Source organism: Phoxinus phoxinus (genome assembly GCF_949152265.1).
Source record: "Phoxinus phoxinus genome assembly, chromosome: 18".
Classification (NCBI taxonomy): domain Eukaryota; kingdom Metazoa; phylum Chordata; class Actinopteri; order Cypriniformes; family Leuciscidae; genus Phoxinus; species Phoxinus phoxinus.
In genome coordinates this window covers 20,671,077-20,792,972 of record NC_136893.1, presented here as the reverse complement: position 1 = coordinate 20,792,972, position 121,896 = coordinate 20,671,077, and the positions used below count along the sequence as shown (strand labels likewise).

The window sequence follows — 121,896 nt, the reverse complement described above, 5'->3', positions numbered from 1 at the left end:
TGGTCGTGAGTGTTTCCAAAAAATCTTACTGGCCCCAAACTTTTGAACAGTAGTCTATGCATGCATACACACGCACACACGATTTATATAATATAAATAGATACTGCAGGAAATGTAAGCCATGAATCCTCTAATTCCCATGTATTTTGACTTTGGCATTTATGGAGGACACTAATCAAATAAATAAATAAAAATGCTGAGATCACACAGTAAAAACAGTAAAGTTTTCAGGCTTTATTTTTCAACTAGATTTATTCTCCCATAAATTGAACCCATGAGGTTTGCTTATTCAGGCCTTTGCTAGTGAATGCAAAAAAGAAAAGTTATCTTGACTTAAGATGGTTTAAGAATCCAGAATCCACTTTTTAATTTCTGCGCACATAAATCTAGGTGATTATTATGAGGTGGAATGTTACAAATAAATACATTAGTTCTTACATCACCTATAACATTTACTTCGTTTTAGAGACGCTTCTCACAACTATTCATTATTCATATTAAAAATCACAAGCAAATATGCGCACACAAACTATATACAGCCAACAAATTTTTTTCCCCAAGGAGACCAGAATAAACCGCATAAAGTATAATATTCAAAGTAAAAAATTAAACCTTTTGAGTAGTATTAATTTAAAAGAACATAACATTAATAACATCAAAGCATACAAACATATTTTAAGAATGGCTTCTATAAAATAGTTTTCAAAAGGGTTTTTACTCCGGTCAGAACCTGGATGGATCTGGGAAGAACAAGGACTGCAGTCCTCTTCTCACACTCGTCAAATCTTCATCTTGCTACAAAGACAAGCAACATTTCATTCAGCCCTGAAGAAATTGATGTGAATTTAAGTATTAAACATCTGCCCCACCAGGGCTCTCTCACCATTTCTTTGAAGAAACGCTCCTGAACCGACTTCATGTTTTTCTTCATCAAAGACACCTGCAAAAAAAGCAACCTTGTTTAAAAAAAAGTGTCTAATCTAGACAATCAATGCTTAAAATGGATTTGAACAGTAAATTTAGTTGGTCCCCACAGATTCAGATCCTTACCTCCATAGAGAAGATTTGTTCCTCATACTCTAGACACTGATGTGCATCAGTCTGAACCGTACTTTTTAACTGCTGTAGTCTGAAACAACAAAATCTAGTCTTTTTAGCTTGCCCTTTTTCAAATCACAAGATTCTTGCCATAATAACACTACAGACTACAGAGTGAACAAATAAGCAGCATTGCATAAATCTTGCAACATTTTAGCTATGAATGGCTGGGAAATCCTGTTTGTTACTGCAACCCAGAACGATTTAGTCATAAACGGGTATTGTGATTTACATTTACATTACAGCTGGGAAATCGACGGCATTCATCTCATGTTCATCCAAGAGCAGTTCAATTCTCACCTCTTGGTTCCTTTCTCTTGGTATGTATGGAAGGCCAAGGTCTGCTTTTGCCAGTAAGTCTGCAAATAGTTTGATTAAATCAGAGGCCATTTACATAAGTTCATGTTTTTATTATTCTTATTAATAGGCACTTGGCAAGTCGGCACACTCACGGTCAGTTCCTCCTCCATGCTCCTCAAAGCCATGTCGTCTTGCTCCAGGTCTTCTATTTCACCCAACAGGACTTGTTTTACTTTCTCCAGTCTCTGAGAACTATATAAGGATAACAGGCAAAGAAAGCAGAAGAGGTCAATATCAAAGCTACTAGAAGGCAGAAACTCTGACCTCTTTTAAGTCGAGGGACATGTCTGACCTGTACTGGTGTACTTGGACACTGACAGAAGACATGTGTTGCTGTAAGGTCTTTAAAGACTGTCTGGTGTAAAGATCCATTGTCCTGCAGCGATTCTGAGAAGCACACAAGAGAAGTTAGTGGAAAAGGCGAATACACACTCATTGAATGCAGCGGGTTTGAATCCTCAAATGGTTGTTTAGTGAGAAAAGTGAGATGAACAGCACCTTGAGCTTCCTCTTAATCTCTGAGCTGAACTGATGGCAGATAAAGCCCACCTCCTGAGCAGGCTGGGTCAGGTCGATGTCTGCCTCCACACTGGCATGCCTGCAACTGGACCTCGTACAAGATGACAGTGTCTCCACTTCCTCAGCTGCAGGAAACACACACACACTTTAGTCACACCTCAGCACATTCAAAAGCAGTACAGCTGAGCTTCTGAGCTATTCAGTTATTTATGAGAATTTGTTTGTTTGTTTTGTAGAAATGTATACTTTTATTTAGCAAGGATGCATTAAATTGATCAAAAGTGACAGTAAAGACATTTATAATGTAACAAAAGATGTTTCAAATAAATGCTGCTTTTGAACTTTCTATTCATCAAAGAATCCTGAAAAATGTATCAGTTTCCTCAAAAGTAGTAATGATGTTGAAAACTAAGCTTTTCATCATTGGAATAAATAACATTTTGAAATATATTACAATAGAAAACGGTTATTTTCAATTGTAAAAACGTTTAATAATATTGCCGTCTTTACTGTATTTTTGATCAAATAAATGCAGCCTTGGTGAACTCTTTCACTCTCTCGAGTCTCTCATTACTGGAGATTGTGGTTTCATTGGCCCTTTTATTCAGGCCTCTCTGGTAACTTTTCTTTCTTCTTCCGTTGTCTGCGACTATGTCCTCATCCTCTTCCTCTGAGCTGCTCTGATCCTTCACCGGCAGTTTAATATTGGGGCCTGAGGCACAGAAACACAAAGTCATTCACTGAATCTAACAATTCAGGGCTAGTTTCTTAATCAGGGAATTGAGAACAAGGCAAGAGATTTCCCCAGCAGAATCACCGGTAACGGTGCCGATGAGTCAGGATTGGGATTAATATGTGTCTGGGAAAGTTCATGAGAAGCACATTCAGTTAAACTGACTGCAAAACCTAAATATTCAGTAATGTGATGTGTGATCAAAACAATAAACCATATCTTCAACAAGGGTTGCTTAGTTTCTATCCTCGCTGTGACATGCTGGGTAGCTCTGACCACACATCTCATTGGTCCAAAATCTCACTTTACATGGCTGTATATTAAAGGTGCAATAGATGATCTGGGAAATGCTAACTTTAGCCTGCTAACATTGAAGCGAGACGACCAGTGAGTGACAACGTTATTGGATTACATCAGGTGTAATTTACCGGTGAGATAACTTTACAGTACAGTGAGCTGAGAAACAGAAGCGCTTGCTTGCATGCATAAGTAAGTGATTGTGAAATGACAGGTCAATTGACCTGTTGACAAAGGAAAGATTGCACTGTATGTCAGCTTTATTCATATGCAATTTCAGAATATAGCGTCAGCACAGTCGAATCTCACTGAATTATCTGCATAGGGCAAAGTCATCGGTACATAGAACTATACTGTCAGATACAGAAATGTAGATACTTTCCACTTGTCTGTTTGTCTGCCATTCTCGCTCTGTCTGCACAGCGTACGTACGTGAAACGTGCTGATGACGTGTGATGTCTGCGCGAACAGGCTGCGCAGTGGTATGCAAACACACGTTGACACAGGGAATACATGGTATCATTTCATTCGGACCGGATGCAATGATTGAATGAACATTTCATGGCCCTACGCCTTCCACAGCGGATATTTATAAAAATACATTTAGACCACTTATCACAGTGATTGTTATCAGGATATGTTATTCTGAATACGTTTTGAATGGCTGGTATTTTCATAAGGGAAGAAAATACTCAAGGCCGGAAACTTGTCACACAATGTCTAGTTAGGATGACACATAATCCTTTATAAAAGGTGATAAATACCCTTACTAGGAGTCCAGTATTTATCAGCAGGCACGAACAGCTTTCTGGGCTTCATTTTCAGTGCTATCTGAGAGGGAGAAGGTGCCTTATTCTCTTTGTCCTCCTCACTGTCCTCATCTCCCTCTGAAAAATCAGCGGACTGGCACGGGATGAGATGCTTGTGGATGGCTGAGGACGGACCTGATTGGCAATTGACACAAAGAATACATAAGGTGCTAATTTTTGTATACTAATAAATGACATAAAACCACGACTTAATAAAAAATCTATTCACCTGACTTAAATTCTGGTCTCTCAGCCTTACTTCCTTGCTTGCTTGCTGGTGTTTTCTGTAAAGCATACAAGAATTAAGTAGTGTTACTGAAATGTACTACTATCCAAAGTGTAATTGTGCTTAGAAATAAGCTGCTAAACCTGTACCTCTATCTCAGTGCACATCATGGCAATGTTGCTCACAGATAGGCGAGAAGATTGGCTCATTGTCACAGAAATGACAGACCTCCTTCCAAAAGATGCTGGGCTGGTTCTGTTCATGTCACCCCTGTGCTCCTCCTGGAGGTCTGGAGAGATGATTGGGGAGGACAGGGTGCATTTCTCTCTGATGATAAGGGGCTGAGTTGAAGTCAGTAATGAGTGGGCCGGACTCAGCTCAACCTGCAGGAGTGGGACAGAGGTGAACTTGCATTATCAGTGGCTTTCAATCCTGATCCTAAAGACCCACCAGTCTGCATATTTTCTATGTCTCCCTAATTGAACACACCTGATTCAGATCATCAGCTCGTTAGGAGAGAGACCCATGAACTGAGCTGAGTGTGTCAGATAAGAGAGACATACAAAATGTGAAAAGCGGTGGGTCCCCAGGACCAGGATTGAAAACAACCGCATTACACTAACATATACAGTAGTCAACATTTGAAGTGGATCAAAACCTTTCATCAAAGTTATACTTTGAACAATACCCGTTCTTGTCTTAGGACAACTTTGATCCACTTCAAATGTTGACTACTGTACTAACCTTTTTAGAGAGTCTTTAATAACAAAGACAATATATAGATGTGTGAGCAAAAAGGTAAAATGGTGTGAGCAGTTTTTATGCTAAAGTAAAAGACTCAAAGCACACTGGAATTTGTACCTACAGTGGCCCTAAAAAGTATCTGGATACTTAAGCCACACTTAAAAGCATGAATGTCATTGGATTACATTATAAATGATCGAACTATGTGGCATTCATTTTAAAGAAATTATATAGATATAGAAATCATTAAGATAGGTGTGTCTACAGCACACTGCTGACACAGGTAACTGAACTAACACATAATATATTTATGTACGTAATTATGCAGGAAATATTAAGCATGAACATATATGGGATTATTAGGAGAAATTGATTCAAATTTACAATAAATATTACAATACACACAATCCCCTATTACTAAATTGCACTAGTCTATACTATTAAAAAAGTTGTACCATTCATCATCTTGCTTGTGACAGTATATGCTTGGAAATAAAGCTTCATGTCTTTAATGAAACCCCCCTCTTTCAGTTCAAGTCTAGCTCACAATATTTTTGAAAAATGCAACTTAAATGGGCGTGGCTGGCTGTGAGAAGGGAGTGGAGTGGGTGTGGTGTGGCACAGCAGGGATAACTGTCATTGGTCAGTGGCCCATGCATATCGACTGTCATTAAAAATCTGTGGTAAAAAATGCTTGATTTTTTTTTATAGCTGGCAAAGTTAAAGTCTAATGAAATACACTGACACCTTATTTCTGTCCTTTCAAAAATAACTGAACGCCCTGTAATCGAATTCTATCGAATAAAACATATTAAATGTATATGTATAATTATAATGTCATTATAAAATATATAGTTGTTTATATGCACACTATAAATGCATATATTTTAAAATAATACATTTTCCGCTTTAAAAAAAAAAACGTTCTGTGCATAGCCTCGATCTAAGCGCCCCCTGAACCCCAATAATAAAGATGGACAGTGACATAGAAATGTACAGTGGCAGCCGTACGCAGGGCTCTGTGGAGGTGGAGGACTTCTCTCCTCCTGAATCCCCAGGGCTAAATAGAGACATAATAGATGGCGGTGCAGGTCCTCTGCCCTATCTATGTGAACCATTAGCCACTGCCGTGACTGTGGAGGAAAACATGGACGAACCGGAGGCCGCGCGGATGGGAGAAGTGTCAGAATGGTAGGTAACTAAGCAGAGAAGAACAAAAACCCTTCTGCAGGCAAAAGTCAGACCTGAAATTAGCATAATGTTTTTACTCATAAACGTCTAATTTTGCAACAGGTATGTCCGTGGTGGATGGCCAACCAACCATTCGGAGCCAGAGTCTAGCCCTGGCAGCATCGCGGGGAAACATATGCAACGCACTTGAACTATTGCTCCACGAATACAAACGCTTGCGTCCCATGATTGCCTCGCTTATCTACTACGCAATATCAGTTTGACATGTCTGTCATTGGAAAGATCCACGTGGTGTCATGAATAATTAAGAGACAGTGTCTTCTCATAGGATATGAAAGCTCAGTCTCATTAATAATTATGAGGGACCGATGAGTCGTCAAAGCACTGCCATGTCACACGACGAAGATTTCAAACCCGGAAGACGAAAATAGCGGATAAAAACTCAAATTCAACCATTTTCCCCCTACTATTAAATCTAACAGATACTAACATTGTCTTCAATGGTGTTCAACACACCTACCTCTGTTAAAATCTCAGAAAATTTGGTTTAGGGTTTCATGACCCTTTGAAGTGTCATTTCTCTGAATAAGTTGTGAAGAGTATTATATTATTTCCTGATTCTTTTTCTGATGTCTTTTCTCCACTTCAGACTCTTGGAAACCACACAGGCGGACAGACGGACTTAACTTCAATGGCACCATTTATTTTCAAGTATTACGGCTGTATGTTAATGGCATATTTTTATGAATGAAGGCCAGTATCACTGATATTAATACAGCTACTGATGTCTCGATGATGTCAAAATGATTTCCCCCAAAATTTTAAACATTTATTAGGCTTCAAAAAATATAACTTTTAATTTAAGTGAACTTAAAACCATCCTCACTTAATAACCCATAATAAATGTAATGTTTACCTGTATCTTTCCTGTCTAACACATAGGAAATATACAGAAATTGAATAAAGTTATATAACAGTCCGCACTGCATAAATTATAAATTAAATATAGATCAATCTTTATTAAAGCTACAAGCGTTCTTTAGTCAAGAGCAGTGAGTACTTTTCTGTTACCTTTGTTCTTTGGTTAACTTTACTGACAGAGAGAATTAATGGCTGCTGTCAGCCTGTCACTTTAAGATCTGCCGCTGCTGACAGGCTCTCACACAACTCATTCTCGCACTACTCTTTTACTTCCATTTAAGATTTTATTTAACTCATTTAATACTGTTCTTGTGAGGATACTCGACAAAACTGACAATTTTGGCATAAATGTGTGTGTTATTGTTTGTTCAAGCGCGAAAGAAAACTCTATACTGGCGCGCTATCTGTGCGATACTAGCGCACGTCTATCTGTGTGTTGTGTATGTGTGTCAGTAGCTCATTCACTGACAGCGCGTTCCCTTTTGTCTTGTCACCTGTTGTGTTGTTGTTTCTGCCGTTTCATCACTGACTGTGCGCAACCGCTGTGCCTGCTCATTAGAGCGTTCAGTGAACTATTTTACACAGGCTCGGTCCCTCCGTGGCAATGACGGCGTGTGGTTATCATAACAAACTAATTAGAAAGTGTGGGCGGGGGACACACGGGATTTAGAAAAGTGTCTGTCCCCATAGGAAATTACGCCCGTGGGTAGGACATCATCCCAAGGCTTCATGAACTTGCACTCCATGCTTTCACCGGCAACGCTAACGTCACGTATGGATCTCAATCACACTGTGTTGCCAGGATCCGCCCTGCTCTGCTTCTGATAGGCTTGTAATGTTAGTAATAGCTGTGTTCCTCTCATATCATTTTTCTTCACACGGCCGCACGCCGGAGATCTGGCACGGTGCCGGAATACTTTAAGCCCTGTAAATGTCTTTACTGTCATTTGGAACCAGTTAAAAGTAATTGCAAGAAGAAATATTAATTCTTTTAATCAGCTTTTTCTTTTTTTGTGGTCCAAATACTTTTTGGGACAACTGTATGATCAGAACTACCCATGAAATGAGACTTAAGAGGTTTAATGCAGCCCATAAGTACTTGATCTATCTATGAATGTGATTTGGAAACCTTGCCCTATGGTTGCTTCCTGTTTACCTGGGCAGCAGGTCGATTCTTCTTACAGCCTCTGGAGGTTGTGGAAACAGGCGTTATGGAGAAAGGAGGTTTCACAGCACCTTTTTTCCCTGGTGTTTTACAGCGAGAGGGGGCCTGGAGTTTTTTGAGAGGACTGGGAGGCTCTAGTGGGGAAGAGTCAGCTTCGATCGGAGAGATAGACAGAGAACGGAGAGGTGTAGTATTGGATCTCAAGTTGGTTATTTTTTCGGCTGCTATAGAGAAAAATAAAATGTAGATAACACAGCGGTTACAAAAGATTGTTGTCTTTGTGCTAGGATATCCATTTATTAAATTTAGTGTGATTCAGTATCAGTAATTAACACAATTATTTACGCCCCTGACTTGTAAAGTTCGCAAATTAACATTTTGATTAATAGCCATTCAATTATACAAACTCATTTAAAGCAGTTTAATTCTTACATCTCATCCTCTCAATGGAGGGAGGCGAGGCAAATGTGGAAGATAATCTTGCAGCCCAAGACTCTTTCTGTCTTCTGGCGGACCCCTTAGCAGATGAGGTCTTCTTCACCGTGAGATGCTCTGGACTGGACATCTTCTTGCCTTTATCATTCCTCTGATCTTGCTGAATCTTCACAAAGGCTTTTTCTGCCCTTTTCAGCACATCCGTCTCACTTTGTCGCCTGGCTACTTCTACAGATGTTTTCTCTCTCGTTTGTTCTCGTGCTGTGGCTTGAGCTGGGACAATCTGCTGAAACGCTGCTATTCGGACAACTGCCTTTTTCTATTTGGAGAAGAACAAGACAAATTTAATCAGGACTGTTATCATTAGTCTATCTAGACTCTGAAAGTCTTCAATGAAGGCAATAACACTAATGAAGATCCGCTTGAACTAACTTTGCTAATAAAAAAAAATCACATGCCTTAGGGGGTGGTGCTTTTTCGCTCTCTGACAGGCTGGACAGGTCGTCTGAGTCAGACGGCTCTCTGTAGGTTTTGGTCAAGGCTGCAGCTCTTTGAGGTCGTCCTGTGGCTTTCTTATTTTTGATGCTTGGCTGCCGTTTATCCTCCTGTTCGGCCACTTTCTTCTGCCTCTTCTGTTATTCACCCAATCCAAAAGAAAAGGGAATGATTACTATCAACGAGTTTAAAAACACATAATACTACTCATTCATAAAAGTGTAACTTATGTACAGGAGGGAAATATAATTGAAAATAGGACTGCTCTTCTGAAATAAAAGGTCATTTTCTATGCAGACTAGTGATGCTCCGATTGATCGGCCGTCGATCATGATCGGCCGATATTGGCTAAAAATAGCTTGATCGGCGAACCCCAAAAGCGCCGATCAAAAAAGCAGATCACGTGACGTAAATTACTCGCGCAACTTTTTTCCACCTGCATGCGCGGCGCATGGGCACACAACAGCAGACCAGAGCTTGCCAGTGGCAACATGCGTTCTCCTTCTCCCGTCTGGAAGTTTTTATGGAAGTCCACAAAGAATACATAAGAGTTTTTATTTCCAGAAACGTGGCCTAACTGGAGGTAACGTTAGCTCGCCAAGGGGCCGTTCACATCACGTCTTTTGCGCGCTCAAGTTTGTTATTTCAAATGTAGGCGTGCGGCAAGCGCGCTCATTATAGAAGTGATGCGGCCGTTTTTTGCCACGCGCAGCGAGATGAAAAAATATCAACTTCAGAATTCAGCAAAAGCTGCTAAAACTTCTTTGTCATTGAGGAGAGCGCAGTGCATGGTTGCATAGCAACGACAGACGCCACGGGAAAATCGGACCGAATTTTACTATTAATAATAAAATATAAGCTACGTGCATTGTAAATGTCAGTAATATATCTTTTTTTTTTACTCATTCTTTTTATAAGAAAATTATTTAAAGGCTGAAATATGAGGTTTATCTTTTTATAAAACCTTTTTTGTCAAAACTTTATTTGCACTTGTACATGTTAGTAGATAACATGTTGCAAGACACTCTTTTAAAATCTAGCCATAATTTATGTTATTATTTTAATGCTTATGAAAACAAAAAGTGCATATTGATGCAAATTTAATTTGTTATTTGCTGGTTAATGTGTCGTGTAGGTCTTAAATTTCAATCTTTATGATCTTAAAATGTCTTAAAACGGTCTTAAATTTGACTTGAATTTTTGTCTGATAAAACAACCTACTGATTTTGGGGTGTTTTTCATAATTGTTTGTTCCAGAAAAAAATTGTTCTTGCCACCTCATAGTTACTGGTAGTTTCATTTCTACAACTGGTGCAAACTCTGCTAGATTATAGATAAAAGATTCCCATTCCTCTGCCATTCTGTAATCGGCAGTGATCGGCAATCGGCAGATCATGATTTTGGTGATCGGTAATCGGCCCCAAAAATGCTGATCGGAGCATCTCTAATGCAGACCCACACTGATATTCAGACTAAACTAAGCTGCAAAAATGCTTAATTCAGAAATGAGTCCTGCTTATGACATTACATATATGAGCACAAAATCACCCATATTTACCAATAAACACCAACTATGTAGCAATTTGACACAGGCATTCTTACTTATTTCGCATGCAGAAAGTTTAACCAATCATAATAGAGGACATCTTATACGTGTAAAATAGTAAAGCTCACATACTTTCCCCCCCTTTTTTTTGGTGCAAATATTCCAAAAGTGAAAAATAAAGAGCAACAATATGGCTCCTTTAAGACATAATTTGTAACATTATTGCCCTTGTTCTTACCCGCTTTGGCTTGATTTGTTCTTTCACTGGCTTTGGCGAAGGCGAAGGTGTAAATGGCGATTTAACTGAAATAAAATGAAAGTGTAAGAGATTATCTGGTGCAGGAGGATGTAATGAGGGAGGGGGAAGTAGTTATCAATAAATTGCATGTAGTCCTTAATTAGGACCCATCAATGTAATGAAGATGATAAACAAGAGTTAAAAACTACTGCTGGGTACACATCGCACGATTTTCAAAGTCGTTAGATTGCTGTTCTTGCACTACACGACTGTCTGAGGTACCATTTAGTTGCTGCGGTGTGCACATTACAGGAAGGATCAGCGTCAGGACTCAGGGGGTATCACATTACACAACATTTCAATAAAAAGAATGGCAGACAACTCTGTCTAGTCTACAAACTACGTTTCACAAGCAAACACATGCAAGAATACACCTGGAAATAACGTAAAATCACACGTGAGACAGGAGTTATTCTTGTTAAAATGATGTACGCAAGAAGCTTGTGATTTGCAGTGGAAAAAATATATATATATGAATGAGAGAATGGCTGCTCGCAGAAGCCATGCTTGTTTATGTTTTGTTGCAGGTCTATGACTCCTCCCCCTGAACCTTCCCTTGCCCTTCTCATTAGCTAAGTAATTTCCTGTCAAGACATATTTCACATTGCATGACTCTCAGTCACAGACAGGTCCAGATTTTGAGGATGCTTTACGGGCATCGACGCTTCTATCAGATCGTATCTTTGATCATACACACTACGAGATAGTCACTTACATTAATCGAGCACCGATTTGCCACATATTTTGGGTATTTGTCTGTGATATCCACAAAACTGACCAAGTGAAAATTGGAGCTACATCTTGCAGTGTGTACCCGGCATACAACATCTCTTCTCTAAAATATAGAGATGGGTGTAACATACATGCAGAGTCAGCTGATGGAAAGGTGGGTTTAACTGGCTGCCTGCTGTAGTCTGCCACTTTGGGTTTGGGTTTCCTGTTGGCAGAGTTTAACCAGCTAATCTCTGTTTTATTGTCTGTGTCCGTATCACTGAACAGGTTTTTATTCACATTTGTCGTAGCAACCTAGGGGTGTAACAAACAAAGTATTAAATGTGGATTTTTGATAGGGATATATTAAAGCAAGTGGTCATCCCCCAAATAATTTAAGAAATGGTAAACCTTGGGAAGCTGAGGTTTCCTAGCAGACTTGGAGAAAGCTGGAGAATTACTTAGTGCACTAAAAGAAAAAATAACAAAAACTTTGTAAATATGCAATAAAATACATAATATAATAATAAGCAGTCACATGTCCACAAATATGCAGGGTTTCTTTGGAGAGATTTTAACTGTCCACATAAACTACTGAACTCTGCAGTTAGGTTCACTTGTTAAACACTAGAGGGAGCTATTTTTTATAAATGAACAGAATTACCTGCTTTCCAACAACAATGAATCAGAGGATTTCTTTCTCTGAAGAGGACAAAATTAAGAACTAATGACAATTATTATCATATTATAATACAAATATTATTTATGATATTTATTTTGTTTAGCTATGGGTGTTCCTTACCACACTGATTTTTGGCGTGTTCTCTGTAAATGCATAAATATCCCTGAAGAGACCAAACAATAAAATTAATTTATAACAGCCATTTTCAAACGAACTGTCCCTAGTTTAAAGGAGTAAAGTCAGTAAAATGCAATACTCAAGATTCTGGGTTGGCCTCTTGGATTTGAGCAAACTTGAACTCTTGGCAGCAGTTTTCTCCTGTAACATGATGAGCGGGAAAGAAAAAAGTCACATTGATTAGATCATCATATTTATACATCTGAATCTATTAACTTGCATTACAAATATGTCTTTCTAAATGACTTACAGTGGAGGATGGATTGCTACTCTTATTGAACAGATATCTGAAAGTGAAGGTAACACTGTGATTGCACGTGAGAACGGAGGAAAAGGTGAGGCGTGATTGAAAGGTCCGTCTGTGTCACCTGTTTGTAGATGCAATGTTAAACTGGGCTCCAGGGTCAGGGGATGCTGCTTTGGCACCTCTCTTATAACGACTGGAAATCATCTTTACCATACCGTCTGTTGCACGTGCCACCTTCAGAACATCAACAACAAAGGCTAAGTTTAATATAATAAACCTTCCTGTTTTCTTTGTTGCATTAGACTATGAATTAATAAACATTTATTGATAAGAACCAGTTCATGTCATTACATAGCAGAAATCAGTAGTCGTGCAACCCCTAATATACAGTATATATATATATATATATATATATATATGTATTTATAAAACGGTTAGTTCCAATCCTTGATTCTGATTAGTCAATAGCTGTGTTTTATTTACGATAAAACACGGCTATGACCGCTTCACCCAACGGTTCTATGTACTGTATGTACACAACACCCCTAGCAACCGCTCTTAGCAACTTAAACACGTGTTTGATCTCATTGATAATGTTCATTGAAGCTATAGTAGAGTATTGTGAGAGATCGAGTGAGAGAGCGAGTGTACCTGCAATTACAGTAGACATAGCATTTTCCTTCAGGTCCGTTTTATATTCATAATAAAAAAATATGTTTGAATGTCCACTGCGATATCTTGTCCTTTTAACAGTTAAGGGGTTTTCCCGTGCCTATGGTCATCTGTCAGTTCCAGGGGGGCAGTGTTTCGGAAGACACTGAAGCATCCCCGGGCGCCGCCATTGACTACCGGACCCCCACCTGCTGTTAGCATTCCATTGACTCCCATTCATTTTGGCGTCACTTTGACAGCGAATAACTTTACTTTTGAGGCGTTTAAAGACACCGTTTGTCCATTATTTATTTCTAAAGAAACACGAAAATGTATAAAAGGCTCCATTACCTTGTATCTTACGTTATGGCCTCGTAGAAGCAGTTTTGTAAAAATAGGCTAACGATTGCGTCATAACCGCGCGACTCTGTCGCACAAGTCGAAAAATTACCGTATAGACAGGCAGAGAAGCTCGCATGCAATCGGGGGGACGTGGAGGCATAAAGTCAAGGGAGAAGCCCATAGAGAGTGATAAAGTTGCTCCTGCTGCTAGCTCATGGACAGCTAATGCTCACGCTCTCCGTCTCTGCGAGATTCGGAAGGGAATGATTCAGATTTCTCTCGGCACAGCTACTAGAAGACCTACAGGTTGCTCACGTCACATCTACGTCGTCAAGCTCAGTTTGAGCCTGCGCAGTTCGCCTGGCGATCAGGAAGTGAGTGCTTCTAATTGACTTCACTTCTCTCCGTTGAAACCTATGGGGTCGCTGTGTCCAGTTTATATACTGTCTATGGTCAGTTCATGGTCATCCGAGATCACAAGTTTGAGTCAAAATGTCTTCACTACCGACTGACGCACTCATAAAGACAGTCTTTGCCGCCTTCTATTGGCCAAATAATGTATGTAACTTCTGTTGCTGTTTACGGTCAGGGACTATTTTTTCCAGTGGAAGGAAGGCTTTTAGTGATTTTACTTCATGAAAGTTGCGTAGATACATATTTTTCAGCTTTAATATTTGTATTGTGTGGTAACCGTTTTATAAAATCAATAAAGTACTCGAGGCTAGTGCTGTATCGTGAATAAGTCACGGCTGAAAGGCGTTGTTAGGCACGACGCGAAGCGATACAGCACTAGCCTCTCGTACCTGCTTACATATATAATCTGCAAGTAGCAAGTAAAAATATATATGCGTTTATACATAAGATTTGAATTACACTACACAAGTGCACATTCAATGAAATCAAGCGCACTTCTTTTTCCACAAGGCCTGATTCAAACCTGCATATCCCATATGGTGTAAGATCCACATCTCAGTGCCTAGAACAAATCAACTCCAAGAAATAGTAATGCTTGCCTTAGCATACACTATTAATAATACATCTTTATAACATAAAGAGTCTCACATTCTCAAGGTCCGATGCCTCGCCCTGAACTTTGCCACTCTTCTTTCTCTGTTGTGTAGGTTTAGCAGGCATGGACCTCACTGATTTCTCCACTTTCTCTTTTTCTTGACCTGCAGTCCTGGGCTCCAGTGAGGAGCCTCTCTGGGCTGCATGGCCATCTGTACCCTGCTGCTCCTTCAGCACTTCCTCCAATCTCTGAGTGAGCTGGGTTTGCAGCTGATTATGGGTCAGGGTTTTCGGTGCACACTGTGCCGGGGACAGACGCTGAGGTGGGGGATAAGAACTACCATCTGGAGATGATTACACAGAATGCAAGGTTACACAAAGCCACCAGATTCATATAGTAACAACATATCAGGAAAGGTGTTTCCAAGTGTTTTCTTTTTAACTGATTCAGGACCAAAAGAACTGGCTCAAAAGACAAAACATTAGACAACATAAGCGATGGAGGAGTAAAAATGACTGTAAAGTATTATATTTTAATTATAAGGAGACCGCCTAGTGATAAGAGACATGAAACTAGCACAGTTATGTTGGAAAGTGGTTCAAACTTTCAATTATAGTATAGAGGTCATAATACAAAAAAAAAAAAAAACTTGACTGCAGAATGCCAAGATTACCACAATTGAGTATTCAAGAGTGCCATGTAATGTAGTTTAATATATTTGCTGATACAACATACTTTACAAAATAAGCTCTTCTATCTGTTCACTCACCTGATACTGAGCAGTTTTTAGGTTTATCTTTTTGCCATGATCCAGATACAGAGATTCTCATTTTGCTGGAGTTCAAGCTCCAGAGACCCGGTGAACTAAATTGTTATAAGTAACAGATTGACATACATTAGATAAAGTCCTCTCTAAAATTAACGTACTGTTTTTCTATTACCCAGTTAAAACTGTTGAAAAACTGTAACCGAAATGCCAATAGAAATACACTCACAATGAGTTACCCTTTCTCACAGGTTGGGAGTCTGGGACTATGCTGTTATCTTTGACAAAAAGAAATAAAATAAGGTTAAAACCATTCAAAATATGTTAATAATAGCACTGGCATTTCCTTAGTATGCTTAGTTCATCAAATACCAAAAGTGTTCTCTTCATATTCTTTGTCAGCTTGCACCATCTCTACTACTTTGTCTACAGGAATATTCTGCAGAAAACATGTTTTTATAGGGTTAGAGGAGAAAAAGGAGTAAAAAAAACAGAAAGCACAAAATGAACAATTAATGAAATAAGGTATGCAGTACTATTACTAAAAAAACACGAATATATATAATATTCAGAGCACCTTGCGGTACTTCTTTCCATCAGCCTTTACGCTCTGGATTTTCTGTTGGTCCTCATTCTGGGCAGCAGGGGTTGACTAATAAGACACACACAAGATTCACTGATATTACAAAAACGAGTACAGTATATAGCTTCATAAGTTTAACTGTGTTTCATAAACTCCATTTGCTAGTCTTCATTAGTATAAACTGCCCTGCTGAAAAATCCAGCGTAAACCAGCATGATCTTCATGTTGTCATGTCCAGGCTGGTTTGTGCTGGTCTAGCTGGTGGATTTAAAGCCCAACTGAGCTGGTGAAGCTGGTCCACCAGCACTCCTGCTTCCCACTCTGGGGACCAGCAAGCCATCAACCCATGCTGGTCCCAGCACGCAAAACATGCCTTATGCTGGTGACCATCAATGCTGGATTTATCAGCAGGGTTGGAGAACATTTGAAGTATCTGAAACGGTCTATAAAGGTTATACCTGTGCTTTAATTACATGGGCCTTCTTTTGGTTGTTCTCACAGTGAAAAAAAAGCGAAGACAAATTGCAAGATGTTTTGGACATCATGAGGTCTCTAAGCTCAATTTCCTTTTTCCTCTCTGAAGAGCTCATCATCTGAAGAGCTGGTTTCACCATTGGCTTCGTCACTAGAAAAAAGGCACCAAGCCATTTGCAAAACTTCATATTGCTTTTTCAATATTACATAAAAAAATCTACAGGTGGCTATGTGTTACAGTAATTACATCATAAGTAAAAGATTAATTTAAAAATGATTGTGTATGGTCATCAACAACATTCTAGAGCTTTACCTGTTTTCAACCAGGGCCTAAAATTAACACTCGCCAAGTGCCAAATGCGAGTAAATGCGAGTATATTAAACGGTGTCAATCACCAGATGGCCGGTAACATTTTAATGAATCCTAATACAATGTTGTGAGAACTATGCAGTAAATACTATGCAGTGTTATTCTACATTTGATTACTTTATTCAATGTCTATACCTGAAAAAATACTGTTAGGCTTACCTGAAAAGCACTGTTCATTTCATTTGTATTTATGTTCTACTGTATTTATGTGTAATATTTCTTTATTTTTTTATTTTTTTTTGTATTACTGATAATTGTATTACTGACTGTTTACTCGTCTTTAGTAATGTTTTGTATTAGTTAGGTTAGTAGTTTCAGCTGTGGTATCGAAATTGGAATAGGTATATAAAATTTTGGTGTTACTACTGTATTAGCAAAAATAGTTTCATGGGTGGTAAAAAAAATGTATTCGCCGGGAAATTCACAGTCACAGGCCATTGGCAGGTGTGGCAAAAAGTTAGTTTTAGGCCCTCTTTTCAACCGAAAGCATTCCTTTAAACATGGCAAAATGTGTAAAACAGAGCTTAGAGTACTTACACTCTTACTGTGGAAATCCAAGAAGCCGGGAATAGATTTTCTTACAGATAAAGTCATAAACTGCTTAGTAACTTACCTACAGGCAGCACACAACTGGAGGAAGAGCTTCCATGTGGACGCCCCATGGATACCTTCATCAGCAGAGGCGTTACCATCTGAGAAAAAGAGATTTGTGCTCTTAGCTCAAGAGAACAAGAGACCTCTGACCACTGTGATTCCATTAAAGTGCACACAGAGCCGTAATGACAGCAGTATTAACAGAGGTGAGGCAATGCAACTATATTTCTGCTGTTAAAAGCTTCAAGAAAGAAAATACAAACACTGCAACAGGGGTAAATGAGGACAACAGTTCACCAAAGTTAATTATACAGGTCATCTAATTTAATAACACGCTTGGAATACACGATCAAATAAACAAGCATGATTATAATTAAGCCGTGATGAAGCCAATTAAGCCACTTGTCCCCCGCCAGGCAGAAAGGTTCTAAGAACAGTAAGGGATTATTTCAGTTATATTTCCACTTGAGCCTTGGCACGCCAGGGCACGATTACAAACCGTTCTTGGGCCGGAATTCTCATGTAAACACAAAATAATAATAAAATGAAAAGAAATACCTGATCATTCTCCATAACGTGGTTGCTATTTCTATATTGTCTATAAACTCTTGTGTTACCGAGGCAATGACTTACGCATTTACGCAAAATTAAATCATATCTGTACTAGCTAGTCCGGATCGGCACGGAATGGGACGGTTAAGCAAAGAGAATGGTTTGACCCTACAGTAGAAAAGCGGCTATAGATAACAGATATTTTCATCAGGCTGCTGTTATTAACAAACAAAGAAAAGGATCAAGGAAAACATATCAGGGCTCGACAATAAGGCTTGTCCGTGACATGTGTGTTTGCCCAACCAGACAAATGCCCTGGTTAAAATAATTTTCAATATCAAATTTTTTTTATAAAAAATAACTAGGGAATCACCGAAAACGAAAATGAAAGATGGAGCATTTTCAATTTGAAATGAAAGATGAAGCATACATTTAATAAAATTAGGAAAAAATAGGGAAAAAACCTTTATAAAGGTAAAAAAAATATTCTGATAAGAATGTTTTCCAACAGTGATGTAATGAAACATTGACAATTTAAGTTTGAAGGGAGCCTCTGTTTAGGCTATTAAGGAAATGTAATTTTGCCAAAAGAAGAACTTTTATTTTAAATAAATGTTATTTTTAAATCAGCCTACTTCAGTGTGATATTTTACCATATTATCATGCTTAACACTGAGAATTTGAATAATTGTAATGTGATGATCAGATGCAGATATCTAAATCAGAGAATATCATATGCTTGGGCAGTTGGCGGGTGGATTATTTATTTTTAACAGCGGATTTGGGGGACTCAAATGCACCAGATTAACAAATTTATCTTTAAAATTTACTTTTTTTTTTTTTTTTATGCCCCCGGACCCCCCTAGAGGCACCAAGATCCACCCACAAAAATACTGTGGGAAACACAGTAGGCTATATGATGGTCTACTAAAACAACTAATTTAATTATCTTATTATTAAAATACATGATCAGATTTTTACCACCTCCGCCTCGTCTTGACCCATGAACAACCCTGGTAACCATTCAAATGGGAGTCCAAAAAAAAAAAAAAAGAATCAAGAAAATTTTAAACGGGAAAAAACGGAATTTGGGGAAAAAAGAAACGGATTTCATATGGCAATAGACAAGCAGGTGTGTTTCACAAATGGCTTGAGAGGAAGCAATATTCAGCTTTGACAGTAAAATGGCATTAAAATGATCTGTGGTCAATTCAAAGCTCTCACAAAAAATCCTTATGCTCTATAAAAGCTCAAAAGGGCATCCTAAAATGGACACTTCAACTGTTTATTTTGTGAGCATCTTGTCTTACCTGTTGGGGGACATTGTTTGTATTTGGTGTTTGATGTGCGAGAGACTGGAAGGGAATGCCATGCCTCACTGATGATAATGCTCTTCCCTCTACATGCAGAGAGGGGGACACTTGACTTTCAGGAACAAAAACCTATTAGTTAAACACAGACCGTCAGAGTTAAATTCTTGTTAAAAAAAGATAAAAGCCCACACCTCATAACAGAAAGTCATCTGGTCACAATTGACCTTAGGAAGAAGAGATTGGCATGTTTAAAAGCATCAATATTGACTCACCTGTGAACTTTCCTGTGAACTTAGATTGATGTGAACAGGTGTTTTCACAATAGAGGTTTTTCTAACAGACGTCTGACATAAAGCAAAAAGGGAACACATGAATGTTGATATGCTGTGTGACAGTTGGATAAAATAAGTGATTACACATTTAATACAAGCGCTTCATTCCCCTAAGCAGATTTAATCAGACGTTTAGGCTGTACAGCTTCTCCTGCTCAAAGGCTTATTAAGTAAATGATGCGATCCTAATAACCACATAAAAACATGAATTTAATCAATGCATTAATCAATCAATCAACATGTTGATCCATTCATTTAGTTTTGGACTAATCATTCTGGTGTAAAGCTATAAAAAAACAACACTGTGAATAAGATTATCTGAATATTATCTCATTTATATTGTTAGATTGGGGTTTTCACTGAATACACTAAAATAAATATAAGTGACGTCAGCCACATCACTCACCCTGTTTTTAGCCAGACCATAAACATTCTCAGCGGCTCGCAGGATGTCTAGAGAAGAGCTGAATTTGATGCAGACTCTGGAGCCCTCTATGCTGTCGATGTTGACAGGCTCAGTCAGAACCAGATGGAGAGTCTTTCTGCTGCTCTCCTCTATGAAGTCAAATATAGACAGATGTGTCGTTCTTATACAGCTTACAAAAAAATGCTTAGAAAGATTGATATGGATCCAGAACTATTGTTTTTGTGGGCCTTGAGATCATTTGCAGAAGATCTTTTTAAAAAGGGACAATGTTGATTGTACTACCTTCTACTGTGTAACTGTGGACCTCATTGTCAGCAATACACAGAGTGTTCCACTGGCCATCCTGACAGGGGGAGAGACATCTAATGTTCACACTTTTATTCATTTCTTCCAATTTAATTTCTTCAACAACTGTCAAATGGGATTCAATTTAAGCACACCGAGGCGCATTTCAGACAGTGCACGAACAATTAATTGATTTCTTTTCCACATCTCTTTGCACTTGAACTGACACATACACACAAAATACCCATCTAGGCAAGTATTCTCGTAAACACAGTCGATTATGTCTTAAGTGATAGGTCTTAAAGTTAAACCAGCTGCTGTCTGTGTCACTAATGCTAATCAAACAAAAAAAGATGAATCCATATTTAATTTATGCAGTGAACAATATAGTTTTATTTTACATATAGCCTAATTATAACATTTCTGTACCTACTGAAGGCTACTGTTAGACCTTATTTATAACTTTATTATATCGTATTTATCTATGCATGTGTAACCCCTCCACCCGGGTCCTTCTCACCCCGCTCCATGCGGGTCTCGACTCCGGCATGAGAGTCAGGCGTTCTAACAAGGAGGCTAAAGACTGCAGCCTCTAGCGTCTGTCGCTAGAGCGCCTATTGAGATCAGAGGAGTGAGGTTTAGCTGGCCTCCGTTACACATGTAATTAATGTATTTGTTTTTATTTTAAAATTTAAACCCTGAGTTGTGTCTGATCCGTTGCACCACTAATAAAGAGACATCCACTCCCGCATTGCATGTTCATGCATTTGGGGGCGAAGCATATAGAGAGTGGTGTGTTTGTTTGGGCTGATTTCAAATATCAACAGAATGTCTCAGAAATCGCTTACTGCACCTACGTACTATAATTATTTTCCAAGGTCAAATGTAAGATTGAGAGACTATAGAGTCATTACCTGGGCATCCTTATCAGTCACACAGAAGTAAAAAGAGATACTTTGACTTCCAAGGTTAAAGTCAATCCAGAACGCTTCAAGATTCCCATCCTCTGGCATGAGCAGCTGTAAACATTATAATACAGACATTTACATGTATGTATTTCCATACTCATTCCTATTGGCTTTGTACCATACTAAATATGTAAACTAACCTCATGTTTGTCTAAAAATGCCTGCAGGCAAGGGTAGGAGTACACACTGTGAGAAGATAAACCAAGACATGTTATACAATCTGTTAAAAAAAGAGAAAGCTGTCAAAAGACATTAAGTAAGTACCTTCTCCCATCTCCTTGCATGCCATTCACCATATTTAGAAACTTCCTGCAGTCCTGTCACAAAGACACATACAAAAAACATACTACAAAATTCTATGCAACCAAAACAATTCAGTTAATGTCAGGCCATATTTACAGTCTCAAACTCAGAATCCTTCATCTTCTTGAATGCAGAGGAGACAAAAGTCATGGTAAACCAGGAGTCAGCTAGTTCATTCCTCTGAGCTGGTGAAGTCATTCTGCAGAGGGCCTCCATTAAAGACACCTGCAGATCATAATCTAAACAGCAGCAGAAATGTAGCTAAAATCAGTCATAGTATAAGTGCTTTTGAATTTGTGTTTAATTGTAATTCTATAATCGCACTTTCTAAACTAATCTGCCCAAGTATTCACTACAATGGACTTTTGAACTAACCTCCACCTCTTAGGATTCGACTGGCCACGTCATTCCTGATTAAAAACAGAACAGACTAAAGATTTAAAATACCAAGCATACTTGTTCCCCATACTTTCCTGAATAAATGTTTCCACAGGAGCAAAATGGGAACTTGTATGTGTATGGTTAAGTACTCAAGAATCCTTCAAGAAACAGGAGAGTGATAATGCATCATCATCCAACATACATCATACACGAGGCCTCTTGACATGACAAGATCTTCTTCTTCTTTTTCAGCTCCATGGGAATCTTTGCCAGAATAGCATTGAGTTTCCTTGCTGCCTGTCATTAAGAGTAAATAATAATCCTTCATATATTCCCTCCTGTAATTCAGTCTTCTATTTCTGGAAAAGTCTAGGTAAACACAGCTCAAGTGACTGGAGGTAGAATGAGTTTCTGTCATTTGGTCGAAACGATTACTTCCATGCATATTAGTGGTGACTAAAGCTAAGCTGTATTGACTCTCTTACCTCTTTCTGGATCATGATGTTTATTTGAGCATCGGAGGCCAGTTTGCCAATGTGACTGAGCAGAGCTTCTGTAACTTCACATGTACCTGAGGGAATACACAGATTTAAATTAATGCACTGTTCAACCTACTCTTTGTTTTTGTCTCTTTTTTTTTACTCCAAAATACTGAAAATCTGGAACAAAACACTCACCTTCTTTACAACTTTCATGAACAACCTACAGAGGTGAAGAAGAAAAAAATCACAGATCAGATAAATGTATTACAGTAAGTGTTTGTGTGTGTGTGTGTGTGTGTGTGTCAAGTCAAGAATATTTATATAGCGCTTTTCACAATACAGATTGTATCAAAGCAGCTTCACAGTATTAAATTAAAATAATAATAAAACGTCCATGTTTGGTAATGCTAATCAATAGTATTATTCATTGATTAATTAAATTGTGTGTGTGTACAAATTGTGCCACACACATCCTGATAACTGAAAAGTCAAAACATTCTGATTGCCCCCTGGTGACTGGCTGCAATATAGATCAGAAACCCCGCCCTCTCCATGTAGTCGAATGGGATGCAAGTGAAACTTGTGATTTCTTTTTTTTTTTTTACAGTGGAAGTCTTTTTTAACAGTCTATGGTGTGTTCACAGAAAAAAAGATATAAATGTTGCCTCATTAAATATGTTTCTTTTGCACTCTTCCTAGCAATTACATCTGCTAAGTTGTATTGCAGCAAAAAATATTGACATTTGTGATTTCTTTCAATATTATGATTCACAGTTACTGATTTTTGTCAATCCAACCTGATTTCAAATTCAAAGTCCCGTTTATACAGTTCAAACCCTATACGTTGCAATCCGATTCACATATTTGTTTATATGTGCATTATTACAGTAAATGCATTCTGAACAAAATTGCAGCGCCCAGTCGCCATATTCAGAACTGGAAAAAGTCACAATGACAATATCGTCCATGGTTATAATTGTCATTTCGCCTTAATGTCATCTCTAAAAAGAAAGCTGACATGTCTGAAGAGCTTTTTTACCAAATATTTAGTAAACATTCAGTCTCCTCCACTGACCAGTTCGTAAGATATAGCCTAAATAAACAATCATGTAAACGCATTATGGCACTGCACATGTGTGCAAGGTATTTTCGAATCTGATTAAGCTCAATCGGAACGACTGAGGTGTTTACAAGAAGGCTTTTCTGTCCAATTGAGCCATCAATCTGATTAGACAGAATATTTGGGTAAATGTAACTATTTAAATGCATTTCCTTTTATCCCAAAAAATGTGCCGTTACGAACCATCAGTGCATCAAAGAAGTCCTCAGCCAGCTTTATCAATGTCTCATTTCTTGATGACCCTGCCTCCACCCACAGCTTTCTGGCCTTCTCGAACCACTGGACCATGTAAACATATACATTTTAAGACATGAATATATTATTCTCTTTCACCAAAACAGACATACAGAGAGAACAGAAACATTGATTATACACTTATCTTTTTAACAAATCCCTGGGCGACTATTACAGATATTCCACCACCTCCTGGAAACACCAGCATCTCGCCATATTTGTGTAAAACAGTAAGAACCAGACAAACATGGTCCACATTTCCCAGATCCATTTCCTGCAAGAAGACACAAAAGAGTGCATTAGTGCCCACCCACTTCTTCAGTGGAGTATTTTTTCCATAAATTTTTCCCATAGGAATCCAGAAAAAAGTCTTTGTTAAAGTGTTAAGCGATTAAAAAAAATCAGGTATCAGGTATGAATCAAATTACACATTTTTATGTCAAGCAAACAAGTTTTTGAAAATCTGACAAAAAGGTACAAGAATGTTTACTGAAAGGCTTTAGTGAGTACGGGGGACGAGGGCTTATTTATTTACTTGTTTATTTAATCATTTACTTGCGAGAAATTGGAATCGTTTTCAATAATTTTGCGAGCAAAAGTTGGTGATGAAGAAAAATGTCACTTCACATAGAATTATTTCACCCAAAAGGCGAACCAATGGATATCACACATGCAATTTGCAAACATTGCACAAGAGTTATGCAGGTGAAGGAGTCTCAAACCAGTCAATTATTCCCTAAAAACTAAAGCAAAAACTGGTCGAACTTCTGACGCTGTACAGCGCATTAATGCTAAAAAGAGCTGAATCTACCTCAGTGCTGATAAAGGTATATCAAATCTTATTTTATTTGCTTAACATTTCTCTTGTGGACAATACATTAATGATAGTGAGATTTTTTTTGAAGAATCAATATTTCATGTATGCAATATTTAACACACAACTTACCCTGTTGAACAGCTTATCCAGCTTGGTCATGAATTGTCTGGAACATTTCAAAGAGGTTTCCTCCTTGCTTTCATTTTGCAGAAATTTGTCAAGGGCCTGAAAATGATTGTGTTTGAAAGCCTCATCCACCAGTTTCTCCACCTAAGTAATACATTATAAGGTGAACTTTGTGGTATTGTGCAAAAAAGAAATGAATAAAAATCATCACGTATAATTACAGGAGACAGAGGCATTACAGAGACGAGAGGTTACATCCATTTTCCAAGAAATAAAAGCGTGAAGTAAACAGCTCTTTTGGGTTTATTTCTCACCTGATGGTCCTGCAAAGGTGCCATGATGCAGACGATGACCTGTTTTAAATGTTGAAGATATTAAATATGATCTCAGACGCACACAACACAACTCAAAATACAATTCCAGGAAAGATGAGAACACAACTGACTAACGTTACTAAATGTCAGTCTTTGTAATTCTCGAAATTATATTAACTAACGTTACAAAAGTCACTAAATTGCGTGCTTTGATTTAGGATGCGATATTTTAATATTTTAATCACACATCTACAGTATAGGCAGCGAATGACTGTGGCAGAAACAGCAAAATAACACACATAACAGTAACGATTATTGCTGTAGTAGACGATAATGTTGGTCTAATTATTTGATGGAGTAAGTTAAATCGTAGCTAGTTTAGCCTGTTGGCGAAGTGTTCAGATTACGTTAACGACGTTAACTTACCTCAGATTATGACTGACGCTTCAACGGACTTCAGGAGGAACTTTCACATCTATTAACAAATAATGGGAAGTTAACGCTGATCGTTCGAGACGAAAATACTCAATTGTCATTCAAAATCGTTTGTAAAAGAAAGATTTCTTTCGTGTTTGTCGGTTGTATGGAGCCGTTGTGTTTTGATAACGCGGGAAAGTAAAATGACGAGCACGCGCGTCCACATAAACAGACGCTGGCAAAAAGAAAAGAAAAAAAGGTTGTTCTTTGGAGTCGGATCTTTTCAATGAATCGATGTTTCTCGATTCAAAACTCACCGAGTGAGACTATTCAATCATTATTAAAAAATACTTTTTTTCATTAAAGTAAATTACTTTTAAAAAACCTAACCATAGTTTGAATTAATTTTTAGTACATTAAAATAATACTAATTATTTTATGTTTTGTTATCTTATCCGAACAAACGAACCGACTAAACTATTTAAAATGGTGTCTTAATAATAAATGAAACAATTAAAAACTGAAAACATTTTAAATAAATATCAGTAGTTTTGAAGCTGTTGAGATTATTGAAAAATGTTTGTTCATCAATTTATATATTTTCTCAAATATCAGTGTGGCACAACTGCATACATGGCTCTTTTATTATGAATTGACAAGGTGATAACAGTAAAGATTATGCATTATCCAGAGGAGCTCTACTGATCTTTGTGGTGGATTGAAAAGGTTTGTAGATCTCTCTCAAATACTGGTAAAACTGCTAATTTCAAGTATGTGGGGAGGTTGGTAACCTTTCAATTTCAGGTGGTACAACTAGGCTACAGTATACATACAACTATTTGATTTGGTTGTACATAGTACATACAAAGTCAAACAATGAATTTAAAAACTTTGAAATGTTATTTAACAACTGAAACTTGTTTAAACACATTTTTTTTCATGGCTCAAAAATATGCATTACATCAGTTTAGAAAAGATTGTTAAAAAACACCTTTTTTAAGCTTTATTTGTCAATGACCCAAATGTCAAATATTGTAAATTATTTTGTTTTTATAAACGGAATGATGGTGGCAGCAACAAACTAAAGTTATTATAATAAATAATAATAATAAAACACACTTAAAAGTAAAATGTTGTGTCTAAATATGGCTTTATTGGAAGTTAAAGGAAAATGTGATAAGATAATCACTGAATATTTTTCAACCAGTGGTATTCCCCATCTCCAATGAACACATCCTAATTTATTCCATCAACATCTGTGTTTACAATATACACAAGATAGGCTATGAAAATGTACTACATACATAGTACCAATAAAATCCTCACACAAAAGAGCAAATCTGAAATGTATATATATTTAAAAAAATACAGTAAAGGCACTTTTGGAATCTATTGCATTATAAAGTCATCACACAGTAATACGCTCAGTGCTACAGTCCAGTTAAACAGTTCTTAGTTAAAAATCTCATATTTCAAAATATTATTCACAAAGGAAATGTGCTATGGCAAGACCTCCAGAAGCTCAGCAATGAATATCACATGGTGAAAATGCTGGTGGTTGCAAGTAAAATGAAAAAGTGAAAACAGTGCTCTAAAAGAAGTTCCGTCTGACTTTCAGTGTCCTCAGATAAAGTGTATCATGCTGTCTTCACATTCCTTCGGCACAGGCAGGTTGTAACTCTGACAGGTTAATTTGTAATTCTGCCCACCATTGTTATCCCAAAACTGAGTCCCCATTACTTTATAACAGACCGCAAACTCCAGCACAGCCCCAGAGTGAAGGATGAATGGAGGAACGGGAAGATGAAATCGAAAAGTGTCACAGCAGGGCCCATTTGAAATAGATTTGCTTGCGACCCAGTAAGCCTTGGTTTCTGAGCAACTCTTCCAGTTTGTGAAGGAATAGCGAACACTCACTTCCTTCTCAAACGCCAAATTTACAACTTGAACGATCCCTATAATGCCAGGCTCATAGCACAAAACCCGCTCCAGACATACTTGCTGAAAACACAGACGATCCGTGAAGTTTGAGCATTCGCCTGGCTGGACAGGGAACATGGGTTTCAAATATGGCAGGGATATCTCCATCCTCTTACTCGAGGCCAGCTCAGAACTCATTAACAGTCGGAAGAGAACATGCTCTGGGACAAATGGGTCCTCGCCGCTTTTGAAAACCTTGACATTTTCCAGGTCCAACCCTAAAGAGTCCACAAACCGGACGCTGGCTCTGCGACTGAGCTTCCTTCTCTCTGATGGAGATGGAAGGGACTGAGTCCGCCTCTGGATGATGGATTTGGTTGGGGCTTCACATGACAGGCTGCGGCCTGCGGTTTGCCTCGGAGTCCTTCTCGGGCTAGGTGGACGAATTTTAACTGGCCTCCTCCCGCTGTCTGTTGTTTTGGAGCGGGACATGGCCTGGGAAATCGTCGTGGAACTTTGTTTTGAGCCACCTGATACAGTGGTAAAAAATAGGTCAGCATTCATCTCTTCGAGGGGTGTGTCTTTATGGCAATATCCCAAAGACCAGGCCATGTTTATTAGAAATAGTTCCCTTCCAGTGCACCTTGCACAGAGAACTTAGAGATATCTGAAAATGAGAACAATTTTAGGTTATAAATACTTATTAAATATTCGAGTAAGTGCAAAGAAGCACGTCTGCCATATGTAATACTGTGCAGCTGTGAAAACATGGCAGGCTCACTAACTGCTTTAATCTCAGCTCACTTTTATCCAAGATACATTTAATATGTTTTAAAATGGTACAGTGTCAGTGCAAAAGTATATAGTCAATTACTTTGGCTCTGTACAAAAATTCAAACAAAAGAAGAAGTTCAAGTTCGTGTTTTCATTGTCTCACCAGTAAAATCCGACGTGTTTGGGTTTACGGCGCATCTGAAGATACTCCGACGCTATTTTTATAAACCAAGCGTTCATAATGTGGAGGAGCTTTACACAAACTCTGTGCAAAGGTGAGGTATACTACGTGATTTTACTCACATACGATCATACGATGCATTTCATGCATACTGCGCAAAGCTGGTAGGAGTGTGACGTCAAAGGTAGGGGGCGTGGCAACTGCGTCAGCTGTACTCGGGAAATGCTGTGAGTCTCAGGGTTGCCATGTCCGCCGATTATAATTATAACCTGATTTGTCTTTTTTAAAGTCCACATGAATCAAAATTGAAATTTTGGCTTTTAGTATGGATATGTTAGTTATCTATAAGCTAGCGTGCTCCAAAACAATGACAACATTTATATTTAGAAGACATAAATAGGCTAGGTAAACGTGGTGAATGAGAGACTACATTAAATATATATTTGTGTGTTCCCATTTGCTCAAATAGCAAAAGAAAAACTCCACAATAGTGTTTTCATAACTTTCAAAAAGTGTAAAAATATATATATAAACAGAGAGAGATTGATAACGGCAGTCAGAATTCAGAAAGATGTCAACTTCCACAGCCGCTGTATTAGAAACACCCTCACAGCAGCATTAACTACCCGTACTTTTTTTTTTTTTTTTTTGATGCAAGGGTAATATAATAATAAATATAGTGCTAAAAATGTACATACATTAAAAAAAATGAAAATATAAAAAACTTTGCAGGATCTATGATGCTGATGACAAAAACAGATGGGTAAAAACAGAATGATAAATACCACAATGTTCCATCAAAAATGGTCCATTTGGATTTCATATTGTATTTGAGGTATGTTTTTAGACCCAGTCAGAAATAAACAGGGCTCACTACTACTTTTTTTTCCGGGTAGTTTTTTTTTTTCAGACCAGGATGTTTACCGTTGATCTGGCAACACTGCTGGTCATTTTAATAAAACGGTGATTCTTGCGAATTTACACAACCACAATAGCAGCCTCTTGATTCATACACCTACGCGTATTTTGTTTTTTGCCGTGTTTAGTGAGTAACCTTAACAGGCAGCGTTGAAATGATCCAGCTTCCCGTATTTCAGTTATAAACTTCAATTCCCATCATGCCAGTCGTAGGATCACGACGACAACGATGCTTGAACATACAAAGCAGCAGGTAAACAAGTCTGATCGAGCTGTAGTGATGCACAGTAACGGCGATTTCAACGCGTTTCGCTCAATGCAGGATGATGAGAATTTCATAAACAAGATGCAAAGGTGATTATTGCCCAGTTAAAAATGTGTTTGTTCGACCCAGTTTAATGGACTGCTCTAATTTTTGGTGAACTGGAAAATATATAAGCTGTGACGCTGTTATTTCGCTTCATATCTGCAATGATGCTCTTCTGTCGCACAGTGCGTGTATGCGCTCACAAATGGGACATTTTGGGGCACAGCTGAGAGCTTGGAAACTGCGACTGTACACTTCATAGTGTTGATGCGATGGGACCCATCCTGCAGGAACGAACTGCGTCTGCGACACTGAAGAAGGTGCCAGACAAGGAGAAGGTTAGAATGAAAAATGCAGAAAACACTGGGATTGTTGCCAGGTAAGTTTGAGTAGAGCAATTTAATTAAAATCAAACAGAAAATATATATATATATATTTCACTAAGAATATGTGCTTTATTTGCAGCAATAATAAGAGAGGAGGATATGTCAACCAGAATAAGAAACCTCTTAAAAAAACAGTGTCCTTGCATCCAGGCCAGGAGAAGGATCCTCTGCCTAAAACCGAAATTGTAAGTTATATGCAACATTAAGATTCATCAAACGTCTTAATTTATGTTTGCAGCATTTTGAATATGTTTTCGTAATCTTTCCAAGGTCCAAAATGGCATTAAACCAAAGAAAGCTAAGAGTCCAACTGGCGGCACTTGCAAGTTGCGTGGGTGAGTTTTACTTAGCATATGGAATTTATTATATAAATAACAATTATTTATATAAATAATATAATATTTATTTATATTATTTAAATAAATAATATAAACTCTGATTAACTGATCAGAATCAAGTGCTGTGCGATAAATATTAGGGCTGGGTATTGACACAGATTTCACAAATCAATTCGATTTTATTTCAATCTCTGTTTAATTAGACTTGATATTGATTCATTTGGTTATATTTCAGGTAAAAAAAAAAATTAAAACTAAACCATGTAGGAAACTGAGTGGTACATTACTATAATATTAAAGGTTAAAATTAACAACAGAGTCCAAATGATTCAATTAAATTGCTATTTTATTTTTAGGTATAATAAGCAACACACTAATAAAAACTAAGTTGTTGACAAACACGCACCCTTAAAGGATAACTCTCGCCAACATTGAACCTAGGCTCTTTTTGTTAATCTACCCGAGTCAAACATTCGTGTAAAAGTATAATTAGAATGGAAACTCCACTTTTAAGTTTGACCGTATTTTCATTTTCGGTCAAAATGCCTTTTGAATGGGAGTGCTAGGGGCACTACAAAGAGAACATCAAAATCGCTATTTTTAAAACACTAAGGAAGCTCGACACAACATAAAACTGTGCTTGACGTATCACCAGGGGCTCTACACATGAACTCGAGCATTGAAAACATTGTTTGAGTACACAGAGTTTACTAAAAAGAACGATTTTGAACAAACTTTTCTTCTATTTCTTCTTGCTAGCTAAACTCCGCGAATAAAACACTGACACAATGATAAACAAGAAACAATAATATTCGGAATAACGTATTGTTGTACTGAATAATTAAGTAAACATAATTTCTTAATTTATCTTTGTAAAGAAACCTCATTGCTTAACTGGCTACTCTCTGCTGTCTAAGAGAACGACATCTTTTCCTGTCGGCCACCATAACTTCTGTTGGTTGTAATTTGTGACCTCGCCACTAGATGCCGCTAAAAATCACACACTGCACCTTTAAATGATGTTTCTACTGAAATATAACCATTTAAACTGTGGCTGTCATAACTAGTTTTCTTGACAGATTTATTCAAACATGCATTAAATAAGACATCTCTAACAAGTTAAGTAAAAATATTATCAAGATGTAATATAGTGCTTACTAAAATGTGCCTCTCTAGAGTATTTTTTGTAGGTAACAAATGTTAAGGTCATTGAATGGTTTTCCTGAGGTAAACGTAAAGTTATGTGATATATTGTTTACAAGCTGTTTTTAACGTCTTTTGGCAGTGGAAACACTCAATGAGAGATTTGACTGAAAGTTGTACCTTTTCTTTCAACATACTTTCTGATGTTCATTAATTTTTATTTGTTGTTATAACAAGTAGTAAAGAGGAAGCGATGAAGTTACTTTTAAAAGTAATGCATTACAATATTGTGTTACTCCTTAAAGTAACTAATTCTGTTACTTTTTATGAAAAGTAATGCGTTACGTTTCTTTTCACGTTACTTTTTCTAACCTGGGCTTGCTTATTTGTTTTTACAAATGAAGGTCAGCTGCAAAGACATTGTTTAGCCTAAATCACCAAGCTTATTGTGATTATTGGATGGGAGGCACACTACAGATAATGACATTTGATTCATGCATCAATGGAAAACAGCACAGACTAAAAGATCATTCTTGGGATTTAAGAATCATTATCATTTCATTGAAGTAGAAAAATCAATATTGTCAACCCAGCCCTAATAAATGAATAAAATATCTCACTTGAACTATTGCTGTAGCACACAGGGAGAATCAGACATGAGGCCTTCACGTCCCAAGCTGTCATGTCCCGAGCGTGGACCGGAGAGGCAGAAAATTCAGCTGGAGCCTCAGTGCTGTAGAGAGATGGTACTGAGCCACGTGGCCTTGGAGAAGAGCCGTCGTGCTCTCTCGCTGCCCTTGGCTCCTCAGCCAGTGCTGCAGCATTTCGCCCTGAAGAATCACGTCCCTGATCTGGAGTCACTCCGCCTTTTGGAGCACCAGGAGGACGACACGGACAGCGCCAGCGACCTGTCTGACTCCGAGAGGCTCCCTGTGCTGCCTTCTCCCTGCACTCCTCCTCACCTTAACCTCCGAGCAGAGGTGATCACCTCCATGGACCTGCATCCCGACATACCTGGACCCAGGTCGGTGGAGGACGATGATGTCAGCTACAGCTACCCAGACTTCCTGCCACCTCCATTCAATACCTGGAGCCTGAGGCAGCTCGCCATCTTCCTCAACACGGAGGGTAAGAGGGCTCCCCGGCCAAAACCCGTAGGGCAGCTAGAGAAGTATCTGGAGCGCCTCCTCCAGCTGGAGTGGCACCAGATACAAACCATTCAGGCTGAGAGTGGGCAGCAAGTCGTGCCCATCATCCGAACAAAAGTTCATGCCACCAGTGTCCTAGCAAACAGCAACCGGACCAGGCCTCACACTGCTCCTCCGACACGCCTCAGCTCTCCGAAAAGCTTTCGGCAGGGTCAGCGGGGCTTCTTCTCTTCAATGAGCAGCCCATCATCCACACAGCTTTCGCGCCTAGTTTGCCCTCACTGCCATATCCGTTACCCACTCTGCAACGGCACTTGCTCATCGTATGCCTACCAGCGCCATTCCCGCCTCAGTCCCCTTTTAGAGCGCAAAGCTCCTCCAGCCAACACCCAAAAGAGAAGCAGCAGTGAAAGCCGGGCCTCCACCTCCGATAACCGCACCACTTCGAAAAACCAGCACCTGGTCAGTCCTCAGGCAGCAAAGGCTCAGCAGAACCACATGCAGGCCGTGGGTAACGTGCGCAGGGCATCTCATGAACTTAACTCGAATGTCAAATCCCATTCTTCGGTCAAGAAAGGAAAGACTGTGAGGTCAAATGAGGCAGAGAAACAGAAAGATCCACCTGGAGCGAAATGTGAAGGGGTTGATAGGCGAGTTCCTGCCGCTTTAAAGCGGGAAGGTGGCGGTCCAGGGAAAAAAATGGTTAAGGATAGTCCAAGAGCGGAAACGGGTGAAGTACGATTAAGATCTGGCACTAAGAGAATAGTCGCCGACAGCTGCGACGCAAAAGTGCCATCAGCTACCAAGACTAATGGCAAAGTGAGAAATGCTCAGTACGCCAAATAGTTAGTGCTCCTTTCACGCCTATTTTCAGTTGCCTCAAAAACATTTCCATTTCGCATATTGTAAAGAAGAGCTAATTAAACAATTATAATATCATTGCAGGTAAAAGTAGTTATATGTAGAAAGGATAAAGGTGCGGTCAGATTAGCAAAATTTGGCGGGAATAAGGTCCGTTGTCAAAAGTACCGACTTCGGTACCAAGTCGGTACTGAAATTTTAAAAATGTGACTCTACCAGCATTTCCCTCTAGCATTTTGAGCGCTGTTGACGAATTCTTCAACACCTCTGATTGGCCATTGTGTTCACGCACTCAACATAACTTTCAAATTAAGGCGCTTTCTGTTAATGATAACTTGAACCCGTTCGGCATCAGGTGAAATCGCATGGGTTTCTGTTGAAACGGTAAATGTGACCGCACCCTTAAAAATATATCCTTCTCTGTAGAAATCATGCCTTTTCATCATTTTAGTATATTTCAATGTGCATTCCTTCAGGACATATTTATTTGATCTGCTTAAGAACATAAAAGCAGGTTATCTTTGCTTACTGTACGCACAAATCCTCTAGAAAATGAAACCAACGTAGTTAAATCCAGTGTGCATGTACACATCTCTTATTTGAGGGAGGTACGGCTAAGAATGTCAGTGTGTGGCATTTTGTGCAGCGAGCACTACTGGTCAAAGAATGTATATTTTTGAGACGAATAATGAATGTTTTGTAACGACTGTATTTTTGTAAAGTGCTATTTACAAGGACTTCTTTTCTTGTTATTTATTAACTAATTTATGTTTATTACAATGGTTTGAAATTTGAGTTAAATAAGAATGTTTTGTGTAATGCATTATTTATCTTTGAATGTTTTGGAAGACTTTCAGTGAGTTAGATGTAGTTGAACTGTGATGTTAGGATTGATGGTGGTTTTGTGGTGCGGTTTGTGTCGATGGAGACGGATACAAGGTTATCTATGTTTGTTTACTTCTTGAGAACTTTTCAGGTGATTACATTGAACTTCATGTCTCTAAATATAGCATGTTTTGTTTATTTTTTTTAAGGAACAATGATGGTATTGGTTTTGTAGTTTTATATGTGTAATGCATATGACTTGAAAGTTGGTACAGGTCGAGGCCATACAGTACGTAGTACCACATTTCCATACTTGATGTATTGTATGTAGCACCATGTTCATTTTGGATGTCATGTACTGTAAAGTTCCCTTATCAGGCAAAAAAACACATCCATACACAAAAATCTACTTTTGTCCTATCATTGTCACATCGTGCTTTTATTTTGCTGAGACTTTTTGGTAGAGTTGAATGCAGCTATTTTTATGAGATACAAAATAAACCATTTTCATTACATCATCAGAGACTGTCTAACGTATTTATTTGAATGCAGAGATTGATACCGTCATTGACATTTCATTAAACTCATTATAAAACGGTAAACAATGACAGACGGTGTAGTTTTCAGCAAGTAAATGAAAATGTCTCTTCTGGGTATTTAAATGCTTATATTTACACTCATCTGAATCCTTAGATGAATATAATAAGCATTGTAGGTATTTGTGGGATGTCATGCATAGTTTGTCACACTGATTAGATGTCATCTGCATGTTGTCATGTTCTCTTCTGTCCTGGGAAAGGCTTTAGAAGCTGTTGAAGCTGTTTCTGGCGATCATTCACACAGCCTGTAAAAACAATGTGCAAAAAGCGTTTGGACTTATTGCAGGGGACATTAGTAAAGGCTGTATGTGATGTGATGCTTTCCACAAATAGGTGTTCCATTATTTGTTTAACAATAAAGATGCAAATCCCATGTTCATAAGAGAGAAAACGTAGATGTTTAACAGCATATATCATTAAGAGTAGTTATGTTATTTGCAACCCTGTTACCAATGACATCTTTTTAAACAACATTTTGTAGACAATGACAAAATCACACAGGGGTTAAAACTGTACCAGATTTTGGTAAAATAAAATAAAATGGAAAAATAAAGCAGCTCATTTAATAGAATTCCTGAGCTCCTGAATGCTTTTAACTTTAAAGGGATAGTTAATTAAAAAAAATACAATAAAAAAATGTCAGCATTTATTTCCCCTCATGTCATTACAAACCTGAACACCAAAGAACATATTTTGGTTACCAAACAGTTTTGGTGATCACCGACTTTCATTGTATATATAAAATATGTTCCACAGAAGAATACAGTCGTACAGTTTTGGAACAACCTGAAGGAAAGACAATGATGACAGAATTTCATTTTTGGTGCAACTAATGCTTTGACCAACTACTTATTGGAGACTTTAAAGCTACATTGTGTAGGATTTTCTCCCATCTAGCGGTGAAATTGTATATGACTACCAACTGAATATTACTTTCTAGCCCCTCCCATTCTGAGGGCGTTTTAACTCCTACGGTGGCCGGATTATTTCAAATCTGCCGGCAGTCGTGAGTAATCTGCCCCTCGCATTCGTCACGGTGCCACTGAGTGTAGAAAGGCGAAGCTTGAATTTCCAGGTATGTCCCTCTTTGGCTAATGTATCTTCAAGATGGAGGCACAACATGGCTTCCGCCATTCGAGCGACTCACCCGTATGTATTATAAATGGCAGATTCTACGCTTATGAGAATACTTGATTAGTTGGTAGAAGTAATTATACATTAATGAGCACATATAATTTTGTGTTTTTTGCCAAGAATCAACAAAATTACACAGTGTAGCTTTAAAGCGCTATTTGGTACCCTATTTTTTAGAAAGTATCATGCATGCATTGTTAATGAATATACTTCTTGTTGAACTGGATGTAATTCACAAATGCCTAAGAGTGTGTTCACAAGGCAAAAAGCTCAACTATGGACAGAAACAGGCTCATTGAGTGCACTATAGGCCAATATCTCCAATTAGGCAGTAAAAGACACTAACCAAGGTGTGTATTTGCCACGAGGCAAGAACAACCCATGGCCTCTAGACCGACATCCGTGTAGACGGGTCCATCGTTCCACATTAGGTCAAATCCGCCAACCCTCTTCTCCTTGCCTGTCAGACTAAAGCACAATAGAATGTTTTGGACAACAGTGTCAACATCGACAATCCTCCACTCTCTTCCGTGTAATTTTATGTCAGTTTGTCAAATGTCAAATCGTACCGGCCCTCCATGTCTACAATGTGCAAGGTGTCGTCCAGCAGTCTGTATTTTAGGTCATAGTCCTCCTGACTGCTGGCTGTGAGGGAGGGTGAAGCGTTCACTTCAATTATCCACCTGCATGATGGCAAACTGCTGTCATTTTTTTTGTTTTTAGCAATGCAAGGTATTCCTACATTCATGATCAGCAACATGAAGTCCAAAATAAAGCATTCTCACGGCTTTAAATCCTGGTCCAGTAGTATGTCATATCCGTACAACTCAAAACAGTGTTTGTCATTGATGATGGTCTTCTGAACACTAAGCAAGCTGCGAATAAATATGTTGTCAATTTCTTTAAACAGAGTCTGCACTGTCTCGAAACCATGCTTAGCAGTCAGGTAACAGCGCAGCTGTTGCATCTGCCACTTACAACCCTAGGATAGAGTAAAAGTCAGAGATTACTGCTTTTTAATAAAGTTTATTTGAATGAACATACATAATAGTGTACTTTCAACATGCCTTCTCAGGATCATAATCAGGAGCAGTTTTTTGCACCGCAACATTGGTAAGATGAACGTCTGTGTACATCAAGGTTAAAGGTGATAAACAAGTGAATTCCATGTCTGTTTATGTACGATGGGGCGTAAAATAAAAATAGAGTCTAGTTAAGAAATATATAGCAAAGGATACACTGATCATCTATGCTGTTGAGAGAGAACCTGGTGTTGGAAAACCGAGCAAAGCCATCACGATACAGCCAGGCCTTCAATGGAATATACTGCCAAAACAAAATCACATTTATGATATTGCCTGTCTTGTTTTAAAAAATGCAACATTTATAATGTTGTATAATCTACAAAATAACTAGATGACAACCAGGACATTGTACTTGGAGCTGTTCACATCCTAGGACTTGGAATTATATCGTTTATATGGCAACACTGGAATGCCCAAAATTAATCTGTGTAATTTGAGGAATCAACAATCAAAAAAACACAATACAAGAAGTAACAATCATCCTGCAAATGCATTATTTATGTTATAACAATGCATTAATTATGCATTTGCAAAACTTATAGCCTAGTTTTTTTAATGGGACATCAGGTACGCTGGAAAAAAAATTGGTGTAGAAATAAATTTGGTGTAGAAACTCAGCTTTTTACAAGTCTGAATCTCATAACTGCTGTAATTTCAAAATGGCGTGAATGCACCTTAGAAGGATAGTCATCATTTACTCACCCTCAAGTTGTTCCAAACCTGTATGAATTTCTATTAGCATAAAACATAAGATATTTTTAAGAATATGGTAAACCAAACAGTTAATGGGCCCCATTGACTTCCATAGTATGGGGGAAGAAATACAATAAAGTCAATGGGGTCCTTCAACTGTGTGGTTACAGACATTCTTCAAAATATCTTCTTTTGTGTTCAACAGAAGAAAGAAACTCTTACAGGTTTGGAACAACTTGAGGGTGAGTAAATGATGACAGAATTAAACATTTTCGATGAACTATCCCTTAAATTCCATGTGCAATTGCAAAAATAATGATTTTTTAAGTGCTTTATCAACGAAAAATTAGCACTGTGCATATTTATGAAATAAAAATTGCAATAAAAAAATATATATATATTACTTACTGATGTTACAAGAACATAGACTCTCAAGTCAAATTTTCTCCCTGGTGGTAGAGATAAAATACGTTCAGCAATTATAATAATAAAGGTTCAAATAAAGTACTGAAGCAAAAGGCCAATTCACACTACACTGACAGATGCCGACATGTGCGGACAATCACCAGATTACAGTACGACACTCCATGACTCAATAAGCATGGATTCAACGATCAATCGGTGAAAACAAGCTCTGTCAGAGGACAACAGGGGTAACAGACTGATCCGGCAAAACCTGACGAAGTGTCATCTGTCGGTGCAGTGTGAATTGGCCTTAAAAATGTATTGGATGTACCGGCTATGAGGTAGGGATTCTCAATGTATCGCTGAGCGACATAGCTCTCAACTTGAGCCTCATCTCTCTGTTCTTCAGAGCGGGTCCCATCCTAAAACCAACAGGATACACCGTTACACAACATAGAGGTTTGGGATAACATGAGGGTGAGCAACTAATGAAAGAAATGTACGATTTTAAGATTCAGTGTTGTCAAATTTGTATTACCTTCCTCCATTCTATGATATCTTTGAGTTTCCGAAACAGAAAAATCCCTTTCCCTTGCGATCGTGCCACCTGTGATAGGAAGTTATTGTTACAATGGATGACCCGTTGATGATCAGTTTGGTAGTATCGTACTGCTACAAACACTCACGGGCTTCATGATCCAGGTGCTCCCTGGGCTTCTCTTAAACTCTTCCACAAATATGTGATACTCACTGGGCAGCTCAAACGTCCGTGGGAAAAAGTCACATTTGGCTGCCTCTAAACGCCCAGCCTCCCGCTCTAAATTTTTTCTATACCTCTTCAGGTTTTTTACCATCAGGTTCTTACGAGTCAGCTAAAAACAAATATAAATAAATCATGATTATATTCGGTTCACCTTCATTCGATTGTAATATACACAATATTCTGCAGGTCAGTAAATGTATTATACGACGTAATTTCGTAATTCTGACCTCGTAGTGGTTGCGAAAGTGACATATCCGCACGTGTTCCTCCATGTACGAGTGATCGAAGTTCTCTCTCAGCCATCCAACGTCACACCAGTTAAAGTCCCAATCGCCTTCACTGTATGGAGAGACATGAATCATGCGTGATGCAGAGGTGATACTGTACATACCGTAGGGTTCGAAAACACACACAGTAAAAGCTCAGCACTTACTCTTTCACCTCTACCCAGCCTGGTCTCTGGTTTAGGACATCCTGAATGGTGTTGGTCAGGCCACATCTGTACCGTATAAAACTCCTTACCTCCCTGAAAAATGAAAATGAACCACATTGGATTGTTCAACTACCTTTTATTCATACACATGTACATACCTACACACAGACAACAGTTTGAAGTTCAGAGAAAATATTAAACGCTTTTTAAAAATGCAGTTTGTACAAGCATCTCCACAAAAAGATTGGGCTTAAATGCTTAAATGCTGAAAAAAGCCTCTTAAGCTCATCAAGATTGCATTTATTTAGTCCCAAATACAGTAATATTGTCACATTTTATTACAATTAAAAATAAATGTTATCTGTTTGAATATGTTTTAAAATGTAATTTATTAAAGGGATAGAGCACCCAAAATAATGACAGATTTTACATTTTTGGGTGAACTATCCCTTTAATAATGCAAAGCTGAATTTTCAGCATCTTTACTCCAGTCTTCAGTGTCACGTGATCCTTTAGAAATCCCTCTAATATGCTGATTTTATATACTTTCTATGGATTTGATGCTCAAAAAATATTGATATGGTCAATGTTGAAATCAGTTCTGATTTCTGTGCTGATACGTGTTTTTGTTAAAACCGTGATACATTTGATTTGTAAGATTCTTTGAACGTCATTTGTTTGCAATGTAAATCTTTTATAACATTATAAATGTATTTGCTGCCACTTTTGATCAATTCAAGGTGTCCTTGCTGAATAAAAGTATAATTTTCTTTTTTTTAAATCATACTGAACTCAAACTGTAGAGCGGTAACGTTAAAGTACCTATCTATACAATTGAATGAATGTTATTGTATTCGAAAGCAAAAGCTAACAGACTTACCCTTCTTTTTTCCTCTGGGAAGTGTAGGCACCTTTATGTCCAGCTGTCTGCTGTTTAAAGTAACGTTAAGTTTTGTTTTGTTCTACAGCTGGAGCGTCACACAGTTTTGCAATGCAGAGCTAATTTTAAAGAAAGTGTGCAGAAATGGTTCTTGTATAGCACACAATTACACGTGATTCAGTAACGTTATATATTTTAGTTTCAAACGTCACCGGCTTACCTTATTCTTGGACATGTCAGAAACTAACCATCTCATAACAGCGGAACCTTAGCAGCGTGAGACTAGAACTGTAGTCTATGTGTTGTCATAGGAACCACCACGGACCAATCGCCTCGCAGTATTCCGCAGTCACGTTCTGAGAGCAAACAAACAACCCAACTGGGTTTGGGGGGATGGTCACTCCCACTGTCTATGGTCACTCCTCCAGACATGTCGGCGCGCCCGCCATCTTGGAACGGGTTGCTTATCGGTACGATGCCACAACCTTGTGCAGTTTCTGGTTGTGAAATCACAGACAAATATTTAAATTCCCGAAGAAATGGTTTAACCTTTTACTTGTGAGAATGTGTTGGTTTGTGTTTTTATTTGTATCAACTCCATATTACAGGTTTTTCCTATGGTACCTTTAGTTTTTACTTTTAGTATTGTAACTTTTTAATGTTGTGTTAGCTGACGCCTTCGTCGTATTGTGTTAGTTTAGCAAAGTCATCTGCTAAAGTCGATTGCTGATATTCATACATGATCTGCAATCGACTATGCGTCTAACTACGGTTGAAAACCATAGATATAAAAGAAATGTATTTTGATATTGCAGGCTTTGACCGTTCCAATATGGCGGACTGCATAGAAACCATAGAAACAGCCGCCAACGACGCATATTACTGGTGCGTTCAAGTCATCTCGTATCGTATTTACGAGTTGAACGCCACTACAATGTCGTAAATACCAGTGGGAAGCTCGGGATTTTCTCTAGCCCCGATCTTTACGAGTTGTGGGCGTGTCACTGAGAAACATGGCGGAGTACCACAATACAAGGTATTTAGCTTGTCAGGCTTTTCTATTTACAACGCAGTATTGCCTGCACAGAATATGATAGCATTATAAAATAACAATGTAATATGTAACGATAAAGTTTGCAGTGGCTTCATAAATTAACTAAAAACATTAAAAACCAAAGCACACTCATGCAAATCTTTGTTCTTCATTTTCTAGAACTAGAGTTTAAGAACCTCGCTGTATTTTTGTGTAATTAATTAAGAGAAAGTACTCTGCTATCTTACTCCGACGAAAGTGACTTGAACGCACCAGCCGTCGTAAACACGACTTAACTTATCCACATTGTGCGTACGAACTTCCCAGGAGGACTTGAACGCACCACATTATATTTATGGAACAACCCCGCAACAACACTCAGATAATGTCCCTACTATACAAATCTCACAAATATTACAGATCTTGCTTCTTTCTTTTTGTGTGTGTGAAAAAAGCAAGATAGGCTAATTGAGTTCTGCTCTTGTATTATATTATATTATACTATGTTGTTTCTGTATTAATGACTCTATTTGTGTGTTCTTATTGTTTGTATCGTAAAGACTTAATAAAGATTTATAATTAAAAAAAATAATGAAGTTTTAGGAATTAATTTTATGATGCTGGAAATATTTTCGCCTTGGTGTAAACATCATGAATGTACACTAGGGAGCAGCATACTTTCAATACAATTATCCACAAGGAAAGACAATCTTCACGTGCACAAGCATGACGTTTAAAAATGTGAAACGAACGTAATATGACAACACATTCTTTGCAGCTTTTTTTTTTTTTTTTTTTTAAATATCTGACACAAATAAACATGTCGAGCAGAATATGGGCAGCAGTTAAATGATATAGCCTATCAGTGATTCAACCTTTTTTTACTCCAAAGCAGTATGGGGATTATGGATTATATGCTCAACAAATATCTGTAAAACGGTTGCATCGCTTCCGGTTCAGTTTTTTTTTATTTTTTATGTGATTCATTAAATCTAAAGCTGTTTTACTCACTATCAAATGAGCTACTAAAGATGGCCATAACAAATGTCCAGCATGCAGATTGATATCTAAAAGTTTTTTATAAAAAAAGAAAAGAAACTAGGGTAAGTGTAGCCCATGTACCCTAAACCCACTTTCAACTCTAAAGTCAAATAAAAAAAAGAGAAAATAACGTTTTGCTGCTCATTATTTTAACCAATCCAGTGATTTGTTACTTCCCTGGTATTTTTTATTGCACAACAATCACATTTGGCAATGTTCCCCCATTGTTGCCCCACCCATGTGCATGCTGTCTCAGGGGATCTCACACATCGTCACCCCAAAACTTTGGTGTTTTGGGAGTCAGGACCCTTGAAATCAACACATTTCTGCAATTTCCAGCCATTTCTTTGGTAACTACATTGATATTATGTCAAATAAGAGATCAATGTTTTGTTTTTTGTGTATGAACAAATAGTAGTTTATAATTTTATATAATTTTCCTTTAAATGGAAAGATGAGTTTTATTAGCTTGCGTTCAAATCTAATCTATAGGTCAAACCATTAGCCTTACAGAAAAGCTAGACTGCCAAAGCATCAAGCATGTGAACTGCAAACAATAAATGTTTTGTGATTCATTTGACATTAATTTACAAATAAATACATCATAAATTGTTTTGTAGAGAAGATTATTTTCTTTTCTTTTTTTAACTTTTTTTTTTAAAGATGGGCTTAAAGTGCCACAAATCGCATGCAAACTATAGCCAACACAAGCTAACCTTGAATCTTGAATGAAAAAAACTTAACATTTCTCAATGTGGGCATGCAATGAAAATTACTATGATACTTAGTCCACAGTATATATTTAAGCTTCATGCATGTATTTGTAAACATATCTTACATGTTTAAAGGAAAACATTGTCTTTTTTCACCATTATTCACTGTGGAACCATTTAAGCCCACCTTATGCGTTTCAATGAGGAATCCCTCTCATTGCAAACTTTGACACATTTTCTGAAAGTGTTTAATGATAACATTTCTTTGTGTGCTTTTACCTTACTAACCTTTTAACCTTACCTTATACCTACTAGCTTGATTTACAACTATATTTAGATAGGCCTACAAATTACACACATTCATTCAAATGAGATAGAGCTCGTTTTGTCCTAAAGCCCCTTGTGTATAACCGGGCATGTTTCGGGAGCCAAACTGAGTTAAGGCTCGAGGTTTCGGGCATGGAGAGGTCCCAGAGGGACCCTGAGCCCCTAGGACCGTCCGGCTCTGAGATACCGCCACTTCCTGTCCAGCTTTGACCGGGCAAAACTCGGGACCCAAGCCGAGTTGGGGCTCCGGACTCCGGGCATGGAGGGGTCACCCTATGGCAATTGTGGTTTTTATGTGCACTGAAAAAGAGGAGAATATAGGGAACAGAGGCCAACTTGGCATGATGGCAAATTTAGCAAATGGAGCTTGAGGTAAGTAGTTTTAAGTTTTAGGGTCATGTTGCATTTTTATTGGCTAGTAAGTACGCAGGTCGTAGCAGCAAACTCACTGTGAGATGATCATTGACATGAGATGACACTGTCAGAAAATTACCTGCTGTCTTTGAACCTCTCTCACTGTTTAGGAGCCACAGTCACAGAAATCACCACGATTGGTCATCTTTCGTCTGGGACAGCCCAAAATCTTACAATGTAGGCCTACCGGGCATTAGGGCTGGCACTTTTGTCCGACTAGCGGATGCGATGAGACATGTTTTCATGTTTGTTAATGTTAAGATATACAAATATTATGCTCTCATTTGTATTTGTTTTTCCTGTTTTATTTTTGTGACCCAGGTCATGTGACCTAGTCAGTGGCTGAATGAATGCAGGTGTCTTTGTTTAAATAAAGTGTGCCAGTCAGAGAGACTGGTCGTTGTGAAACAGTATTTCGTGTATTGTCTGTGTACTCAGCTAACAGGTTATGGGCCCATGATAACGTACAGTTTGGGTATTAAGGCGCCGGGTGAAAGTCGCAACGAAAAGTTTGAGTGAGTTTTAAAGGGGTCATGACATGTTTTTTTTTATTTTACTATTATGTTCCCTTAGGTGCAATTATAGTATTACTATAGTTTTTTTTACAAAAAACTTTTAAAATGTAGTGATTTATGACCTTTTCCCACCCTGTTTCTCATCCTCTGATTCAAACAGAGTTCAACCCGTCGTAAACACGACTTCCCACATGTGCGTACGAACCCCTTTAAGAGTTCAGTGTTAACGCCCACTGATATGATTGGCTAACGTCAGTGCCTGTGTATCAATTATTAACGCCCCCAGCCAGAACATTTGCGGATTCGGCGTAACTGTTTAATAGCGGGTGATGCATGCGAAGCGATGGCTCTTGCAATGATAAAACCTTATTATGTTTAAGCCGGAATCAGATGAGGAATCAGAGGAAAAGGAAGCATCACCACAACAACGAAGACTGGATCAGCCCGTATCCACATGGAAAGTGAAACTATTTTGAATTAATAAAAAAAAATTAACCCGAGACACTTGAAAACGGATTATTGTTGCATAATTATAGCTTAATTTGCTAACAGTTTAACATTATTTAACTAATTCTAATGAAATGATAGGGTGTACCACAGACAAAAATGCATGCACAGGCCATCTTTGAAGATGCAGCATTGATAAAGGGAACATTTTTAATTTTCTATCACATGTAACTTAGGCCTACTAGAAAGGCGACATATTTTCAAGATTCTCTTATACAAATGTGTTTATATTAGCCATGGTAAAAAGTAAGTTTGCGTCGTCGTTGTTGAGCCCAGAATAGTCGGCACGGACTTATCTTTGAGCAACAGTTTTCTGGCAAAGCCAAGCATCATATTGGGATTTTTTCCTCAAAACAGTCATCCTTAAATGTATAGAACAAACGCTTAAACTAACACTGCCGTGACTGGGACGTCCGCAAAAAATAAAGTGCATCCATTTTTCCCTGACGACTGGATGTTTCAGCGTATTTAAAAAGTAGTTTAAAGTTTTAAATACATTACTTACAGTTTGCGTCGTCGATGTTGAGCCCAGAATAGTCGGCACGGACTTATCTTTGAGCAACAGTTTTCTGGCAAAGCTCAAAACAGTCATCCTTCAAATGTATAGAACAAACGCTTAAACTAACACTGCCGTGACTGAGACGTCCGCAAAAAATAAAGTGCATCCATTTTTCCCTGACGACTGGATCCTTCGCAGCGTATTCAAAGATGTTGTTTGTCCACAGCCAGGAACAGCACATCTGCGTGGCATCGTAATTTCCCTGTACACAGACCCACTCGCTGTCCGTCGACTGAACACTTGTGAGGCACGCAGCGCGCGGGCGCGACAATGATACGAAATGAGCGTAGTTGCCTTGCGCTTAAAGCGTAGTTGTCTTGTGCTGGAGGCGGTCATTATGCAAACGCTGGTACGTCACTTCGTACCGTGACGTCACTTCTTACCATGGATCCAGAACGAGCTGTATTTAGAGCTTGATTAAATAAATGATTCGTTTATAATGGGGAGGATGTCTTAAGCTATGAAACTTGCAGGACGTTTTAATGGTACAAAGACCTCTTATATACCAATAGATCAAGGCAAATTTGGTTTCTCATGTCATGACCCCTTTAAGAGACCTGCTGACATGAGTAGGAGGGAAAAGGCAGCGGTAACAACAACAAGCCGCTGGGCAAGACTGGTCAAGACTAGTCTTCGACGGAGATGAGAAGAATTATGAGTTATGGGAGATTACATTTTTGGGTCACCTTTGTCTGCAGGGACTGAAAGAGACCATTTTAAATGAGCCTTCTGACGAAGATGAGAAAGACACGGCGGAAAACGGCAAAGCCTAGGCAGAGCTGATACAGTTCCTGGATGACAAAAGTCTGTCGCTAGTCATGAGAGAAGCAGCATACGACGGACGTGCGGCGCTGGAGATTTTGCGCGGATATTATGCTGGCAAAAAATGACTTTTGCCGAATTTAAAACAAAGCTTCGAAGTTATGAGGACATTGAAAATATGCGCACTGCGTCCGGGGACAATGTAATGAAAGCAAGAGCGCAGCTTGGAATGAAATCCACTTTTTCTGACTGTGCTGTAAGTGAAGACATTGTCTGATACAGGTGTGGCACAAAAGGCCATAAAGCAAGGACATGCCAGCGTAAACAGTGGTGCGTGCAATCAATGCAAAAGTACCACTCACCGCGATACAAACTGCAGGCGGAGAAAGCAGCGGGATAACGCAAGGAAAGTGTCCAAGGAGACGGGCGACAAGGAGTATGTTTTTCGGGCAAGCGACGCTGAGATGTGGAGGCATGAGGATAAGAGATGAGGCCTAATGGTGGATGCAGGTGCAACTTCACACATCATCACAGACATCGCAAAGTTCCAGAGGTTTGACAGCAGTTTCCAGGCTGACACACACTGCGTGGAATTAGCTGATGGCACAAGGTGCAACGGAGTCGCCAAGCACAGAGGGGACGCAGTAGTATATTTGGTGGACAGCAAAGGACGACGTTTCAAAACAACACTAAGAAACGCGCTGTACATCCCAACATATCCACAGGACATCTTCTCTGTGAAGGCAGCCACCTCGAACGGAGCAACGGTGATCTTCAGAGAAGGGAAGAACGTTCTGCTACATAAAGACGGTACTGAATTCCCCATACACGTGCACAACAAACTTTACTATTTGCACACAATAGACAACGAATGTGTTGACCAATGTAAAAAAAAAAAATTATTTGCAGACATGGCATGAGATATTAGGTCATTGCAATTATGGGGATATGGGGATTTTTTGAGAAACAAGAGTGACACAATGACCGCCACAGAAAAATCCCTCGCAGATATGGCTCCATATGGGAAAGTTAAATGCATCAGGTCTGACAATGGGACAGAGTTCACAGGAAGGGAGTACCAGGCATTGTGGAGTATAAATGGTATTAGACATGAGACCTCTGCACCATACTCTCCACACCAAAACGGCACTGCTGAACGAAACTGGAGAACCTTATTCGACATGGCTAGGAGCATGTTAATAGAAAGCGGGTTACCAAAGATACTGTGGACCTATGCAGTCCAGACAGCTGCTGTAGTGAGAAACAGGTGTTTCAACAACCGCACTAAACAGACAGCTTACTTCATGTTAACAGGCAGGCAACCGAACATTTCTAGGATGCAGAAGTTTGGGTTAGCATGTTACGCTTACCAACACGACAAAGGAAAGCTGGACTCAAGGTGTGAGAAAGGCATTTTTGTAGGATATGACAAGAATAGTCCAGCATACATCTACTATCCAGATAGCAAGAAAATACAGAAACGCAGACTAGTTGAATTTGTACCCAAAATGATAACTGAGGCAGACGTGATACCGATTGATGGCGATTATGATGATTTTGGGGTCATGAATAATCCTAGAGAATCGGGAAAAGGCCCCGAAGTTAATCTGCAAAGTTCTCAGGAACAGGTCACCGTAAAAGAGCCAGAAGTGTGCAGGAACCAAACACAAATAGATGAAGGTGAACCTGAACAGAGGAGAAAAAAGCCAGGTTATTTAAGTGATTATGTTTGTGGTTTTGCAGCTGATGTACTGTAGCTGACATTGATTATTGTTACAGACTTGTATGCAATATACCCCAAACATACAAAGAAGCTGTGACACCAGTGAATGCAGATGAGTGGGTTAAGGCTATGGGTGAAGAGATGAAATCATTAGAGGAAAGTGTAACTTTTACCCTGACCAATCTACCTGAAGGTAAAGAATTAGTGGGGGGTAAATGGGTATATGCAATCAAGAAGAATAATGATGGAACAGACAAATACAAAGATTTGATTGTTCATCAGATGGATGTGAAGACAGCATATTTACATGCGCCAATAGAGTGCGACAGAGGGTTACGAGGTAAAACCTCAAGGTAATACAAAACTGGTGTATAAATTGGAAAAATCACTGTATGGACTTAAACAGTCGGGCAGGAACTGGAACAGAATGTTGCATGAGTATTTATGTGAAATCAAGTTTGTTCAAAATCCAGCTGATCATTGTGTTTACACAAAGGTTACAGAAACTGAGAAAGTTTTCATAATCATATGGGTTGATGACTTGATTATTGCAGCCAACAATATGAATGTACTTGATGGTGTGAAAGAGATCCTCAGTGCAAAATTTAGAATGAAGGACTTCTAAATTTTGTAATTTAGAAGACACATTTAGAATTAAAAATTTAGAATTGACACATTTTCTTGGTATTGATTATGAGCAAGATTTTGATTGTGTTAAAATGTCACAACAGGGGTATATTGAGAAAATACTTGAGAGATTTGACATGGAAAATTGTAAGTCCAGAGCTGCTCCCTGCGAACAAAAACAAAATTACACTGATGATGGTGCTGAGGAAATGAGTGATGTCAGAAAATACAGGGAGAAAGTAGGTAGCTTAATTTACCTGGCAACATGTACAAGGCCATACCTAACTTTTTTAGTAAGTAAACTGTCACAGTATTTTAATAGGCCAACCACAGAACAGTTGAATACTATCAAACATGTTTTGAGATATTTGAAAGGGACACAAGTCAAAGAACTGTGCTACAGAAAAGGTGCAAATGAGAATTTGATGCATGCATACAGCGATGTGAATTGGGCAGCTGATGTAACTGATAGATGAAATATTATTGGTTACTGCTTTAGCCTAAACAAAAATGGTCCATTGGTCCCATGGAAGACCAAAAGGCAACCTACTGTTGCACTGTCCACCAGGGAGGCTGAGTTTAAGGCATTGGCTGCGACTGTAGAGGAGTGTTTACACCTACAGCAATTGCTAGAAAACATTGATGGTTTGAAATATGAATCCAGTCTATGAAGACAATCAGGGTGCCATAGCCTTAGCAAAAAATCCTGTGTATAGACAGCGGTGTAAACATGTGGACATTAAAGGGATAATTCACTTTGAAATTAAATTTTGGTATGTTTTAGCTTACCTGAAGTGCATCCAAGATGTAGGTGTCTTTGTCTCCGCAGTAGTTTCAATTTTGATATTTTTAGGTCAAACCGTTCTTGTCTGTCAGTCATATAATGCAGGTATGTAGGTACTGTCTCCAAAAGCATGCAGAGAAAAGTCCAAATTAAACAATTCCCCATCGTAAGTGCACATTGATGGCCTAAGACACGAAACAAGCGGTTTGTGTGATAAAACGAACAGTATTTATATCGTTTTTATCTCTTTTACACAACCACGTCCAAGTGATCTGTTTACTTAGTTTGCGCAAGCGCCGGAATGCTCCGGAAGTGCTCTCTTGCGCGTGTTCATCAACGTTGTCTGTTGATTTTTCAAAATCGTCTTCCATTGCGATTTCTTGCACGTCTAAATAAGTTTAGCTCTTCACAGTGAAAGGTAACACTGCCGAAATCTCTGTGTAAACAATGAGTGACGTACACGAGCGAGAGACCACTTCCGGAGCGCTATACGGCGCTTGCGCAGACTAAGTAAACTGATAACTTGGACGTGGTTGTGTAAAAGAGATAAAAACAATATAAATACTGTTCGTTTTATCACACAAACTGGTTGTTTCGTGTCTTAGGCCATCAATGTGCACTTACGATGGGGAATTTTTTAATTTGGACTTTTCTCTGCATGCTATTTGAGACATCTCTGCACCAGACAGTTGCTGGACCCCATTGACTTCCATAGTAGGAAAAAAAGATACTATGGAAGTCAATGGGGTCCAGCAACTGTCCAGCAACAAGCACAACATCCCAAGTCCATTATTTGTGTTTGGTCAAACGACGCTTGACTTTGGTGGGCACTGACCTTGAGTGAGTGTGCAAGTGATTGATAAGTGAGTTGACCAAGACAGGACATGTTGACCGCAGTAGCATGATAATGTTCTGCAGCTGTGTGATTCGACCTCTCAGTTCATAAAATCTGACATCAAAACGCTCCTTCTCCAAATGGACAATTATCTATAAAAACCAATCTGCCATCTCTTCAAAAGCAAAGTAAATCTCAGGGGATGAAATGTACTTCATCCATGGATCAGCAGAATCCTTTACACATAGAGAAAGGATTACCTGTATGAATCCAACCATGCCGACTGCCTGGGCAAGTACGTTTTTATCCTTCATCTCTCCTTGGGAGATGTGAGAAGCAAACACAAAGTGTGGTGAAAAACCTACGTGTTCTGTGGCGCTGGTCCAGAGTCCTCAACCCAGAGCTTCTCTAAGCATTGTTGGATTGTAAGAGGAATGTTGGCGCGGAGGGTAATTGCCTCTGACTGGGACAGTAGCGTTACGGCCTGGATATGGCGTGCAGTCTTTATCCTGACAGCTCAGCCCCAAATAGGGAAAGATCCCTGTTGGGATGAACTTCTTATGCTGTCCTGTCCAGGTTTGAGGTTGTGGTTCTGGTCAGGAAAAATGTGGGGGAAAACAACCTGCATGTCATCTAGAGCTCAGAAAGGAACAATTTATAGCTTAGGAATATTGAATCAACCTCGAAATGCTCCTATGAAAAGCTGTGACAGATTTTTCCATTAAGACTAAAGTGTTATCAAATGCTAAGACATGGCTCCAGACTCTGGTATGTGGTCAGAAGCCTCTAACCAAACGTAATGCAGTTGGACTCACTGCCTTAGTGGTTGGAATGGACATCTTCAGGTTTGGAGCCAGCCTCTCTCCTTGAGACAGCCGTCCAAACACTTGCCAACTAATAATCAAAAAGAACTGATAAGCAGAACCTTTCAACGGGTCTTATGAGTTTATATCACAGTATACAAACTATTCATTGTTTGATTTTTTTTTTTTTTTGAATAATGCACAGTTGACCTATAAAAGATTAATTTGGCAATCAGTCAATGGGCGCATTTGGCACATAAAGACATCACAAGCAAACATGACTTGACTGCGGATTATACATTATTTAAGAGTTAACAGATGCAGAGTGTTTCCCAAAATGGGGACCAATCTGACCAAAAAAAATCAAAACATATATTTTTGCTGAGTTCTTAATGCAGGGTTATTTGGCAAATGTAATAATTGAACGACTGGCTCACTTTCGATTCATGAGTTTGAATTTGAATTGAATTGGCCACATCTCACAACTCTAGTTACTGTACCGTTTAAAAGTGTGGGGTCAGCAAGTAATGGAAAGTAAAGTGTTACGTTACTCTTGTGTTACTTTTTCTCACCCCGGGTGGGGCTTGCTGGTTTGTTTTTTTAATAACAACAACTAAAGTTCTGTTTTTGGCTAATGTACAGGCCTTTTCACACCATAAGTACAAATGCAAAAATAAATGCCATTCTGGATTGCAGAAGAATAACACTCTGCAAAATCCCAAAATTGGATTGGATCATCAAAGGTCAGCAGCAAAAGACATTGGTTTTAAAATCATACAGAGCACAAAAACCCAAAATATAAATATCTCTGTCAATAACTTTATGTTCAAGCCAATGTTTAAAGTCTTACCCCTGACATACTTCGCTTTTCTAAGTAAAACTTAGCTTCTTTCATATCTTTTTAAAATGAATTTTAATTAACATTTGAAGTGACGTTTTCTATCTTGTTTGCTACCTCAATTCATTTTGAGAAATTCTCAAATCAATTCTGAATGGCGCACAACCCCGCTTAAAACATGATCATTTTGAACAATTTATCAGTGCACAGCATTACAAAGAAAAGTTGTTTTCATAATCTTTCATACATGAATCTTGCTCCGAACACTTGGCTCCATTTTAGTATGGATAAAAACCCTATTTCACACAGAAATACATCACATACTGAAGTTCGATGATCAGGGGGAGCAGTAATTTCTGTCATCACACTACAATTTCTCAGTCAACAGCACTCTCACAGTAAACACTTACTGTTCACACCATTAACACAGCAGTGTATATAGATCATGGATCTATAATCTCTCCTTCTAATACACCTCAACATCATATATTGTATTTAGTTGTCTAAGAATGTCCCATTAGACAAGATTATCTATCATTCAAAAGCTTGCATCATGCATCTGAGGACCGGAGACGTGTTATAAAATTGCTCCTGTCAGCTGCTTCTGATAGCTCCCGCCGCAGAGGCTGTCGATCATCAAGACAACATGCTTAATTGTCTGTGAAAGATTGCCACAAGAGGATCAAAAATTCCCTTTATGCCTAAAAGCAATTACCATGCCCTTGTTTTTTAAAACGCTCCACTTGTGCACCGGAGCATGCATGAAAACAAGAGGCATGCTGGGACTGTATTAAGTACATGCACCTGAAAAAGGACTGTGATTGAGCTCTGTTGAAATAATCAATACATTATAGTCAAGTCCCTATATAAGTGAAACCTAGAGTCGTTATGTTAGTTGATGAGTATGCAAAAGACTACAGGTTTGAAATGTTTTCTCAGTTATGATATTAGAACTGGATTTTTGATCCAGGTTTTCAGAAACTAAACAGGTGTGTTTGACCAGATTTACTGATTCATCTATTTTAATACATATACAGTTGCAAGACATATTACAAAATAATAGCACTGGCTTTATTTAAACACAACCTTTAAAGGTTTGGAGTTTTTCTTTCTTTTAAATTCATATTTTTATTCAGCAAGGACGCAAAATGGTTTCCTTTTAAACCTAATATTCATCAAAGAAATCAACATAGGGACAGGAGAGCTGTCAGTCAATACATGGGAAAACATAGGAACTTGCGTTGCTTATTTGAAAAAGTAACTCAGATATTTTGTTGTTATTTTGTATGTTTATACATATATGTACACACACAGACAATATACACACATATATTGTGAAAACATGATCATGATTAATCGATTTATACAGCCCCATAGAGGCTGTCAGAATTTATATTTAATCCAGAATATCCCTTTAACTTATTAAAGCCACTTTCGTAGCTGGCCTCAAAGAACTATGTAATATTCAAAGATTAAATGTTGCAAGATGCCACATCTTACAAAATCAGATGTTTTTGTTCATGAATGGAATGTCATTGAAATACAGAATACCATCTACAAGTACAATTTTTCAGGCAAAAGTATATTTCATCCAACATCTCGAACAATTACAGTTGTTGAAACATTTCGGGTTTGTATTGTGTTGTAAAAACGTCTATGGGGCCTCCATCACTGACAGTGGGTCTCTGATAAGAATTGTATGAATAATGCAAAGCACACACTTTCCACTGCTTAAACCAAAACCCCAGCCTCAAGACGAGCAGATGGACATGCTGGAAAGTTTTATATCAGAAAGCCCAATTGTCTAAAAACTATGTACATAAGTCTTTACAAACTGGCACAGAAAAAAAAACATTGAAAAGGGGCAGGTGAAATTACCAGTTAATATTTGAAAAGAAATCTGATGAACAGGCCAGTGCAGAAACATACTGCAAATAAATACAATTTTAAATTAAAAATGGCATATACATTTTATAGAATGAATGATCATCAAATAATATACACAACCTGTTAAATTAAAAAAAATGGTATCATGTGAAAAGACTGTATCTTGCTTGTATTTTAGAGCATTTATATCTACATAATATTTTCATTTACAATTATGTTTAAGAAAACACTATCGCAGTACAATTTATTAAGGAAGCTTGTTTCTGCCGCGCAATACAATAATTAAAAAGGTAATTGAGAATTTTAATCTCGCAATTCTGTTTACATCTCGCAGTTTGGACCATTTTTTAAGAATTGTGAAATATAAACGTGGAATTGCGAGATTAATAAGTCAGAATTGTGGGGTATGAATTCACAATTAAAAAACTTAATTTGCGACTTTTTAATAAATCAGATTTGTTCCTAACAATTGCAAGTTAATATCTCACAAGTCAGAATTGTGAGATAAAAGTCACAATTACCTTTTCTATTTTTATTCTGTGGCAGAAATAATCTTCAATAGATTACAGATATAATGTACTGTAAAATTCTTGATATTTTTTTTTTATAACAGGTTTTGAAACAAAGTAGCTAAAATAATATTTCAAGCACTGGTAAAACTCAAAAATGATGGTTTACTCGTCGTTTTACAAGTGCTTTTCCAATGAGTTGCCAATTTACCAATCCTACAGGAAAACTGACCGAAGGAACTTGCAGTTAGTTTAAAAGTGAAACAGTGGTTAAGGACGATCAGAACTGTTTAAAGGCAAGTTTAAAGATTCATAGGGGTGTAACGATGCCCTCATGTCACGATTCGATACATATCACGATACGATATTATTGCAATACTCCTGTGGTGACACCAGAATAAAAATATTTGTGATTCTGAAGCTGAAAATACAGAATTATTTTAGACGAATATGCTTGGACTCTGTCACTGACTAGATATATTTAAAATAACGTAGGCCACTTTTTACACATATTCCCCCGTTGCATTATTATACATTGAACATTATATATAGTAGTTTAATGTAGGCCTGACACTAAAACTCTGGAAACTTTAATTTTTTCTCACAGTAATTTTTACTATACACAATACATATTGTCACTATCCATGATATTGCTGCAGTTTTGTATTGCGATATATTGTCACACGATATATTGTTACACCCCTAGTGATTCATAAAAAAATCAAGCTTGTCATTAATATCGGTCTAAAATGACAATTTAATAATTAAAAGCTTTAACAAATACAGTGAGTAGTAGTATAGTAGTGAAACTATATACAAATTTAGCTAATAAGCCATTAACAGGTGTTGAACGCAAGTATCCTTAACCCTCTGTTGTTGAAAAATAAAACGTTGTGAATTATTAAAAATCACTACTTTATCGGAATGAGACGAAAATCAGTGAATCTTGCGGCAGTTGCTATGTGACCACAAAAATTGATTCAAAAAAGCTAAATGGTTGTAAAAGAAGAAGTTTAAAAAAAAAGTAAAATATGAAAAAGGAGAACTATTGTTTGGGGGTACAATCTATAAATCAGCCACAATGCAGAAAAAACGTATGCAGCAGTGAAGGGGTGACACTCAAAAATAGCAAAAGTGCAAAAGAGACTAAAATTAATGGAAAAACTGACACTTCAAATCAACATTTCAAACAGAAAATATCAAAATCTTGACAAGAAGTATAGTCTTTGAGAAGGTCTAAATACATATTTAAATCCACAACCTAATAAAAGGAAGTATTAATTTCTAAAAACAACTAATGTACAAGCCTTTTTATATAGAGCAGAGCTATATAATAATATAGTGGTTACACCTTGGCATTAAATATGTTGTTTTTTACTCCCACAATATTAGAGAAAAGTGGATTTTAAAGGCCTTGTATCTATTTAAACATGAAACACAGCTTTAATTGAAAAATTATTGTAAAACAATTAGGGGATTTTTTTTATTTATTATTTTCAATGGGGGGGGAAATTATCATAATTATTGCATAAAGATTAATTAGTAACATAAAATCCTCTCAAAATACAAAAGAAAAAATACTATTGAACAAAAATATGTTACATTTCAGCTGTTCGGTCACATTTGACTGCGTACAACACAAGTGTGACTCCTAAATGAACAATAGCAGAGGGTTAAATGATTTTATGAATAAAGCGTTTATGCACTTAAAAATAAATAAATGAAACTCTCAGGTAATAGTTCAGTATAGTATTTGATTATTAGACCATTTAGTATAATATTCAGCTTTCAGTATTTGATCTCAAAGACATCTGTGGAATATAAAATGTCAGAAGTTGTTGTGGAGACGGGATGCATTTTCCTTAAAAGAGCAAAAATGTAAAGGATATTATCTAGAGGTTAGAAATTGTGGCAGTTAATCTTTCTCCCAGGAGACTTAGAGTTGAGTTCATCCACGATAACAATGTTAAGTGTTTCATTTTGCGCTATCGGGGAAAGTGAAGGAGCCCAGTACACATAAAAATTCAAGACCCACTTCAATCCCTCTCTGAAAATATGCCCACAAAGTGGAGATAATGTAGAGTGTCAGGTTACAGATACTACAAGGCTCCCAAATTCCCAAAGGATGTCCACTGAATATTTGCATTAAATGTAGATGTAAAGTCAAACTAAAACAAGTGGACATAATGTGAAGCAAACATGTGGGTGCCACACAGACATGCTTCCGAAATCTGCAAAGAGTTTTCTAAAGAATGCGCTTGTTACCGTGGACCAGATGAGTGAAGGGTGTTCCAGGAAATATAACACGTAGAGGAATGCAGGGTACGTTTTGCTCCACATCTGTAAAAATCCAAAGCCTGTACCAAGTTAGGTGCCCGGTTTGATGCTGATCATTAGTCCTGATGTCAGAGGCTCGTGATGGGACGAGAAGCCAGCGGTTTTACCCAAGTGTACGTCCTCGCAATCTTCTGTCTGGAACATTCTGTGTTCTTTAGAATTCAAAACAGAAGCGTAAAGTATCACACACTGCATAATAATGGAATCAGACATTTATCTTTAGAATCTGAGAATTTATCAATTTATTTTTTTCTGTTTTTTTTATATGCAATTTATTTAATTGAATGATTATGAATTAGATTTTTTTTCTACTGAGTTAAAAAAAGACTTTATGTAAAGCATCGTTGATGTGTAAATGTGAGTGGTCATCGCCATTGTATTTATCTGTGTGACATCAGAAGTTTAGAATGATTTTGTTTTATGAATGTCACGTTACTGTCACTTTTTTAATCAATGTGTCCTTGCTGAATAAAAGTATTATGTTGTTAATCTTACATACCCCAAACTTAAGAATATTAGTGTATCACGTTTTCCCACAAAAGGTTTAAACAGCACACAAGATTGATAATAATAATAATAATAAATGTTTTTTGAGCAGTAAATCTTCATATTAGAATGATTTCTGAAGGATTGTGTGACACTGAAGACAGAAATAAATTACGTTTTAAAATGTAGTATAAAAGTTATTTTCACATTTGACAATATTACTGTCATTATTCGTTGTGTGTACCTTGCATCACAGAAGTGTTTGCACTGGGCATCACTGTGGTCAGCACATGTGCAGCGATGAAGCCCCACCGCTGCCGTCCCGCTGGAGCGTCTCAACCGCTGAGGGCTGCGGTAACTGGACATGCCGTACGGGACTGTGCGCCTGCAGACACCACAACAGAACACACATCTTACATTTTACTATATATCATTTCATTTCCTAGGATCAAATGTTTTCATCAAACAACTACACATTAACAACAGTTAGTGTTTCTTTGCACACTATTAATCATTTCCACCTATTTCAACTCCACTTCTGTTCTCAAGTTACATTTTTAAGTATAATCAAATAGGCTGTGCAAGTCATTTCAACTTAAATTATATGAAACTGACAAAAAACATTGAGTTGAATCTCATAACATTAAAAAGTTGAAATTGCTTAATTTTTTTGGATGAGTTAATGTAAAAAAACACGTTTTCATGACTTATTGATCATATATTTTTCTTTCTACTGTGATTTGGTTCTAAAATGACAAAATTAAAGAATAATATTGGTCAAATATATAGCTTATAGCCAATAAAACATGTTTCGCTTTCCATATTTCTTGTCTACTGCCACTAGATGTCAAACGCTGGGTTAGTCTTTATTTCGATGGTCCGCTTTAGACATTCTACTACTATAAGTAACTTTGCAACATGTCAACTCTCATTACAGTATTAGTAGACTGTAGTAGCAGTTAGGTCAGGGTTAGGTGTTATGGGTTCATGTTAGTTGACATGTAATTGCAAAGTTACTTATGGTCAGTATTATGGTCTGTTGGGGAACCATCAAAATAAAGTGTTAGCCGATATTAAACAGACAGTCTACTGATGCTTAAATGACTAATAGTTATGTACTTGCAAAGTTACTTACAGTTAGTAGAATGTGTATTGGCCTATCAAAATAAACGTTGCTTAGGAAATCACCATGCCAACAATACCAACAATAACAACTTTCAGAGTGACTCTGGAATGAATTTGGGGATTCTGTAGCGCATTTAAATGTGGTCCTAATGCTTTCCAGTGTGTACATGACCTCTCTGTTCAGTTTGTTGCACATGTAATGCTTTAATTTCCCTTCAGTTTTTATTATTATTTTTGCTCTAACACAAAATAAAAGCTTTTTTCTTTGTCCAATAAGAAACCTTGACAACAAAGATTCAGAATAGTCTCACTCAGTTGGACTGAAGCTGAAGAGGTATGGCATTGGTTTTGAGACAACGGGCAGGCTGGTAAATCGAGTTGAAATGTAGTTTTGATATATATAAATGCTACAGAGAACATAGCCATAAAAGTCGAGCCAGGACATAAACAATCACGCCAAAGGGATTATTAAAATATAAATCCCACCGCACATGGCACAAGTTGGGCTGAGTTCATCCACCCTGGCATAACACACACTGTCCAGTCACATAGCATCTGTGATTGTGCCAATATTTACATGGTTTTCACAGCCTGTGATAAACTCAAAAAACACTAATGGTGCTTTGACCAAACAAGTTTCAAGAGAACATAGCATTCAAAAGTTCAAGTCTCTGATGTTCACCATTTATTTGGTCAAAAAATACAGTAAAAACAGTAATACTGTGAAATTTTTGATTTATATAATTATATTTAAAATAAGTTTTTAATATATTTTAAAATGTAATTTATTCCTGTCATCCCCCTGTGGTGAAAATCAAGTTTTTAATGTTGTTTATATGTCTATGTGGTGTTTTTAATATGATTTAAGACAAACTATGTGCAAATTCATAAGCACACACCATTGCTGAGTATTAAAACTGCAGTGAACCAAAGAGAGTCTCAAAAAACGTGGTTTGAAATCGCTGGTGTTTCTGACGTCACACGCTACCTTGTAACCAATATTTTTGTACAAGCACTAAAAGAAACTAAAAGAAAAGAAACCTGTTGCACTCAATCACAACTAAGCCGGAATCACATTGTTGGAGATGAACCTTAAGAGACTGCCTCTAGTGATGGAGATGATGAGTTGGAACAACGGCCAGAAATCTTTCTGCAGCCTCATCTGGGAAAGCTTCCATGCACTTTAGATGAGCTTCTCTCTGATCTCCAGCCACTCTCTTTAGTGCTCTCTTTCTGAACGCATGCTTCTCATCTCACGTCAGAAGTGTTTGTTCTCATGTTGACCATTTGGTTTCAGTCTGGAGCCAGGGGTCCGAGCAGATTCCTGAAGGACTGCCTGTCAACATTCATGGTGAGTGATGGGCCTCGAATAGTTCAACATTATCACTGTACTAAAAGTCCTGTGGCGATCCCTCTTGTATCTGGCTAACAACTGTAGCGATAACTCATTCTTGACTGCAAGCCGTCATATGTAAACTAGCACACCACCGAATGCATGAAATTTATATCTATTTTAACAGTATGGTTTAATCATGTGTTTGCCGTCTATGAAATAATATTAAAGGGATGTTATAATGCCCTTTTCACAAGATGTAAAATAAGTCTCTGATGTCCCCAGAGTGTGTATGTGAAGTTTTAGCTCAAAATACCCACAGATATGTTTATATAGCATGTTAAAGTTGTCACTTTTTGAGGGTGAGCAAAAACGCACTGTTTTGTGCCTGTCCCTTTAAATGCAAATGAGCTGCTGTTCCCAGCACAGGGGTGGAGCTTCAAGAGGTTGTGTCATTTGACCTCACACACACACGCACTGAAAATTTCAAACACTTTTAGCCTTTTATGTTCAAACCGAAGTCAGAAAGATGGAGAGACTGAAGAAGAAGTGACAACATGTACAATACAGTATGACATTTCTGAATGGTAGTTGATGAATTTATGTAGCTTATGTGTCTTAAGATATCTTCTAGTCATTGATTAGCATATTCTGTCTTGATAATCTATAAATCGTGTTCTGGGGGAGGGGTTTATGTAAATTCCAAAGGGTTGGTGATCTCACTAACCCTGGAGGAATGTCATGTAGTCCCTACCAGCCGTTTGTTGTAGTCCTTAAAAAGCGATTTCTGTCAAATAAAATATCCCTTTGCCTTGAACTTTGAGCATTGTAACTTTGCAGATGTTGTTTATGCTCAAACAGCTAAGTTAGAAAAGTGAAATCATAATCAACCACCCCTTTAAATAGAGAGTATTAAGTGTTGTATATGACTCCTTTTTTAATCCTTTTAGCTATTTTGGTATTCTGGCCACGATAAAGCCAAGCGGGCACAGAAACAGGGTTTATTTTGAATTACATATACAGTTTGTGCTGGCTGTCAAAAAGTAATGTTATTCAAACTTAAATTTTTGAGCACCATGGACATCAGCACCATGGACAGTGGCCGTCACCATGGAAACACAGTCACATCAAAATGTGCATACGGTAAGTATTGCAGAGAACTAGACATTTATTTTAGACCTCTATGTATATTCAAAATTTCAAATTGTAAACATTATTAAGTCTATGACACTCCTCCAGTCTTGTCAGACAGGTTCAACTAAATATTTATCAAAATACTAAAATTATTTTAAGTCATGGTTGAATTGTATATAATATAATATAATATAATATAATATAATATAATATAATATAGGCCTATTTAGTAAATATATAGTTAATATAATTAGTAAAAAATAGGGCTTTTTATCGTTTATAAAATATTATCGTTTTAAAAAAGTATATTTTAGCAGCTTAATGAAATATATCATTTCAGGGAGTTGTAATCATAATAATAATAATAATGTATACATGTTTTTATCCTCAAACCTTAATAACCCAAGCTGAATTACAATAGTCATTGTTCTATGATTGTATTGGTCCAATAGAATTAATAAGATCAAAGAAAGACCAGCCATATCCAGTTATTACTTTTAAGTAGTTCAGTGCTCCTGAACATAAAGGTCACTGGGTTGATCATTCATCAAGCTACAGGCCTGAACAAAACAAGACTTGCAAAATGGATTCTTCAGCATGACTGAGAATACTTGACTTAATCTCAGGCATTACAATGTATTATTACCAGGGGTTGATTTTGTTGAGATACCCAATAATACTTCATTCAGGGGAGTGAATGTGTGTTTCTGCAGAATGTTCAGATAATTTTGTGTGTGTGTGTGTGTGTGTGTGTGTGTGTGTGTGTGTGTGTGTGTGTGTGTGTGTGTGTGTGTGTGTGTGTGTGTGTGAATATTCTAACCTAATATGCTGATAACACGTTTGCACAGTGTACAGCATTCATTGGTTTTGTTTGAAAGAGACTAATGAGCTAAGGTAAAAATAAAAATTGAGCAATTGATTATCAAAATATCAATTAATATACTGTATAAGATTTAGTGAAATACAATTTTTTTGTGGCACTTATGTAGACATTTCAATCATCAATGGCAAAAGATAATCTGTATTATGTCAGTGCTTTCACTGATGATACTGTAACTGTACTCACTGTGGGGTGTTGATCCAGATGATGCCCAAGTGACAGTAATAAACACATTCCCTGTCCTTAAAGGAGTAGCAAGTGCAGCGCTTGGATCTTGTGTGGGTGTGTGAAGCTGAAATTAGCTCTGCGTCTGTCCGCTGATGTAAGATATTGTTCGGATCATCAGACAAGTCTTGAAATGAGTGCAGGTCTCCTGTCCGGGACAATGATGCACCTTTAATTTGAACAATATTGCATCATTATTATTGTTGAGCAATAATGGCGCGCACACACACACACACACACACACACACACACACACACACACACACACACACACACACACACACACATTATAACACATTATTGTAACACATTTAGCCTTATTTAGGACTCATTAGATTATAACATATAAAATATGGTAACATTTTAAGGTGATGTAGTTGCACGCTACTACATGTACTAGTAATAACAGTAAATTAGGCATAATTACAAGTAACTAACCCTAAACCGAACCCTAACCATAACTCTATAGTAACATGTAGTTAATTCATATTACTTAGTACTTATTTGAGTTAGTACAATGTAACTATGTCACCTTGTTATTTAAAATAACCATATAAAGCATAACAACAAATACTACCATGGTGCAAAAATTAGCATTGGTTAATGCAATAACTATCAACTAACAATGAGCAATACATGTTCCAGTATTATTACATTAGTTAATAAAAATACAGTTGTTCTTGTTCATGTCCATTAACAGTGCAACTTTTGATTTAAATAGGCCTAATGTATAAATGTTGAAATTAATATTAACTACGCTTAATAAATGCTTTAGAAGCATTTTTCATTGTTTACTCTTAATATAGCCTACTTAACTAATGTTAATGTGTTTTAATGTTTTAAAACAACACGTTTTCCATATTAGTAGGCTAGGCCTATTCTTATTGTTATTGCATTACATTATTGAGGAGCCGTTTTTTAATTTTAAAGAAAGCATGAATAATTTACATTAAAATAATATCACAATGCAAAAAAAAGCATAATCATCCTAAAATAAACGTTAATTTGGTTACTTCGGTTTAATTTTAATTAAATTTAAATATAGGTCTTGTGGTACTGATTTCCTGAGATCATTCACCACATAACAGCCAGTGATGAGGACAAACATATTCAAACTAAAACCCGTAAAGAATTTTACAAATGCATATAAATTTAGGCATACTTGTGGAAAACTCAGACAGAGAACAGCGGTTCAGAATAGCACTTACCCACGGTGAAAATATTTAACAAACTCAAAATGAACAAAAGAGCATCAGGAAACAGTTTTGCCATTTTACCAGCGTCCTTATAGTTAGTGTGAAAAAGTTGTCAGGCGCGGTTATCCGAGTTTCTAAATAAAAAATGTCTTCCAAAACAAGTCCATTTCAGTGCAGAGAGCAAGTCTGAACATCATCCTCATCATCTCTGAAAAATCTCTGGTGTGCGTTTTTTTTTTTTAAATGTTCCGATCAAATGTTGCCTACCTAGATTTATAGCGCGTGCTGACACCACCCAGCGGTGAGCGCACGCGCGCGCGCGCGGATAGTTTCAGAGGGGCGATAATGCTCTGAAACATGACAGCTCATTTTTTATGATTTTAAAAGTAGCGCACTTCGTAGGCTATAGGTCCCTTTATAGTCGCTTATTTTGTGTATAGATAGCCTATGATACAATAGGACGTTATTTACACATTGTCTTTGTCCACTTCAGGAATTTTAGCAGCTAATCTTTCTCACCGTTGAGGAATTCGCTCATGTTGATGTACCTAGTCCATTATTTATTATTTTACTTTCTGAGCTGGAAGATATTACGTTTGGCCTCTTTTGAAAACCAAGCATGTGGTTTCTGGTGTGCCCAATGTACAAAACTACAATAGTAAATTGTGGCGTTTATAACAACCCTTTTAACACCTTAAATACAAAATAGGTGCATTCTGAATACTGCAATTCAACTGCAACTGAACAACTGCAAGTATTGAAAAACCAGTAACACTTTACAATAAGGTTTAATTTGTTAAAAGTTAATTAGTTAACATGAACGTATTCTATACAGTAGCCTATTTAAATCTTAAGGTAATGGTAAACTCAATATTTACTAATCAGCCACATTTTTTTAGATTAATGTTGTATCTGTTAACATTGCACTTTGAACATGAACAACATTTTTGTTTATTAACATAGGTTGATAAATACAGAATAACATAAAATATATATCTCATCATTATTAGTTTATGATAGTTAATGCATTAACTATAATGTTAACAAATTAGACCTTATTGTAAAGTGTTACCTAAAAACCTAGACAGCAACATAGTGTTGGCCCAGATCCGGCCGTGTGGAATCCACATGTACCAGATGTGGACACTATATTGCTGTCTGAGAGCTATACTTGTTTAAAATCTAGGGACCATTTATTATGTGATGTTAAGTGGGCTCATACTTAATACTTTATGCGTTTTCTTTGAGGAAATTTTTCAATTATAAAGGCTAAATGTAGTCTGACTTCGTCATACTCATATTCTAGGCAGAATGTGAGTCTGATACTGCTCCATAGAAAGCCTAAGTCCCTCCCCTTCCGGTTGACAACCATTCTTATTTCGGAAAAATATTGTATGGTAGTCAATGGCGAGAGACAACAAATATTTTGATCTCGTTTGAATTGTGCCCTGAATTACACATATGATGTTTGTCAATTTAAAATATACATTTTAAAGTCAAGAAAGTCGCAGTTTGATGTTAAACTGTTGAGGTATAAGACTGTGAAAATACATAATTACAAAGACTACAAACCCAAAAGGCGCACATGTGACGTCATAACTTTTCGCTCAATGAATGAAGCTAACTTTACTGAAGCTAACGTCTGTCACTTTTTCTATAGTCTTACGTTATAATCGTAACGCCGTGATGCCTGAGTGTTTTGTACCAGACTGCACACATACGAGCAACGGTCGGTGACGTACAGTGCGAGACGAGAGATGTAGTTCATTGAGTGATTTTCACATAAAACTAAATGTTACTCTTCTGTTTTATGACAAACTGCGACTTTCTTGACTTTCATAATTATCTTTTAAATTGACAAACATCATATGTGTATTTCAGGGCACAGTTCGGATGGAATAAAAATATAAGTTGTCTCTCGCCATTGACTACCATACATATTTTTTTCGAAATAAGGTCCCATGAGCCGGAAGCGGAGGGGCGAGACTTAGGCTGGGTCCCAATTCGCCTACTTATACTACGACCTAAAAGTATGTACTCTTTTTGTGAAGAAAAAGTATATACTTTTGAGTGTGTAGCAAAAAAGTAGGCAAGCTTTGAGACATACTACTTCGTCATCTTTAACGGACAGATCTGTCGCGTGCATCCTGTCACTGTAAACTGCCCTGTCAATCATCTTGTCACAGTTAAAATCCTCCATTCAATCTAATTTAATTTCCTTCCGTTTTGGAGAGAAATGTAGTAGCACGTTCATCTGCCAGTCGCGGGTCTTTCATGCGGAGACTCTCCTCATGTGTTTGGAATTTGAATATAATGATGCATTTAAAAGTTAAAGGTGGGGTATGTGATTTGCAAAACAGCTGGCAGATTTTGAAAATACACAACTCAAATGGTCCTACCTTCTTTCCTTTGACTCCACCCATTCAAAGAACATGGACATGGATGGGGGGAGGGGGGGATGGCATGGCCGATTGATTGACGCACTTACTGTCCAATGATTCTAGGTGGTCTTGGAAATGATTGGCTGGAGTTTTTCGAGTCCTGCCCGTTCCACAGATGATTAAATTGCTTAATTTTTATTTCAGTGCTTCTAACTGAGTGGCTGTAAGTGGGTTAGGAATAGGATTTTAAGTGATTTTGAAAAAATGGCCAAAAAAGAGAATTACATAACCCACCTTTAATGGCTAAACGTGTCTTTACAAAAGTTCACAATGCTGCTGCAGATGCAATATAATGTAGACAACATTGAATAAGTACATTTTCGTCAGGTTACTGATAATTAATCACTCAAACCCCTTTATCTAAACCTCTCTACATAACGCCGGACTCGCACGTCCTCCATGTCTGTAGTTTTTTTTTTAACACTTTTCACTCGTGTTTGTAGTTCTAACCGAATCCTCGCCCAACGCGCGATGGGTTATGGGCAATATTAGCCGTTAGAGTGCGCATCGCTCTGCACTTTTGATTCTGACCGGAAATAGTAGACCATCCGGGTATCTTTGGAACACTTATTTCAACATACTACGATTTGGGACGTACTAATTCTTCTTTCGAATACTATTTAGGACGGATAGTATGCGAATTGGGACGCAACCTTAGGCTCTCTATAGGGCTTTGATTATGAGGCAAAAGGTGTATGTATATACGAACGAGTTCTCCGTTTAGGATTAGATCAGGCTGAAGAAGCGTGTTCATCTGAGGCTTCAGAGAAAAGAGATCGTGAGCCCATCCCTTCCATTGGTTTTCATTGCGTCCCATCTTCTTAGCGACCATCGGAGCCAGCTGATAAATAAAATTTTTGTCGAATCCCGTAGGAAGGACGGCAAACACATCTTTCCGATCGACAAATGCCTTGATTGCGGCTCTCTGTTCGTCTTTTAAAATTAATGCGCTGTCGATTTCTTTTATAACAGACGCGATAGCGGAATCTAAACATCTCAATCCTCCAGCTGCAGTCATCTTTGTTGAAAATTTACTTTAATTACTAATTACGGATTGAGTCCAGACCGAACTTCCCGACCAAAAAATGTTGTGGGCGGGGTTCGGGCTGGTACCCAGGCTAGGCTAAATATTTAGGGTATGTTTACACTAAATTGATGTACTAAAAACAGAATTTTTTTTCCGTCTGCAACGTTGTAAAAATTATCTACATTCACACGTATTTGTGCAAGCGACTAAAAATGCTATATTACGCATGCTGGGCCAGAAATTGGCGATGTCACTTTGTAAAGAACCACTACGTGGACTGAACACGCAAGCACGCGCCTTTTCAAAAATTTATGTTTTTGTAGTCTACGCAGAGACAATAACAGTATCCTTTTGAATCCTGTTTTCAAAAGTTTGCATTTTCAGGCCCCCAAAACGCTGTTGTCGTGTAAACGCACAGCCAGAACGCATAAAAATGTTCCAGTTTTTGGTTGAAAACAGTGTTGTGTAAATCGACCTTATAACAGAAATTTGGGAGATTGCATACCACACAAAGACAAACTGGCAAAGAGTAACTGAAAAACAGGGCTTTAAATACACAGGGCAAACAAAGGAAACTAGATGAGAAAAGTAAAACTAATCAGAAACCATGTCAACTAACTAGGGAGTACTCAAGGACTAAACTGAGGCCCTGTTTACACGAAAGCTCGCGGGTGAAAACGTAAAAATATTTTATCGGATGTGCCTTTCGTTTACACGGTGACGGCGTTTTTGGGGCTTAAAAACGCAAAAAAGTGAAACCACCCTCCAGAGTGGAAATCTTAAAAACGCTCCACCATCGCGTTGCCGGTAAAAACGCGAAAGACTGCTAGACAGTTAAGGCGTCGCGTTTACGTTACAGGTTTGCGCCAGTACAGGAAAATAACAAAACATTATCAAACTAAAATATAGCATTCATTTCATTGACAAAAAATTATAAAAAATTCTGTCATTTTTGAGCGACACGCGAAGAGCACCGAGGGTTAAAGCAGCAGCTTTACCGTATTAAACATGAAAAACTGTGTCAGCGTCTCTTTCACTTTCAGTGCTTCACATGGAGTGCACACTACATCGAATTTCACACACTTTTGCGTCACCATATGCACGCAGATCCCCCCCCCCATAACGCTCGTCTAAACGCAGAATAAAAAGTGATAACGCAACGCCACTTTTGCGTTTTCTCTTCAGATCTTTTCCATGTAAACATAGCCTGAATGGGAATACAAGAAACAGAAGCACAACAACAAAATGACAAGTAATCTGAATATAATTTATTCAGTACCCAGAGTTATACATCAGTGTTTTTTGAGTGTTTTTTTGGTATCTTGATCTATTCCTAACTGATAAATTAATATTTTTTATGTAAAATGACATATTTACTTATCTGAATTTCATGAGGGTCTTGGCAGAGGCCATGTTTGGGCATTGGACATGCCTATCACTCACCCTGAATCAAACCCACAAACATCAGGAAGTTTTCCCATCCAACACCCTGGTTAGCTGCAGTGGAGAAAAAGGAATCCCACACCAATTATTTAGGGGGAAAAAAGAAGAAAAGAAACAATTCACTCGCAAGAATCTCTCATTTTTGTGGACAGAGGGAAATAAGGACTTTCATATCAGTTGCTGTAATTTTGCAATCAAAGCAATTTAAATTCAGAAATACTTTGAATTGACCCTAGACTGACTGCACATTTATTCAAATAAATCAAATAAATATTATTATCCTTTGTGGATATCATTTCCAAAGGTGCTTATACAACAACAAACAAGGTTTTCACAAGCACTTTCAGTTAATATGATGAAAAACATTTTTGGAGCCCAACTCCTGAGGGGATTAATGCATTCAATACCTGAGGGTTTGAGTATTTAAGAAGCTCTACCTCAAAAGCCACTAAGTACACGAAACAAAAATACATGTAACATCAGTATTCAAACATATATGCACAAAGCAAACACAGTTTGATTGTACAGCCAAGTAAAACAACACACATTTGAAGCTTTGCCCAGACCCAGCTGTGAAGCTGTACAGAAAATCTCTAGTTTAATCACTTTCATGACCTTACCATAAAAACAGGCTAGTAAAAGAACCCCTTCTGCAAACTAACATTCCACTCGGACAAAAAACTTCACATGAATGGTTGATATAAAAAAATATTACTGAAAACAAATGGCTAGGGCAAAATAAAGCTCATTTTAGTGTGTTGAAAGGGCAGGCATTTTTATTATATGAAAATCTGCAGCCTCCTCAAATTGAAATGTAATAGTTTACAGAAGTTGAAGTTTTAGTGTAGAGAGACTGTAAAATATGATTTAGTTTGGAGGAAAAACGAACATTTAATCTCTAATGAACATACTGTATATTTTCATCAAAAATAATTCTACAGATCTTATCATTTGAGAACAGACTTGGAGGGAAAAATGTGAATCCTTATTCCATATAAGAAAATAAGCCGCGAGGAAGAGGTTCTGAAAAATCCAGCATTGGATTTTATGTATATATTATTAGATTATAATTATTATATTATATTATCAGTTTTATGAAAATTGTGAGATTTATCCACTACAGATGTTATCTACAGATCTATCTTGTCACGAGCATACCCTCAATATATAGTGGATCTGTGTTTTTAAAGCACCATTTCAAAAGAAGTTCCCACAGAGTGGCTTATTGTATTTTCTGAGAGACGTCTGAATGGCATTGAGTTGCTGGTGTCCATTTGAAGATTTAAAGTTGTTGGCGTCCCTTTGTTTGCAAATCGTTGGAATCCATAATGTGTTTTACTACAGCCTCCAAGAATCTCTGAGAATCAGGTTGAGTATTTGGAAAATTACAGTTCTTTTCTCACCAATTTTTGAGGCCAAATCAAGTGGGCATTTGGGGGACACTCACCAAGTTCTGATTCAATTCATTAAAAATAAATACTTCAATGTAAAATTCAAATTGCATCAAAAAGCATTGGAGAGCACTCAGGCATGGTGAGATTCAAGGAATTGGCATTATTTTGGCATTGACATTATTGAGACCTGATTAGTTCATTATGTTGGACGCCTTCATTCCCAGATGGCTCACAGACTAGTGTCTTGTGGACTTACTAAATTTGCTTTTGGTTTATAATCCATAAAAAAAATATTTTATGGAGTAACTGTCATTGCATTTTCTCAACTCAATTTGAATTTCATTTGAAAACATCCATTAAACGGAGTAATACAGTTCATCAAACACTCTTAAACACACTATGCACTGATCTGATGTTTGAATACTCCTGTGTCTGATCATAATACCTTAAATAGATTTTAAACTCAATTGCTTTGATGCACTACATAAGCTCAGTTACAAGATCGCCTGCTTCTCTGTCAGTACACACATAGAGACAAGATACTTGAGCCTTTAACTAATACATTAAACGTATCTGCTGCAGATCTTGCATGATGATTCAGACACAACAGTAGGCACATTTCCATTACAGACCTGCGCACTACTTTTTTGCGATTTTTTCTAAATGTCGACAAATTATTGCGAAAAAACTATTGCGAAATGACGGCGTTTCCATTAACCGATGTTATGCGACTAAAACGTCATTTTTTGTGCAGTCATTTTTAACGTTGCAGTTTTCAATTCACAATTTCTATTTGCGCAATTTGAAGGGTAATGGAAACGCGTTTACTGATACGACACTCCACATTTACTCATAATAGATCCCAGGGATAGCATGTACAGTGTGAATAGTAATAGTCTCAAAATGGATCCCTGGGGTACACCCAAGTGATAGAGAGTACCCAACTGAACTTGATAATGGATTTAGTGTGGGCCAGCCTTAAGAAGGACATAGTAGTGTCCCTATTACGGAGCCTCTAAAGTGACAATTTGTTGGAGAAAAAAAATGAACACCTGGTCATCCAAAAAAGAACATTACAGGAACATTTTGTGCACGAGAAACGTATAGGCATTACAGTATGTGTGTAAGAAAACATTCGCTTGCTCATATATGTCACACCTGCTGACTTGTTGATCCAGAATGATCAGGCTTGAAGATTAGTTAAGTAGTATTTAATAGAAACCAAGAAACAAACAGCGATAATCCAGTAACAAACGAAGATGACATTCAGGTAGCAACATTAACACAAGACAAAGAACAGAAGCTAACTGAGGGTATAAATACACAGTGGCAATGAGGGCCAGGTGAGACAAATCAATTAGACAATGAAACAATGAATGAATATGGCAACCAAGGAAACAGGACCTAAACACACTGGACCTGAACACAAGCAAAGTGAGACAAAAGAATATCAAAATAAAAGTCCATGGACCCAGACAGAGAATTCGTGACACATACGCTTATCCAATTCACTCTGTGTATGCGAAAGAGTGTTTCTCATGTGCACAAATGTTCTTACGAAACATGCAAATATTTTCTTGTGCACGCTTGGAACTCTCAGCGTTTTTAAAAAACAAATGTCACTTAAGGGTTCCATAGTATTACAATAAAATGCAATGTATCAAGTAGCTACATAATGCTGCAAAAACAAATATTTACTTCATTTTTTTTTTAAATGCTAAGGTCTATCAACAGCTTTTACATTCCGATATTGTGATTTTTTTCAAGTGTAATTGTAGTTGTAGGTGAGTTATTTTTATGCACCTTTTCACGCTCGTCAGCATGCGCACAAATTATTATTATGATTGCATTGTTTGATTGTGGTTTGTTTAATTTTTGCTAATTTTGAAATAATTTTAGTAACTTTGTTGTTTTTGTGTTGTCAGGATGAGTTTGTTCCTCTACACTCAAAATGATGAGTTTGTTGGGGTTGTCGTGTACCAAATTTTGAGGTCTAGCCTATTTCATGTTTTGTCTCATGAGTAATGGGATGAATATGAATATTCATATGATGTTGTCAGCAGATTATGATAAAAATAACTTCTCCATGACATGCACATTTTGTACAGTAAATATGAGACAAATAACAGTATTAAAATTGTAAAACCATGCAGGTAAGGCAATAATTTGCAGAAGTCAGGCAATACGTTTTCTTTCGATAATTAATTGACTTAAAAACGTTGTTTAAAAAAGAGAAAATTTGCTATATCATTTTAACACAGCCATAATAATGCACCCTCTCCCTCAGATACAACTCAATCTGGTCAATATTTGACCGGTTGTTATATTTGTCCTCCCTTTAAAGTCAGCTCTGGCAAATCCTCCCTTTTTCTTCCAATATGTACAATGAGTAAGATGAACTGAAGAGGTGTTTTATCTTGGTTTGAGACACACCTCCCTCCCCAATCCAATTGATCATTCCAGATAACAAGCCTTGTTGTATCAGGCAAGTTGTTGAATCAAGTTTTCTATCAAGGCCCAGATTTTACAATCGATATCCAGTGGCGACCCAATACATCATGCAAAAGTAAACCGAATTTCCTTAAATTTAAACACTTTAATGTATTACATTACCATCAACTCCATAGGCCCAGCAATATGAGAAATTATTAACCTGCTGTTTTTTAAATGTCTTGAATTGTTTTCATGGTTTCATGCTCTCGTTTTTAAAAACAAACAAACCTTTTCTCCTATAAGTGAACCCATTAAATGAAGTCTGGGTTGTATTTTATGTTTTACTTTGCGCACATTTGTTCATAGCTTGAAAGGATTTGGGCATGTCACGCAACCTGTCCATGTTGGCATTTGCCTCACTTGGCTATGGCTTCTACAAAATGCCAGATGAATTTGTGTCAAAAGATTTGGACGCACGCATTTGACATCTACAACAAAAGATATAGGATGTGTTTTCTCCTCCCTTTTAAAGGCCACACAACATATTTATTCTATTCACAATTATATGGTTAGTTGAATTTTATTATTTGCATTTAGCATTATTTTTTTCCTGCTGTGTGCAACCCTGACATGTGGCTCATATTTGGGTTGCGACCTGGGTGGGTTGTGGGACATTGTGACAAACATTTCACAGTGCCGATCTCTAGTTCCCCTACTATCTGGTTTTATCTCTAACATGACAAATGAACTTTTCTTGACATTCTCTCCAAACCACAAAGGACTGAAAACAAGGGTGTTGTTTCCCAGTAAAATATGCATAATGATGGTAATTACTCGAAAGATCGCCCTCGTCCCCCGACAATGGTTTTCCCACATACTCTGTGCAATGCAAATGGGAGTTACATTCACAACACAGTCCACTCTTTACAAAGCACAAAGACCTGAGAATGAACCATCATGTCAGGAAAAAAATAATGCCGCCATCCTCTGGTTGAAATATTAATAGCAACCGTTCCAGCTGTAGGCTACCAAGCAGATTTATTATGTAGGCATTTATTGTTTATCATTTCACTTCAGTGATTGTTCAGCATATATATGTGAGGTACAATAGCCTGGTAGGAAAGTGGGAGTGCATTTGTAATTACAGCACAGGAAATGAGTGTGTGTGCTGCTGAGAAAATTACAGCGGAGTGTAATATAAAGGAATTCTTCTTGCTTTTTTACATTTGTTAAGAAAATATTAAAACTTTCTCTAGAATGGCTTTATACATACACACACTTGTGTATATAAGGACTGTCATTTGTGCACTCCGCTGTAATTTTCTCAGCATGCACAGCCGTTTCCTGTGCTGTAATTACAAATGCACTCCCACTAGAGAGCACATTTCCTATCAGGCTATTGTACCTCACTGTTTAATAGGGCTGATTATGCAATAATACTCCATATATTAGTGCAATTATTTGTATATATTTTTTTAGATGTAATATATTTATAACAACATTAAAACGTTTGCTTAAAAAAATAAAAGAATTCAGACGGCAGGCCTTCACAATTCACGATTGCTTGCAGTTTCATCAGCAGTGCATTTGGATGCCTCAATTCACAATTCATAAGTGAAGGATTTCTATCAGTCAAGTCAAAAATTACAATTTTGTCATTAATTACTCACCCTCATGTCTTTTCAAACCCGTGAGATTTTCTATCATCCTCGGCACACAAATGAAGATCTTTTTGATGAAATCTGAGAGATTTCTGTCCCTCCATTGACAACTGACACTACACTTCAAAAAGTTCATGAAGAGATTGTAAAACTAATCAATATGAATTGAGCGGTCACTTTATTTGAATTTAGGCTTTTAAAAGACACAATCACTTTATATGAACTTAGGCTTTTATTTACATAAACATTCATAAACTCAAACATCAGTTGTGGCAGAGAATATCTAATAAGGGGAGAACTGCCACACTCTGTAAACTTCCGGCTTCTGACTGGTTGCAGTTCCACTCTGATTCCATATGAGGGCGCTCACAGGACAAGTGCAGAATGAATGGAGGTCTATGGAGCTATACCCCTCAAAATTCACTTTTCTCAGGATATAATTTTTTGTCTAGTAATTTGAATGTTGTATTCGAAAGGAGATGCAAAGAAATTACACATTGCTGGGTGTTAGATTTTTTAGAGTCACTTATTAAATCGTAACGTCTTTTTAAATCGTACGACCAGAGCTTTCGCGCTCTGCAGTTTCTTTTCTCTCGAGGCATCGACAACACAGCGGACACAGCAGGTAAATACACGGGCTAGAAGAGTTTCTGCTAGAAGACATTCTGGTCCCGCTTCGGATGCCAGGAAATGCCATCAAGCGGTATCTCTGGTCGTAACCAGTCCTTCACTGACCAATCAGCGTTCACTAGCAGAATGCTAGCGTGTTATGGGCAACAACAATTCAACCTGGAAGAAATCGAAAGGACATACTCGTTCATTCAAATTTCGACCTATAACCCATGTTGAACTTGCAAAACCTACAATCAAATCTGAGATTTCTCAACGGCAATCGGGTGAAAGAGACAAATTTAACCGTCTAGCTCCATAGACTCCCATTCATTTTGCACTCAGGCGATCGCCCCCAGTGGAACTCTGGTGGAACTACAACCAAAATTCGGTACAATAGGACTTAATAGGGAGTGGCCAGGCTCTCCATAGACGGGCTCTGGTTGTGGTAAAAGGAAGCTCAAGCATTTTCTCTTGATGTAAGAGAACCAATGAGGTTCATTCTCATGTTACACAGCAAGTTTGAGCTTCAGCAAGAACCAATGAGGTTCATTCTCGTGTTATGCAGCACGTTTGAGCTTCAGCAAGAAACAATGAGGTTCATTCAGGGGGGCAGTGTTCCGAAAGATATTGAAGCCGACCTGGGCGCCGCCATTGGCTAGCGGACCCCCACCTGCTGTTAGCATTCCATTGACTCCCATTCATTTTGGCGTCACTTTGACAGCGAATAACTTTACATCTGAGGCGTTTAAAGACACCGTTTGTCCATTGTTTATTTCTAAAGAAACACGAAAATGTATAAAAGGCTCCATTACCTTGTATCTTACGTTATGGCCCCGTAGAAGCAGTTTTTGTAAAAACAGGCTAACGATTGCGTCATACCCGCGCGACTCTGTCGCACAAGTCGAAAAATTACCGTATGGACAGGCAGAGAAGCTCGCAAGCAATCGGGAGGACGTGGAGGCATAAAGTCAAGGGAGAAGCCCATAGAGAGTGATAAAGTTGCTCCCGTTGCTAGCTCATGGACAGCAAATACCCACGCTCTCCGTCTCTGCGAGATTCGGAAGGGAATGATTCAGATTTCTCTCGGCACAGCTACTAGAAGACCTACAGGTTGCTCACGTCACATCTACGTCGTCAAGCTCAGTTTGAGCCTGCGCAGTTCGCCTTGCGATCAGGAAGTGAGTGCTTCTAATTGACTTCACTTCTCTCCGTTGAAACCTATGGGGTCGCTGTGTCCAGTTTATATACTGTCTATGGGTTCATTCTGGTGTTTCGCAGCACGTTTGAGCTTCAGCGAGAGGTTCATTTTAGTGTGTTACTCAGATGATTGATCTCCCACGTCAAGCAGGTTCGGTTGAGCTTCTGTTTATGTTCTCTGATCAATGTTTAAATGTAAATAAAAGACATAATTTGTATTTTTGAGCGAACTACCCCTTTAAGTGAAATGCAGCCAGCAAGTTATTGCTTGTGCTCACGTGTCCTACACACCTGACGCGATTTTCCCGGCAAAAACGTCCTTCACATAAACATCCATCAACAGGCTTTCATAGACAACCTGGAAGCCGGGGGAGTTTGAAACATTTTTAGATTACCTTTTTTTTTATTTTTTTATTTTACAGTGTTGAAGAATTTTATTGGGACAAAAAGTATCTATTCAACTCTTTTCGGGTGTATTTTGCTCTCTCGCAAAATAGGCTACAATTACATACAGCAAAAATGTACTCCCCAGGTAACAATTTATGGTTCCCAGAACGTTCTGGGAACGTTCGTTTTTGGTTGCGGGAACGTTCGTTTTTGGTTGCGGAACGTTCCCTTAAGGTTAGGTTTTGGTTCCCATGGAAAGTTTTCTTAACGTTCCGGGAACGTTCGTTTTTGGTTACATTGCAACCTTTAGGGAACGTTCCTAGAACGTTCCCCTAACGTTGCAACCTTTAGGGAATGTTCCTAGAACGTTCCCCTAACGTTGTAACCTTTAGGGAACGTTCCTAGAACGTTCCCCTAACGTTGCAACCTTTAGGTAACGTTCCTAGAACGTTCCCCTAACATTGCAACCTTTAGGTAACGTTCCTAGAACGTTCCCCTAAGGTTATTTTTTACATTCCACTAACCTTTAAAAATCTAACAATGGTACCAATTTTATTATTACTTTAAACTGTCTGTGCATAAGCAGGAATTAATTATTATACAAGCAGAAATTAATTTATATGTTAGCAGGAATGAATGAACAGGCAAACTTGATGGGATTTAAAACTTTAATATAGACAATATAAAATTACAAAATACCAAAAATATAAAAGGCCTAAAAAAAATACAAGAATAGAATCAGTTTTACAACTATACAAATAAAACAGAAATTTAAGTACAAAGAGTGTGATGAAGAGTGCAAATGTAGTGTGCAAGATGCATATTGGAATGATAATGTAATGTGCATTTGTTGTTGTGCATATGTTGTTGTGTGTATGTATATATGTTGTGTATAAATGCAGCTTTGAGTCCAAGACAAATTTCACATTGAAAAGGGACAATAAAGTGAATGGCCAAAGTGGCAAAAATACAATTGTTTAATAAAAAATAAATAAAAAAAGAGCTCCATTGTCTTGACCGATCAGCCCTTCTCAGTCCTTCTCAGCTGGCCTAAAAAATAAACAAAAGTTTGATATGTCATACTGAGAATGAACACGTTGACAAACGCAAGACAAATTGCCTTACTAACAACCCTGTTTTTTTTATTATGACAAATATTGATAGTTTTCCCATTCCTTTGATAATTATGAACATCACATAGAAGTATTCTAATTTACCGTCTGTGTGGGGCAAACTTCAGCACTTGCCCAATCAAGTCCTCCGTCTCTGCTGCAGTCACCGCCGGGAAGTTTTTCTGGAAGGCCGCTAGAGTAAAGTCAAAATGAAGTAAAGTTACAAGTCAAATTAAAACCTCCAAGCTAAGCATAATACTGATGTGAACAATAAAATAACACCTGCCTGTTATAACCCTGCAGATTGTCAGGTCCTGGAAGGCCTTCTTTGCCTTTCTGCCCCGCAGACTAAACTGTTTGATGGACGTCAATAGTTGCCACTCGCCGTAGCATGCGACGGATGGCAGTACCTCTGGTCGAACCTCCAAGAGTTGTCAGGAAAAGTTGCTGTAAAACATAGAAATACAAATTATACATGTAGAACAAAGTGGAGAGCTTGTACAATCTCATTTTGTAAGAGCCGTCAGTTCAGTTATAATGATATTTGAAGTTATGCAATTATATAGTGTTAATCTTAGGGCAGGACTATGGCAACTTAATTACCATTTTTTCCCCTCCTCTCCTGTTGACCGAGACTCCTGTCAAACTCCTCCAGCTCTGTGACTGTCGAGCAGGGCGACAGCAACATATCATCGACAGGAGCAGAGGGATGTGACTGGGACTGAGAGCTCCTTAAGAGCATGAGCACCTCATCCAGCCTCTGCTCCATCTTTTCCATTCGCTGTGCCATACGGGTAATGGATGTCCACATGGCTATGGAAAAATTAATTATGTTAGTTTTAGTTGTTATACATTACTTGAATATGTGAACAACTTAAGGAACACGCCGACTTTTTGGGACTTTAGCTTATTCACCGTATCCCCCAGAGTTAGATAAGTCTATATTCTCAGAAGGCGAAGCACTGCTACTTCTGGGGCGTGATTTGCTTGTAGCCCCTGAGAACCCCCGTGGTGAGGAGCAGAGAGTTCGCTCAGAGTTGGAGTAAATCACTCCGCAGAAGTAGCAGTGCTTCGGCCTTCTGAGAATATAGTTCAGAGTATGTATATGATTAGAAGATGGCTGTCTCACATGTGACCTTGTTATTTGTACACGCTGTGACTATACAAATCACAACATGTAAATAGGAAAATGTTGCCATTATTTGTCACTTATAGGGAGCAGTATGCTAGCTGGAACTATTTACATCCAGTATTTGTGCTAAGCTAGGCTAGTGGTGGGTGCGTCAGACAGAGTTACGGCACGCACAGAGATGAAGAGGGTATGTATGGACTTATCTAACTCTGGGGGATACTGTGAATAAGCTAAAGTCCCAAAAAGTCGGTGTGTTCCTTTAAGTGAGTCTTCTTACCTCTCATTTCCGTCTCCATGGCTGAGCCACCTCCCTCTGTGTGATGTCTCACCTCCCTCTGTGTGATGAGTTCTGCTGTTTACAACAACAAAAAAGTCAAGTTACTCTCAAGTTCCTTGTCATGAAATAGTATTTAATTGGAAATGGAAAATGCAAAGCCACTGTACCCTCAGCTTACGTCATAATAGACCCATCCAATTATGGGCGACCGGCTGGTTTTCTGTGTGGTGTTGACTCATCTAAAAAGAAAGTAGATATGAATATTGGTCACTTCATTTATGGTAGGTTTCTTGCAAATGGAGGAGGAAGAAAAAAAAACTTACATGCAGGTGGTGGAGGCAGCTGCGGACCTGGAAACAGGCAGGAAGAGACAAACACATCAGAATAGTCACATGATATGCACTAGGTTGAATGTCAGTAGTTCCATGGTAGGAAATATGACTCAGGTTTCTTAAATGTTAACTTACGGACAGGGCTTCCAGACACACACTCCGTTCTCACACTCTCTCATTTGTGGAACAGATTCATCTGAAATAAAAGACCAAAAAATTTGTACAGATTGCTAAAAGAAAATGTTAATTTTGTAAATAATGTCTGTACTTAAGGTTTTACCATCACTTGAAGAATCCGTCATGAACCTCCTTGGGCGTTTACACTGCCTTTTGTGGACACTCGCATCGTCTTCCGTCTCAATGCTGGAAGTGTCCATCAGTCGCCGACATTTTTTCATGGCTTTGTCATAGGAATCTACATTAAGAGAACAAAGTTTTTGTGAGACAGTAGCCGAACAAAGCAGTATTTCCATACAGAGAAAACGTATTTATTTATATATAGTATAGCACCAATAAGTCACCTGTACACAGCCAGATTTTCTAGACGGCTTAAAGTTAAACCCCAAACCCTTGCATTACAACCATGAAACTGTAACGTATTTCACTTACTTTTTGAGAATGTGAAGCTCAATGGTTGCTGTTGTTGGTCGTTGTTGGTTGTTTTTCCAAGACTTCCTGATAGTGAACGGTCTACTGAGTTCTACGTAGACTTATCCATTTCCTCCAGCCAATCAGGAACGTTCGTGTTGCGTCACATGCCTAGACGTCAGCAAACCTGGCCAATCAGCATTTTAGAGGGTAATTTTAAACTAAAATGGAGTGTTGCTATCCCCGACCACGAATATTTGTTATTTCTTTCTTAAACATTAGATATGGAGTTTGTTTTTTTAATGCACTGTTTAAACGTAAAAGTATAATGCTACAGTGTGTGACATTACACATCCGTATGTGCTCGAGTAAGCAGACAGATACTGCATCATGGTTCGAGCATTACATCCACTATACAGATTATTTTATAATATATACACACAAATTGTGCTACGTTTAGTTGTACAAACATGGTTCAGGCAAACATACGTAAAAACATACACGTACCACAATGATGCTCTAGTCTACATGCATAGAAACACAGAAATGCGAACGGACGGATCCACACATTTCCCAAAATGCGCTTTCTGATGGCGTCGTACGTTGTTGTTTGGTGTGAGAAAAGGTGGAAAAAAGGAGAAAATGATATTACTCAAGATTAGCATGTAGTGAAATGGCTTTTTTAATTTCACTGTAGGATTATGTAGACTATAGCTGTTATTGTCTGACCAGTTTCTAAAACTGATAGAGGAGCGATCAGACACACAATGCTATAACGTTAGCACATTTAACACGGCATTGAAATGTTTGAAAATTACTGGATAGAGACGCATTGACGCCATTGCCACCTAATCAGAGGCCTTGCTTTGCATACATGCAAATAAGTGAGTGTAAAATGCCAACGGTACAGGAATAAATTAAACATGTTCTGAATGTATTCTAACAGTGATAGCAGAAAAGTATTCTAAAAATATTTTACCGAACTATTATTATTCTACGTGAAAATCACAAACAGTGGGTGCAACGTGTGTATTTCTAAAGAGACGAAAAAACGAACTAGCACTATAACGTTAAGGGCTCCATACCTGTGCTCAAACAATTTATCTTGAGCGTCCATTTACACGAAACCACTGAAAGAAGACGGATTCCAATATAAGTTGTGTATCCAGAAGGACTTTGGTGTAAATCGCAGAACACGGAAGTTAGGACACAGGACATGATTTCAATCGGTCACCTGAAAACAGAGGCACTTGCCCCTACTGGCGTGGGGGTGTAACGGTTGAATTTGTACACTGAAAAAAAAAAACCTACTTTGTTGGAAGTGAATTTTCTTATTTGTGAAAATCGTTCGATTGATAGATTCTTGTTTTAAGTATTTTCAACTAATACAGTTAAAAAAAACGAAATCAGGCACAAAAGTATTGTTTGCTAAATTGATCAGTCTAAAATTAAATATATTCTTTTGATAATCTGTTTATTTTACTTGGATTTCATAAGACCAATCATTTTTGAGTGAATTAAATCAACTGACTGCAAACCTTTTATATGCTACGTCAAAAACTTAAATGGAGCTTGTTTAAATAAACATTAGCAAAAACAACCAAAAACAACCAAACGGGAACGTTGTGTGGAGGTACAGTGCAACCACAGGAGAACGTTTTAGTTGGTTGGTTCCCTTAACGTTTAGGGAACGTTATAACCCTGAGGGAACGTTCCCTAAACGTTCGTTTTTGGTTTGGTTCAAACTAACCTTTAGAGAACCATAAACTAACGTTCCCTAACGTTCCCTAAACGTTCTGTGTTAGTGGGGTCTTACATGAATGTATCTTTTTACGTGGTTTACTGAATTACATGAATGCGCGGTAGTGTATGGACCTAAAGCGGAATAAAGGCTCACAGCGTACCGTGATGATGAAATCGGTGCGTGTTCAGTTCAGCGCTGCTCTCTCAGTTGTGAGGAAGGAGTTTGGTATATTCAGCGCGCATACGCCCCCTATACGCTCTTCTCCTCCTCCTCCTCTTCTCCTCTCCTCTCATCCATCCACCCGAGAGCTGCTCTTCCCCCTCCGTCCGCTCATTCATCCTCTCGGACAGTCTCCATCCTTTGACGGTGAATAGAAGCAGCTGGGCGGTGGCATTCGCAAGCCCTCAATGGTCGGCATTTGGACGGAAATACGCGCGTCAAACCTGGAGAGACAGGTAGGGCTCTTTGTTGCGATGTCATCCGTTGTATGTACGCTCACTATCCGTAAAGTGTGCACTATAAACAGGTTGAAACAGCGCTTGCAGCGAGAGCTCAGTCCATATGTCCTTGTGACGAGGCTTACATTTTTATTTTATTATTAGCTATGTCATTTAACGTTTCGTGCAGCAGGCCGGTGGCTTAACGAGGGCTTTGATACTGCTTTCGGTCATGTGGTCATTCATCAACATAAAAAAAAGGTTTGTTAGAGAAGACAGTGAAAGGATGCCGTTATGCTGAACAATACGTGTAAATGAACGGCGCGCGCCTGTCAGTACCTTGTGAAGGAGGATAACGCTGATATTAAATGCTTATGTATTAGGCTACGTGCATAAAGGTTAATAAAGGAAATATTAGGCTTGCAGGTGCTGTGTTTCCTCATCGTTGGCCTGAGGCATTTAATGGTTGGCCAACCCCCTATATGTTGTTGTATTTATCTTCGTGGTCTGAATGCGGTGGTAGTAGATCAGGTTTACTTTAATTTAAAATGTTGCTTATTGGTGACTCAGATGTAACTGAGGTGTCTTGGCTGTTTAATGAAAAGAGGGTGTGGCACCAGGGGCAGTCGCGCGCGCTTCGTGTGGCTCGAGAAGCCAATTAACTGAAAGCTGTTGAGAATTATGGAGAGCGCGCGAGTACATACGCTCCAGTGCTCACCGTGTTAGTTTGCTATAATAGAACTGAAGGAGCACGCTGAGAGAAAAATTAACATTTGCCAACGCATTTGCAGAAAACAACTGGACTTGTTATGTATTTGTTGGCGTATTGTTGTGTGTTCTGTTTACAGCAGCACCCTTGTGGTTTTGTTTGAAGAGGCTCAGCTGAGTATACAAACTAAGGTCTTCATCAATTGGATAACAAAGTCTAATTGGGTTTCAAGCTTTAAAATAGTGCCTTCTAGGTCTGGAATGATGTATTTAAATGATTCAAATCTACACGCCACCCAGATGTCTGTCTGCTTTTCATCTGGATGAGATGAAAGATGTGTTTTTGCTCATTTGCAGTAGGCTACTGCTCCATAAAAGCATTCCCTATCAGATGTTAAAAATACATTCAGATGTAGAGATGTTTATAATTCAGTAAGTGAATCTTTTTTTTTAAAGACGCTATTAGATGTTGTAGGCTACACAATAATGAGATGTTTTGCAGAGGTTCAGAGCTCTTGGAGATGTATGCTTACTGGGAAGTCATGAAAATTACTATAATCATTGTGCACGTTCTCTAGTTAACAATTCATTGGTTGTGGGAAAAGTAAAACCTGCTTAGTTATTTCTCATTTGAATGTCTCCGCACTTGTCTATTCTATACAACTATTCAATGTTTTCATCCACGCAAGGTTTATTTTAGGATTCAGACATAGACAGAAGTACTTAAACAAACAAAAACGATATAGTTAACACCTTTGTGAATATTTTGAACAAAAAGGACAAATTAAATAAAAAGACACATTGTTCATACAGATCTATTCCAAGGCATGCTTGAAGAGTTGAGGTAGAAATAACAAGGTGATGCATTCTAAAATAATGGCCAGTTTAAAAAACGCAGCTGGAATATTTTAAACGTGTGAAAGGGTAAAAAAGGTAATTGCACACCTTTCCTCAACAAGCCGCGTGATTTGATGTGCCATTCTTTAGCAGAAACTGTGCTGGATGAGTAATGTGCCAAAGTGTAATACTTTAGAGGTTTGTTCAATTACTTAAAAAAAAGAAAGAAGCCTAAGTATGAGCAATAGTAAACAGCAGGCACCACTGTTTAGCTGAAATCCAAATGTCTAATTCCTGTCAAGGCTGTAGCAATACAAAGTGGCAAAAAATCTGCTATTCCAGTAGCACGTAGTTTGGACTAATTGAGCTCAGCGTGCTATTAATGGCAAACTGCAACCATCCCGTCCTACACACGCCTCCAACATGCTCTCAGCGCCCCTATATAACATCCCATGAGTTCTCCTGCTGACAGTGTGCTGACATGTATTGCACTATGCAGCATTTGGCAGTTTTAAAAACATTTGGTAGGCTAGGAATGCAACTAAGATCCTGTTTTAACAAACTTTCCCCCCCCCCACCACGAGTACAACCAAAGGTGAATGTGTTAGTCTGGAGGTAACCAGCCATGTTAATACTGGTTCAACTTTACATTCGCAATGGAAAGCAACCAACCCGGGTGCGTGCATTCCTACATTTGTTTTCGCTTAGTTAGGGGGGGCACACTCGTTTGGTTTTTCAAATTCACGTTTTTGTAGTTTCAGACGTTTACGGTATAATTTTCAAAAGCTTGCACTTTGAAACCCGTTTTCAAAAGTTTGTGTTTTCAGGCTTTCTAAACGGCGTTGTCGTGTTAATGAACGGCCAAAATGCATAAAAAGGTTTTCCGTTTTTAGTTGAAAATGGTGTCGTGTAAACGGCCCCTTAGGCTGAGTCTGAAACTGGAGGTACAATAGCTGCTTTGTTGTCTTGGCGCACAGACAGTCAATGGACCCGTTCCAAAATGCAACCCTAAGCCCTTGTGGTCCATTTATCCACGTAATGCTGCACAAACTGTCAGGTATATCAATCCGCCGCGGACCCGGCAAAAAGATGCATCAATGCGCTTGTGAAAAACATTCAGAATCATAAAATGACAAATGGGAAACCCTCCTGTCTCATGATGTAGACTTTACAGATGGTCCATTGCAAGAGCACAAGCTTACATTTCTGAAGCACTTTTTACGGAAAAAATGTTGCGTAACATAATCTGATGATCTAGAACAAATTCAAGTGTGCTTTAGCTTTTCAACAAGTGAATATCTGCAGTACTGACTACAATGCTTAGCAATTTAATCATAAGAATCATAAAAATAAAAATAAATTCTGTTCATGAGCTTTTTTCCCCGTTAATGTTTATTTTAAGTAATGCAAATATTTGTATGATTTTATTTTGTGGGGATCCAGATGCTGCCCTCAAAAATCAACCAGAAGTAGGCAACTGAATAGACAGGATGTTGCACTATGACATAAAGTGCTCATCTTTAATATAAGCCTCTTTCTGTGGCCTTTTTTCCTCCCTGTAACCCGGCAAGATCCATCCTCTCTGCTCCGTGTGCTCTTATGGCCTCCAGGGCTGACAAACTGACCCCCTCTCTACCTCTCCACCCCCTTCGCAGGGCTCAGAGAGTGCAGATCAACATTTAACATTTAACAGCGTCCCATTTGCCGTTTGTGTCCAAGAAGAGAGTGCCTGTGCCTTTGTGTCAGTGTTGGGAAGGTTTTGATGTTCGCAGGGGGAGGCCAGCCTCCCACGGGAGCTTATTTGCCTGTATATGAGTCAGCTGTGTGTATGAAGTTCTGCCCTGATCGTACAGAAGAATGTAAATTATTCAGAAGGCAGTTAAGCTTTGTGGTCTTGTGGGTGACAGCATGACTCGGCCTGATTGCCGTGAGTCAGCGCAATTTTCTCTTGCCGCTTCATCAGACACCCTTTCACATTCATTGGGTTCACTGACATCTTTTAAATGGACACCATGTGGAAAATGAAGGGGTATGTGTCGATGTCTTCCAGGAGGCACCGATACCTTGGAGCTAAAAGCAGTTTTACTTCTCTCAATATCGAATCTGGCTTTGTCTTTGTGTCTTGGCTTGGAGACCCTTACATACTTTCCATCTTGATGTTTTACGAAGGAAATCTATAGTCACAGACCTTTCAGATAAATATCACTGCTGCTGTTGTATCGCTATAACTAACTACAATAAGTGGCACCTGTTAAGGCGATCACTGTAATTATTGCTACTTTGCCCCAAGCTTTTCCCCTATAACCTTCAGTATTAAACTTTGGGGTGTGACTTCCACGTTTATGCTACAGACATGATGAACTCTATTGTGTGGCTTGTTTAAGAGAGGTGTGCAATTGCGACTTTATTTTTAGTAATTGTGACTGTGTATCCCATAGTGCGACTTTATTTCTTAACTCTTTCCCTGCCACTGACAAGATTTTCCATCAATTACGACAAAGAGCTTCTCCGTTTTTCCGGCAATCCGTGTTTTCACTGTTATACGGTTGAAGGGCGCTGTTACGGATCTTCTGAAAGTGTACAGCATCTGCGGATCCAAGCTAAGAAGATCTGTATAAATTAGAAGAAGTGATGGAAGGTGTTTACGTGCTCGATCCCGTTCCCCCTCCAAACCTGATTGAAATGACCAATACAATCGTAAGAATCGTTTGCAGGCCAGTTTTTCCGCTGAACTGGTTTGGGGGGGAAAATCACGCGTTTTACGCACAAATAAGCTCATTTAATCATCAAACATTCAACAGCATATAAATCAAAACTGCGCAACGTAACCGAACGAAATGGCGAACTCATGAAGAGGTATAAGACTTTTGGTGGTTATGGACTTGATCTACTTGATCTATTTAATCATCGTTCTGAATCCGATCCAGGCGAAGACTGTGTCCGAAATCGCCCCCTTTACCCGTAACTAGGGCACTATTTGAGGGGACAGCCATTTTTAGTGGTGTCTGAAGCCATAGTGGACGTTATCAGGTGCACTCATTCAATTCCACAATGCACCGCAAAAACGAGTGTACAACCGATGTTTGCTCAATGGCTAGAGAATACCCATAATGCACTGTGAGAGTCGCTGTAAATTAATAAAATGTTACTGTTAATTTCAACATTTTCTAATGTTTAAAATCAAAAGATGTTTGTTTACATTAGTTAATGCACCATGAATTAATATGAACAAACAACAAACAGCTTTATTTTTTACTAAGTAACATTGAATAAAGATTAATAAATGCTTTAAAAATATTATTTCTCATTGCTAACATTTACATTTAATAATTTAGCAGACGCTTTTATCCAAAGCGACTCAGCCAACAAATGAGGAGAACAATAGAAGCAATCAAACCAACAATAGGGCTAAAATATGTAAGAGCTGTGAGAAATCCCAGTTATACTAGCACAGTAATTGCTAATGCATTTACTAATGTTAACAAATGGGACTTTATTGTAAAGTGTTACTATAATAATACATAAATATTGCCAAAGTAGCACTGCTTGATGGTGGGCTCTTTTGACTTCAGTCAGAAAGCAACCGCCTAACCACACTGAACACATTAGCATCCGCACATTAATGGCCTGACTGTGAGTTTTGCTCAGCACCTCACATTTTATTCAGAAAAAAAGGAGCTTTATTAAATTTGAACTAAAGCGTTTTAGTGTAATATCGTCGTGGTTAAAGAATCATACTGATCAAGACACATTTTTATGTGGCTTATTCAGACATAGATGGAAAATCTGTCTCTCAATGTGCACTGTGCACAGGTGAAAAAAAACAAACTAATTTGCATAACCCTAATGAGTCTGTCTGCCTATACGCTCATTACAAAGTCCATTTGATCTCACAGTCGAGCAATACATCTCAGCCATTGCTGAGACTGAGTCGGTGAGGGAGGTAGGAAGGTTGTATTGATAAGTGAATGAAGCTGGCCAAAAGAAAGTCTCAATCATTTGTGAATTGAGTTGGCTACTTTGACTGCCGTTTTAAGAAATTAGTTTAATCAGTAAATGAGCATTTTGTTACCCCAGGCTTTCTGACATTGCGCTTTGCCAGGACTGACAAGGACTAATCTATGAGCCTTCATTGTTCAAATTCGGTCTAAGAAGCAGACTTCCTCAGATGCAGCTTATTTACTTCAAACCCTTCATACTTTCAAAATCATAGGCTTATATGTAGATTTCCAGAGTTAGCTATAGTTCGTGCTGTGAAATTCATCCCTGTGGCTATTTTAAGGTCTTTGACATGAGAATTAACCGTGTTCTGTGGTAAAAAGCTACACAGTTGTTTAGGTCCTCGCATTCACATTGCTTATAGGATTCAGCTCATCAAGTCACAATCAATTCTAATATCTGAAGCTTGGTTTACTTGCGAGAATAAAAAATAAAACAACACAACTGATCAACTTTTAATGTCAGTTGTTAAGAGGATACCCACTGGCTAAATTAGTATTTTTTTTATTCAGTAGCCACTTTCTGCATAGACAGTTCGTGTTTGTGTCACCATGGCAACAGAACTTTACAAAGAGGACCCTTCTTTGTAGAAAATCTCTTTACCTCAATGTTGCATAGCTTTTTGCTGTCATTTTCCTGTCTTTAGAGATGGGTTCAATAAAACAGGCCTCAATCAGTGTCAGACTCAGAGTCTGTCATTGTGTCACCTTGACTCTTTTATAGGAGCTTTGTGACAGTGACAGTTGTGGAGGTAGTAAACACATTCTGGTTGCTGTAGGACGATGTGACTTGATCGGAATGACGACAATGCATAAGGAATAATTGACTCAACTGCATTCAACCTGTAGCCCTAGATACTCAATTTCAGAAGCCAAAAGAGCCACATTTAACCCACAACAATTGTATAATATATTTTATAATTCGGAAGTAGGTTACTGAGTGCCAACTCATTGCTTTCAAATGCTCTGATTCGTATTTGCATTTGCGCTCTGAGGAATGTCAAAGGTTTATAATTACATGTGTTTTTTCAGCGTTGATCAGTGTAGCCATTCACAGACATGTCTGTTGAGCTCATGACTGCAATATCCAATCAGAGGTGTGTTTAAGGTTAAGGCTGGAATACACTACATGACTTTTGCCCCAAATTACAGCCTGGATTAGTCTCTGCTAGTTGTCGAAAGTCAGAGCTAGTCTGCAGATTTTGATTAAACTAAACTATGATTCCATCCAGTCGGAGGATGTCAAACAAGTTTGATGTTTTGAGACGATTTCGGAGCACATATCCTAGCAAGTAGGTGCACGTTTCTGTGTGTGTTTGTTGCATTCAGAACAACAGTCTGGAAAAGTGTGGGAACCTCAGTCATTTAGGGTACATTTACACAACAACGATGTGCTAAAAACTGAGACGTTTTTTCTTTGAACAGATGACAACGTTATAAAAACGATCCCGTTCACACGGATCCGTGAAAACAACTAATAAAGCTGCATTATGCTGCCAGCCTGCCAGTATTTGGCGATGTCTCTTTGTAAAGAAAGACTACGCACCTGCGCACATACACATTTTTACACCAAAACGCATAAAAAGTGTTTTGTTTTTAGTTGAAAATGGTGTAGTGTAAATGGTTTCTCTTTTACCATTTACAAAGTCGGCAAGTGTTCTAAAATGTAGCGTATTCCTTTAGTTAGTACTGCTCAAAATGCTGGAGTTCACTCTGCATAATCTCAGATTTCATCACGCTCACAAAACCTCATTATGCAGTATACAGCTTCATCGATTAAAGCAGGAATTTTCATAGTCAGTCTTCCTGAACTGAAGTGAGTGACTGCTTCAGTGATTAGAAAGGGATTGCTTCTTTGGCAGTGTAACGTAACAGTTTTCGGGTAAAAATTAGTGTAACGCGCTACTACTGAAAATTTGGTTACGAAACGTAGTTCCCTTTTCAATTCGCCACAACGAATTGTTACTTAAAAGTAAAAAGTTACTTTTCCCAGGGACAGATTTGACTGCGACACTGCCTTTTCAGCTGCGCCCTTGCGCAATAGTCACAAGCTCCACACGGTACGTGACAGAGGCTGGTAGCAGAGCAATCATGGCAAGCGAGAAGCAGCCAACGCTAACTTTTGAGGGATGGAGCTATTCCCACTACCATTCAGATGCGAAAGAGAGCTCAGTTCAGTACTCGCGCGCTGTAGCCTGTAGCTGTCTATGTATACGGCTGCGCGCTTCGGTTTTGTGCGCACAGAAAACCATACTACCGTGTCGTCACTCTTATTCAGATCTATCCATATGTCTGCTCTTCTCTTTCTATCAGACGTTTACATTTTTGATACAGTTTTTCATACAGTTTTATGAGACATGCATCAAGCGCATGCCAACTCTAGTCTAGTTTACCACGAACGCAGCCGGACATCAGTTCTGACTGGATCTCTTCCCAAATCGTCCCTAAAATCAATAGATTCACCAATAGATTTTCGTCATAGTTTTTGTCATTCAAAACTGTTTTTTATTTAGTTATCGTCTCGTTGTCGTCTGTGAAAAAATGTTGTTGTACACGTTGAACGAAATGAACACTGCTAGGCATATGGCTATCCATTACCGGTCATTTTTTCATAAATATTCAACATTTTGGTAAATGCAGTATGAGTCGTGTGTCTGAAAACTAAGCTTATCTTCTATATTCTACATTTTGTCCTAGGCTATCAAGACGCGATTCACACCGGTGTCGCACATTTAGGAACAGATATTGGGTTCTACCCAAAGTCAATCAACATAAAAGTAACGTAAAATTAACGAGTAACTTAAAAAGTTACTTTCCAGAAGGGGGAACTAAGTAAAGAAATGGATTACTTTTAATCGAGTAACGAGTAACTAGCAAACTACTTTTTGAAAGTAACTTCACCAAAACTGCTCTTTGGTCACTTTCTGTATGTTACCCATTCACGAGACACCGTTTCGAATTCCGCTCGGAGCCGGTCGAGTAGGACCATTTGAACATTTGGTGCCATGACCCGGGTGGGAGTGAGGTTTAGGGGTGTAACGGACGTACGCCAGTAAGAGCTGTACATGTAAACCTCACTCCTCTGATCTCAAGAGGTGATGCTAACAGCCGCAGTCTTTACTGTCCTTGTTAGAGACGGTGGTTCGAATCCTGCTCAGACCGGGTTGAGTAGGACCGGTTACACAGGCAAAAAAATGTTAGTTGACAGGCCAGATGCCTGTAATTTGTGAAATAGCTAAATTATATGACAAAATCCTCACCTTCTAATTATTTTTGTCCTTATCTGTTTGTGAGTGCCATAGAGACCCACATTTCATTAGGAATTTATGGTGTGTCATTGAAACAGAATCTATGTCTAATCCAATATGCAGTTATCTCCGTGCCCTTGAACTGCTCAGTGATGCGAGATGGCACGTTTTTAAAGGATGATGTCTGCATCTGTGTATTCTCACTTTTTCCCTGCGGGATTCTCCACTTGGAAATATCCACAGCCCTTCTTCCGTTAATGTATTTATCAACGGTATGGATAAAGGCAGATGTTGTAACACAACAAAGGCTGTTTCACAGCATTTTTCAGGGATGGCCTTTCCCTAACTTGGTGTGATGCTCCTTTGGCTAAAGATGTTTGTTCGCACTTTCACCGGACTGCGTTTTTATCGCAACCAAGCAATAAAAGGCTTCTCTGGTGTGAGGTTTTACACTCTCACCGAGAATCGCTTGGCAGCCTTTCAATTTAACTCCTGTTGCTTCATAGGATGCCTTTCAGAAACTCGGGGCAACATCCCCCCCTGTCAATTTGAATGGGTTTTAGCTTTAAAGCGTGGAAAGAACAGTCTCATTCTCGGGACAAGGACATTCCCGTGCTGGACTGCACGCCGCTCCATTGCATCAGCCAAATTTCCATCAGGACAGATTGATGGATTGGAGGTAAACAGCATTAATATGAATGCTCCAATTAATTTGAGAGGGGCTGTGTATGATGTGCATGCTAACTAGGGGCCCTGAAGAAAACCTGCTTTCCTTTCTTTCTTCGCGCTCCTCCTCTCTGCCTGTTCACTGCTCTAAGAGACTGATTGCACCGGTGACGTCATCACTTTCTTCTGTATGCCACCATTTTTGCGACTCATGGGCTCGGGGCTACAAATTTATCTGAGGTTGATATGTTTTTTTTTGCACACAAGCGCTTGTGTTATTATATTAGTTTATTTGAAGGTTGTTCTATGCTTTATGACATGCGTTGCTGTGAAGAAATTTGTTCCAAGATGGTAAGTTGATTTTTTGCAAAACTGAGCTGTCAGATTTTTCATAAACTCAGTTGATATAAGACTCGGCTGATGTTTGGTTGTTTTTTTTTGTTTTTTTTACAGTGGAGCAGCGCTTTCTTGTGTTGAACAAGGAGGGTTTTGTGCCTTCTGAAAGGGCACCACAGCTCCCTCAGAAAGAACTCCAGCCATCAGCGTAACTCTGTTCCAAAATGTAGTGAGCTGCCTCCGAAGGCTACATTTTAAAGCATTATATAAGCGCCGGGTGCAAAAGCTGTTCCAAAATGTAGTCAATTGTTGCCTTCTCTTGGACAAATTCAAAGACAGCGTCATATTTGTCCTTTGTGAAGATAATGCAATGTAATGTGACAAGCTCATTGAAAGAAATAAATCCAAGATGGTGGACGATTTGAGAGAAATGTTCATTATAAATATAACTCAATACTGAAAATTATCTGTAATAATCAATATACTAGGAATATTTATCCTTGATAAAGGAGTAATTCACTCAAAAATGAAAACAAGTCATCATTTACTCATCCGAATGTAGTTTCAAAATTGTATGATGTTCTTTTTTTGCAAAAGGAGATATCTATAAATGAAAGTAGATGGAAACTAGGGACGGTTGTGGTCACCATTCACATTCTTTGTAAGAGCAGCTTGGACATTTTGCTGAACTTCTCCTTTTATGTTCCATGTTTGGAACGACATGTGGCTTCGATAATTTGTGTTGGACAATGGGAGGCCTTGGAATCAAAAATAGAGAACCGCTGCTTTAAAGTATTGTGTCATCTCTCTCCTGTCTCCTATATTAAAATCAGTTATACAAGTTCCTGCATATGTACAGTACAGCATTCAAAAGCAGTCATTATGAGGTTCCATTTTTGTTAGGATGCTACGTATGTATGCAGTGTAGGCAGCAAGCCAAGATTTAGACCCTGCATGCATGAGAAAATACGGAGAGGCGTTCCCTCATTACTTCTTCCTCATGCACATTTTGTCACTTCCATAAAACCGTTTTGTGCGAACTGTTGACATGTTTGTCTTGAGTTACTAGAGCCTGTGCCCCGTGCCTTTCTTCTACTAGCATGCATTATGCCATAAATGATGGATTCCTATGGCAGATTGCACTACAGATGAGTGATTGTGCTCGGAGCTACGGAGAACTGGTCGCCAAGTGCAGATCTATTTTCCAACAGCAAGGCATGCAGGGAGAGAATGAAGGGGAAGATCCTCGATGACAAATGGTGTAGTACGGCCGTCATTTTGCAGGAAATTATTTCCCATCATTTTGCTGGCTTTGAGGGCATTTATCTAAGCAGGCCGGCATCCTGAGCTGCTTTCCCAAATGGCTGCTAAAACGGTTTCAGCATTTGGTTTTAGCGAGTGTTCTGTACACGAATACTGTCTTAAAAATACAAATTTTCAATTATAATCAAAGTTTTAATTATACTTTCCATAGTCAGCATAGATAGACAGGCTGCTTATGAAATTGCAAGTAACGGGATAAATTGCAAGCACAATGAGCCGTGGTAGAATGTGGTATTATCATGACATATAAGACGAGGACAGGTTTGAGTCAAGCCTTCGTCATCCCGTTAAATCTGTTGTCGATTTGGCCTTACAGAAAACCATAATTGGAGGAAAAAGATAATTTCCCATTTAGCTTGGCATTTGCAATCATTTGGTGAACATTTTGACATTTTAAATGCTTTGGACTGGAGCAGGCATTTGTATTCCCGGTGGACACTGGATAGAGTGCAAAAAATGACCTGCACCAATGTCCACTTTATGATAACATGTCAGTCTATTGAAGAGGAGATGTAGCAGAGCTTTATTTAAACATCAATACAATTAATTTTTTTACGTAAGCAATACGGTATGAGAGGCTGTGGTGTGTCGTGAATAAGTCACGACTGAAGGGCGTTGTTAGGCACGACACGAAGCTGAGTGCCTGCAATGCCCTTCAGCCGTGACTTATTCACGATACAGCCTCGAGTACCTTATTGCTTTTATAAAACGGTTACCACACAATACAAATATTAAAGCCAAACAATATGTATCAATGTTACTTTCATGAAGTAAAATCACTAAAAGCCTTCCTTGCACTGGAAAAAATAGTCCCCGACCGTAAAACAGCAACAGAAGTTACATTATTTCGCCATTAGATGGCGGCAAAGACTGTCTTTATGAGTGAGTCAGTCAATTCAATTCAATTCAATTCAAGTTTATTTGTATAGCGCTTTTCACAATACACATTGTTTCAAAGCAGCTTTACAGAAAATGCATTTCAAAAATATACATACAAAAATACAGTTAGTTAATCATGAAATTTAGGGCATAACATATCGCCGGCGTTGGGTCGTCTCTTCACAGGCGTCGAGTCGTCTCATCACAGGCGTTGGGGCATCTGAAGTCTCCATGAGAGGCTGGATACATAACTGGAGCTGACGAACTCTATTTGAGTTATAGGGACAGGCGTCCCGAGATAACAACAAAAAAGGCAGATGGGAAATAATTAGCGTAGCTGCTGTTCATAATATGAATGCATTTGATCTGATTTAACTGTAGTATAAAAGGTATGAGATGCATCATGTGAATGCTTGGCTAAAGAGATGCGTCTTTAATCTAGTTTTAAACTGGGAGAGCGAGTCTGAGCCTCGGACAATATCAGGAAGGCTATTCCAGAGTTTAGGAGCTAGATGTGAAAACGCCCTCCCTCCTTTAGTGGACTTAGATATCCTAGGTACGACCAGAAGCCTCGAATTTAGTGATCTTAAAGAGCGCGATGGATTATATGGCGATAGAAGATCTCTTAAATACACAGGAGCTAAACCATTTAGGGCTTTATAGGTCAGTAACAATACTTTGTAATTGATACGGAACTTAATAGGTAACCAGTGTAGAGATGATAAAATTGGTGTTATATGATCATATTTTCTTGACCTAGTAAGAACTCTAGCGGCTGCATTTTGGACTAACTGTAGCTTGTTTACGGAGGATGCAGGACAACCAGCTAATAGAGCATTACAGTAATCTAGTCTCGAGGTCATGAATGCATGAACTAACTTTTCTGCATCAGAAACTGATACCATGTTACGTAGCTTAGCAATGTTTCTAAGGTGGAAAAAGGCTGTTCTTGTGACATTTGAAATATGATTTTCAAAAGACAAGTTGCGGTCTAGTATAACACCCAGGTCTTTTACTGTAGAGGATAAAGTAACAGGACGTCCATCTAGATTAAGGTTGTATTGTAAGAGGTTTTGTGGGCAGTTTTTTGGACCAATCAGTAATACCTCCGTTTTATCTGAATTTAATAGAAGAAAATTACACGTCATCTAGGGCTGAACGATTAATTGCATTTGCGATAATATCGCGATATGATGAAACGCGATTTTGTAATCGCAAAAGCTGCGATTACTCTCTGGTCACGTGACACGCGATAGTAAAGCAATCTGCACTAAGATGAAGCATCAACTTGTTACGCTACGCATGTAGGCCTGGCATAGGCTACAGGAAAGAACAGTTTGTTTAATTTATGCGATTGTGTTATAGATTCTCTTCAACGATTCTGTATGGATTCAGATAATTTCAGAATCGAGTCTGAACTTAGTTTTAAACACAGATGCGTGATGACGCTGCGTGTGCTTTATACACAACCGTATTCTGCTTGCTTCTAATTCCTCTGTCATACACACACACACACACACACACACTCGAACCTTCCGAAAAAATAGTCTTTCATACCGATCGGAAAAGTTGAAGCGAATTGGACATTCGCGGGCTTCATTGCACCAGAATGGCACTCGCTGTGAAATACTCGCGCTTTGCTTGATATGTTACTCTAGTAGTGCACGGTCCCGCCCGCCGGTATTTTCCTTACAAATGCTCTATAAAGGCATCATATGTCTTTTGGAATGCAGTTGGCTTATATATTAAAAATAAAAACATGAAAACCATCGACAGAAGCTGCTTTCAATTTCAAATACTCACGCCCGCTTTGTGAAGAGCGCTCTCACATGCGGCTGTGAGCGACTCTGTCTACGTGTAGCCTACTTGCAAATGCGTATGACGCGAAATTAATGTAAACAGTCAGTTATGTCTTAAAATATTAAAAGGACAGGACAAACCACATCTTATATTTCAAAAGAGATCTGTGCATTAGTGTGAAGCAGCTTATCGTATCTAAACTGAGAAAGAAAAATCACTTAATCACAACTCTTGAATGGAAAACATTCAGACTCTTAAATTCTGAAGCACTCTTTGTTTATTGCTTGTAATGTTTGTTTCCCTCTTTGTTATTGATAACTTTTATGTTTTGAAGCTATTCGTAAATATAGCCTATTTAAAATTATTTACATGTAACTGTATTTCGTTTTTTAATGTGTAATTATTTTTAAAAGTAGCCTACTTATAATTACATATGTAATTAAATAAATATTTAAAGTTTTATTAATAAGATTCATTAATAAATAAAAAAGTTGATCGGCTCATTCCCACCCATATTTTACAATGATTTATTGCTTGTGTTTGTTGAATAATATAATAGATAAAGAGCTTAAAAAAATAATCGCATATTAAATCGCAATCGCAATATTGGTAAAAATAATCGCAATTAGATTATTTTCCAAAATCGTTCAGCCCTAACGTCATCCAATATTTTATATCTTTAACACACTCTGTCATTTTAGATAATTTAATTTAGTGTTATCATCTGGTCTAGATGAAATATATAATTGAGTGTCATCAGCATAACAGTGGAAACTTATTCCATGTTTTCTTATAATATTACCAAGTGGCAGCATATAAATTGAGAATAGCAGGGGGCCTAATACAGATCCTTGCGGCACTCCATAATTTACTGACGTTATCTTTGATTTTTCCCCATTTAAATGGACAAAATGGTAACGGTCTGATAGGTACGATCTAAACCAGCTTAATGCCTGTCCCTGAACACCAGTGTAATTTTGAAGTCGATCTAAGAGTATTTTATGATCTATAGTGTCAAACGCAGCGCTAAGATCGAGTAAAACTAGTATTGAGATACAGCCTTGGTCAGAAGCTAAAAGTAAATCATTTGTAATTTTAACCAGCGCAGTTTCTGTGCTATGATGTGGCCTGAATCCAGACTGAAACTTTTCATAGATTTCGTTTTCTTGCAAGAAAGAGCACAATTGAGCGGACACAACTTTTTCAAGTATTTTAGACATAAATGGAAGATTTGAAATGGGTCTGTAATTTGCTAGGTTATTTGGATCTAATTGTGGTTTCTTAATAAGAGGTTTTATAACTGCTAGCTTGAATGTTTTTGGAACATGTCCTAAAGATAAAGACGAGTTAATAATATTGAGAAGAGGCTCTTCCACTACAGGTAACACTTCTTTCAGTAGTTTAGTGGGTATTGGATCTAATAAACATGTTGTTGGTTTAGATGCAGTGATAAGTTTATTTAGCTCTTCCTGTCCTATAGTTGTAAAGCGCTGTAGTTGTTCTTGAGGGGCGATAATTGAGGCTGAATCATAAGACGCTGTCAAAGATTGTACATTTACAATTGTGTTTCTGATGCTTTCTATTTTCTCAGTGAAGAAATTCATGAAATCATTACTATTAAAATGTAACGGAATATTTTGTTCAGGTGATGTCTGTTTATTTGTTAATCTAGCCACGGTGTTAAATAAAAACCTTGGATTGTTTTGGTTATTTTCTATTAGTTTGCGGAGATGCTCAGCCCTGGCTGCTTTTAGAGCCTTTTTATAACGTGACATACTGTCTTTCCACGCGATTCTAAAGACCTCTAAATTAGTTTGTTTCCATTTGCGCTCTAAGTTACGAGTTTCTCTCTTGATAACATGCGTAGCACTGTTGTACCATGGTGCTTTAGTTTTCTCTCTAACCTTTTTTAATCTAATTGGTGCAACAGTTTCTAATGTACTAGAGAAAATGGTGCTCATACTGCTAGTCATTTCCTCTAGTTCCTCTGTTTGTTTGGGTTCACTGAGGAGCGGAGATAGATCAGGTAAGCTATTCAAGAATCTATCTATAGTGGTTGGAAGGATTGTTCTGCCTGGTCGATAACGTGGCGCAACATGACACATTTCAGCCGTACGTAGTATGCAAGTTACCATGTAATGATCAGTGACATCATCACTTTGCGGTATAATATCTATATCGGTTGGATCGGTTCCATATGATATAATTAAATCTAGAGTATGATTAAGACGATGAGTGGGACCACTAACGTTTTGCTTGACCCCAAAGGAGTTTAATAAATCTGTAAACGCAGCTCCTAACGCATCATTTGTGTTATCAACGTGTATGTTGAAATCTCCAACAATTATTGCCTTATCGACATTGACCAATAGATCTGAGAGAAAATCTGCAAACTCTTTTAGGAAATCAGCGTAGGGCCCTGGCGGTCTATATACGGTAGCCAAGGCTAGAGATAATAGGGATTTCTTTCTTACATCTAGGAGCGTAACATTTAGAACAAGTACTTCAAACGAATTAAACCTGTGACCTGTTTTCTGAGTAACATTAAGAATATCTCTATAGATTGTTGCAACACCGCCGCCACGACCAATCAGACGGGGCTCATGCTTATAACCGTATCCTGGTGGAGTGGACTCATTAAGACCGAAATAGTCATTCGATTTAAGCCAGGTTTCAGTAAGGCAGAGTACATCGAAGCTATTATCAGTGACCATTTCATTTACAATAACCGCCTTAGGTGTAAGCGATCTAATGTTTAGAAGACCTAGCTTTAGAAATTGTTTTTGTTCACTAATATTGAGATTTTCTGGTTTAATCACAATTAGATTTTTCTTAGATCCTACAGTAGATTTATTGTTTGGCCTCACTAAACGAGGAATAGACACTGTTTCTATATAGTGTTCTACACTGGTACTTATATCAATTAATTTGGGACAGCAAAGAATGTGATTTGGACTTTGACTTACTAGTCATATGGTGTGTAACGTCTTGGAGATGTTGTCCGACAGAACAGCCGCTCCGATTCTGCTGGGGTGCAGGCCATCAGCACGGTAGAGCCTAGGTCGCTCCCAAAACAGATTCCAATTATTTACAAAGAGCAGTCTCTGTTCATTACACCATGACATCAACCATTCATTTAGTGCAAACAATCTACTGAACCTTTCTTGTCCTTGTCGGTACGTGGGAAGCGGTCCAGACACGACGATCTTTGCTTCAGGCGATGTTCTGCGTACCGTCTCGATCAGGCTCCTGTAGTCCCTCTTCAGAACCTCCGTCTGCCGCAGCCTGATGTCGTTCACCCCCACGTGCAGCACGACAGCTCCGACGCGCTCGTCACCGTTCAGGATCTCGGGGACCTGCGCAGCGACATCGAGAACACGAGCACCAGGAAAGCAGTGAGTGCGCACCATACCTTTACCTGAGGTAGCGCGGACATGCCGGACCATGGAACTGCCGATGATCACAGCGTCGTCGCGTTCCGTCTCGCGAAGAGGGGAGAAGCGGTTCCGGGTGGAGATCTCGAAGACCGGGAGGGGCGGAGAGGTCCTTGCTCTGGTCCTGGCTCGTGTCTTCCGCTGTGGCATCATCCAGGGTCCATGGTGCTGTGTCGGTGTCGGGGTAAACGAAACCAGGGGTGCTCGGGTCCTGTGCAGAGAAATACACGGAGTAGAGGAGGCCGGAGTCGAAAAGTTACTAACCACTGACTTGTGAGCATCGGCGCGTGATGCTTCAAGCGCTGATCGTCGGTCTCGCAGCTCGGCCTGCCTCCCCAGCAGATCACGGATCTGCTTCTCCACGGACTCCAGCTCCAACCGCACCGAATGCAGCTCAAACGTGTCCTCACCTGCACTCAGAGGTAGACACACATACGATGTATTCGCCATTATGACAGATGAACAATAAATTAGCAGTGATGCTACCAATATCACTACTAATTTAGGACTGAAATCATGGATAGAACCCGTATCCTTCCAGTGATTCGAGTGTAAATAAGACGGTCGATAGGAGAGACCACGCGTGCAAATGCTAGCGGGCTAACTTAACGTTAGAGATAGTAACGGAAGATCGGAAAGTTGGATATAACTAGCGATATCAAAGCAATCCGATTGTTTTTATTTTTTTATTTATTTTTTATAGAGAGTAGTATCGGAGATATGTTCACACGCTCACAAACTAACGTTAACAGTTAAGCGATTCGAAACACAAACACAAAACAAGCGATTTGAAACACGAACTCCAAACACAACCAAAGCGGTTCGACCACAGACCCAAACTTCAAACACAAACAAGCGAATTCGAAGCACAAACACAAATTTCAAACACAGACAAGCGATTTAAACACAAACTCCAAACACAACCAAAGCAGTTCGACCACAGACACAAACTTCAAACACAAACAAGCGAATTCGAAGCACAAACACAAATTTCAAACACAGACAAGCGATTTAAACACAAACTCCAAACACAACCAAAGCAGTTCGACCACAGACACAAACTTCAAACACAAACAAGCGAATTCGAAGCACAAACACAAACTTCAAACACAAACAAGCGAATTCGAAGCACAAACACAAACTTCAAACACAGACAAGCGATTTAAACACAAACTCCAAACACAACCAAAGCAGTTCGACCACAGACACAAACTTCAAACACAAACAAGCGAATTCGAAGCACAAACACAACTTCAAACACAGACAAGCGATTTAAACACAAACTCCAAACACAACCAAAGCGGTTCGACCACAGACACAAACTTCAAACACAAACAAGCGATTTCGAAGCACAAACACAAACTCCAACACAAACAAGCGATTTCAGTGATTCGAGTGTAAATAAGACGGTCGATAGGCGAGGCCACGCGTGCAATGCTAGCGGGCTATCGTTAGAGATAGTAACGGAAGTTCGGAAAGTTGGATATAACTAGCGATATCAAAGCAATCCGATTGTTTTTTATAGAGAGTAGTATCGGAGATATGTTTACACGCTGGAAAAATAGAAAATGCTCGTTTATAAATGAGTGTAAAGAACAAAATCAACGATTTATGAATCAAGTCGACGGAGCTTCAAATACAAACACAGCGCATTTTCTCGCACAGTCAGTAGAGAAGACTTTTATATTGAAATGACTGAAACTTGTTTTGAACACAGAGAAGTAAGACACAACTGACAAATGCATGTCAGGTCAGGCCAGGGCACGGAAAACCCCTTGTTAAAAGGACAAGATGTCGCAGCGGACTTTCAAACGGATTTTTATTACGATAGGACTGACCTGAAGGAAAATGCTTTACTGTAAATTCAGGTACACCCACCTACTCAATCTCACATACTCTCTATATAAGCTTCAATGACCATTATCAATGAGAATATATGTTTACGTTGCTAAGACTGGTTGCTAGGGGGGTTGTGTAGAGAAACATAGAGCCATTGGGTGGTTGCTAGGGGGGTTGTGTAGAGAAACATAGAGCCATATTGTGAATAAAACTTAGTTAAACTAAAACTATTGACCAAACCTATTGACTAACCGTTTTGTACATTTTATTAGGAAACTGAGTGGGTACTAATTTGTGAACTGGGTACTAAATTTAAAGGTACACCTGTGTAGGAATTTCTCCCATCTAGCGGTGAAATTGTCATTAGCATTCAAACGAATAGTGCTCTCTAGCGCCTCGCTTTTTCAAATGCGTGTTGCAACTACGGTAGCCTTTATGTACCAAGAAGTTATGACAACATGTCTTCCAAATAGCCCTTCATCGAGTTTAACTACATGGTTCTACTGTTATGCTGCCTATATAATGAATTACACAACCAAGCAATGAAAAAAAGCTTGTAATTTAGACCGTAACATTGATTTACCTGTCGAGAAGAAAGCAGGCAACTTCAGCGTCTTTCTCCTTCATTAGCTCTTTCCACCTGGGAAAAGCTATCCCGAGATTTACCCTCGGTTTTTGAATTTTCCGGTCACGTTTCCTTTTTAAATTAAATGTTTAGCTTTTTTTGGCGACGAGGATTCCTTTTCCTGTGGCTCGGCATAACTATGGTCCTGCATTATAAATTACCGTGCAGTGCAGACTTTCAAATTTGTCGGGGCAGTGACAAGCGCCTCTCACTGATCCTCTTGTCTCACTTGATCTTCACGCGACGCTGGCTCTGAACGAAAACGTGCTGTGGAAACGCGTTGAGGTAGGCTACAGTGGCTCAACCATAAGTTGAACGTAGGCTCATGCATCACACACATGACCAGCGTCGGCCAATAGTGAGCCTACATTCTGACGTACAACCCAGAAGTGCTGCGCTGTACACGTGAACTCACAGGCCAGTCATACTGACATCATTTTCATTTTTGGGTGAACTAACCCTTTAATGAAACACGTTTTAGATTATATTTTAACTTGTATATATATGCTTGCCTTGAGAGTAATTGAAGCATCTGCTTTTATTGTCCATCTTTTTGCTTCACCCATCAGAAAGCTCCACAGATTTTAATAGAATCCCATCCTTTATAAAGGTCTATTACTAAGGCATGTTTATTAAATAATTTAGCTAATTTGATTTAGCTTCCAGCTAGTAATATGTATAGTTCAGTTCACATTTCCATTATAACCCTGCAAAGCCTGACACACTAAATTATTGTTAGAAAAGTAATTATCAAACTTTTTGACAAAATATTAAAACAATCTAAGAATCAGGCTTGTATGGCTCATATTGTACTTAAGGAGTTAAAATAAACACCTCAGTTTAATTTAAAGGGCAAAAATATGCAATTTAGTGCAGTTGCTGATAACCATATGGCCAAAAAGTAAGATGAAATTCTGATAGCTTGTAATGTAGATCAATGAATTCTTTATAACGGAATAGCAAAAAAGAAAAACAATAATATGCCTTATTAGGATAATATTTAAATGCTTAGTTTTATGATCCGAACTCTGTTGTTATTTTGACAAAACATGTAGTGCAATGCAAAACAGTGATGATTGAGAAATAAACGTTCCTCAAAAGCCAGATGTATCATATTTGATACTCAAATGTGTCTAAAAAATGGATATGGATAATCAAGTAAATCTAAGTATCTTCAGTCCAGGAAGTGTTCATCTTGAAATATACAAACAATGTAAAAGCTATTCTCATGTGTACTTTATAAAAAGCATTGAAGATTTCAGAGAGAAAAGACCGTGTACCATGATCTGAAGGGCGACGTTTTTACAATTGTACCAAAAGGCCTTTTACTTGCAGAAGAAGTATAAACTATCAATAAGACGACAGAAGGCATGTAGTGGATTGTGTACAACAGTTTTTTGAGCAACATTTTGATAATATTGATAATCAATAGGAATTAAGTAGAAATTTGTGTACAAAATACAGTTGGCTTTATAGGGTTAAAATTAATTCCACAACATTCTGCATACTACAACACCCCCCCCCCCCCCCCCGCCCCCCAAATCAGCACAGAAACCGCAATATAAGTCTGCCCAATATATATATATATAATGTTCTACGTATTCCTTTTTCTTTCTGATGTGTTTATGCAGCAGATGAAGGTTACTGCACTGATAGCATCATGCTGCTGAAAAAAAGTGTTTGGCTTGTGACTGGTTACATCAGGTTCACTTCACCATATGTCCATATGGCCTGGGGCAGTGCCAGCTCACTACTGCGCTCCCAGTGTGCATTATGGCAGAACTGGGAAATTCAGCGAGTCAGAGGCGACAGTCTTGTTCCATAATGTCTGTGCTCGATAATCTCATGAGCACTGCAGAGATATTTTGCAGCATTTGTTAGTCTTTACTACATCTGAGCAAACACACATTCACAAACACACTCTATAATTAACTGCTATTATTGGAGTACAAGTCATCTTCTACAGAATCAGTGATACATTTGGATTATCCGCGATCAAACCTGACCTTTGACTTGATAATAAACAAAAGGCATGGTTACATGTACAAACAACAATATAGTTGTTGATCAGCTTTAATTCCCAGTGCAACACGATAGAGCTGCTTGATCTCTGTTTGGGCATTTTAATTATCCATCACATCTATGTCAAATGCAGTTTTGATCATGGTGAGTGTGTTAGTTGGAGGAAACACTTCAGATGAAAGAGCAGACCTTTCCTCTGCTACCCCACCATGAAAGCTACTACACAAAGGTCAACGTGTTCATCTAATCACCGCTGTTCATTAAGAGATTAAGGGAATTCATTATTTAAGAATTGCTACTTTCAGAATACCACTTCTTCTGAAGGGTTTGTTCATCCCAAACAATGAAAAACATCACCCTCATGTCGTTCCAAACCTGTATGACCTGCTTTCTTCTGTGGAACATAAAAGGAGATGTTTCGCAGAATGCCAACGCTGCTCTTTTCCATCCCAGCAAGCATTAGCCTTCATTTCACCGTCTAGGTAAACTATAGACCCAATATAGTCTGGCTATGAGTAACCCACTTCTAACCAAAATAAACTTTAATTTGGTTACATGTCGTTTTTGCCAAAAATAACTTATGTATGATATTCCATCATGTAAGCAAAGTAAACAGTGATTACAAGGTGTTTGGTTTAATTTTTTTCACTCATTTCATTTCTTTGTTATCTAATTCGACAACTAGTCTATTCTTGGGCTATGGTTTAGACGTCTATTACATTTTTACTGACAGCCCAAATTTTGCCTTGTTTTAGCCTAGATGTTTGGGCCGTGTTTGCAAAATTACTTGCTGGGATGCCATGAAAATTAACGATGCACCGATATGAAAATCTTGGCCTATACAATAACCGATAATTCTTTATTTGAAAGCTGATAAATGATATATTCCAATCATATTTCAAGCAAAAACATCATGGCGAACAATGCTCAGGGAAATATTTCATTATTTATCGGCTTTAATATATACCGGCCTTTTTTTTTCTTTTTTTTAGGGGTGTTAACGATAACATAAAAAATGTACATATATTCGGAGATAACCAATATGGTGGCCGATATATTGTGCATCCCTAATGAGAACAAAAAGGTAAGGTGCCAAGCATCAGAAAAGTCGTCTATGACTTGTGCTATCCAAAAGGTAATTTTTAAGTCTGTCTTCCCCTCCACTACAGCTCTCAAATCTTATTTGGATTCATATAGATTAAAATATTGGCAAGTGAAGACACGTCAGTGTTAGGTTAGTGCTGATCGGCGCAGTGGTCCATTTGAAAATATGGATGTCCAAGTGAGATTTTCCGTAGCTCAAACGGTCGAGCATGGCACTAGCAATGGTCATGTGTTTGATTCCCATGATTTATTTTTATATCAGAATTTATTTTTTGCTCAGCAGTCTAAATAATTTATATCATGTCTCAGCTTACTATTTTGTAAAGTTATTGGATGAGAAAAGTTATCCCGAGCAATATAGCCTTATCCCTGGTCATATGATCCGACAGATGAGACCAGTTATGTAAGTATCTTTTAAAAGTAAACGTATCTCCAATTCCATTAGTTTCAAAGTGATTCACTGATATTTGGTTAAATAAATCATTTAATGTACACTCTTGCAATGCTTGTCAAAAACCTTATTTTTTAAGTTAACACAAATCTAAAATGCCATTGATCTTTTCATCCATAATGGGGCAAATTTGAACGCTGACATCTGCAAGCAAATGAAAAAACTCCTTGAGGTGAAACATCCAGACAAAAAAAAAGAAAAAAGGACAGAGGCAGAACCGCCCCATGTCGGATTCCTTATTATCTCCCCCAGCCTGCTGATTAGGTGTGTATTGACCAGAGCAGTCATTCATGTATAACGATCAGGGGGTGAAACAGATGACATTAGAGAAACGAATCTCATGCATGTTATTTCATTAAACGAGAGGCCCCATCTCTGACAATGCAATACATTTTATCTCGCCTTGTAATCCTTCACTCATTATTCTTCAATGAAAAGCCATTGTATTCCGACATTGTATTTGCTTACCCATGTTTACAAGATTACCAGTGAAGGATTTTCCATAAACCTATGATGACTTGGGCCTGTTTTTATGAGTCTTTATGGTTGGTAGGATTCTGTCTGCATTAAGGTAATACTAAGTTACAATCTGTGTTTTAAAGGAAGACTAGTGACTGGATTTGCTGAAGTGTGCCACGTTATGGGCGTCAAATCATTGAAAGATGTTCAGAGGTTTGTTTGATGCACTTAAGTAGCAAGTAAACTAAGTATAATTGCATATTTAGATTTATCTCTGAAATAAGCTGCACATTTTGGTAACACATTCAACACAGTTCTTCTCATTTAGTCTGTGTACAGCTGGTCACGTACAGTGTGTACACTGTGCAATTATTTTAATGAGTTCTTCCACACTGGTCTATTAAAGTGGTAATGCGCTATTTTAGAAGAGCTCCTAAACGGCACAATAAAAACAAAACACTTTTGTGCTTCTCATCTCAGTCAGACAGTCAGACAGTGGGCAGTTCTTGGACCAAAATAAGCTGCACCTGAAACAGTCGATAGTCCAACGTCTGCCTACTCAAAACTAGCTTTCTCTAGATTTCTCATCATTTACCATTTATCACTCCTCATGTTGACCCAAACGTGTATAACTTTCTTTCTTCTGTAGTTTTGAAGAATGTTGCAACTGTTTTTGTGTGTACAGTCAGTGGGGTCTTGAACAACATTGGACCTCAGTGACTTTCCTTGTTTTGGCAACTATCCCTTTAAAGGCCCCCTGAAATTTGTTTAGCTTTTAGAATGAATATGTTAACCTTAAAGGGATATTTCACTGCTGGAAAGATGAATGTGTATTTAATTTGGGTCATTTATGTAGTAGAAATGTGAAATTATTTTAGAAGTTGGTGCCTTCTAGACTGAGAAAAGCCAGAAAATTTATTTTTGGCTTGTGTGGATAAAAGACAACTCCCAGAATGCACTTGCTTCGCTGCCCTACGAGGCCACTCCCAAGCCACGCCTACTGGTTATAGAGGGCAGTATTTGAAGAAATGATACAACTAGGCTACTAGTTGACTCGAAACTGAAAAGACGCCGTTTTGACGTGAGGCTCCGTGACGATTTAGTTGATAAATGAATTTAAATACAAGCAGGTCTCGCTCCTCTGCTGCAGCAGCGGCTCCGGCCGCCTCATGTTGATCCGCAACTGTTCCTTGCTGTATTGCGGCTCGTACAGGAACATTCTGTGAGTGAGATCCCACCCACTATGGGCGGGTTGAAAACATGCAGAACTAGCTCCTACTACTGGCTGTAGTCTCTAGCCTCTGGCCAAAAAAGACTCAGATGACGCTAAATGACGATTTTTGCGTCATTTGAGTTTTCTTTCCAGACACAGAATACAGAAATCTCTCGGGGACATAAGGGGTGGGAAGCACGGTCATTTGAAAATACTAACGGGTTTCTACTGATACAAAGCTTAATGCTAATCGGTGAAGTATCCCTTTAAGATTATGAATTCGACAAAATTCACATTTAGGAGGTATAAGCATTCAAAACGTACAGACTCTCACTTCCGCTGAAATGAATCACGGATTTTTATGACATCACCGCGGACTTCAGCTTCTCGTCACATCTTCTGTCCAATCAAATGCTCTCTAGAATCTAAAGTGTCCTGTGACTCCCGCCCCCTACGCTATAAACACCACCTGGCCAAAGCGACCGTTGACACGTCACGGAGCAATAAGGGTTTGAGATGAGTGAATCCGTTGCTCAACCACTCGAGTTTCATTCCTTTTTCCAACTGTACGTTCGTTTAGATTCAGCGCTTGGATTCGCTTCCATGATGCTGTCAAGAACGACTTGCAGTCTGTGAGGTAAACTAAACGATTTTTGAAAAGGGGGAGGAGTCATTCAATATGTCCCGCCTTAGCTTTCCTGCTTCAGTGGAAATTACTTCAATGCATCATACAAAGCTACGCGTTCCAAAGCACTTCAGTCGGCCTTTAAGACCTTCAATAACTCTCTTGTTAACCATTATCAATTATTTCTTTTGATGTTAGCGGTTGGTTATTTTTAGGGAAAGGAACAATGGTCAAATGGTCACCATTTTTCTTTTTCTTTGTCGAACTTCGCTTACGATCCAAGTGTCATACATACCTTAGCAATCACAAGTTGACTATTCCTTAGCAATCACACTAAAGTATATCCCATATATTCATCTCAGAATAATGGTAGTCCAATCAGTAAAATATGCTATCCCTGTCATCAAAAAGGCAGCATGTCACAATTGTATTACATTCTTTGAACTTTAGTATTTAAAGTGCTTTACAGGGAGTCGATTTTTCCTGGAACTGTCCCAGGTGTATGAACTCAAAAGAGACCTATTAAAGTGAAGATGTGTTGGCGTTTGTGTAGCATTTGAGCCGAGGTGCTTCTGTAGCTTTCTGAATGTTAGCAACAAGGGACGGGGGGCCAGATGTTCTGCGATTCATCTTGTGCTCTTTCCAAGAGCCGCAGTTTCCTGAATATTTCACTCGGGGAGTTTTAGCACTCATATACATCCACACACTGTCGTCTTCTGAAGTGCTTGGATATTGGTCTTTTTAATCTCCCCAGATTCTTGTTGTGCAAATTGTCTTGTGTGTGGTTCAAAAACTCGACAGCATTAAATCCCGATATAAGCATCTGGATGTAGAATGTTAATCTCGGCTTTTCAACACTACGGTTCCTAATGCCACATTATCCTTCATCTGTTTACAAGGAAGATGTAATTATACAGAGGAATTAAAGGCTCACTTATTAGGTAGCAGTAATTTGGTTGGCATTTTTAAAGAAGTGTTTTCTCTTTGTCTCTCTGAACTGCACCCCTGTCTCCCCTCCACCTGTCTTAGTATTTCTTCAGAAGCTTCCCATATGTTTGAAGAAGAATACATTATCTTTGTCTTATTAATGAATGCATAATCAGAATCATTTTATGAGATGGAACCGCAGGTGATTGTAACAAATACCTGTCATATTTGGGTAAAAGTAGTATTTATATGTGCAAAAAAGTAGCTGTACAATTAATAAAAAGCAATAGATTTTAATTATTTGTACAATTTTGGGTTAACATCCGTTGAATTCATTTAAACATGATTAAAAGTGTTAAACAGAACTGAGACTGTTATTATTAGACATGGCATATTTTTATGAACTTTTGTAAAACTAAAAATTATATTTCAGTAACATGCCTGTCTGCTGATCTATCCAAGATTTGAAAATGCTTCACATGAGTTATTTATTAGTCACATGTTAAATTGAATATTTCTTCTACATTCGTAGAATAAAATATTCTATATGGAACCTTAAAGGGTTCTGTAAGGCGCACAATATACTAGATTAGAACATTTTAGTGACTCCCAATATGGGATAATTTTATGAATTTATCTTTAAATCCATTATTTGTTTTATTTTGATTACATTTTATGAATACTTTATTTGAAAATACAATTTCTAAAATTTGAAATAACCTATTAAATATGAAAATAGAATGTAGTCGTTTAAGACATTTAAGAACCTTTTTTGACATAAAGGGTTCTTTAAAACCCTAGGGTTCTATATAGAAACCCACTGGACCTTTTTTTAATATAAAAGTGTAGTATGTCTCAGTTTTCCTGCACTGAAAATAAAATCAATTGTAGCATTTAGACTGTAGCTATAATAAAAAAGGCTCACATTTCATTACATTAGCTGTGGGTGAATTGTGCTATTTAATTATGTGTTTCCTCTTCATTTAGTTGCATTCTGTGTGAGTGTTGTAGGTTATTTCATTTATTCCTGGTTATTTTCTTCAGGCTGTTGTGCTATGGTCACATTAACGTGTGTATGCTGTTTTCCGAGCTCAAGCAGGGTTGACTGAGACCTCAGCAGAGACAGGCTTGTTTTGTTAAGCCGTTAGCTTATGAGCCTTCAGTTTATGTCTAGGTTCAATTCTCTAGAGTTTGTGTTAAGCCATGTTGCAGCACATACTGAACACACACATTATGTTTTGAATAGTGGTAAAAAAAGTTTTTCTTTTGTGTCATATTTTAATTATTTTTTATATATATATTTTAATATATTATAATTTAAAAAAAATTCTCATCTAAACATTGATTTGTGGTAACATTGATGACTATCCATTGATGAAGGCCCATACATTAATTTCTAGACTATAAACTGACCTTCTTAGCCCAGTTAAAGGCCTCATCAATATATTGATCCGAAGACACATTAACTGAAAGAGAAGGAGCTGGAAAAGCAACTGTTTCTATTCTGGTTCTTCATACATTTCTGTAGCTGCAATTTCATTTGGCTCATCTCATTTTTAGTAGATGATGTTTTTTAACACTATACGTTTTTTAGGCACATGATTAAAAAAAAAAGCTCTTTTCATCACATTAGTGTTAAGGACCCTTTTGAAATGGCTTGACGAGTGCAGTTTTGACCTTGATTCGATACTTTACTAGTTTGTTGCAAATGGGTTTAGGGGGAGGGGTATTCCTGTTCTAGAGAGCTTTTGATTGGACAAAATTCGGTGTTGTGCAGGATGAGTCATCAATATATTGGTCCCTTTTTCTAGAAGAGAAAGTATGTGAATCTTTAAGTCACCATGAAATCAGAATGGACTTTTTTTATCGGAATATTGCAGTATTTATTATTATGATTTATCCGTGCACATAATTTGTTTTGAATTCCCATGCCCTTGTAATCTTTCATCAAAATAACTCTTGCAGCGACATCTCTTCTCTGATAATGTGATTTTACTGACTTTATAAATTCAAATTTCTTGATACTTTATCTGATTCTATCAGTCTATAATCTCTCCTATAGAATCTATAGCATCTATAGATGACCTAGCAATTGGCTCAGGTGGACAGTTTGCTTAAATCTGACTCGTGATGTTTCCCGATCCTAAACTTCATTTCCCCGTCATTTCTTGTCCTCTGCTCTATGAATAAAAGCATCAAGACAGCTTAAACCATCAAAGCCGTAACAGTTCAGCTAAAATAATTAAAGCATTAAGTCCTCCATTAAGGCAAACTGCAGAGTTTCAGTTGAAACCGGTTAATTGGTAAAAGAGATAAGTCAGCGTCCAGAGTTAAATGTATAGATTAGCCATTTAATGGACTAGCTGTTTGTCTTCTGACTGAATCACGGGTGCATTTGGAAAGTGGAGAGTACTTAAAGAGCGAACGTTGAAAATTAGCATGGCCATATAAGGAGGTTTGTTTGTTGTAACTGCAATGCTTTTATTGAGTGATATTTGGAGATTTTCCATGGGGGAGATGTTTGGGGCTTTTAGTAGCACAGCGTGGTGCAAGTGAATGAGATGGAAATGAAGGCGATTAGCATATTCACAGTGGTATCAAACTGTCAAGCTGCAACACCTCAGCACCATTAAACATGGAGAACTTTATTTGCTAAAAAGGATTGTAGATTTAGTCAGGTTTTAAGCGTTTTGCTTTTTTAGATTTAGCCTCTACATCCATCTTTCTTATTTTTTTGCCAAGATTTTTATTCTAGAGAAAGAAAAATAGCATAGCCAATAATTAAAATGCTAATATTTTACTCATTTCATTAAGTGCTTCATTTCGACATCAAACATACATCTGTTTACTCAAACTGTGTATCACAGCTTGTTCATTTATTGATATGAGATCATCACTAGCTAATGGTAAAGACATACGGTTTGACACATAATGTTTGTTTTTCCATCAATATATGTCAATGAACACATTCCTTGCGTTAGAAGTCACCAGATGTCCTCTCTGGATTCAGTATCGATTCAGTATAGCTTAAAGAGACTGCACTGGTCATTTGGTGACTAACTATGAAACCTTCGCTATGCAGCACACATGAACATTTCACAGCATGGCTCATTAGATAAACCAACAGATGTGTTTGTTCTTCTGTTATCGAATCATATTAAAGGGATAGTTCACCTAAAGATGAAAATTCTGACAATTATTCAATAATCTCGTGTTCTTCCAAACCCGTGTTCATTCTGGATACGAGAGACATGAAAGTAGCACCAGTATGTTGTAAACGGTCAAATTCACAGTATGTATATGTTCATTAAAGTATGCTCATTAGCCTGTTAGGTCTATAAAGAAGTGAATATGAAATTAATATGTAGAGTGAGTGGAAAGTTTAATGAGTTTGTCCTAATCTTTTTTTTTTTTTATCTTTTAGGACTGCAAGTGATTGCTATGTCAGAGAGAAGTTCAACCAACAAGAATACAGCAGACGGAGGCTATATGGTAAGCTTGAGGTGTTTAACTTATTAAAATATCATGCCTTATAATACATTTGACAATTCCATGCAACTTTCTATCGTTTGAGATTCATTCATAAAACGTCCTTTCATGCATTGCTTTTGATTTCAGACTATTTTCGTTTCTAGACCGGAAAGCAGATTTGTTTTAAAATTAGTTTAGATTATTTTTTAAACTATACCCTTTGATCACTTATATTCAGGATCACGATTCAAAGATGTCGGATGAGCACAGGGACACGGATGATTCTTCGGAGAAAACGCCGAGTAGGATGTCCAGATCCCCGCAGAAATCCTCCAAAAGACCAAAGACAGTGCCTGTGAAAGTCACTCTGCTAGATGGATCTGCCTATGAGACCGGGGTGGAGGTACAGCTGTCACTTGCGTGCGCTAAAACTAATATGTGTTGCTCTGAAGAGACACGGTGCCAGGCCTCTAGGGCTCACAGCTATTTCACACACTGTTGTGCTGTAGTGTTTAATTCCTTTGTCAAGTCAACCACCCCCCTGTCGGACTGCTTAACCAGCTAGATTAGCTGTGATTTTTTCAGTAGTTAGTTTATTCCCGGTGTAATTTTTACATGTTTAAAAAATTGTTTTAGTGTATATGCATTTCTTAATACAGAATTTATAAAAAAATATATACTTTTTTATTCAGCAAGGATGCATTAAATTGATCAAAGGTAAAAGTGAAGAGATTCATGTTTTCCACAGAAATATTAAGCAGCACAACTGTTTTAATAAGAAACTATAATCATAATCTACTTGACAAGATTCAACATTTAGTAAAAATCTAGTTTAACATTTTTACTGAATACTAATTAATACTAATTATGTTAAACTAGATTTTTACTAACAATCTTGTCAAGTAGATCATTGTTTCTTGTTAAAACAGTTGCATTAAAATAACAATATGTAGATGTTTATGTTTACTAAAATATTTTAAAACATGTAAAATTGCATAGACTTCAATAGTGACACAAACTGATTTTTCAATTAGTGTTTTAAACTGATTTACTGAAAAAAGTTTGAAAGAACTGATTCAATGAAATGAGTCAAACTTCCTCACTCCATCTTCATTTTTGCTACTGAGTCTTAAAGTTAGGTTAGGCAATATTTTTCATAAACACCTTTTATTATACTACTGGTTGAAACTCTACACACCCTAATAGTTCATGTCATCAGCCTGGGAATTATGCGTTTCTGTGTCAACATTAATAACTCTGAAATGAATCTGCAGCAGTCAGGTGGTACAAGAAAGAGCTCTGTAAGTTGTTTACATTCATTTTTATAATATGTTATGTGCTTTGATACATTAGGTAGTTTAACGCATCACACTTTGTAGATCCTGCTGTGTGCGTTCATGTGTTTTGAAAGAGGCGTGGCTTTGGACATGGTGAGATCTAATGTACTCGAATACTCGAATACTCAAGTGAGCATGTGGGAACCTAGTCACCTGTGTTTTTAAAAACTTAACAGCCAAACAAATGCAAATTAGAATCACTGCAATATAAGTTTTAATTTAATTAAAAATTTAATTTGGAGTGAAGAATTAAGTTCAGTTTAATTTTATATCTCCTTTAAATAAGTATATTGCAAATTCTTCTTGTATTTTATACACATAAACAAATAACTTTACTGAAACTACACTATTTGACCCATACCAACCACCAGCTGTATTGACAATAGGAATATGTATAGATATTACAATAAATAAATAAAAATCACAATGATGATCCTGGACCTCACATTTCAATGCCTTCATCTGAATTTCACAGCCCGACACTGCAGCTTCATGTTCCCCCGCTGCAGTGCTCCGGGGAGTTACAGCACATGAGATGTGAATGCTAGTGTGGGCTGATGGGGGCGGGGGTGTACATTGATAGGTAAAAAGCTCTCCAGGGAGTGTCACATACTGCTCTGAGATCAGTGCCACGTCTGCCTGTGTGCCCCGGGGGTCTGCTGGCTGATGGATTTCCAGGGTGTATCCAGACATGGCTCTTCTCTGGGGTCTTATCCGTAGCTCTCTCTGGCAGTGTGTCCCATCCGTGTGCCATCCCTGATGCTGCAACACCTACTGCGAGAGAGACAGACTGTCCAATCTAAAGGTCAAAGGCTGCCTATACTTCCAGTCTTGTACGCTTCACTGAAGGAGAGGAGGATGGGAAATCTATAAATGTGACATGTTGGCGGTCCCATGGAGTAAATAATACTTCAGCCTTTCAGAGGAGGGTATACCAGGCTTGTGGATTTGTCACCCTTGGCTAAAGTTCACCCTGATTTTAAAAATTTGTCTTCATTTTCTCACCCTCAGCTTTTTCCAAACCTGCTCGACTTTCTTTCTTCCATCGAGCACAAAAGAATACAATGTCCAAATTCCATATATTCCATATAAAAAATTTAAAAGATGTCAATCACAAGTGGCTGCTTTCAAACGCTCATAAGCGTGTTTATGGCCATTCTTTGTGAATCATTACATGTATGCCACTGTCTATTTGGTATCATTGAGATACTATTACAGTTTTATTAATTGTTTGAATTATGTTTTTGTGTTATATTCTCCACTTTAATTTAATTTAAAGGTAGGGTAGGCAATTTCGAGCGGCTAGCGATAGCGAGCTAACTTTAAAAGCATGAAATCCCATCATCCCTTTAGAGCGTCTCCAAAGCCACGCCTTCTTCAAAACATATGAACGCACACAGTAGAGTCGACACACACACACACACACACACACACACACACACACACACACACACACACACACACACACACACACACACACACACACACACACACACACACACACACACACACACACACACACACACACACACACACACACACACACACACACACACCGTTCCAAACCTGTATGACTTTCTTTCTCCTCTGGAACATATATATTTTTTCAAAATAAAAAGTCAAAATATTTTTCATGTTCCACAGAAGAAAGTAAGTCATACAGGAAAATGAATGGGAACATAGTTTGTGTAATATTAGCAGCATTATTAGCTGTTTGATAACATAGTCAAGCAAAAGGCTAATCATATTACAGTTTTTTTGTGAATAATTCATTACAGGACACATTTCTCAATACTTAGGTCACTTTTTTAAAACTCTTCACACAGTTCTCCTAACCAACTTTCAGCTCGGCACAGCAGTTCATTTCACATTCAAAATGCACTAAAATTACCAAATCACTTCATACATTTCTCAAATCAACACATTCTTCCATAACACTAAGGTTGACAGGCAACAAACACACTTTATCACCCACAAAACAATGACCTAAAAAACTCTAACAACAGGTAACTTTATACAATGTTTTCTTCTGTAAAACAAGGACACCTCTCTACTGATTAGAATTCACTGCAATATGTTACTAGAATGAATCAGACATGATGCAGTATGCTTCAATACTTTATATATTATATATATATATATATATATATATATATATATATATATATATATATATATATATATATATATATATATATATATATATATATTTTATATAGTAATTCCAAAGTACAAAAATTTGTCTGCACCCCATCCACCGATACAGATACAATAGGAATCAGCTGTGGTTGGTCCAATTGTTTTTATACCATTTAATTTTTAGATTCAAAATATATTTCATTACAAAATTACTGTAGAAATGTGGCAAAATGCTGTCGTATACAGTTTTGTATTATGTTATTGTTTTGAACTTAAGTTTAACAGTTTTGAAAACAGTATATAAGCATGTGCAAATAGGTACACAGAGTTTTGGCGGTTGTTGTGTCGAAGTGAGAAAATAATTAATGTAATTTGAAAGATGTAGTCACTAAATGCATTTTGTGCCAAAGCAATGATAAATGGTCCACAGTTTAGCGCACATATACTTCTGTTGTGCTCACTGTGTGAAGAGTTTTGAAAAAGTGACTTGAATATTGAGAAATGTGTCCTAGCGACTGTAAAAAACTGTAATTACCGTTATGTGTCCGCCGTTGTAAAGAGCGTTGTAAATACCATCGTACAATCTTGCCTCAGTAAGCTGGCCGAGCGCATCTCTGAGCTCGTGTGGCACGTTCATGGCACGTTTAAATATGTCGTTGGTTTTGGTGATCAAAGATTAGTTTTAAGGGATACAATTATTGACTACAGTCAATTGTGATGGGAAGTTTATTAATCATCAACCTTTTTGTTTCTGTTCACTTTCATTGTATGGAAAAAAAGCATCCTGAGAATATAGCTAGATATGAACTGTCTCTTTAAATATCTGATGACTCCACTGAAACAATGGCTTATTCTTGAGTTGATCACAGAGAGTAGCACAATCGCAAGAGTCTAATATATCTAAAGTACCAAAGCATGTTATACGTTTCATTTATTCTTTCTGTCACATCATCAATAATAAACATATTTGCTCTAAACTGTAGATAAAAACAGTAGAGCACATCTCATTACGAGCCTTGCTGATGGAAGCAAACTGAAAGTACAATCCCGCCTGAAATCACCAATGGCAACAACAGTATACTGATGTTAGTCAGAGCTCAGAGTACAGTTCTGCACACAGGGATCCATTAAAATGTAGTCTTTCACGTGCATTTATGTTGGAGTAAAAACTGTAAAATTGCCTTTACATACCAAAATAATGTTCTCTTGCAATTGAGGGGCTCCCTAGCTAACTTAAGAAGCCTTTGTATGGTAGCACACCCACTCTCTCTTTCTCTCTCCCTCTTAAAAAAAACCTTGTGCTTCAGCCATGAGAGGCCAGGGAAGCGACACACACACACGCACAGACTCACACACATAAAACCTCACCACTTCTGTTGCCATGGAAACAGCTGCGCTGCATCTCTGTCGCCGCGGGAAACGGGCTCCCTGGGCGGCGAGTGCTTAGTGTTTCTTTAGAAAGGCAAAGCCAGAGCTGGTGTCTCAAGCGAGTTGCATATGCCACTCTTTTGTGCAGAATGACTGGGTGTGGTCAGAAAGGCACACAGATGCTCACAGACTGAAGAGAAATCTCATCTTCTTGACTGTAATCTTATTATATTTATATTATATTTACATATATATTTGCCCAGCTATTTATATTAAGTTAGATGTGTAAGGGAGTGCATTAAAATTGAGTAGAATGCAAACTTAGCTGTGGATTATCACACTTATATCATGGTCACATTCTGCACGCTTTAAATCAGACACAAAGAAAAGTAGTAAAGATTTATCTGAATGAATTATAACATTTATTTGAAAGAATTATCAGAGAGCGAGAGAGAGAGAGTGTGTGTGTGTGTCAGGGGCGGCCTTTGCAATTCGAAGGCCATTTTCAAAGAAACAGCCCTACCTTCCTCCAGAAAGAAAAAAAGACAGGCAAAAACATTGTATGCAATGCGACTGCAATTACTTTATCTCTCTTATATTTACAATGTTATCTCATATTTTGCTCTCACAGCGATTAAACTGACTGGAACTACTTGTGCATTAAACGGGTTGAACGCACACCTTCTAGCCAATCAGAATTGAGTACTGTATATTCAGACATACCATGTTATAAATAAGTATATTCAACATTATCTGCGTATATGCATTATACCTGACATAAAGCAATATGTATCCTCAGAAAATGTAAACTATATTATCGTCCAGCTCTAATCTGCTTAAATGCGACTCATGAAAGCATGATCATGTTAAGATTAAATATATATTAAACATTAACATCAAATGATATACAATGAAATTTAACTTGAGTTGATTGGCATGCTACATTCACCTTATTATTGACCCATCAATTGGACAGAAACAAAACGGGTAATTTACTTTATACTTATTAGCTTAAAGCTAGGGTCGGTAATGTTGGAGAGCTAGCCAGATTTGAAAGTGGCACCTCTTCTAAGCTCCGCCCCCTCCTGTCAGTGCTCCGTCCAAAGCTACGCCCCCCACAAACATGAACGCGCATCCACATTTGGAGTCAGCTGCATGTACCTACCAGTGATGCGCGGGTTGATCCAAAATGAGCGGGTGCCTGCGGTTACCCGCGGTTACGAGTCATCCAAAAATATTTTTAATGATATTTGGGTCGCGGTCGGTCGGGTCGTTTACCTTTGTAATTTATATAGTACTAGACACAATGTTCTATGAAATACATAGGTCTACACTTTATTGGCTGAATACGCGAGGATGACGCACGAGCAGTCTGCAGATGAAAGTGGGAAATCCTTATTTACCTTTTGAATGTTGAGCGCGTTATTAACTTTTGAATAAAAGCTGACGCGGGACAAAACGCCGATTTCCCAACGCGTTGAACTGAGCAATGCCATTGTGCCATTTTAATAGGCTACTTTTAAACGCATATAGCTCAGTAATGTCAGTTTTATGTAGCCTATTTGCTGAGAGGGGGCGGGATTTTTGTTGGGAAAGTCGGGGGAGAGACGCACACTTCGATTAGACTGGATAAACACATGCAGCATCTTAATTGTTAAGAAAATGAAACGAAATAAATGAATAAATCAAGCCTTTATTACAAAACACTAGGCTATATCATACAGCATTCTGAAAAATGCGCACCCCTAGTTCCTCCGTCTATGGCCCACGACGCGATGAGCATTTACTAGCTACTTTAAAAAACGCGGGTCAGGAAGCGGGTCGGGTACAATATTTTCTTTCTTTTTTTTTGCGGTCCGAGTTGCGGGCGGGTTAGTTGAAAACGTCGGTCGGGTGCGGGTTGTTTATACATTGACCCACGCATCACTGCTGTGCACGCAGTGGTGCTCGGGCACGAGACATGAAGGCATCTGATTGGTTCTTTACATTCGCACCGAATGGCAGTGATTGGTCAGAGTTTTTACTGTCCTACAGCTGCTACAGAGGTCAGATTTTTTTCATTCCTTTTTCTGAACACATAATGTATTGACTACTATCAGAATGGAAGGACCATTTCACCCAGTATATAAAAAAAAATGTTTCTGAACAGGATTACCTACCCTAGCTTTAAATCTCTTATTCACAGCATATTCTGTGACTTTCCGGCTCTTATTACAAACATCTTGGTTAATCAGCGTTTTAATATGAACCTGGCTAGATAATATGATGTTGACTTGTGTCCTTAAAATCTAAATATCAACTTAAGATTACATGACAGAAATCCAGGTACCATCATTTACTCAAGGAAAGGTTACTTTGCCCCAGTAAAGAGACTAGCAATGCTCCCGACTTTGATTAAAATCGGAAGGGTGTATTTTCTACGACAAACACTAAATCAATCCCCTTTCTCTTGTGCTCTTTCTCGGTTCTTCTTCATCTCTGTGTAAAGAAGCTCTGCAAAGGACAAGTGTTACTGGATGCGGTATGCGATCATCTCAACCTCTTGGAGAAGGACTACTTCGGCCTATCCTTCAGTGACACGGAGAGCCAAAAGGTCAGACTCATCCTCTCATTGTACTAGTAAAAAGTTCTGTCATGAATCTCTCAATGGCGCAGGCTGATCGATTCTTAACTCAATCTGGTTGCCATCACATCATTCTCTGTAGGGCGCAGCTGATTGGTTCCTGCTGTATCAGAAGCCAATGTTCAGCATTTGCTTTAGCAGCTTGTTTTCAGAAACCCTCCACCTTCCCCAGCTCCACCTGTATAGATCTGCCACGGGTAATTCATGTACGCTATCGTAAAGCAGCAGCATATCTTGCTCACAGCAGTGTGTCATGTATTTATTGGCAGTAGCAAGTCCCGTATTTGCTTTGCAGGAGCAGCGTAGCAGATCTATTCTCCCAAGACCAAATAAATCAACATCGTCATATAAATTACAACGAATGCCAAACACTCTGAGTTGACAGGACAGAATTTTTCTTATATAATTGCTGTAACTTAACAGAGCACATACTGATGACACTTTTTTGTTATTCCTAATTTAAACAGTCCTATTAATGCTATAGATTCATTTATTGATTGTTTACTTGATTAACTTGATTGTTAACTTGTATTCAAATGCAAACATCCAAAAGCAAACGTATGCTTTTCCTCATTCGTAACTAGACAACATGTCTACTTCTAACTAGATCTCGTTCTAACAAGAGCATCCATATATTTTATATTCCCACTACCATGACCTCTTTTAAAAATAGAGCATTACTGGCTTTGTCGTGCACATACAGCACATGGGTTGAGGTAATGTGGTTATTAGGGGGCTCTGAGAGTCCTTGTGACTGAGACTGTTACAGGCTGAGGCAGGATTTGATTGACTGAAATATTCTTGAGGAACTCCCCAGTCTTAGTTTAGCCATAATGACCCTGCCTGCACTGCCGCGGCTATCCCAGTCTAGTTCCACTTAGCTCTTTTTCCCAGTTGAGACTCTTGTGCCTGCTGCTGAGATCAGCAGGGACTGTTCCCAGGCCAACAAATATGATCACACTGCAGTTTGAACGATTTCCGTTTGAAAGCCACATGTATCAAGCATGGGAAGCGAGACCTATGGAGAGTCCAAGGTTTGTCAGAGAAACTTGTAAAGGCAGGAACAGAAATTGGCCATTTTTCACATGTAATGTAGAAGATTTATGTTACAGTATGAAGACATTTGCGGGCCGGGTGGGCAGATAAAAATAACCAGGCTTTCAGTGGAAAAATCTTTAAGTAGTTTCTGAGACAATTTCTCTCCCGCTTTTATATTTAACATATATCAGTGGTCATTTATGAACGTTGATACTGTGAGATGTGAATAAGGCCATTCTTTTCATCTCCTCTGGACCGAGATGAGCTGGCATTAAATGTTTTCGTGTGTCACCGGGCTTTGGGTGACCTTACTGGAGTGCGGTGCGCCGGAGATGACATTTATCTACTCTTTTAGTGCTCCTGTGGCTGTAGAATATTAATGCGCTGACCATTTTACAGAATATGTATGAGGTGATTGCTCCTGCCGTGGAGCTGTGCTGAAACTGCGGCATTTGCTTATCAGTGTGACCCGCTTGATAGAGGAATTTCTGCTCTCTCTTTCAGAATTGGCTGGATCCTTCGAAAGAAATCAAGAAACAAATCCGTGGTAAGTGTAGGAAAATAAGATACATTGGCCCTGTAACCTTGGTTGCCCGAATCTGATGATGAATGTGAGTTTGTGTCTGATTGTTTTTAGTGGGTCCCTGGCATTTCTCCTTTGCTGTCAAATTCTATCCTCCCGATCCGTCTCAGCTGATTGAAGACATCACACGGTGAGTGTAAACATGTTCAAGCTGAAATGTGTAATTTCTGTGGCAAAAATAAAGACTGTCTTTAAAAATGTTTGCCGAACACTGCCACTGTCTGGTATTGGTCCGCAAAACAGATTCACGTCATTGGTTGAGCCAGTGTTGCTGTGCTGGTTGCGATGTTTTGATAGCGGCACTATTTATGGAAATGGACCCACATTAACCTAATTTTGGAGAAAACGTTCAATTAAATTAAATTAAAATGTATATAATAATACTAATTATTTTTATTTTTATTATGTCTGTGACCCTAGCAGTTTAAAAAAATGGATGGATGGTTAATAATTGGTTAATAATGTTAAATAATTTATCAAATATATTTTATGTGTTTGAGTATGTATCTATAATATAATTATATTCATAAGAATATATATTCTTACAAATATAATCATATTATAGAATAATTTATAAATTGTGTAATGTAAAAATATTTCTTTAATTTCAATGGTAAATTATTTATACGAATCAGTGAGATACTAATATACTTTAATTTACTATTAATATTTTGAATTCGTTTTTATTTTAAATAATATTATTTTTTATTTTATTTTTACATGTGTCAGTTTTTTTTTCTAGTTTTAGTTGTTTTAGTACATCAAGTTAAACTAAATGAAAATGAGAACTTTTGTCTAGACAACTAGACAAAATAAATTAATACGATTTTTTTCAGTTAGTGTTTATTTAATTTCAAGTAACCAAAAGTAAAGTTTTTGTTAACTATAATAACCCTGATACGTATTAGACTTCCAAGACTAATTCACTTGAAATAAATACTTAGCATTTCTGTTATATAAAAAATATAGTACCACTTTAAAAAAATATTTTCATGATTTGTTATCACAACTTTTTATCAACTTTTGTCAAATCAACTTCGATAACTAATGTGTGAAGATAACATACTATTTTGAGTTTCTGTTTATTAAACCATTCTTCTTCATTGTATTAACTCAAATTTTTTATTACAACAAACTCAAAATTTTAAGGCAACAAGGTAACTTGCTTTTTTTAAGTTAAACCAACATTTTATTTTACAGTGTACATGTTAGATCAAGCTACATGCACAGCCATGGTACGCATATCACTCCGTTGTGTATTTTTGTGTCTTTTATCTATATGTTTCTTTTTGTATATTTAATGTATGGTATAAATCAAATACAGTATTTAAAGGCAAATGACCACTAATAATGTAATTTAAAGCGATTCAATAACTTTGGTTGTGATTTGATCGCTGCATGTGTGTTTGTATGGACAGGTATTACCTGTGTCTGCAGCTGAGGGAGGACATACTGTCAGGTCGTTTGCCCTGCTCGTTCGTCACTCACGCTCTGCTGGGTTCGTACGCCGTTCAGGCTGAGCTGGGAGACTATGACCCTGAGGAACACGGGCCAGACTACATCAGCGAGTTTCGCTTCGCCCCCAATCAGACCCGTGAGCTGGAGGAGAGGGTGATGGAGCTGCACCGCACCTACAGGTGAGAAGAGCTGGCCTGCACAGGGAGCAGTCGTTTCCAGCGCTGTCAATTCATTTGAGTCATATTAATTACGTGATATGCTGATTAAT

At 38.1% G+C, this 121,896-nt stretch overlaps 7 protein-coding genes across 11 annotated transcripts in view; 2 read left to right on the top strand and 5 right to left on the bottom strand.

Moving 5' to 3' along the window:
• Positions 1 to 214: 214 nt before the first annotated feature.
• sycp2 (synaptonemal complex protein 2) lies at positions 215 to 25,743 on the bottom strand. 2 transcript variants are annotated; one of them, XM_079588953.1, is made up of 46 exons: positions 25,524 to 25,743; positions 25,098 to 25,136; positions 24,787 to 24,927; positions 23,986 to 24,114; positions 23,790 to 23,894; positions 22,682 to 22,706; positions 22,490 to 22,575; positions 22,207 to 22,301; positions 21,999 to 22,033; positions 21,720 to 21,862; positions 21,585 to 21,637; positions 21,461 to 21,506; positions 21,267 to 21,371; positions 20,350 to 20,410; positions 20,047 to 20,195; positions 19,581 to 19,652; positions 19,306 to 19,437; positions 17,463 to 17,541; positions 16,464 to 16,630; positions 16,000 to 16,074; positions 15,795 to 15,861; positions 15,652 to 15,700; positions 15,426 to 15,520; positions 14,710 to 14,999; positions 12,776 to 12,888; positions 12,658 to 12,694; positions 12,487 to 12,548; positions 12,351 to 12,393; positions 12,213 to 12,250; positions 11,960 to 12,017; positions 11,701 to 11,863; positions 10,778 to 10,842; positions 8,957 to 9,130; positions 8,496 to 8,817; positions 8,055 to 8,287; positions 4,192 to 4,425; positions 4,046 to 4,100; positions 3,772 to 3,951; positions 2,552 to 2,689; positions 1,957 to 2,102; positions 1,751 to 1,845; positions 1,551 to 1,650; positions 1,399 to 1,457; positions 1,051 to 1,129; positions 884 to 940; positions 215 to 795 (listed from the first exon to the last, which is right to left on the bottom strand). In XM_079588953.1, exons 2-46 carry the CDS (start codon positions 25,119 to 25,121, stop codon positions 724 to 726), a joined length of 4,746 nt encoding a protein of 1,581 aa, XP_079445079.1. In that variant the 5' UTR covers positions 25,122 to 25,136; positions 25,524 to 25,743; the 3' UTR covers positions 215 to 723. The 2 variants fall into 2 exon arrangements, with proteins under 2 accessions (XP_079445079.1, XP_079445080.1); XM_079588954.1 differs by having other exon boundaries at positions 3,778 to 3,951.
• A 383-nt stretch (positions 25,744 to 26,126) lies between these two features.
• ppp1r3da (protein phosphatase 1, regulatory subunit 3Da) lies at positions 26,127 to 28,623 on the bottom strand. Its single transcript, XM_079588023.1, has 2 exons — positions 28,372 to 28,623; positions 26,127 to 28,101 (listed from the first exon to the last, which is right to left on the bottom strand). Exon 2 carries the CDS (start codon positions 28,044 to 28,046, stop codon positions 27,138 to 27,140), a length of 909 nt encoding a protein of 302 aa, XP_079444149.1. The 5' UTR covers positions 28,047 to 28,101; positions 28,372 to 28,623; the 3' UTR covers positions 26,127 to 27,137.
• A 708-nt stretch (positions 28,624 to 29,331) lies between these two features.
• Positions 29,332 to 34,841, top strand: fam217ba (family with sequence similarity 217 member Ba). Its single transcript, XM_079588591.1, has 5 exons — positions 29,332 to 29,661; positions 29,801 to 29,993; positions 30,080 to 30,185; positions 30,271 to 30,335; positions 32,119 to 34,841. Exons 2-5 carry the CDS (start codon positions 29,887 to 29,889, stop codon positions 33,473 to 33,475), a joined length of 1,635 nt encoding a protein of 544 aa, XP_079444717.1. The 5' UTR covers positions 29,332 to 29,661; positions 29,801 to 29,886; the 3' UTR covers positions 33,476 to 34,841.
• ttll9 (tubulin tyrosine ligase-like family, member 9) lies at positions 34,730 to 40,804 on the bottom strand. Its single transcript, XM_079588592.1, has 15 exons — positions 40,721 to 40,804; positions 40,528 to 40,671; positions 40,308 to 40,357; positions 39,428 to 39,520; positions 39,222 to 39,333; positions 38,918 to 39,103; positions 38,770 to 38,838; positions 38,563 to 38,653; positions 38,235 to 38,275; positions 37,287 to 37,374; positions 37,116 to 37,174; positions 36,834 to 37,030; positions 36,618 to 36,731; positions 36,395 to 36,516; positions 34,730 to 35,159 (listed from the first exon to the last, which is right to left on the bottom strand). The coding sequence occupies exons 2-15, from the start codon at positions 40,561 to 40,563 to the stop codon at positions 35,089 to 35,091; spliced, it is 1,329 nt and encodes a 442-aa protein (XP_079444718.1). The 5' UTR covers positions 40,564 to 40,671; positions 40,721 to 40,804; the 3' UTR covers positions 34,730 to 35,088.
• Positions 40,805 to 52,904: 12,100 nt separating this feature from the next.
• On the bottom strand, positions 52,905 to 63,147 carry edn3b (endothelin 3b). 2 transcript variants are annotated; one of them, XM_079588172.1, is made up of 4 exons: positions 62,913 to 63,147; positions 61,666 to 61,873; positions 57,252 to 57,392; positions 52,905 to 56,673 (listed from the first exon to the last, which is right to left on the bottom strand). In XM_079588172.1, the coding sequence occupies exons 1-4, from the start codon at positions 62,974 to 62,976 to the stop codon at positions 56,625 to 56,627; spliced, it is 462 nt and encodes a 153-aa protein (XP_079444298.1). In that variant the 5' UTR covers positions 62,977 to 63,147; the 3' UTR covers positions 52,905 to 56,624. The 2 variants fall into 2 exon arrangements, with proteins under 2 accessions (XP_079444298.1, XP_079444299.1); XM_079588173.1 differs by having other exon boundaries at positions 61,666 to 61,852.
• Positions 63,148 to 76,147: 13,000 nt separating this feature from the next.
• On the bottom strand, positions 76,148 to 80,131 carry LOC306986041 (uncharacterized protein). 3 transcript variants are annotated; one of them, XR_013794898.1, is made up of 12 exons: positions 80,022 to 80,131; positions 79,444 to 79,523; positions 78,958 to 79,123; positions 78,629 to 78,763; positions 78,484 to 78,544; positions 78,340 to 78,366; positions 78,195 to 78,255; positions 78,017 to 78,091; positions 77,211 to 77,420; positions 76,894 to 77,054; positions 76,713 to 76,800; positions 76,148 to 76,545 (listed from the first exon to the last, which is right to left on the bottom strand). XR_013794898.1 is itself a non-coding variant. In XM_079588886.1 (7 exons), the coding sequence occupies exons 5-7, from the start codon at positions 78,033 to 78,035 to the stop codon at positions 76,975 to 76,977; spliced, it is 309 nt and encodes a 102-aa protein (XP_079445012.1). In that variant the 5' UTR covers positions 78,036 to 78,091; positions 78,195 to 78,255; positions 78,340 to 78,366; positions 78,484 to 78,544; positions 78,629 to 78,763; the 3' UTR covers positions 76,840 to 76,974. The 3 variants fall into 3 exon arrangements, 1 of the variants encoding a protein (XP_079445012.1); XR_013794899.1 differs by having other exon boundaries at positions 78,184 to 78,255; positions 78,958 to 79,107; positions 80,022 to 80,124; XM_079588886.1 differs by lacking the exons at positions 76,148 to 76,545; positions 76,713 to 76,800; positions 78,958 to 79,123; positions 79,444 to 79,523; positions 80,022 to 80,131 and having other exon boundaries at positions 76,840 to 77,054.
• A 709-nt stretch (positions 80,132 to 80,840) lies between these two features.
• LOC306986447 (uncharacterized protein) overlaps positions 80,841 to 121,896 on the top strand; it is a 59,372-nt gene continuing 18,316 nt past the window's right edge. The window contains exons 1-7 of the mRNA XM_079589675.1: positions 80,841 to 81,135; positions 111,036 to 111,103; positions 111,321 to 111,485; positions 118,415 to 118,519; positions 120,092 to 120,134; positions 120,225 to 120,300; positions 121,589 to 121,807. Of these exons, the coding sequence (XP_079445801.1) occupies positions 111,053 to 111,103; positions 111,321 to 111,485; positions 118,415 to 118,519; positions 120,092 to 120,134; positions 120,225 to 120,300; positions 121,589 to 121,807 (659 nt within the window). The 5' untranslated portion in view covers positions 80,841 to 81,135; positions 111,036 to 111,052. The remainder of the gene's footprint in view (positions 81,136 to 111,035; positions 111,104 to 111,320; positions 111,486 to 118,414; positions 118,520 to 120,091; positions 120,135 to 120,224; positions 120,301 to 121,588; positions 121,808 to 121,896) is intronic.

Excerpts from the sequence above, each read along its gene's own strand:
- sycp2 (XM_079588953.1), bottom strand. The coding sequence starts at position 25,121 with ATGGCACCTTTGCAGGACCATCAG. Across the intron at positions 21,638-21,719 it reads AGGATTCTGAGTTTGAGACT|GACTGCAGGAAGTTTCTAAA; the intron begins GTAAATATGGCC and ends TCTTTGTGACAG. Across the intron at positions 3,952-4,045 it reads GAGACCAGAATTTAAGTCAG|GTCCGTCCTCAGCCATCCAC; the intron begins GTGAATAGATTT and ends ATTGCCAATCAG.
- ppp1r3da (XM_079588023.1), bottom strand. The coding sequence starts at position 28,046 with ATGGCCTGGTCTTTGGGATATTGCCATAAAGACACACCCCTCGAAGAG.
- fam217ba (XM_079588591.1), top strand. The coding sequence starts at position 29,887 with ATGGGACCCATCCTGCAGGAACGAACTGCGTCTGCGACACTGAAGAAG. Across the intron at positions 29,994-30,079 it reads AACACTGGGATTGTTGCCAG|CAATAATAAGAGAGGAGGAT; the intron begins GTAAGTTTGAGT and ends CTTTATTTGCAG. Across the intron at positions 30,336-32,118 it reads GGCACTTGCAAGTTGCGTGG|CACACAGGGAGAATCAGACA; the intron begins GTGAGTTTTACT and ends CTATTGCTGTAG.
- ttll9 (XM_079588592.1), bottom strand. The coding sequence starts at position 40,563 with ATGAGATGGTTAGTTTCTGACATGTCCAAGAATAAG. Across the intron at positions 39,104-39,221 it reads ACTTTCGCAACCACTACGAG|CTGACTCGTAAGAACCTGAT; the intron begins GTCAGAATTACG and ends ATTTGTTTTTAG. Across the intron at positions 37,031-37,115 it reads CTGATTATGATCCTGAGAAG|GGTTGTAAGTGGCAGATGCA; the intron begins GCATGTTGAAAG and ends ACTCTATCCTAG.
- edn3b (XM_079588172.1), bottom strand. The coding sequence starts at position 62,976 with ATGGCAAAACTGTTTCCTGATGCTCTTTTGTTCATTTTGAGTTTGTTA. Across the intron at positions 61,874-62,912 it reads GTTAAATATTTTCACCGTGG|GTGCATCATTGTCCCGGACA; the intron begins GTAAGTGCTATT and ends TTCAAATTAAAG. Across the intron at positions 56,674-57,251 it reads AAACACTTCTGTGATGCAAG|AACACAGAATGTTCCAGACA; the intron begins GTACACACAACG and ends TGAATTCTAAAG.
- LOC306986041 (XM_079588886.1), bottom strand. Across the intron at positions 77,055-77,210 it reads GGAGAGGAGGGGAAAAAATG|CAACTTTTCCTGACAACTCT; the intron begins GTAATTAAGTTG and ends TATGTTTTACAG.